The 144,179-nt window shown below is 38.7% G+C and overlaps 1 protein-coding gene across 8 annotated transcripts; it reads left to right on the forward strand.

Moving 5' to 3' along the window:
• Positions 1-297: 297 nt before the first annotated feature.
• Positions 298-68,031, forward strand: LOC127435071 (transcription factor EC-like). 8 transcript variants are annotated; one of them, XM_051688234.1, is made up of 10 exons: positions 298-391; positions 17,616-17,821; positions 55,076-55,312; positions 55,620-55,721; positions 58,500-58,620; positions 61,196-61,252; positions 61,776-61,851; positions 62,654-62,801; positions 63,619-63,688; positions 66,949-67,087. In XM_051688234.1, exons 2-9 carry the CDS (start codon positions 17,639-17,641, stop codon positions 63,670-63,672), a joined length of 978 nt encoding a protein of 325 aa, XP_051544194.1. In that variant the 5' UTR covers positions 298-391; positions 17,616-17,638; the 3' UTR covers positions 63,673-63,688; positions 66,949-67,087. The 8 variants fall into 8 exon arrangements, with proteins under 8 accessions (XP_051544194.1, XP_051544187.1, XP_051544188.1 ...); XM_051688227.1 differs by lacking the exon at positions 63,619-63,688 and having other exon boundaries at positions 307-391; positions 66,949-68,031; XM_051688228.1 differs by lacking the exon at positions 63,619-63,688 and having other exon boundaries at positions 309-391; positions 58,500-58,545; positions 66,949-68,028.
• Positions 68,032-144,179: the final 76,148 nt, after the last annotated feature.

Here is a 144,179-nt window from a genome sequence, read left to right on the forward strand (position 1 = left end):
AATAAAAAAATCCCAACAGTTTGGATGCATACAGTACAATATGTGAACACTTACTGTACAGTAAGCCAAAAGATCTTCTCTATAATGGACATCAAGATGACATGACAAACTGAGAATTGAGAACCACATAATCATGCAATATTTCATTACATCAGGATTTTTTGCATAAAAACTAACATCTTACTTTCTAGGTTTAAGATTTCTGTAAGGATTTGTAGAAGGTCGTAGCATAGACTTCCCATTTGCACCCGGTTCTATGGCTGAAGAAAAGAGGAAATAGATAAAGATTTATATCGGACAGAGTCTTGCTGGCAAAGTGTAAGAGCAAGAAGGCAATCACTGACTTCACAGAAACAAATCTGATCACCACACCTGGAGCCACAAAACACAGGTAACTTCGTTATGTATAGTACGTATAGTATGTTACGTATAGTGTCATTCTTTTAACTCAATATAGACTATTAATATAGGTGGCAATAACTGTCATGCTGCAACATGCTTATTATTAGAAAATGTTACACTGAAGTTTTTGTCCTGTCAGCAAATGGTGTTTGGATGCTTGTGCTATTTTAGTTAGCTGATGGTCAGCGAGACCTGGACTATACTAAATAGCACTCTTTAATGTTCAAATGGCTGCTGAGATTCAACCTCTGGTGTAACGTTCTTAGATTAATTTACCATCTAGATCTGCCAATTAGTTTATACCTTACAGAAAAAAACCAGCAGGAACTATCGCACAATAATGAACAATTCTAACACAACTAAAACATACAGTGGCCCAAAAAAGTAAATGGACACATACTGTAAACCACCTAGTTGAATTTCAATGCGTTACAAACAAAAATAAACCAAGTGGCATCTGCATAAAAACGATGCTAGACTTCTTTTATAGAATTAACTTAACTTTTCTTGCCATTTTTGCAATTACTTTAAACCAAATGGTAATTTTAAGTGGATGCAATGAAGTCAGTTTCCCAAAGAAAACACATGTGTCCTAGCAGAGTAACCATAGATGTGGTTCATCACAGTTACTATAGACATGTTTCAGTAAGTTTGACCAAATACATTTTAATCATAATTTAACACTTATAGAGATATGTGATAGGATAATAGTGTACTGTATATTTATTGTTTTATCATTTAAAACATTTTGCGAAATGTTATGCTTGAAAAGTGTGCTAGCTAAAAAAAAAAAATGTTGATATCTAATACAATTCATACATTTTTAAGTGTCCAAACACTTTTTAGGGCCACAGTAGACTAAATTCAATAAAAATTAATGTACTTTTTATCTGGTGCACTGGGAAATTTGAAGAGTAGGACATTTCAGTTATAATGATTACTACCGTCTTTTATCCTTGAATACATTCTGAAGACGCAGTCACCATAATTTTAATGTTAATTCATGAGAGCAAAATTTCACTTTTTACAGATTAATAAAATTTACTCTAAAAAAATGGAAGGCAAAGCACTAAAAAAGTTAATAAAAATGCCTGTTTATATGATCTGTTCATATAAACATTTACATTTATGCATTAGATGCAAGCTTTTGTTCCTCAACCGGTAGAGCATGGCACTAGAAATGCCAATGGCATGGGTTTGATTCCTAGTGAACGCACAGCCAGATAAAATGTATAACTTAGTTAAATGCATTATGAATGACTTTGGATAAAAGCATCTGCCAAATGCATACTTGTAAATATACTGTAGATCTATTTAGGGTTTGTCTTCAAATATGTTATTTATGTTGTTAAACTGCTCAGCGGGGACTTAAGACATTATGACACTACTGTATGATTTTCTGAAAAGTTGCTTTGAAATGATGGGCTCTATTTTCGTAAGCACGCAAAGCGCAGCGCTACGACCGTGCGCTACGTCTTATCCAATTTTTGTGAGAGCACAATTTCAAGAGCAATTTTCGTCTGTGGGTGGTAGTGTTTGGGCTGTCCGTGGTTGTATGCGTGCAAACTGTGGGTGTATTGTATGGTAATGAAGTGGCGTAAAGTGCGATTCGCTATTTTCCTGAGAAATAGGTCACTGCGCTAAGACGTTTCAATTCCATGTCTGTTTTCAGTGCAAAGTCCAAATTTAGTTACTGCATTTGCAGTTTGGAGATTCCACCATCAGGTGGTAATAAAATTCATGTCCAAACTCTTCAAATATGGTGGAACATCAAATAATGTCCCTGACAATAGCCTTTCTATGAAACAAAAATGTATTAGGTTTGTGTTAAACTATCTATACAGTAGGTCATGGTTTATTTTTCAATTATTATTATTATTATGTTTATATTTAAAATTGTATTTTTGATCGAATTTGTATTGTTATTGGAAGTGCGTGCGGATACAATCACTGTCAATACTAGCCATGATTTGTGTGTCAGTAGATGAAAATGATTAATAATACTTACATTCTCTATAATTTAACATAGCCTACATCCATGTCCTGAACCACATTTTCTATGCGTATAAAAGGTACATGTCCCATTTAACAAGGACACAGTTAATGCTCAAAATAATATAAGTCCATATTTCTATTATTTGAATTCATTGCATACAGGCCATTTACACTACCAACTTCTTATGAATGTGCTGTCTTTGTTTATATTGCTGGTGCTTGAGGGAATGGACTATGTAATAGTACGCAGACACTGCAATAACCAAAGAAAAACCTCCAAATGAAACTGCACTTGACCTAACCCGTTAGCGCTTTGCATGCCATTTCGCCAAACCCATTTGCACCTCGACATAGCATTTGCTTGCACAAAAAAACCAAGACTTCATGGCCATGCCCATTGACTTTGCGCTTATGACTTATGGCATAGCGCTGCGCTTGGTGCTAGCTCTCTCTTAAAATATGATGTATATTGTGAAAAGTGCTATAAAAATGACTTGATCTGTATCTGCTCTTGAGTATGCATTTCCAGTCTGTTTAAAAAACTTAGCTGTCTACAGCGACAAGGTGACATTGCAAAAAGGCAAAAATGAAGAAGCAGCATCCACCACCACATTCTTAAATAAAAACTTCCTCTATTTGGTTCCCATCACATACAGGATATTGCTTTATCTATTTATCGATTTCTTTGCACCCTTTTCTTGTTTGTAGAGGATGTGGTTTCTTTTGCACTCACTTTAAAGGGTGACATTTATGGGGGCGGGGATATTTTCAATTGAGCACATGAGCGACTGTCACAATCACAACACGAGGTATGACTTTGCAAAAACAGCATGTTGATTTATATTTGTTTGTTAAAATGGTCATCCAAGACCACTATCTCTCTGCAAAAGAGTGAGGGAATAGTATGAGCATACATCAGAAACACACTACATGCCCAAAAGTATGTGGGAATCTAAAAACCACACCCATATGGAATTATTATTGTAATTATAATTAATACAAAAAGGAATTATAAGAAAGGCCAAAGTATGCTGTCCACATACTTTTGGTCATGTAGTGTATCTGGCTACACCAGATATTGCATGACAAGAGTGATATAACATAAAGGAGAAGTGAAGAGTAGTCCATTGGCATTAATGCTGAGCATTTGAAACAGCTGCATATTGGAATCTCTCATGAGACCAAAGACATGATGTGACATGAGAAACGCAGACAGGAGATACTCTTACCAGAAACGGTGCAAATGAACAGAACGCACAAGGAAATATAGGAGACAGATGAAAAGAAGAGTACCTTACAGAGTAGTGAGCCAATCAAAAGATTAATGTCATTTATATGGAGAGAATGAGTGAGAAAATGACATTCGCAGGTGTTGATCAATGTCAGGTGGAGTGAGGGTCATTTGTGTGCTGGCACCCAGAGGAGAGGACAGGTGATCTGGAGATAGACAAGGTGCAAATAGAGAGGGAAATATATCCAACATTTCAATGACAATGGGATAATGGATAGACAGATGTGAAAAATCAGCAGAGGCACCAGATGTAGGAGGAGAAATTATGAAAAGTGTGCATAAAGTAGAGCAGTACAGACCTGCCATGACTAAGGTTCTGATTTTACTGCAGGTCTAGCCTAAAATAGGCCTTACATAAAAGGAGAATAAAATCTTTAAAGCAGACATATCATTAGAAATAGAATTTTCCTTTAAAATTGTTTCAAATAAAAATAAAATAAAACATAAAAGATATATAGAACTGTACTATGAAAACATATTTTAACTCTCAGATCCATCTGTTGAAACGGCAACATATCCTTCCAAAGGATCCCAATGTTAGGAAAGAGAAGCTGAATTTTAAAGAATGCCCATTTCAGCATAGAATGCTTTGTCAAATTTGAATGCAGACTTTGTAAAGCCTGTTTAATTAAAAGTGTTAGAAATCATCACCAAAAACTACATTTTAACTATTTGCGGTGCAAAACTTATAACTAACATTATAAGTAGAGAGAGTAAGAGAGAGAGAGAGTTAGTGCAGTGTGTATTATGTTCAGAGGAAGTAAGGCAGTGTGCTGAGGACAGGAAGGCCAGTGGGCTGTGCTCACCTCTGATTCAGCTCTGATTCATAAGACTGCAGTTTCTCAATATCCGAAAATCGCCCACCTTTCTCTGAGAGGTCAGTCACATGATCACAGCAGCGGCCCTGTTTAAGCGATGAGACAGAGAGGTGTGCAAAGATGCAAAATTATGTGTTTTAGCTAACATATGAAATATAGAAATACATATCAAGCCAGCTATCACAACATATTTCCCTTTTCAAGTCGGTCACTCAACGTCACTTTCGTCGAATGACAACTAGCGCCGGGTTCACACATCCTCTGTGAGTGGTGGCGTGAGCGAGGCGTGAGCAGGGTGGTCGCGTTGGACGTTCACATTGGCTGCGTCTCTTCCACAAGAATCAGCAGCGCCTCTGCGTAGAAATTAAAGTTATCTATGGGGTCCTACGCCAATTTTTTTCTTTAATAAGATAATAAGCTGAGGTTATTGCTGCTTCAAGGACAACAGGGGCAGTCATGTGCACTTCATCTTTATCAGCACACTTGGCTGTGATTGGTTAATGTTGTCTATACTGTTCACCTATATACACAGAATGGCAAAAGGTCCAGCAGTTTATTAATTCTTTCCTTTATTTAGTTATTTATTGAGTTTACTTGCATGCAGACATATAAATTGTAGTGTACTATAGGTTCGGTTTGCTTTTGTGTCTTTTCAATAATCTCCTGATTATTTTAGTATTGTACTGCACCCAAAGCCACTGAGCTCAGCGTGAACAGCATGGTAAAATTAGGCTCAACGCTGAAACTATCCACTCACTGCTCCATCTGGGACGCTTCTGGGACGCGTCACCTCGCGACTCACACTTGCAGTGTGAACGGTGTCATCTGTTAATATGGGTGCCGAAACAAAAACGTGCCGCTCACGCCTCGTTCACGCCCCACTCACGGAGGATGTGTGAACCCGGCGTAGGGGTCACTCCTGAGTCCCCGATCTCTCTGAATATTTTTCATTCATGCCAATTCTGATTACCAGATGTCTTTTGAGGTCCTGCCTCATCAGGCTCGTCAGAACCTTCTCCTTTTACAGTCAAGAATGAATCTTTCTACATGCCCTTCGTTGTTAGCAAAGCACGGTTTCAGTGGACGAAGTTCTCTTTCATATTACCAAGCGGATCAACGGGAGATCTTTGTTCCCTGGGTGCCCAGCGAACAAATATAATTTTTGCAAGTATTATTGTTCTGTGAGTGTCTTCCCCCACAGCAACAAAAACTAAGAGTAAACATTTACGGAACGCACATCCTTTAAAGTATGAGATACCATAAATGCCTCCAGTGCGGCAGACGCAACATCCAGCCACAGGACAGACATGACAGCTGCCACTTATGCCTGGGCAGCGACCACACGGAGGCGTCGTTCATAGATACTCAGTGCTCTCATTAAGAAAACCTGAGTATGAAGACGCTATGTTCCAGAGCGGCAGTCTTCATGAGGGACACCACCGTGGCTCTAGCTTCTCGCGACACCCCCACCGTGACTTCGGCAGGAACACAGGTGAGTATTGCACCAAGCACAGACACGGAGCATGGAGAGCTTGAGAATCTCCCACCGGCGCAAGCTTTGCAGGCCTCCAGCTCTCCTCCTATGGTGTGTTTGCCCAGAGAATATGTTGGAGGATGTCTATATCCCCCTAGTGTTGTAGGGGGCAAGACTTCCTTTGGCGTAGATATGGTCTCCATCCCAGCATCATTATGGGCAGTATTTCTGGCTCTGAAAGTTTTTCATCCAGAACACCAGTATCGACATGTGTTGGTCCGGACGGACAACACGTCAGTGGTGGCTTATATAAATCACCAAGGGGGAACACAGTCACATCCAATGCTGTATCTGACGTGCCGCATTCTTCTGTGGTGTCACAAACATCTCAAATCTATCCATGCAGTTCACATTCCCGGCTGTTTGAATTATGGACCAATCTGCTCTCGCATCAGAGCATTCGCCCTGGAGAGTGGAGACTCCATCCTCAGGTGGTCCTGAGAATTTGGGAAACATTTGGGGAAGCAGAAGTTGATCTGTTCACTTCCCTGGAGACCACACAATGCCAATTGTGGTACTCGCTGAGCCAGGCTCTGCTGGGAACGAATGACTTAGCCCACAAATGGCCAGCAAAGAAACGTGAATATGCGTTTCCCCCAGTCGGGCTGATGCACCAAGTGTTGTGCAAGTTCAGGATGGATCGGGATGCAGTGCTACTAGTTGTGCTGAAATGGCCCAACTAGCCATGGTTTGCGGAGCGAGCCGAACTGCTGGAAGCTCCACCATGGCAAATTCCACTGAGGAGAGATCTACTCTCTCAAGTGCGGTGCACAATCTGGCATCCGCAGCCAGAGCTGTGGAAACTACACGTTTGGCTGTTGAACGGGACATGTGTGCAGTGGGTTGTCACATACCATTTGTAACACCATCGCACAGTCCAGAGCCCACTCTACATGGCAGCTGTATGTGTTAAAGTACCGAGTGTTTTCAGACTGGTGTTTGTCATGAAACAAAAACCCAGCAGACTACTCGGTGAACATGATGCTGCACTTTCTTCAAGAGTGATTAGATGCAGGTTTATCACCATCAACGCTGAAAGTGTATGTTGCGGCTCTTGTGGAAAATCATGCTCCAGTTGCAGGAATTTTGATAAGCAAGCACGTTCTTGTTACGAAATTCCTACAGGGAGCGAGACGAATCAGACCGACTCGCCCAGTTATAGTCCCAGTGTGGGATCTGTCCATGATGCTGAAGGCTCTGAGTACTTCGCCGTTTGAGCCACTAGAAACGGCAGAAATACATGTTCTCTCATTTTAAACCGCTTTATTACTGGCCATCGTTTCAGAATTGGCATGACTGAAAAATATTCAGAGAGACTCAGGAGTGACCCATAGTCATCATTCGACGTAAGTAACGTCTTGTTCCCTCCTTTCAGGTAACCGGGGTTACATTTCAGTAACCTAGACGTTATCAGCATTTATAGCAGTACTACAGTTATCTATACAGCTTTCTAATTACTAAGACACATTTCCTAAAACCATAAGTGTAAAGTGACTTGTAAGAAATGCAAGTGTACTTAATACATCAGTATCTGGGAAGTGACATTGCACTGTGATTTCCACACTTGATTAAGTAACATAACCATATTCAAATGTTTTAATAATGAGATTCTTGAGTACCAAATAGGCACATAAGAATGATTTTTAAAGGATTAGGTGACACAGTATATTCCAAATAGACTGGAGTAATGACTGCTGAAAATGGAGCTTTGCCATCATGAGTAAAAATGGAATTTAAAAAAATAAATACAAATATAAAACACTTATTTCAAACAGTAATAATAATATTTTTGCCAGTATTTTTGATCAGTTTATTGCATCCTTGGTGAACAGAAGCCTTTTGAATGGTAGTGTAAATCATAGTTGCGTAATAACATATAGGTCCTCATAAGAACCAACAGGAAATAAAAATAAAAAATATGAAAAACAATACAAAAATATAGTAATAAAACTGTGCAAATGCTGTGAATCATAAGTAGGTTATGGTGCATATATTGTGCCAATTAAGTAGATGAATAAACAGGTCAGTGTTATCTGTATATATGTTTATATACTGTATAATAGATTTTTCATAACTATAAACACAAAGCTACAACTACAAACTCAACAGTACCAGCCTCAAACAATAAAAAAAAAAAAAAAAAAAAAAAAATTTATTCAAAACTGTTATCTTTAAATTAATTTAAAATTTGCCTTCAAATGGCTCACAAAACATCAAATTCACAGTAATGATTTACTGCACTGAATCTTGTTTGTCTATAGTTGTAGTCTATTATTGAGGCTTTTTTTTTTTTTTTTTTTTTTTGGTTTAGGATGTTTGGCTAATAGAAAGGATTCTAGTTTTCAAGCAATTGAGAAAAACTGTACAACATATCAACTGAACACCCAGGCCCAATTTAGTGCAGTGTTAACAGTGGCCTCTTGTGGGCAGCTGATGAACTACACTTAAAGCTGTAATACCCTGGGTTGCTCACCAACATTCAAGTCTAATAAATTCACCCAGCCCAGATAGGTTCATAAGGGCAGGAGTTGAAGATCTCAGCATTCACACTGCAGACTTCATATTGCTTAACGACAGGGAGAGAGTCTGAATTGCCTCGTTGAGGAGAGGCGTCATTGCGAAGCGTTTTTTTTGGTGCTCTTATGAGTAGTGCTATCTTGCCAGCATATTGATGAATGAGCTCTCCAAGCTCTCTAAAGCCAAGTGATGGTTTAAGGGCCCTTGAAACTAAGCTCACCCTCCCCGAGACGTCTCTCTGCTTGCCACACATCAGCGTGGTCCACAGAGTGACTCTCATATCATACAACCAGCATCTCACCCAAAGCAGGGTTCAGCTACAAGTGAGGCTCAGCTTACCTTGTCCAATCAGTGACTGCAGAGGAGTTCAGGGGAAGGTGAGGTGCTGCTCAACCTTGGCCAATCAGAGATGACATTGAATGGCTGCTCTCTCCCCAGTCTCTGGCTCTTGGGGGTGACCAAGGCTCCATGTCTGCTGTTTTCAAGAGAGGAGAATGGCTCAAGAGGAGTATTGACTAGGCAGACACAAAAACAAGACTCTGTCTTTATCTGTTTAACCATCTTGGAAAAGATGCTAAACCACAGTGGCCCCCAAAAGTATTTTGACACTCAAGTCACACCAAAATGAGTATGATGTCATTGCATTAGATAATGAAATATCAAAACAAGTAGCGTTTATTTTAAAGACACCTAGCACAAGCATATTTTTGAAGCAAAGTATTTCACAAAAATAAGATTGTTTGGTTTTAAATTTAAAAAAAATAGATATACTTTTTAAGTTCATAAAAGTATATTAAACTAGATAGGTAAAGTTTGTCAAGACAAACTTTGATATTGGCTTGACAAAACCTGGCCTTAAGTTTAAAAAAAGTTTAAAAAGATTGAGGTGTAAAGGTTTAACAGATCTTACTGTAAGACAAACAGCCAGCTAGTTAGATATATAGTGAGTCAGACAGACTGTCAGATAGATAATCAAATAAACCATATGATAAAAAGAAAGAAAGGCAATAAAGAGAGAGAGAGAGAGAGAGAGAGAGAGAGGGGGTTAGGGCTAGGGTTAGGTTAGGCTACCCTACTAACAGCAGGTAAATGGGCTTGTGCGTTTTTGTTTTATTTTAGGATTTTTTGAAAGTTGGATTTTGACAGTTGGCCTGTTTAAACATTAGGTCAATGTAACACTCTCCCTACGTCTGAAACCGTATGTAGTGTATGTCAGGATGCACTTCTCGGCCAGTAAAACAGTACATTTTTGAGGTATGCAATAGATTACGGACATACTTCATCCGGAGACGTGGGTGTTTTGCCTTGTGATCTGAGTATATGACATAAGAACAGCAACCGCGGAAATAATCCGCTCTGGTTTTGTTAAACAAGCACCATTTAAGCACAATGAAAAAATGTATTGGTATAATAAGCACTTACAGTAGAAAAGAGCTGCCAGTCTCGCGGTTCTTCACCCTTCTTTTAAATCCAGCATTTTGAATGTGATGTTGCCTCAGCTCCCGAGGGATTGTGGGATCATTAAGTGTCCAGTCGATCCGCACTTCTAAATCTCGTCGGAAACAGTAGGTCATCAGGGTATTTCTTGCTTACTGCTTTATGAATACTGAGGATTCGGACATACTCCTATGGCATACTGTTTTTGGCATACTATATAGTAGGGAAGTATGGATATTCAGACACAGTGTCTGTATACACCAGGAGCGTCTGTTGACGTGACGTGCCACAACGGCTTGAGGCTGTCTATACTGGATGCGTCAAAGCAGACGTTCTAAACCAATTGTTTGTTTTGTTGGCAGGAGTAGCGCCAGTGCGTGCAGGGCAAAATGGAACGGGATGTTTACTCTCTGTGCGCTGCAGCAGACACTTCCAGTTAAGACAGCTTTATTGATTATAATGGGATCTAATTGCTTTTGAATTGACGCAACGCATTGCGTCCGGTGTAGACAGGGTATTAGTCTATGGGATTTTTGAGATTTGTGATCACCCACTACAGGGAAACCCCAAGTCTGTTCAGTTTTGAAAGAAATAGCACACTAAGTCAGAACAGTCTGAAGGTCTGTACCAAGTTTAGTGGATGTAGCTTGAAAACTCTAGAAGCAGTTACATTTAATAATTTTAATCTTTGTTTAGGGATTTCGGGAAAAATAATAAGCCCAAAGTTTAGAAAAAATGCTGGCTTTTTTCAATTCAACATAATTAAGTCAAGAATTATTTGGACACTTTGTAGTTGTCAAACTTACTTAGTAACTCCCCAACACTGGAGCACACACACTAACCACCATTTGGTCTGTCTATTATCCAGACTCAGTGACTCAGGGCCTGAGCACAGGCAGACGACCACTGTAGCCCCGCTTGGCATCTGAGGGGAGCCAGCGAGAGCAAAAGCTAAGAATTAGCCGTGAAAAGAGCAAATAAAAAGGTGCTTCTACTTGAAAGGTCTGCAACAAAGCCTTTTGAGGACCTGAGAGACGACATGAGAAAGAAGGAGAGGAAACAAGTGTTTTGTCTTTCGGCCCCGAGCTGAAAGGCTGCTGGTGGAGGGGCAAAGCGCCACACAGGGCCGTTTCTGAGGGAAAGCTTTTAATGAGGCCCGGGGGGAAAGTAGAGCTCATCAGACTGAAACACATCCTCTGAAATCTCTTTCACACACACACAATTCACTTAGCTCAGATCCACATACATACACTCAAACTGTTCTTCCTCAAGACTCTTATAACAACAGAAGAGCTGGATTTATACTCATGCAAGGTCTCCTTCTCATCCATTTTACCTGAGGCTATGATTCTGAAGTATATCCTATATATCCTTGTCTCCACACAACCAACTAACCATCCCTGCAAAGATTCATAAGCCTGAAGGCTTTTACTATACACTGTAAATCACCAGTTAAAGCTCATCAGTGTCTTGTTGACCCTATCTTGACCCTGATGTCACCCACAAATAATCCTAAAACTGCCGCTAAAATGATCCCTTTGCAAATCATATATCACTGATGCTAACCTTTAGAGGAAAAGCTATATGGTTCTATCATAAAAAACTTTTGATTTCTGAAAAACATTTGTGAAGATAGCATTGAAGGTGATTTCCAGTGTTGTTAAGGTGTTCTGAATGGTTTGTAGCATGTTGCTATGTGGTTTCCAGGGTTCTGGATGGTTACTTCATATAATCATCTGTAATCATCAGACTAAGTCTGTACCAAAACTTAGTGTGCTACCTTGCTGTCTCCTGCCTACATAGGCAGTTGTCTTCTATGTCAGCGTCCTAACTGAAATGGATCCTCATAAGAGACCGATTACTGGTTACTTCAAGTCAAAAGTCAAATTCTGGCCCCTAGATTTGGCTCAGGGCTCTCCTTTAATGCAAGTCTAAGGTATTTCTTGCCTGTTTTATTGTCCACCAAGGAAAAATCAAGTCAGATTGCTGAGAAAAGTAATAGTGAGCCTGATCTCCAGAAAATTACATGACTGTGGCAACATTTTTGCAAAATTACATTACGTGGGTCCTGTATTGCGGCAGTTCCAAGGTGAAGCTCCACTGTGTGAGCTAAAAGCGAGTGAAAATTTTCTCCCAAACAGATGAGGTTAAGTTTAATGCTATATCATGTTTAAATCAACAAAACCTACCCTAAAACTTAAAGGTAAACCTAACTGATAGTGTCATAAAAAGCAAATGTGAGATGAAAAATGCAATTGTTGAAGCAAACATGTCATTTTGTGGTGCTTTTATAAAATATTTGCCTCATGTGCTGATTCATAAGCTCTCCAGGCTCTTATCCAGGTCCTTTGCATTGTTCTATCACTTGAGTTACTGCACAGTTTGGTCGCACTCAAGCTTAAATGTGGTTGGTAATGTAATGTAAACTTTCAAATGTATCGCCCTGCAAGTCATACACTATAGTAAAAGTGTTTAGATGTCATAAAATAGCACTGTGTGAGGAACAGGGTGAAAAGTGTTTATAAACTGATAATCTGCCCTTTGACTCGTGATTTGTGTGAAAGGAAATAAAAGTTTCAGTTTGATTTTATGTTTACTAATGAAATGAATGGAGTGTTAATTGGTCCATCATTCATTTAAATTAATGATTCGATTTTCATCAAAATATGCAACGAGTAATCCAAAAGTAATCAGATTAGATTACCTAAAATGTGTAATCTAAAGGGTACATTACTGATTGCAATTTAAAGTGTGTAATTTGTAATCCGTACCGGAATACATTTTCAGAAATAATCTACCCAGCACTGGTAACGTGTTTTTATAAATTGGTAATAGCACAACTCTCCTCAACAAACCATACAACAAGCAATCATAGCAATAATGTGCAAATCAAGGTTATAGTTTTGGGTTTTTAATTTAGTTTTAATTTTTACTTTCAAATTATTATTTAGTTTAGTTTCAATTATTTTACCAACTGTGTTTGTTAGTTTTAGTTTTTCAATATATTTTAGTCTTTATTTTTATTTCTATTTCAGTTAACTCAGATGAAAAAATGACTTGGCAGGGGACAACTTGTGTAATTTTCTTTAAATTAAACTATTTCCTATCCAGCCAGATTACACATACCTGTAGGTCTACAGTGTATAGCTAGGCTAACATACAACATGGTAAAAACAACCAAGAAGGACTTACAAATGTGGAGATACACTCACCGACCACTTTATTCTGAGATGCTATTCTGCTCACTACAATTGTACAGAGTGGTTATCTGAGTTACCGTAGCCTTTCTGTCAGCTCAAACCAGTCTGGCCATTCTCCGTTGACCTCTCTCGTCAACAAGGCGTTTCTGTCTACAGAACTGCAGCTTACTGGATGTTTTTTGTTTTTGGCACCATTCTGAGTAAATTCTAGAGAATGTTGTGTGTAAAAATCCCAGGAGATCAGCAGTTACAGAAATATTCAAACCAGCCCATCTGGCACCAACAATCATGCCAAGGTCTAAATCATTAAAATTAAAATTTTCCCCCATTCTGATGGTTGATTTGAACATTAACTGAAGCTCCTGACCCGTATCTGCATGATTTTATGCACTGCAGCCACACGATTGGCCGATTATATAATTGCATGAATAAGTAGGTGTACAGGTGTTCCTAATAAAGTGGTCGATGAGTGCATGTATACCGTGTATACCATGTATGTATACCATCATCCATTGCTGAACAGATGCAACAAATGGAGACGTTTAAAGAAACAAAATACGATTTTGTAACATGCACAAGTCAAAGTATTAAAAACGAAAATTAAAAATATGTTATGATAATTTCTATTTCATTTTAGTTAGTTTTGAAGCAATGCATGATAGTTTCAGTTTAGTTTTAGTTTTTTGGACAATTTTAGTTTTAATTTCATTGGAATTTCGTTTCAGTTTCAGTTAACTATAAGAACCTTGGTGCAAATCAGTGTGATGAGTAATAATGAAAAGTACAAGCATGCACCACTAGCAAGCACCACTAACAAATTTCAATTCTTAAAAAAATAAATACATAAAAAATAAAAAAAAAACTCATCAAAGATACGACAAGAATGCCAAATTCTGCAGGTTGCAGCATAAAATATACCCGTTCACCGGCATTCCTCTTGCATCCCAATGAACTCCAAATATAGGCTCTTACTGTTCAGGAAATTGCAGTAAATGGAAAATGGCTTGGGATTTTTGACCTCTGAATGTGTCAAAAAGTGCCACTGGTACCGCCTGTGACAAAAGCCCTGGTTTAGTGTCATTACCTTGCAGAAGGAGGCCTCATTATGGTATTAGCGCTATAAAATGCCCCTGTTGTTTGGATGGAATACTAACTGGCTTCATAATGGAAAGGCTCACACACAAATAGTGGCACACTGTGGACAGAGACCCAAGTGAAGTGTAGACAGCAACGATTGTCTTGAATAAAGGAAGCTAAAACCAGCTCTGTCCTCGGAACGCTGACTGATGGACAGGAACATTGTTTCTAGCAGCATTTTGGTCCATCTCAAAATCTGACTGGTATCTAGGATTGGACATTCTACAGCAGCACTGTTCTGCAATGCTGCTGACAGGAAACAAGACATAATGAGTGAGAGAGAAATGGAGAGAGAGGCAATTTAACATCACTTGCACCATGCATTGAAGTAGAGAGGTGTGGGGAAGAGGAGGAAGACTTGCCAATTATGTTATTCTCAACTTTCTGCTCCTCTATTTTGAATCTCTTCCCTTTCACAGTGCTGTCTGGTCCTCTGACTGTGAGGGGCCTGATGAAAAAGATCCAAATGCTGCATAACTCTACCCGTACCAACATATTGTAACATTAAATATCTGAAATAAATGGACATAGTAGGGTCAAACATACTGAGAGAATAAAGTATTTCTTGCATCACATGTAACATGGCAAAAACATACATTGTGAACAGCATTGAAAATCTAACTTTATAAAGTGTAGCTAAGTTAAATACCTGGTAGCTAGGTAGGTGCAAAAACAAATCACTGATAGAAAGACAGACAGACAGACAGACAGACAGACAGACAGATAAATAGATAGATAGCTAGATAGAAAAGAAGATTGACAGATAGAAAAAGAGAGATAGATACAGTATATAGATAGATAAATAGACAGATAGAAAGAAAAAGAAAGACAGAAAAGGAGAAATTGATAGATGATAGAAAGAAAAGAGTGATAGATAGATGATAGAAAGAAAAGAGTGATTGATAGATAGATAGATGATAGAAAGAGAAGAGTGATAGATAGCTAGATAAGAAAGATAGATGGAAAAGGAGAAATAGATAGATAGAGATAGATAGAAAGAAAGAGTGATAGATAGATGATAGAAAGAAAAGAGTGATAGATAGATAGATAGATGATAGAAACAAAAGAGTGATAGATAGCTAGATAAGAAAGATAGAAAAGAAAGAGTGATAGATAGACAGATAGATAGAAAAGATAGATAGAAAAGGAGAAATCGATAGATAGATAGATAGATACATAGAAAAGAAAGAGTGATAGATAGATAGATAGATAGATAGAGAAAGGGTGATAGATAGATAGATAGAAAATATAGATAGAAAAGGAGAAATAGATAGATAGATAGATAGATAGATAGATAGATAGATAGATAGAAAAGAAAGTGATAAATAGATAGATAGATAGAGAGAGAAAAAGGGTGATAGACAGACAGATAGATAGAAAGAAAGTGATAGATAGATAGATAGATAGATAGATAGATAGATAGGTAGAAAGGGTGATAGACAGACAGATAGATAGAAAGAAAAGATAGATAGAAAAGGAGAAATAGATAGATAGATGGAAAAGAAAGTGATAGATAGATAGATAGATAGATAGATAGATAGAGAGAAAGGGTGATAGATAGATAGATAGATAGATAGATAGATAGATAGATAGATAGATAGATCGATCGATCGATCAACACACACACTGTATTCTCTTCCTATGTTCTGTCCATTTCTCTAGGTGTGATGTTCTGGTCCAGTCTGTTGAGCGGAACCCCGTTTAGCCCTTTAGTTCTCCAAGAGCTCTGGCTCATGGCCTAATCTCTCTGATTCTTCCTCCGGTCCTCTTTGCGCTGTGATTGTGTCTGTCAGGTTCATTAGCCCGACATCATTCAGGAGAAATGGCCCAAATCGCCCACTCCTTGTCTTGCAGAAAAGACATGCTCTCAAAAGCCCATTATGTCTAAGATTTAAGAGAACTGAGTGACATCTGTCCCCATCAGCAACAGTCATGCCGTAATCTCAGGAACAAAGTCCTCTCCTCAGGAACAGCATTTATTTAGAACAGTACCCATGTGAGGCTAGCACTGAAGAACAACAGGATATTTGCAGCCTTTTTCCAGCTTGGTGCTACAAGTGCAAGTCTAAATTTGATGTGACTAAACAAATGATTTACAATGACCCATTTGAATGAGTTGCTTGGTTTCTGAACAACTCCAAATTATGTGCTGAAAATTGAGTCGCTGTAAATTAGCCCACAGAGTTAATTCACCTGTTAATAATACAATAATTCTGTCATCGTTTACTCACCATTATGATGTTCCAAACCCATAGGATCTTCTTTCTTTTGTTGAACACCAAAGGAGATATTGTGAAGAATATAGCATAGAATATATTTCAGAATCAGAATGAGCTTTATTGCCCAGTATGCTTACACACAAAAGGAATTTGTCATGGTGACAGAAGCTTCCAGTACAAATGCAACCATATATACATACATACAAACATATACATTTAAACCTATATACATATTGTGACATAAAAAAAAAATATACCAGAGAAATATACAATAGAGCGATAATGTTGTTTGAATATTTTATAAACAGATATGTAGTAATGTGCAGGTGATGTAATGTATTGAAGAAGAGGTAGGATATGTTAAAGAATATAATGAAATATGGATATAAGTAGGAACAGATGGATTGAATATTGCACATGGTTGTATTGACAAAAGGAAAGTATTTAAATTTAACTGTTCTTGAGGGGGATGGCCTGAGGGAAAAAAAACTGTTCCTGTGCCTGGCTGTTCTGGTGCTCAGTGCTCTGTAGCGCTGGCCAGAGGGCAACATTTAGAAAACGAAGTGTGCTGGGTGAATGGGGTCAAGGGTGATTTTACCAGCCCTTTTCGTCACTCTGGATGTGTACAGTTCTAGCAGGGTGGGTAGGGAGCGCCAATAATCCTCTCAACAGTCCAAACTATCCTAACCTATACTATACTGACCAACAGAGTACCATTAGTCTAAACAAAGAAAAGTTTCAAAATCTGATCACTGTCTAAAAGACAACATCGCTCAAATGTGATTTGAAATTACCCCTAGAGACAGTACCCTCAACCAACAACTTGCAATGCTTTTCATTTATTTAAATTGGTTTAAAAAAACATAATTGATTCTGACTTTACACATTCCAAATGTCACATTAATTTATTTAAGATGCAAATCTAAGTGACAAGTCATGATGATAGCTCAATTTTAATTATGTATGTAGTTCTAAACTGGTATTATAAAAAAAAAAAAAAAATGAGTGTAGATACAGTCACATATCAGATTTCACAGTTCTCTCTTCTCTAATGTTGTGTTTCAGTGTGCAGCATTAGGAATCCAGCAATGTTCCAAGCATTTTCTGGTGTTCAAGCAGCCACCATGACAAATGTTGCAAACCAGCAGAATCAGTGGGCTCAGGGGCCCTCGTTCTCCACCTTCCCCTACTCCTCCCACACCAACCCAAACCCGGGCATCCACCACAGCAATCAGCCCTCCACCTGGCACTGGCCATGCACCCGATGGAAGGTAGGGTCAATTTCTGCCATATCAGTACTATTTAAACAACCTCATACTGTACGAAAAAACCACCAAGTATATATTTGCACACTTTTTTGATTTACACAACAACGGGTGACTGTATTATATATGAATAAAGTATTTATTCAATTCTGATGTGACAACTGTGAACGAATAAACAGCCTTCACAACCTAACTTTTTTTTAGAGTGAAACAGGATATTCAGTGAGAAATATTTTTAGGGTGGGATTTTATCGATTGGAATTAGATCATGAAAACTTGGTCTCCAATACAAGAATGGAGCTAGGTAGTTGGACGGGAGGGGTTGAAAAATAAGAGGGCTTGGTGACGTCAGCCAAAAAGGAAAGTTATTTCAGAGGCAAAGAAAGATGATACATTTTCTTAAAAGATTACAAAGACAAACATTTATTTCTTTGGAAAAACTTGCATTGATAAAATTGGTACATTAACACTATGAATGAGTATTACTATTCTGGTCATTTCTGATTTCATGTTGACTTTAAGTCAATCTTCATTCAAGGTGTTTAGCAGAGCAACTTGGTTAAGAGTCATTAGAGTACTCACAAGAGTGTTGGCAGTATCATTAGCGCTGGTCTTAATTCAGTTACATGCATCATAACACAAATTAAATCGACCTCTTGGTGGGGAGGGTGGCACATGATTTAAGAGAGAGAGAGAGAGAGAGAGAGAGACAGAGTTAATAGTGTTATGTTACATGTACTATGTGACTGCTATTGAATTATGAGTTTTTAATCAAATAAAAACTTGATTTATTTTAGCTTTATATACATTTGAAAATATTTGAAAATGCATTTTTTAAAGACACGAGTCACACCAAGCACCAATCAAATGCTCTTTCCTTTTACACTAAATTAAAGAATTGAATTCCACTAAATACTATACTAAATATAAAATAAATGTAAAAATCTAAATCTATTTAAAATAAAAAAAACATTAACTATATAATAAACTATGACTTTAGAAGCAATATATTTTGAGCAGCACTTTTGTTATGTTATATGGATTAGTATTAAGTGTATAAATCATTATGTGTGTATTGAATAAAATCCAAGGCTTTTATTCTCCTTTCCGCCACATCCATCCTTAACCCCATAATGTGATTATAGACGCATGCCGATGTCTGCACATTTGAGCCAGCAACCACCCAAATAGCCCTTTGTGTCCCAGTGTCTGTAATTCCAATGCTGTGGATTTGGTGGAATCATTGTTTCGAAGAGTAATTCCATACTATGTGTTGAAAGAACACAAGACCTATGCCACTGTAATCATACTAGTAACATTCAATAAGAGTTTATTTTGACTGTACAAAGCACAAGGTCCTGATCTGGGGTGAGAGTCTATTTCTATAAAAGATCTTTCCGGCTTGTTTTTATTCGTAGTTTTTTGCTAACAATTTCAGGCTGTTTTGTAAGTTCCCAGAAGGAACTTTTATTGCTCATATGTTGCTTTTTCATACCTCAGGAGACATAATGGAGCTCCCATTTATGTTTCATTGAAGTATCAACTTTGTCTCAGACAATTCTCCTTAATTTCCTTAAGGAAAAGAAACAGACGATACAAATGTTGTCATACAATAACAGTATAAAGCTGTTAAACTATATAAAATACTATATACGTAACCATGTGCTTATACTGTATGCATAGCATAGCTCAGAAAATGTAACTAAAATGTTTGAGTTCATATTAAAACTTTGGATTGCCGACTATGGAATTTAAGTCTCTGTTTAATCTCATTGCTCTTTAGTAGAAACAAATGAGATATTAAAGTGATATCATTTGTTTGGGTTATGGGTTATGATAGACCAGGTGGAAGAAAAATAGATATTGCAGCCTCCCTTAAAAACTGTCAAAAAGAGAAAGTAATAGATCAGATTTTTTTTTAGATTGAGAAAGATAGCTTTTTTGGGGGGTGAAAAGGGTACAGAATTTGGGGGTGCTGAGGCAAGAACTAGAGGCTAGAACACATAAAAGCTGCCTTGTATGTGCTCTGGTCCACAAGAGGCCTTTCATGTGATAAAGTGTGTGTGCGTCTGTGTTTTGGAGTCGGTCTGTGTATTTCAAACATTCGAATGAGAATGCTGCACAACCTATGTTTGGAAAAGAGGCTTGCCTCTTAGAAGTGTGCTGTCCCCTGAGGCACACACACGCACACATGCACGCACACACACACACACACACACACACACATATACACACACACATACACACACACACACACACACACACACACACACAATAACAAGCAAACACACTTTCACTCAAGAAGAGACAGATCTATAACTGTGTATTTACATGCCCCCTGCCTATAAGGCTGGTCTGTTGAGTGTGTCTGAGGCAGGCAGGATAGATCTGGAGGCATTATGGGAAGAGGTATTGGGTGGAAGGGTGCTCTTTGGATCCCGAATGGCTTATTAGACCTAAGTTTACTGAGAGGGAGACCACCCACCCCGTTTGGATCAGAGCCAAACTCAGTCTGACAACCTGCAGCCCATTGGACTGACAGGTGGGTGGACAGGTCAAAAGATGTGTAATGGGGACAGACAGTTGTACCATACACTGGAGCGGGTTTCCATAGTTGTGCAAACCTGGGAAAGGCACAATTAAAATTCTCTAGAGTTGAGCGTGCGAGAGTGTGGGTCAGTGTATTTCTCAAGAATAGGGAACATAGTGCTCTTTACTCAACATAGTCTGGTGTAGCCAGACCTTTGACTAACAGCATAAAGTCTGATGCACATTTCAGCTTATTCTGGAAAAGAACTGCGTGCTAAATGTCAAGTGACCAATTACAGTTTGTTTGTCTTTACATGATATTTAAATGCGTGTAAATCTCAAATCAAAGAACCTACGATATAAAACCACTCATTAAAAATCTCTCTGGCAAAACCAGTGATTAGGTCTTCCTTGGAAGCAGCCTGAAAGAAAGAATAAAGAAAGAAAGAAATTAAGACAGAAAGAACAAAGGAAGGAGGAAGGAAGAAAAGGAAGAGAAAGGAAGAGAAAGGAAAAGAAAGGAAGGATGAAAGGAAATTAAGGAAGAAAAGAAAAGGATGAAGGAAAGAAGAAAAAGAAATGAAAGGAAGAAAGGATGGAAGGAAGGAATGGAAAGAAAATAAATGAAAGGAAGGGAGGAAGGAAAAAATGAAGAAAAGGAAGGAAAATTAAGGAAGGAAAATAAAAAGGAAGGAAGGAAGGAAAGGAAGGAAGGACAAAAGGAAAGGAAGGAAGGTCTTTCTTGGAAGCACTTATTTATAGCAGCCTGAAAGAAAGAAAGAAAGAAAGAAAGAAAGAAATTAAGACAGAAAGACAGAAAGAAAGAAGGATGAAAGGAAAGGAAGGGAAGGAAGGAATGAAGGAAGAAAAAATGGAAAGGAGAGGAGAAAGGAAAAAAGAAAGGAAATTAAAAAAAAGGAAGGAAGGAAGCAAGGACAATAGGAAAGGAAGGAAAAAGTAAGGAAGGAAAATAAAAAGGAATGAAGGAAGGAAGAGAAATAAAGAGATGGAAGGAAGGAAGGAATGAAAGGGAAGGAAGGAAGGAAGGTCTTTTTGGAAGCACTCATTTGAAGCAGCCTAAAAGAAAGAAAGAAAGAAAGAAAGAAAGAAAGAAAGAAAGATAGAAGGATGAAAGGAAAGGAAGGAAGGAAAGAAATAAAAAAGGAAGGAAGGAAAGAAAGAAAGAAAGAAAAAAAGAAATAGGAGGGCAGGACAAGATAAAAAAGGAAGAAAGAAAGAAAGAAAAAAGAATGAACAAGGGGTGGCGTGAGATAAGCACATCAAAACTCACTTCCACCTAAACAATGTAAACCAGCAGCAAAAGGCAACTGGATTAGCAGCATTGATTATGACAAACAGCCTGCAATCAATTCCAGCACGAGCAGGGTTTTTCCAGGACAGCAGAGTGATCCAGTATGTCATCAAACAAGCGCTTGTCAGTGCCCTCCCTTTTGGTCAACGACTCGAACCCTGATCCAATCATCAGAACACTTGATTAAGCATCAAGCAGAACACTGCAGGCTGTACCACAGGGACTGATTTTGACCTGTTCCTGTTGTTTTACAGCCCTGCTGTTTGGTGGCTTGTGTTATGTTGCTCACTCTTTGATCAGTGAGGGCCGTTGTCTGTTAATAGGATTAAACCAGCAGTCTTTTAAATTCTATATTGTGTGTAAAACCTCATAGTGGGTAGGAAACCTGTTTATATGTCTGACCTCTCTTGATTACCCTCTCTGTCTAGATGCTCCAGACATACCTTCCTCATTTCCCAGCAAGACAAAAAGCAAGGAATTCAGGGGCAATATTACAAATGATTCCAAGAAAAGGTCAAAGACTTAAGATCCATTTGTAGATTCTGTTAAAGCCTTTTTCAAAGGATGTGAGTTAGCAGGCAGACATACACCTTTTTGACCAACACGGTGCCAGTCGCCAATCTGGCACCATTTCATGTGTTTCAACTAAAGAAAAAAAATTGGCTCCACATAGGGCTCTTAAACTTACAGAATAATGTCCTCACCACATACAGGTTTCAAAACAACAACAGTAGCATACATACACATACATTGTAAAAACTGATTTTAATGTTTAATTGTATCAACTAGCTTTTTTGAGTTGACACGACTAAAATTTCTTGCCAGTTGTAACTTGTTAAGTTTTGATTCTCTTAACTTGTACTTAAGTTGCATTAACAATCATATTTGCCATTTCAACTCACTGAACAAAGTTGACTGAAAAAGCAAAGATTTGCCGGCTCACAGTAGGCATTGCAGCATGAATAAATAATGAGGTTAGTGTTGTAGGCTTATTTTTTTTTGTGATTTGTGGACTTTATTTATGCTGTTTTTGTCATTACTGTTAGTTAATAGTTGTGTGGTGATGTTAATAGCTTATATTTTATTTAATGGTGTTTGTTAAGTGTCACCATTACTGAGCCTTGTACTGAAAACTCTGTGCCTCCCGTCCAAACTATTGGATGTCCAGCCTTTGCTGGTGGTCATAAAGTTCTTTAATCAGAACTTAAACATCATAACTTTAATGTCGCAATGCATTCTGGGTAGCCTTGTGTGTCACAATATTAAAGTTAATAAAAAAAATAAAAATAAATAAAAATAAAAAACTTGTTAAATCCAGATAACTAAATATAAACAGTTTTGTCAATGGATCATTTAGTTGTCTCAACAAAACTTTTTAAGTTGAAAGAAATTAATATTTTTTTGTTAGTGTAACTTAACTGAGTCAAAGGGAAAAGACAACTAGCTTAAGTTATGTTGAGTGAACAATTCTTTTTAACAGTGTACTCAGTGTGTTCAGGTTTCGCTTGGACAAGAAATAAAAGAGAAAGGGATTATTTCGGGTTCGGGTCAGGTTCAGTCTCGGGTCGGGTCATGTGGACTCATTTGCAGTCTCATTTACTTCTAGTACTAATACTTCTGAATTTGACATTTAATTTTATCTACAGCCAACAATAAATTCCCTTATGACCCTGCTCATGAGAGGCTATCCCGTGCCATAAAACTGAACTGTCAGTTATAACATACACATGAACACACCTCATTGTTTACAAACCATAGTTATAATTTTAGAACCTAAAAGCCCAGAAATCTATAACTCATTCTACACAGTTGTGCGTATATGTGCGCATTCCATGGTCATGTTGGCTGATCTGTTAAGGCACATAAATATGTCATTTGGATGCTCATTTAGCCATTATGACTAAAAGCGCTGATTACGTTACATAGCTCATTATCCAATAAAGGTGAATTGTTGATGAAAATGACATTCTGAAGTGAAATTGCCTTAGCTCAGGTCAAACTGGCAGCCAGATAAGACCTGCCGTGCAAAGTCAATTATGAGGACTCGTTCGGAGAGTCTTGAATGCTTGATTCTGATTATAGTGTGCACTGTGCTACACACACCTACACACACAAACACGCACACACACAGTGTCCCCAAAAAAGTATTTGAAGTTTTGAGCGACACTTATCTATAACGAGATATCAAACCAAGTGGCATCTGCAAACTGGTCCCAACTGGTCCCATGGTAATTTTTAGTGGATGTATGAAGCTATCCTTCTTAAAAATAAATGGCATTCGGTTTTATATTTTGATATTTAATGCAAAAACATGCATTAATTATTAAGTATGGCTTACATGTCCAAATACTTCACTGTGCCGACATACATTGATATAATAGATAGCAGGGCACATTTGGCAAAAATAAAGCCTGACCTAAACAATAAGTCATTTTACCACAAGCTTCATTATTTCCCCAACAAAGATGGCAAATGAAGTCCTGGCATATGTAACCCCCATTTAAAAGCTCACATATTCTCTTTATAAGATTAATGCAGAACATGCAGCAGGTGTCTGCCAAAATTCCTGTCTTATTTAAACTTCCCGGCACATACCAGCCCTGTAATCCTATTAGGTCTAATTGAGTGAAGTCGGCAGTCTTTTTCAGTTAAACCAAGTTCAGCCACTAATAGGATTCAAAGCAGAAAGGTTCAATGCATGGGATATAATCTAGTGTGGGCTTGTAGCCTTGAGCGGAGCATATCGCTGTGCCCCAGGGCACCTGGGGGGCCTGATCTGGCCAGAAGGCCTAACAGGGGACAGGGGTGGGGGGTGGTTTCTATTTGGGTGTGCAGGGATTTTTACAAGTAGTAAAGGTTTTACATTTAATATTTTATTTTTTAAATTTGACAAGACAATCTCACTAAACTTCACAATTTGTTCATCTTTCAAAATTTCCCTTGTTGTTTGTGCTTAGTTATTAATGTGAATGGAAGTTAATTTCTTTACGGGTGAATCTTACGCAATCATGTTCAGATCAAATTTCACCCCCCAAAAATAATAAAAATAACTAAATAATAAAAAACAGAAAAATATTTTTTTTATACATTTTGCATCAAGAAAATAATTTTTAATATGGATCGAGACATTATTTTCATGACAGTTAAGCACATTTCTCCACCCCAAACGCTTATTACTCTAATAAATTAAACAAGCATTCTTATATTTGTTTTATTTAATTTAGCATAAATTAAAGGCAGTACAACAAACACCATGATGTATAAATATTCTATAATTATTATAAATTTTTTTATTATTATTTACAAGGGAAATAATAAAAATAATGTCACAATGCAAAGATTCAAATTGGTCCTTTAAATAAATAAATAAATATTTAAACTGTTTTAAAATGCCTTTCCCTTGATTTTTAGCTGAAATATGACCTGGCCATGTTCTTGACAGGTTTCATGAGATTCCCATCTTACACAATGTTTTTTGCACACATACAGGATTGTTTGAAAGCAATAGTTTGTCCGGTTCCTATTCATACATTTAAAGGAGAAAGTATTGACTTCATTTAGTAATTTTGGTCTTTTTTTTTGTTTTTGTAAAGCGATAAAGCTAATAAAACCAAGTGTATGAAAGGTTCTCTATAAATAAAATTATTCTCATCATTAATATCTATTATAATAACTATTATTATAAATTCTATAACTTTATGACAATACAAGCATTTTGTGTCTGGCGAATGTACATTTATTAATTTGTGGAAGGTAACTATGAAAACACTGGCATAGTGGTCTGTTGTAATGAGAGAAAACTTGCACGTGCTTTTCCCAAGCCTCTTTGATTGTATTGATTAAACACTTTAAGAAATGACTTCACAGATCCAGGCCGACTAGACTCTTCCCATCTTTAAAAGACTCAATCTGCCTGTCCTGACTGACCTTTGACCTCTGATCAGAGTGAGCCCGTGTCTGCGTTTGATAAGACTTGTGTCAAACAGGGCCACTGTGGACCTTAATGTGGTGTATCACCAGGGGCCCTCATAAACCCCCCAGGCCGACATCTCAACATCATGGCTTGGCCACACTGATTAAGAACTGGCGTCTTTTGGACAGAGTGCCTGAAAGAGATGTTCTTTACCCAGGAGTTCCTCTCCAGTCAGGGTATGCGACTCTTGTAAAGATAATTGACCACGAAGATCGACTTTGATATATCTTTATCGGCCATACACATTCCACTGAGGGCACTGTGGGTGATTTCAGAGACTGACCTGTATTGCTTGTATTAAGGAGGGTAAAACAAGACAAACTGCGGTTGATAGAACTTTGCTTCAAAGGGGCGCTATAGGTACACCCTACATATTCTGCAATTTAACCCTCTGGTGTCTGAGGGTGTTTTGGGCCCTGGAGAAGTTTTGACATGCCTTGACATTTGTGCTTTTTTCAGTTGCTTAAAAACATATGAATGGCTAAAGTCTGATAACACTGTATTCAGCACAACCTGGGCTATAATAATATGTGAACAACATGTATGTACATGTTTGTATTTTTGAGAAAATAACGTTTAAGCATGGTTTTTGAAAAAACAAAAATTTTAAGTCACTGAAATACACATACTAAACATTTGTTCACAAGACTTTTGAGAACTGGATCTTGAAGCCTAGAGTTTTTGCTACAAAATGATGTGAAAACCATCCTGATCACTCATTCATACAAAACAATATAGTCATTTAACTTTTGTAAGACACTTTTTGTGTTAGAAAGGCCATATGCGAGGATGATCATGAATATTGATGTGATTCACACCTGAGGACCCCTCCCTTGAGAGAGAATGAATGTGAGGAGACTTAATGATTGAATGTATTGTTTGTAGCTTTTTCACAAAATCAAGTTTAAGTTAAAAGAAGTAATCTGACTATACATTTTCTTTACATAAAGACTTTACTTAAACTTTAGACCTACACTACCGTTTAAAAGTTTTAGATCTGTAAGATTGTTTTATGTTTTTAAAAGAAGTCTCTTCTGCTCACCAAGGCTGCATTTATTTGATCCAAAATACAGCAAAAACAGTGATATTGTGAAATATTTTTTACAATTTAAAATAACTGTTTTCTATTTGAATATATTGTAAAATGCACTTTATTCCTGTGATCAAAGCTGAATTTTCAGCATCATTACTGCAGTCTTCAGTGTCACATGATCCTTCAGAAATCATTCTATTATGATGATTTTCTAATAAGGGCATATTTATAGCACATTTTACATATTTACACCCAAACAGATATTTGCAAGCACAAGCTTCATTGATGATAATGAGGCAGCATAAACACTAGTTAAAATATAATCTAAACATTCATATTATTTTTATATCATATTACATATCATATTTATATCATACAGCATACAATTTAAATACCTGCTTTAGCTGAAACAACATTTAAATGTAACTAAAACTTGCCTATTAGGACATATTTCAAATGTCAATACTCTGAATCCTGGCTGGCAAGTCGTCATGGTTACTGGTGTAACCTCCGTTCCCTGATGGAGGGAACGAGACGTTGGTGTCGATGTAGTGACACTAGGGGTCACTCTTGGGAGCCCGAGACACCTCTGGTCTTTGATAAAAGGCCAATGAAAATTGGCGAGTGGTATTTGCATGCCACTCCCCCGAACATACGGGTATAAAAGGAGCTGGTATGCAACCACTCATTCAGGTTTTACGCTGAGGAGCCGAAATAAGGTCCGGCCATTTCAGCGGGTAGTTCAGCGTTGTGGCAGGAGGGACCAACGTCTCGTTCCCTCCATCAGGGAACGGAGGTTGCACCAGTAACCATTACGTTCCCTATCTGTCACTCACTCGACGTTGGTGTCGATGTAGTGACACTAGGGGTCCCTATACAAAACGCCACAAGGCTGAACTGTGTTACGTGAACTGGCGGTGTGTGGTGGGCAGACTTGCTGTGTGCCTCATAGCCAGTGCACCAGGTCGACACGTAACCTCCCCCAACACAGTTATGAGTGTCGAACGGCCCTACTTGGGGACAAGTCGACTACCCAAAGATAGAGACGGGCTTAACCCAGTCGTGGCCTCTTTTCCCCTTCTCTTTTTCCACTCCCTAAAAAAGAAGGGGGATTATCCGACTGGGCCGCCAGGTCTAGTCGGGGGGTGTCCCTCCCAAGGGGAGGACACTGCGGAGACCACACCTCGCCCCAAGAGGGGGGGATATTTAAGTGGAAGAATACATCACATGGTCTTTCCAACCATGTGGAGAGCCTTCAAGGTAGATCCTGCCCAATGGGGGAGGAGGTACTACAACATGGAGACTGGGGCAGAGGGGCTCTGCCCAAGGAAGACGCCGTTTGCCAGCAGGGAAACGAGCTAGCGGAAGATATAGATCGCATGGGGTTAGCCTTACAGGGAACCGCCACATGCGGAGCACCTACCCCAGAACCGGGCTCTTAGTTAGCGCGTGTACTGGGCCGGCAGCGAGTCTCTCCGAAAACTCGACTGCCACAGGGCTCGGAGGAAGTCAACCAGGGAACAACCTTTGTGAACACTACTGGGAATTAACAGCGCACGTCTTCAGCTCAAAAGGAGGTGGAAGGTGCTATGTGCAAGCGATACACCCGGCCGGCTATCCCGGGCTTATCCGCTTGTGTTGCGTGCCACTACCTGGGACGAAACCGGTTCCACCCGGAGGTTGTAGAACCTTGCAAAGGTGTTGGGTGTTGCCCAGCCCGCTGCTCTGCAATGTCTGTTAGAGAGGCACCCCTGGCCAGGGCCCAAGAAGCCGCTACACCACGAGTAGAATGGGCTCGTAGCCCTACCGGGGGCGGCATGTTTTGGGCGAGACATGCCATAGTTATGGCGTCAATGAGCCAGTGGGCGATCCTCTGCTTGGAGACAGCGCTTCCTTTCCGCTGTGCACCGAAGCAGACAAAGAGCTGCTCAGAGAGCCTAAAGCTCTGCGTGCGATCCAAATAGATGCGCAAAGCGCGCACCGGACACAGCAACGCCAGGGCTGGGTCTGCCTCCTCCTGGGGCAGCGCTTGCAGGTTCACCACCTGGTCTCTAAAAGGAGTGGTGGGAACCTTGGGCACATAGCCCAGTCGGGGGTCTCAGGATCACGTGAGAATAGCCCGGACCGAACTCCAGGCACATTTCGCTGACAGAGAACGCTTGCAGGTCACCTACCCTCTTGATGGAAGTGAGCGCAGTCAGGAGGGCAGTCTTCAAGGAGAGTGCCTTAAGCCCGGCTGACTGCAAAACTCAAAGGGGGCTCTCTGTAGACCCTGAAAAACTACAGAGGTCCGATGAGGGAACAAGGCGTGGCCTGGAGGGATTCAGCCTCCTGGCGCCTCTTAGGAACCTGATGATCAGATCATGCTTCCCTAAGGACTCACCGTCGACTGCGTCATGGTGTGCTGCTATGGCAGCAACGTACACCTTCAAGGTGGAAGGGGACAGCCTCCCTTCCAACCTCTCTTGCAGGAAGGAAAGCACTGATCTGACTGCGCACCTCTGGGGGTCTTCCTGATGGGAAGAACACCACTTAGCGAACAGACACCACTTAAAGGCATACAGGCGCCTCGTAGAGGGAGCCCTAGCCTGAGTGAATGTGTCTACCACCGCAGGTGGGAGACGGCTTAGGTCTTCCGCGTCCCGTCCAGGGGCCAGACATGGAGATTCCAGAGGTCTGGGCGCGGGTGACGGATGGTGCCCCTTCCCTGAGAAAGAAGGGCCTTTCTCAGGGGAATTTGCCCGGGGGAGCTGTCACGAGGAGCGTGAGGTCCGAGCACCACGTCTGGGCGGGCCAGTAGGGTGCTTACCAGGACGATCTTCTCCTCGTCCTCCCTGACCTTGCACAGGGTCTGTGCGAGCAGGCTCACTGGGGAAAACGCATATTTGCGAATGCCAGGGGACCAGCTGTGCCAGCGCGTCTATGCCGAGGAAGGCCTCGGTGAGGGCGTACCAGAGCGGGCAGTGGGAGGATTCTTGGGAGGCGAACAGGTGCACCTGTGCCTGACTGAATCGACTCCAAATCAGCTGGACCACCTGAAGGTGGAGTCTCCACTCTCCCTTGAGGGTAACCTGTTGTTACGGCGCGTCCGCCGAAGTGTTGAGGTTGCCCGGGATGTGAGTGGCTTGCAGCGACTTGGTGCTGCTAACTCCGTTGGAGGAGACGGCGGGCGAGTTATGACATACAGCGGGAGCGCAGACCGCCTTGGCGGTTGACATATGCTACCGCTGCCATGCTGTCTGTCCGAACTAGCACGTGCTTGCCCTGGATCAACGGCCGGAACCTCCGCAGGGCGAGCAGAATTGCCAGTAACTCGAGGCAGTTGATGTGCCAACGCAGCTGCGGACCCGTCTAGAGGCCGGCAGCTGCGTGCCCATTGCCAACAGCGCCCCAGCCCATTTTGGAGGCATCTGTCATGACCACGACGCGCCTGGAGACCAGTTCTAGCGGAACACCTGCTCGTGGAAACGAGAGGTCGGTCCAAGGGCTGAAAAGACAGTGACAGACCGGTATAATGGCCACGCGGTGTGTCCCGTGGCGCCATGCCCGTCTCGGGACTTGAGTCTGGAGCCAGTGCTGAAGCGGCCTCATATGCATCAACCCGAGCGGGGTGGCCACCGCCGAGGATGCCATATGCCCCAGGAGCCTCTGAAAAAGTTTCAGTGGAACCGCTGCTTTCTGTTTGAACGCCTTCAAACAGGCCAGCACCGACTGGGCGCGCTCGTTCGTAAGACGCGCCGTCAGAGAGACTGAGTCCAACTCCAAACCGAGAAAAGAGATGCTCTGAACCGGGAGGAGCTTGCTCTTTTCCCAGTTGACCCGAAGCCCTAGTCGGCTGAGGTGCGAGAGCACCAGGTCCCTGTGTGCGCATAACCCGTCTCGAGAGTGAGCTAGGATTAGCCAGTCGTCGAGATAGTTGAGAATGCGAATGCCCACCTCCCTTAACGGGGCAAGGGCAGCCTCTGCGATCTTCGTAAAGACGCGAGGAGACAGGGACAGGCCGAAAGGGAGGACTTTGTACTGATACGCCCGACCCTCGAACGCGAACCGCAGGAAGGGTCTGTGTCGAGGAAGGATCGAGACGTGAAAGTACGCGTCCTTCAGGTCTACCGCCGCGAACCAATCCTGATGCCGGACGCTCGCTAAAATGCGTCTTTGCGTCAGCATCTTGAACGGGAGTCTGTGTAAAGCCCGGTTCAGTACTCGCAGGTCCAAGATTGGCCGCAACCCACCGCCTTTCTTCGGTACGATGAAGTAGGGGCTGTAAAACCCCCTCTTCATCTCGGCTGGAGGGACAGGTTCTATCGCGTCCTTCCGTAGGAGGGTAGCGATCTCCGCGCAAGGTAGCAGCGTTTCCATCTTTCACCAAGGTGAAGTGGACACCGCTGGACCTGGGCGGATGCCCAGCGAAGTGAATCGTGCAGCCGAGTCGGACGGTCCGGACCAGCCCTCGCGACGGACTGGAAAGCGCAAGCCATGCACCCGAGTTCCGCGCAAGGGGGACCAAAGGGACAACGTCATCGGATGTACCGGCGGGCGGGGCCTCGCGGCGGGGCGGAGCTTGAGGTGCCACACCCCATCGTGGCCGTGCTGAGTCCGAGGACATCGAAGCACTTACCTGGCTCCTTGTGACCACCCCCGGAACAGCCTGGGACGGGGGAGGAAGAGGCCTGTCCTCATGACCCGTGGAGACTGTCACATCGGGGGCGGATTTGTGCCACAGCTGGGCGCTCAGGGCGGGAGACCGCCGCTGGAGCGCCAACCTGCCAAATGGAGTGGTGGACGGTGGTCGTGATGCCAGCCGTACACACCGAATATGTGACCCAGGGAACAAGGAAACCACTCTTGCGGAGCTCTTGAGTACTGCAGCCACTTGGGCATGCAGCGCAATTAAATGCAAAAGGTAACAAAAAGAAGATCTGCTTACCAGCTCCAGAGCAGCGGGTTTCGTTGTCCCTGGGTCGCCCGTCTCAGGGGCGCTTCGAAGACCTCCATGGGTTCTTCGGTGCCGGCTGTGAGACGGGTGGCGTCGGCTTCCTGCGGTGGGCTCCACGCCGGGGCCGGGCCGGAGGGGCGGGCTGCGGCGGAGCCGGTGCAGTCACCGCAGGGGGACGCCCTCGGCGATGAGTAGATGGGGGGATCTTGAGCCACGCCGGGGCAGGACAAGCCGGCTAGCATCCATCTACTGCTCTACCATCGAGAACTGCTGGGCAAAGTCCTCGACAGTGTCGCCGAATAGGCCCGCCTGGAAAATGGGGGCAGCAAGGGATCGTGTCCTGTTGGCCTCACCCATCTCGACCAGGTTGAGCCAAAGGTGGCGCTCCTGGACCACTAGTGTGGCCATCGTCTGCCCGGGAGACCGTGCCGTGACCTCCGTCGCTCGGAGAGCGAGGTCGGTCGTCGAGCGCAGTTCCTGCATCAATCCCGGGGCGGAACTACCCTCGTGCAGTTCCTTTAGCGCCTTGGCAGACTTGCAGGAGAGCCATGGCGTGCAGGGCGGAGGCGGCTAGCAGCGCCGTAGGCTTTGACCGTCAGAGACGACGTAAACCTACAGGCCTTGGACGGGGGCTTTGGGCACCCACGCCAGGTGGCGGCGCTCTGCGGGCATAGGTGCACCGCGAGCGCCTTTATCCACCGGGGGATTGCCGAATAACCCTTGGCCGCCCCACCATCGAGGGTAGTGAGAGCGGGGAAGCTGAAAAGATCGGGACCGGGCAGTAAAAGGTGCCTCCCGCGATCTTGTCAGCTCTTCATGCACTTCCGGGAAGAAAGGAACGGGGCGGGGCGTGGCTTTGAGCGGCGCCGCGAGCCCAGGAACCAATCACAGAGCCGCGAGGGTTCAGGGAAGAGCGGTGAAATCCACTCTAACCGACGCTCGCGGCTGTCCGGGAAAGCATGTCGTCATCTCCGCGTCAGCCTGTGACTGGGCGATCGACCCCGAAGGGAGGAGCCCAGCCGAGGCTTCCGACTGGACGAGCCCGCTCTCCGATGCCGTGCTCGAGAGCTCATCACTTTCGCGGGCTCCGAATAAGAGGTCGAACTCGCCGTGAGACGAGCCGGCGGACTCACCCGGAAGCCCGATCGGGGCAGACGAGCGTGCTGGGGAATGGGAGTTCCGCGGGGGGATACCCGGCGGAGGCGGTCCCATTGGGGTCCCCAAATCGCCCCCAGTGCTAGCCGCGCTGGCCTCAAACCCGTGGGTAAAAGGACCGAGGCGGGAGCCTCTGGGGTGGCTTGCTTCCTTACGAAGGCGAGCCGCGACCGCAACGTTGCCATGGACACATTCTCGCAATGAGAATGTGACCATCCACGAACGCTGTCTCCGCGTGAGCAGTGCCCAGACACGAAAGACAGTGATCGTGACCGTTAGAAGGCGAGAGATAACGAGCACAACCAGGAATAACACACAATCGGAAAAGCATCTTTAAAAAGACGCGTCTTTAAAAAGACGTTCCGTGTGTGCGCTCTTTTAGAGAAATATATACTCTTTTAGAGGGGAAAAATGCTCTTTCAGAAAATATACTCTCTAGTTTTTCTGCCGAAGCGCCCAGGGGCATTCTCTGCAGTGCACCAGTGCAGAGGAGGGAGAAGCCGCTGAAATGCGCCGTCAGATCCAGCAGGTGAATGAACAGTAGTATTCAGCTCAATGAGCATGACCGTTCGGCTCCGAAGAGAAAATCTGAATGAGTGGTTGCATACCAGCTCCTTTTATACCCGTATGTTCGGGGGAGTGGCATGCAAATACCACTCGCCAATTTTCATTGGCCTTTTATCAAAGACCAGAGGTGTCTCGGGCTCCCAAGAGTGACCCCTAGTGTCACTACATCGACACCAACGTCGAGTGAGTGACAGATAGGGAACTGGAAATAGTCCAACTAGTAAAATATGTCCATGTTTATATAAAATAGCATGTCAACTAATATGTAAATAAAACTAAATGACTTACTCATCCGAAATTGAATTCTAGGCTGGATCAAGTCGCTCTTCAAAATGCAAACATTCATCGTCGGATTTCCGCTCTTCTTCTGAGGAAAATGTGAACTCTTCGTCACTATGCAGGACCATCTGTAGAGCTTCCTCACCTGTGTAGCGTGCCATCTTCCAAACGCGCAGGAAAGTGAATGAACTTGATGCTTTTTAAGGCAATGTTGGGGGCATTTACCAATAGCGCACTCTGCTGGTGGGTGTGATCACATTAGCGATAATTAGCTGAGCCAGGAGAAACTGTACACAATCGTTTCATACAGATTACAATGCAGGAGAATATTTGTTTTAAATTTAAATTGCTTTATTTGAAAGTAGACATTCTAAGCTTTCTTTAGACATATGTTTCATGTTTGTGTGATAAGAATTCGCGGAGTTTCAGTTCATTTTTGTAACGTGTTTCAGAAAGATGCTTGCGGAGACAGAGATGGCTGAAAGCGCACCCTGTTTCTTTTCTTTATTTTACAAAAGCACAAGGTTTTGTTTATATTGTGAGTGTACACAAATAAAAGTAGACCCTTTATATTCTCTAATGATGTCTTACACTTACCTGTATGCCCAAAAATTACGGAGTATTTTAAGTTGTTTCCGCTGTTATGAGGAAAAAATCCAGCAAGACGTGCCGGCGTGACTGTCGACCACTGAGGGTTAAGGTAATCATGCGTATTAAACTCTATTAAGTCTGTGGACCTACTGGTAAAACAAGGGTTGTAAAAGGGTTGTTTAAAGCTTCACATGGAAAATGCATTCAGGGGTGAATCTCATGAAAACAGTGTCTGCATCTAGACATTTTGTAATTCTCATTATTCTCAATGGTGATTATCATTACTGTATCACTGTATACAGAAAAATTACTGCAATTCAATTATTTTACCTCATGTGACCCCACGTCCACATGCATAGACGTAGTATTTTGGCATCGCTATACACAACGCATACTTTAAATAAAAAGAAAACGACTGAATACTGTTCACAAGACTCTAGACTGTCATTTATGGGTTAAACTTCTGACGCAGCATGCCATCGATTTCCGTGAAGCACTTCTACGGACGCAGCACCAACAAAAGTGCCTCTGGTAAGAAATCTCTTTATGTTTTTCCATTGAAATCTGTTTGGTTGTAAAGAGTAGAGTCTCTAGTTTCGTTTGATATGCCACTTTAAAAAAAATCTGTTAATTTTTCGCGTGTCAGCACGCTAATAAACATGATGTCCACATATGTGGAAATTGGCAACACATTTCCTCAAAAGTAGAAAAAAGAACTTTTTTTTAAGGTGCTAGTTACAAATCAAAAAGGGAAATAGAAAATGCACACAGCAGTTACGTGGGGGTCTCAGATGGTTAAAATGCAACAAATACTATACATCATACAGTATATACTGTACAATTTACATAATATTTTAATATTAAAGCAGGATTATACTTAATTGTCATGAAAATAATTCAAAAATCTTAATGGTCATCTTAAAGGAAAATGTTCATTTTCGTTGAACAAAATATAATTGCTTATGTTTTTTCTTTTGATTTTGAGGTGAAATGTGACCTGGTCATGTTCTTGACAAGTTTTTATTTTATCCTCAGATTTTTTTCCTTCTATGCACCTAAACAGCTTCCATTTATATAAAAAGATCTGTTGTAATTATTGAGCTAATAATGAGCCACATAATCTCTAATCTAATGTTTTATGGGTTTAAAGAAGAATGGTTTTGAGAGATCTGTTCAGTAAAACCATAAAGTGGCAAAAAGTCTGTAACGTTTCATTCACTACACAAACCAATTCTCGATGGATTCTGATACCACTTACATCAAAAGCAGGGCAGGGGATAGTGTTATCCATTAAAGACAGACAATTATTCTATAGGAAAATCAGATAAATGCCAATCAAGATCAGAGGAAAATGCCATTAGTTGCGTAGCATTCCCTAATCTCATTCAGATTAATCTTTTCCTCCTATTGAAGAAAGTTCATCTCTAGAATAACATTTCTTTTGTTTTCTAAATCCTTTAGCTTTTGGAGTCCTTTAAAGTGTCAATGAGTGCGGTTTCACCACTGGCTTATTTTAGTAAATAAATCAATTTGTATAGACCAAGTTTCTTACATCTACAGTCTTTAATTGGCCTTGTTGGGGCAGAGAAACTGAGATCTCTATTTCTGCTGATCCACATGAAAATGTTAAAACCAAAACATTTAGTGGGAAGTACAGTATCCTGGTGTGAAGGAAGTGACTTTTACAGCTATAATCAATTCTTTAGTAATAGGTATGCTTAACTGGCTTGCACTGTGAAAAAGCAATTTGGTGGTCAGGACGCTGTGGGAAAAAATACACCCAATGACTTGGGTCAAAAAGAATAAACAATTTAAAAGAGATGAACAATCAATTCTGTTACAATGCTCTCGTGTGGACTTTTCACACTTGATCACTTTCATCTTAACTCTGGGTTGTCTATGTTTTAGACTTTTCATACTTTACCCTGGGTTTGTAATCACTGTATTGACTTGTTTCAGTGAAGTCACTTTTTCTTCGCAGCGGCCATATTTGTGGCCATCAGCGAGAGGAAGCAATGGCAGTGAATGGAGAAACATTGTGAACCCATGAAACTATTACTATTGATACATGCCAAGTCCCCAAGTCAATATATATTATCTACGGTTCATCTCCATATGCCGGCGAGTCTGATGTGTGAAAGGCGAGTTCACATGCCTATCGGGACATCACTGGAAACATCTCTCGTTCAGATGTTACAAATTTTTTCATGGTTGTTTTCTGGTCTGATTTGAAACATGTTATTAAAATGTAATCTTGATAAACGGTTTTGGAGATTTCTATCTTTCCCCATTAATAAAGATAGGAGCTGCACTTGTATGTTTATTACCTACATAACAACTACTTGTCCGGGGCGTTACCAAGATGGCGATGAGCAAACTGACTTGTCTTAAAGGGACTTTGACCATAGTCAGTTACAGTACATCATCAAATGGCTCTTAAGTGGAAACATGAGCCAGTTCCAGTACCAACACAATTTCAGTGAAAAAAAAGGGTACATGTCACCTGTACACTGAACCATAAGTTACTATCACCCTACAGTCTCCCAACCAGGCAAAACCCCAAACAACTCCTGAAGATACAGAGATAATAAATCACAAAGGGTGAGACAGAAAGAGAGACTGAAAAAGAGAGAAAAATAAATAAAAACAAATAAAAAAATAAATTCAAAAACTTGGATTAATTGGCATAATGCAAGGTGGCTGAGCACAGCAAGAGAGTGTGTCAGCTTTTGGAGAATCATTGCCATTGTCAAAGCTGGACCGTTTGCACAATTAGCCAGCCAAACTCTGACCCCAAGCAGAATAATTAATTAATGAAAAACAGAGGATGAAGACAAAATGTGCAGAGCCATTTGACTGAGTGAGGGAGAATAATACATCAAAGAGCGTCAGTAATTGGCCCTGTGGCTTTCATTCCTTGCCCCATTTCTTTCAATTCATTGACTCAAAATAATGGGTTCAGGTTCATTATCAACAGGACGTAAGCTTAAGAGTGCTAAACTTCAACAAGGCTGTGTGACTCTCTGTGTGTATGTGTGTGTTAATGGCTTAGTGGTACCCGTAAATGTGTCTGCACTCAAGTTATGAGTGATATTGTTGTGCCATAGAACTGAGAGCAAAAGTTTGGGCTTTGAGAGCGAATTCTGTATCATCAAAATGCTGGAATATAACTGGTATGGTCCGGTAAGTCAATTGTGCATTTGATACTTTACATATTAGAATTATGTAACAATGTTCTACTGTTTCTGTGCAGGTTTATCTGACCATTTATTCTGTTTATGTTTGGGAAGTAGTGCCAATATTTTACTCCAACTGCAGTAGTCACACAATTACAACTTTAAATGCACAACTGTAAGATCAAAACTGCAATTCGGTGACAGCAGTTGACTTCATGCCTAATGCTATTTGAGCACCATCTTATTGAAATGTCGATTGTGAATTGTATTGTAAAATATCCTCTGTATTGAACAATCACAATACAAAATATCTGTTTAATGTAAAATTTGTAATAATGTATCAGTGTGATGCTACACTTAAAAGTAAATTCAAGCTGGATAATTCAATTTACATAATTGTATCATTGGTGTTGGGTGTGTCGTAGTGACAGGCCATTTTACGCTTCATATTTTAGACTAAATGCCTCCTAAAGTATAAGCAACCCAGACAAGCGACTAATTTAGTGAGTGAATAAAATACCAGGCATAAGATGACAGCTGTACAGCTCTCAAATGCTCTCATGCATTTTACATAACATTTAGAAGAATACGACTTTGACAACTTGTGTAATGTGACTTTGTAGAAGCATATTGGTAATATATATAAACAAAGCAACTATAGTGCATATTTATCAACTACAATGAAGCTATTTGGGGGGATGTGGGTGGGGCAGATGTTGTAATATTTTTTAAATAAAAAGTACATCACAAATAGGGTGACAGCATTAAACAGCATTTAAACAGATCAATTTACACTAACTAATAAACAAAACAAAACAAAAACTAAAAAAACTAAAAAAAAAAAAAATTAGCAAATCAAAACAAAAGACTAATAAAAAAAAAGAAAAAAGAAAAGACAAAACGAATCAAAACAAAACTAATAAACACACACACACACACACACACAAAACAAAATACAAAAGAAACATAAAAAATTTACATTTAAGTGATAACTCAACCTTAACAACTGGACTTTAGAGTTCAAAATTTACATCTACAGATAAGATCATTAAAACATTTCTAGGCAGAGATAGAGAAGAGAAATCAGAACAGATTTCTACACTGTGGCCTGTACCTTGCTTGAAAACATGCGTGCTTGTTTGTAAACAAAAGCATGTGCATTTACGATAGTATGTTACTATTGTCATTCATTGTCTTAATTTCTCAACAGGACGTCAAAGTTAATCTGTCCCTGCATATCACGTGTAATTAGCCCTGATCATGGACATATCTCTGACAATTCAGGCTAAACTTAATTTCCAGAGCCTAAATGTTAAAGCTGCTCGCACATGATGAGGTAAAATACATCATAACAGTTCATTACAACGTAACACGCACAGACGGACCCCGCATCAACCCCCACCCCACTTACAACCAGCTTGGGTCAGACTTACTAAGATTGACTTTGGTGGTTTTCCCATACCTGGGTTTGCCACATCAGGCATTTAATAACCTAATAGGTCTTTAGTCAAGCCTTTGGTTTGAGAAGCACCCTGCGGTGATGAAAAAAGCATCATCATCCCATGTTAACGTCACCCAAGTACTCAAATGAGAACCAAAAACGAGAACAACGAGGGATAAGAAACAAAAAGTTAAGGACTCTTAAGAATGTTGGATTGCTTCCAAACGACTGTGTTATGGTTAGTTTTTGGCATGGCATGTGGTTAGAAAGATTCAGTTTTGCCATTTGACAGGCATTAATACAATTACTTTGGTTTAAAGGAATTCAAAAGACATTTGGGGATGTGAAACATTTAGTTGAGAACTTTAAAAAAAGAGAAATAAATCAAGAACAAATTCTTCCTCAGCATAAATAATGCTAGATCAGTACTGTTGTTTATAAATCTTCTGGATTCAAAACTCATGAAAAACTGTATGCATAGTGCCCCTGAGAAGTATTTGGATGTTTAAACCATGGCTGAGATAACACAATATCAATGTGACATATACAGTATTTTCAAGAAAGATTGCACAAGTACAATTTTTCAGCAAAACATTTCACAATGTTTGTTTGGTTTGAATATACTGTTCAAAATTAAGACGAAAAGTATTTGGACACTTTCTGGTTGGGACATGTCCATAGTTAATGTGATGAAGTACCTTTGAAGTAACTTTGCTGGGGCACCTGTGTGAAATTGAGGGCAGATAATTGTAAAAAATACAGTAGCATTATTTGTTTGCAGATGCCACTTGATGTTTTATTAACTAATGCAATCAAATTCATACAAGTGTGGCCTAAGTGTTCAAATAAATTTTGGGGCCAATGTAGAGTATGCACCTGTCCTGCTTGTGGGAATAAAATTCTGTCTTACTCTATCGGCCATGTCGTACATGGCTAATTCTCCAATTTACCCTAACGTAATTCCTTATCTGATATGCCACAAATCAGAGGTGATTTCCTGATTGACAAATGTGATTGGGAATAGAGAGAGATATCTCTCACAATATAGGCTAAACTTAATTTCCAGAGCCTAAATGTTAAAGCTGCTCGCACGTGATGAGGTAAAATACATCATAACAGTTCATTAAAACGTAACACGCACAGACGGACCCCGCATCAACCCCCACCCCACTTACAACCAGCTTGGGTCAGACTTGCTAAGATTGACTTTGGTGGTTTTCCCATACCTGGGTGTGCCACATCAGGCATTTAATAACCTAACAGATCTTTAGTCAAGCCTTTGGTTTGAGAAGCACCCTGCGGTGATGAAAAGAGAAGCATCATCCCATGTTAATGTCACCCAAGTACTCAAATGAGAACAAAAACAAGAAGAACAAGGGATGAGAAACAAAAAGTTAAGGCCTCTTAAGAATGTTGGATTGCCTCCAACTGACTGTGTTATAGTTAGTTTTTGGCATGGTGTGGTTAGAAAGATACCTTTGAAGTAACTTTGCTGGGGCACCTGTGTGAAATTGAGGGCAGATAATTGTAAAAAATACAGTAGCATCATTTGTTTGCAGATGCCACTTGATGTTTTATTAACTAATGCAATCAAATTCATACAAGTGTGGCCTAAGTGACCAAATACATTTTGGGGCCAATGTAGAGTATGCACCTGTCCTGCTTGTGGGAATAAAACTCTGTCTTACTCTATCGGCCATGTCGTACATGGCTAATTCCCCAACTTACCCTAATGTAATACCTTATCTGATATGCCACAAATCAGAGGTGATTTCCTGCTTGACAAACATGATTGGGAATAGAGAGATCTGTCCAGAAGATTCTTTTCCAGCCAAATGGACAAGGCCTTTTATTCAGTCTTGAACATGAGAGTCTGTCACACTGGTTACTCTGTACTAGTGTCTGTTCTACTCCACAGTCAAATTAAACTCAGGCTGTGCAGATTAATCAATTTGGACTTTGGGGGTGTGGAGAGTTTGAGTCTGTGGAAGGAAATTGTATTGATACAATTTAAAAAGTGGATCATAAAATCAGTGTATTAATCTTTAAATTTGATTACATCGTAATGGAGAGGAGATCCAAAATATGAAACGAAGAGGGAGAGTTCAGATATAGATGGTTGGAATGCTCACGTAGAGCACTGTGTAGCACAACAACTCTGATTTTTATATGTTTTATGAAGCAGCCTTTGTTTGATAGCTAGCAGTAGCTAGATAGAACTAATAAGCTAATATGCTAAAAATGAATACCTATTTCACATAATATAATGGAGCCTGAAAACTTAGTAAACTTTGAAAAGATTACTCCATGCATCAATTCCATGCGATAACTTTTGCTGACGAAACGAAAGATGTAAATGTTACAACATTGAGCATAGGATAAGGAATAAATATTTTAATTAAATTATTAATTAACACTGAACAATTAAACACTCTCTATAAGTTTTTTCACACTGAGCTTAAAGGGATAGTTCACCCAAAATTCTCTCATCATTTACTCACCCTCATGCCATCCCAGATGTGTATGACTTTCTTTCTTCTGCTAAAACCCAAATTAAAATTTTTAGAAGAATATCTCAGAGAGGACCTACAGAGCTGAAATATTCTTCTAAAAATCTTTGTTTGTGTTCAGCAGAAGAAATAAAATCATACACATCTGGGATGGCATGAGTGTGAGTAAATGATTTTAAACCATGCGTAAAGCCACTTTTAAACCTGGATAAAGCACTGTTTCACAATCATTTTAGCCCTATTTCATTTCCCAGTCGTTGTGGAGCTGGGTTAGCCTCACTTTAGTCATGGTAAATTGTGTACAACCAATCGTAAACTGCCTCAATACTTCCCTCATTAAATATTAATGTGCTTTTTATAGTTGTAGAAACTTTCAAATGCTGTTAATTTTCAGTGTCCGAGGGAAACGATTAAAAATGTCAAACAGTAAGAAATGGCAAATACATTAACTGAAGTTATGATGAGACATTATTATATTTGGACAACCAGAGTTGATTATCTGGTGCCAATTTCACAGATGAACAAGTGGGTATTGAAACAGGTTGCATGCTCATTGCGTGCTGTACTTGTCATTGCTATTGACTACATAAATAGGCAAATTAGAATGTTAACCCAAGGTACAGCGTGCAATCTGGAATCCCTGGTAAAGTATAAACCCAGGATTATGTTATCCCAAAGTTTAGTATGACACTCGTTTAACAATTTCAAGTGTGAAAAGCCCATGTATGAGTGTGTGTGAATAAGCGGTAAGATTTATGTGCCCCTCTATGTCAGACCGATGACAAAAGACTTTCACACTGTATTTGACACCGCCACAAACGCTTTAAATTGTCACACATCTTAAGCCACAATCAGAATTGCCCACTTCACCAGACTTACACTTGTGCCTCTGTGTATGTCCAAACATGCACACAGACCCTGTGTAGATACTCCACAGTCACAACACACACACACATACTTACACAAATGACTCTGACTTAAAGAGATAGTACAAGCGTCCCTTTGTCTTCCTTCAAACCGTGTATTATTAGTCCAGGTAAGGTCAAAGTTGATCTAATTTTCTGCTTAGTCTTCATTAAACAGCTATTACATTATTTCATTTTACACAATTAGATTTCGCCCCTAATGAATATATCTCCAGCAAAAGCTTTAGAACAGTGGTTGGCAAATTTAGCCCACAAATGCACTTTATGTGCACTTAAAAAAAAGAAGATTTTTTTTAAAGTTAAATATATTTTACTCTGGACCAAAGGTCAAAGGATGGCTTTCATTCTCAACTCAAATTTAAGGCTAAGGGCAGTAATCATGCTGATAGTTGTAGACAATCCATACACTTGATTACACCAGGACAACTTGTGTCCAACTGCGTGCCACCTTATCGGCGGCAACCTACAAAACTTTTAATAGCTTCCGTCTCGTGTATCATAGTGGTCATAAATTAGGGATTAGACACATTCTGTAGATTTCTCCAATCAGATTTGATGAGAGCCTGTGTTCAAAGGCTTAATTTAACCCACCATTTCAATCTTTCCTGACATTTGAAATAAAACAGATTGATTGTATTCAGCTATCTAATGCTCACATCTCACAACACAGATGCAGTCTAGTAAAACAGTCTAGTTCAGTAATATAGAGTTTGTACAATAGTGTTTAGCCATGCCAGATCAATATGTCTTCAAATCAGTAGTTAGCAGGGCTTGTTAAGGCAACCATTACTATTACTATTGGTTATACTAAAGACTAGGAATTTGAGCAACCCACAAACCCCAAATATTACTTTTTTGCATGCAATTTTTCCTTCACCATTTGTGCCATGGATATGATTAATATCAGTATAATATCGGTATATATATATATATATATACACACACACACACACACACTGGCGGCCAAAAGTTTGGAATAATGTACAGATTTTGCTGTTTCTGAAGGAAATTGGTACTTGTAAAAAACAGCACCATCACTATTTGAAAAAAGTAATTTTTGATCAAATCTAGACAGGCCCCATTTCCAGCAGCCATCACTCCAACAACTTATCCTTGAGTAATCATGCTAAATTGCTAATTTGCTACTGGAAAATCACTTGCCATTATATAAAACACAGTTGAAAGCTATTTGGTTTATTAAATGAAGCTTAACATTGTCTTTGTGTTTGTTTTTGAGTTGCCACAGTATGCAATAGAATGGCATGTCTTAAGGTCAATATTAGGTCAAAAATGGCAAAAAAGAAACAACTTTCTCTAGAAACTCATCAGTCAATCATTGTTTTAAGGAATGAAGGCTATACAATGCTTGAAATTGCCAAAAAACTGAAGATTTCATACAAAGGTGTACACTACAGTCTTCAAAGACAAAGGACATCTGGCTCTAACAAGGACAGAAAATGATGTGGAAGGCCAGATGTACAACTAAACAAAAGGATAAATACATCAGTCTCTAGTTTGAGAAATAGATGCCTCACATGTCCTCAGCTGACAGCCTCATTGAATTCTACTCGCTCAACACCAGTTTCATGTACAACAGTAAAGAGAAGACTCAGGGGTGCAGGCCTTATGGGAAGAATTGCAAAGAAAAAGCCACTTTTGAAACAGAAAAACAAAAAGAAAATGTTAGAGTGGGCAAAGAAACACAGACATTGGACAACAGATAATTGGAAAAGAGTGTTATGGATCTTAACCCCATTGAGCTTTTATGGGATCAGCTAGACTGTAAGATGTGTGAGAAGTGCCCACAAGACATAGACACATCTATGGCAAGTGCTACAGGAAGCGTAGGGTGAAATGTCACCTGAGTATCTGGAGAAACTGACAACTAGAATGCCAATGATCTGCAAAGATGTCGTTGCTGCACGTGGAGGATTTTTTGATGAGAACTTTTTGAAGTAGTTTAAGAAGTTCTTAAAAATTTTTTTCCACATTTTAATAGTAATTTTTCATGTTATTAATGTCCTGACTATACATTGTGATCAGATGAATGCCACTTTGAAGAATAAAAGTACCAATTTCTTTCCATAAGAGCTAAATCTGTACATTATTCCAAACTTTTGGCCACCAGTGTGTATATACATTTGTGCTCAAAAGTTTGCATACCCTTGGAGAACTGGTAATATATGTACCATTTTTAAAGAAAACATGAGTGAGCAGGCAAAACACATTTCTTTTATTTCTTATGGGATTCATATTCAACTGTAGGTTATAACACAATCACAATCATAAAACAAAACATGGCAACAAAGAAAAAAATGAAATGACCCCTGTTCAAAAGTCTGCATACCCTTAGTTCTTAATACTGTGTATTGCCCCCTTTAGCATCATTGACCACGTGCAGTCTTTTGTAATAGTTGTCTATGAGGCCCCAAATTCTTGCAGGTGGTATAGCTGCCCATTCATCTTGGCAAATTGCCTCCAGGTCATGCAAAGTCTTGGGTCATCTTGCGTGAACCGCATGTCTGAGATCTCCCCAGAGTGGCTCGATGATATTAAGGTCAAGAGACTGTGATGGCCACTCCAGAACCTTCACCTTTTTCTGCTGTAACCAATGAAGGGTCAACTTGGCCTTGTGCGTAGGGTCATTGTCGTGCTGGAAAGTCCAAGAGCGTCCCATGCGCAGCTTTCGTGCAGAAGAATGCAAATTGTCTGCCAGTATTTTCTGATAACATGCTGCATTCATCTTGCCATCAATTTTCACAAGATTCCCCGTGCCTTTAGAGCTCACACAACCCCAAAACATCAGTGAGCCACCACCATGCTTCACAGTGGGGATGGTATTCTTTTCACTATAGGCCTTGTTGACCCCTTGTTGACATAGTGCTTATGTTTGTGAACATAAAGCTCTATTTTGGTCTCGTCATTCCAAATTACAGTGTGCCAGAAGCTTGGAGGCATGTCAAGGTGTTGTCGGGCATATTGTAACCGGCTTTTTTGTGGCATTGGCACAGTAAAGGCTTCTTTCTGGCAACTCGACCATGCAGCTCATTTTTGTTTAAGTATCATCGTATTGTGCTCCTTGAAACAACCACACCGTCTTTTTCCAGAGCAGCCTGTATTTCTCCTGAGGTTACCTGTGGGTTTTTCTTTGTATCCCGAACAAGTCTTCTGGCAGTTGTGGCTGAAATCTTTCTTGGCCTACCTGACCTTGGCTTGGTATCAAGAGATCCCTGAATTTTCCACTTCTTAATAAGTGATTGAACAGTACTGACTGGCATTTTCAAGGCTTTGGATATCTTTTTATATGCTTTTTCATCTTTATTAAGTTCCATTCCCTTGTTACGCAGGTCTTTTGACAGTTCTTTTCTGCTCCCCATGGCTCAGTATCTAGCCTGCTCAGTGCATCCACGTGAGAGCTAACAAACTCATTGACTATTTCTACACAGACACTAATTGCAATTTAAAAAGCCACAGGTGTGGGAAATTAATCTTTAATTGCCATTTAAACCTGTGTGTGTCACCTTGTGTGTCTGTAACAAGGCCAAACATTCAAGGATATGTAAACTTTTGATCAGGGACATTTGGGTGATTTCCGTTATCATTACGATTTAAAAAGGAGCCAAACAACTATGTGATAATAAATGGCTTCATATGATCACTATCCTTAAATAAAAGACAGTTTTTTTTTGCATGATCAGTCCTATTTTCAAAATCATTGCCAAAATTTCACAATTTCTGCCAGGGTATGCAAACTTTTGAGCATAACTACATATATATATATATATATATATATATATATATATATATATATATATATATATATATATATACAGTATATCATATATAAACAGTTTGTATAAAATATAAAATATGTATGAATTTTAATATACAGTATATCCTCATGTGCGCTCCCAACCTCAGCTTATCTCACTGTGATAAACCCTGAAATTAAGATCTTTCATTATAACAAAATTGCAGGCAGGCAAATCCATTTAGCCGAACCCAGATAAAGTAGCCTTTTCAAAATCACATCTTACCCATAAGCACTTGCTCTCAGAGTGTTGGGTCCTTTCTGTGAGTCTGGCATGTGTAGGGAAGTCATGTGATAAGATTTGGTCATTTTGTGATTTTAAGGGGATCAGTGCTAAGCGGGGGGTTAAGTTAGAGGATCATGGGTTATGATTGGATGGTTCCAAAAAGTTGACCAAAAAGTTTATTTTTGCAATGAAAGCAGATTGACCATAAGATGTTTATAATATGTAAGCCATGAGTTTAAACTTGATAGTAACCCAGGTTAAGACGTTAAGGAATGCGTTTTACAGTCTGTCAACATCTCAGTCTCTGTATATCTCAGTATATCTGTATTGGGTGCACAATTAGATCATACCATTTATAGGGGCTGGTGGTTCGGAACAGAGTAGAGTGGAGTGGAATTCCTCTCAGGTGTGTCTATGAACGGCTTGCCTTGTCGGCCCTGATGGTAGGAGAGGGTAATTGATTTAGACCGAAAATCGCATTAGACATAATCACATCTTTTCTGGAAAAGACTGAGGGGAAATTAGTTTCTATTCATCCCTCTCCAAAACACACAAACTTATTAGCAACCTATGAAGCTGTTTATGTAACTTTGCATGCGAGTAATAATTGTATTTTTTTTACACCCCAAACGCACATGTCCCAAGGGTGTAGGATCATGTAAAGATGCTTAAAACAGTCTCACTTAAAATGTGTGAATGTCATTGCATTAGATAGCGAAATATCAAACTAGGTGACATTTATTTTAAAGAAAAACACAACTTTCAAGCATTTTCCCAAAAGAAATTTGTTTTAAAATATTAGTCAACAGATATACTGTATCCTTTATGTTTGGACACCTGTGTGAACTTGAGGGGAACTGATTCATACGCCCATTAAAAATTACCTTTAGACTAGCTGGCTAAAAGTAATTGCAAAATGACTCAGAAAAGTGAAGCTAATCTTGAATTTTGTTATTTAATGCAATGAAATCATAAATTTTAATTGTGTGGCTTAAGTGTACAAATGCCTTTTGAGGCCATATCTTAAAATGCAAATAATGTCCAGGTGTGTTTCGTATGTTAAGCAAAGAGTTGTAAATATTACATATTTTTTCAAAAACTTTATTTCTTCTTGTTGATAAACTCGATTGCACGCTGAGCTCAGGGAGAACAGTTTGGCACTCCTATCATACAGTTAAAATGAGTGTATATGAATGATATATATGAATCATTAAAGTCTTCTGGATATTAAGCATTCCTTTTCTACTTGGATAAAACAGCTCTCAGATGTGTGAGCTGAACTTTGAAGTCTTGTCTCAGAAGCGGCCCAACTCTTACAGGATGTAGCTCATGTTTTATACATACTGTATGTGGGACTAACAAAGGTGAGAATTCAGACCGGACTCTGAGAGAAAAAGAGAAAAATGGCCAACTAAGACTTCCAGTAAGGGGTAAATACTTAGACATCTAGTAAACACACACATGTACACACACTCAAACACACTGCAGGTTCAAAGGTTGTCTAGTCCATTATTAGAAACTCTCCTCAGAATTTCCTTTAACACAGGAAACAAGGCAACAAAAGGATGTTGATACCCAAGTCCTAGTTAAACTACAACTGTGTCCTAACAATTTGTCTGATGACACTGAGAGTGAAAATGCTTCACAAAGCGACAAAATCACAGCCAATTTTATGTGGAGTTGGAGTTTAGACCGATGCCATTTCAAAGTGGGCGGAGCTACACAGTTCAACGCCACTGTTGATTTATAACATTGTTCCTGGTAAGATGCACATCCTTTTCAACACTTTCCAAAGCATCTTCTTGATTTCTAGAAAAGTTCAGATGCCAGAAATGATCTATTGCGTTTGAAATACCAGTTTTATATACTAGATTTTCCTGATAAGTGAACATTAATTTATGCCCGATATTATGTCATTTTCTCAGTGTTGATAACATTTAGTTTGACTCAGTGGTTTAAACTAGCAGCATGGAATATTTGCAGTGTGTTTGTGTGTGTGTGCGCAGTAAAATGCAAACAATACTGCAGAGTGTGGGAAATAAATCTCCATGATGAAATTGGTCCTGCTTGACAAAAGTAAAAAAAATACAATAATAATAATTCAAAACAATGTACTTCCCCCAAGCTGTGCTCAGTATTTCACAGTTCAGCTAAATACTTTTAAAGGTAACACTTTACAATAAGGTAGTATTTGTTAATATATATCTTTATTAATGTTAATTTTAACATATATTTGTGTACATTAAAATTGTATACATTAGTTAATACATTACGAATTATCATGAATTAACAATTGTATTTTTTAACATTAATCAAGATTAATGAATGCTTTTAAAAATAAAGTTCATTGTTAGTTCATGATACCTAATAAATTAATTAATGATAACAAATAGAACCTTGTAAAGTGTTACCCTTTAATGTCCACACCAGTATCAGAAATTAGTTAAGTAAGGATGCTTTCTGTCTAGAACTGAAGCCTAATTTTGGTCTAGAATTGATTCTAAAAATCTAGAATTGATTTTCTGAGCAATTTTTTATCTTTACGAGAGCACATATTCTTTTAAACATAAAAACACACAGCATGTTGCCCATTTACATCTAAAATACTTCAACTGAAGCCATCAATTTAAATAAACCGTCGCTGTTACAAAATTAAAACACAGTGGCGATTTCTCAGGGCCAGCAAAGCCTTCTCTGCTGGCCTAACATGCCAAATAAAAAAAATATTTTTCATCCTTTCATTCTCAATCACCTTTTTGCCTAACGTATTTTTAATCACTATCCACTCTTAATTAATCTACAAACAAATAGAGAAAACGAAAAGTTTATCCAGTCAGAATTTATTCCTTGATGTTTACAAGCGAAGTGTGACAACTGTTTCACAAATCGCATGCCCAAAGACGAGTTCGTTAGCTGAAGCAGCACGTGAGTTTGAGCTCCACCCCGTCAGGCCTTCAGAATTTCCACAGAATCCCTCAACACTGCAGTGAATAGGCATCTAAAGTCAGATTGTCAGATTCATCAGCCAATCAGATTGATTTATTTGTTCTTGGTGGGTGTGATCTTTAGGATATGTCCCAGTCGAGGCCTTCTAGCTGGCCTTGAGTGACGCAATCACGCTTTAAGTGATGTACGTTATTCAAGAGCAAAAGATCAAGCTGTCTGACGAGTCGGCTGTCATCACCATTGAGAAAGAGATCCTTATGGATTTAAAAACACGAGATGTTCTGCATGACCGTGTGATTGCTTAATTTATTAAACAGGAAAGGAGGACTGATTTTCACTTCAAGTAAATTGGTAAGTGCTTTTTGCATTGTTACAGCAACATCAGGAGTTTTCTAAGTGTAAATTAGGCTGCTTGAGCATTCAGTGTCGGATCAAGTTTTGATAAGTAATGCTGCATTCCAATCAACTAGGAAAGTCAGATTTTACAACTTCCTACTAGGAAAAGTGCAATGGAATGCATCTTGAACTCAGAATTACAACTTGTAGGCTCGTGCAGAAATTCTCAACTCCGATTTCGCCGAGATGCAGGGGCATGATGTCACACAAACATATCGACACTCAGGGAGATATACAAAGTAATTGATAAACACTCACTTTATTAAGTAATATCGATAAATGAGTAAAGCTTGTTTAACAAACGCCTGCAGAAACAGGTGTATAAAACATTATAATCTCTTTTGATAATCATACACCTGTAGCACACATGCTAGCGCTGCAGCACTGTTTATCAGTTGAGTTGCTAGGAGACATCTCTAATGAGAGTCAAACCCCTGCTAAGCTAACGGGAGCAATGCAGTTCCAAATATGCATGGAATGCATTTAAGGTTGGAGATATCAAGTAGGAATATCCCACATCCAACTTGAATGGAACGCAGCATAACTGTGTACCCTGACGAAATGAAATTTATTGCAAGCAACATTTAAATAACAAATATTATTAGATAGATTTTTCCAGGTATTATAGACCTTCTTGGTAGATTCATATGAAAAATTATGATTTTTGAATGTCTGTTCGGGAGACGTTCATTTCACAAAACAGTCATGCTGCAGTTAAAATTAGGCTTGCTTGAGCATTAAGTGTCGTTTCAAGTTCTGGCTTTCGTGCGTGGACGTGTTTTTAAAATGTCAATTGGTATTACTTGTTAGCTGTGACATAATGTATGATGCCCAAAGGCATATGGTGTCTTATTCATTGTGAAACTGTGTTTTCTTAATGGCATGAATCACACTGGAGGCCTAGATTTGAAACGCACGGCCCGCCACTGTTAAAACATCAGTGCAAAATAAACAATGCATAAGAGCAGGCCTAAGCTTAGAATACAGTAGAATATGATCAAATATATAAAATGTTACATGTTAACATTGTGAAAACAACAGCAAAAATTACTTACTGTATGAATTCACTATGGAAGCCTATATGGGGCATTTTTGCTTTGATACCTACATAATTTTTGACTCTGGTGTGCACATGTGTGAGTTAGTCTGCACTTCGTATGATTTATTTTTCATTTGTGTACATGTGTGTGTGTTAAAGAGATAACCTATCAGCAGAATCTGCTGAGTAAGCTTTGGCCGGGCAGGAAAGAAGCAAGTTCAAAATAACAGCCATCATCCTTCATTCCGCTTGGTGTCCATAGCACCTGAAATTCTGCCTGTGTCAGACCTTTGGCTGACCACTAGAGCTAGAATGATCCTGTTCAGAGGAAGCTGGAGATGAGAGAAAGCTGATGTGTCATCCTCTCCAGGCCTGCGTTTCTGCACACACAGTGCAGGAAAGCCACACACACATTTATCCTTCTGCTTTCCTGCTTGCATGCACACTGCACTGAGTGATGCCAGCTCTAAATTGTGGTTTTCAATGCAAAGAGCTCTGAACATTTGTGCATGTTGCTTGTGAAATATTTGCTGACCTGCTGTGATACCTTCAAGTGGACAATGAGCTGCTGCTGTGTGGTTAAAGTCATCTCTCTCACTGAACTCCAACTGCTGCCGGTATGTAGCTGCAAAAAAAAAAAAAAAAAAAAGGGAAAGAGAGAGGGATTGCATTAGATTCAGTGTCACTGCAAGAGAGATTAAGTTCAAATGCTATTTTTGTGTTTTGTAATTGTTCTTGAGAAAGAGGTTCTTCCTTGACGTATTGGACTGGTCACTGTGGTTAACACAGAGCAAAGCAGTGTTAGTGGCTTAGATTGAATTGCTGTTACCCTGAAACTATAAAATAGCTTTTTAGAGACATTAATTTGTGTAGCTGTGGATTAAATTATCTGCCAAATGTATACATGTACTTGGAACACCTATTTTTGGGGTTTTATTGCTTGGATAAATGGACAAAGATACAATCAACCCATTTGTGATTGTAACAAAATTGTAAAATATTTATTGCACCTGTGATATTTTGTGGGAATTAAGTTTTACGGTGAATAAGGTGGTCGATATACATTGTTTTTTTTACGAAGGGAGTGTGTTGAGCCTATGAAAACATATATATTATAAAATATATGCCAAGGGAATCCAAAAATCACAAGCCAAAACCAAGCTTGTTGGAAAAGGAACAATGCTTGATGTGTATGTGATTCCTTTCTTACTTTGTCTGTGTGTGCAAGACGTGGTATTACTTTCTCTTCCCTTTAGAAAGTGTTGTGGTCTAACTGCATTACCTCTTAGGAAGAATATTCAGCGTAGCACAAACGGCTTTTTTGAGAAAGAACAGCTCTGTATCTGTAAGTCAAGCCAATATAGAACTGACCGGATTTGACTTCTCCATCCAATTTTGTCTCTCTATGACACCTAAACTTTTTTAGCCGTAAAAGTTTTTGTTCATAATTTCTACAGCTGGTAAAAATCGCCCACCTCCCCAAAGTTTCAAAATTCAGATTTTTTTCTGAAGTGAAACCAGAACTTGACTAATCCTGAAACAAAATTAAGCAACATCAACGCAAGCACGATAGATTACACTTCGCCATTCAAGACACAGTTACAGGTTTTCCAGGCACGATACACACTTGAACCATATTAAGGTAAAGGAAATGCTCTTGTTCATTTTTTGATTTGATTAGAATCTCCTTTAGCAACTTTAAGAATGCAGATTATTGTGTACAGATTTTTTCTCATGATATCATTCATTTTTGTGCAATATGGTGTAGTTAAGCAGACCAATATATTGGATATTGTTGTCCAACTGGATGCTACTGATCTAACAAAAGAAGAAGTTGAGAAGGATGAGTTGAAGCACATCAAGATTTTCTCTGTTGTGGTAGCTTGACTGTACAGATTTCCAGCATTTCTTGTCTGAGTGGTTTATACTGTTAACGATGCAGTTCCATAATGGCTTGGCTGCCACCAAGCCATTATGCATTTAGAAAAACAAACACAACTAACATCTTTGAATGCTTTTGATTTATTTTAGCATTCAAAGTGACCAAAAAGTGCATGTTTTGTAATATTACCTAGCCTAAAATTGTTAATTCTTTATTTAAATATCTAGCATTCTCATTTTTATTCACATTTGGCATTAAAAGTCAGTTTATGAATGCACAGTAGAAGAATGTCAAATTAATTTACACTAGGGGGTGCTGTAATGCATATCCTGAAAACTGTATCTGTGACGTCTTAGTACACTAAAGTACACTAAAACCAACTCATAATCTGCATGCTAAATATTAAATCAACCCTTTAGAGTGACTGTACTCTGATCTCCACGCATAGGTCTTCAACTGCTTCATTAGAGATCAAAATGATTTCAACTTCAATCAAATTAGCATCTCTAATTAGTTATTAGTCATATCTCTTGCCTGTACATCAGAGAAGGAAAATGCAAGTCAAGGACGTGCCCCTCAAACACAACTAGCAGCAAGCAGGATAACCCTTCCCTTACCGTCTGCAGAGATGAGCTCTCAGACACACAATTACTTCTTTCACCTTTGCCTGGGATAAAAGAGAAGTTACACGCTAGGTCTTTTTTGAAGACAAATCCAGTGTGTGTAATAAAAAGAGCTTTGCAATGGCTGATAAACAGAGACAGGCCTCTGTTGAACTGTTGAATATGTAGCCAGAAGGGCATGGAAGATCCGATTTGGACACCAGCTTCTTAAATTCATCCTTCAAGAGCTTAAATAACTATTTCAGAGTGTATGGGATAATATTTTCCATTTAAAAACTGAGTTGAAGGGTGAGAAAGTTCTTCTGAGGCCAGAAACCCAGTGTGTCTTCCAATAAATGTTTCTGATTCAGAAAAACAAGTTTTTAAAGGGACAGTTCACCCAAAAAAAAATGTGTCACCCTGTCATTATTTACTCACCCTCATATTGTTCCAAACATTTATGACTATCTTTCCTCTGTGGAATATAAAAGGAGATGTTAGACAGTATGCCTCAGTCACCATTCTTTTTTTTACATCTCTTTTACAGTAGTGTTCCACAGATGGAAAAAGCCATAGGGGTTTTGAATGGTTAATAATTTATTTTTGAGGGAACTATCTCTTTAATTGTAACAGTAAAAGTGTCTTTTTTAAATCACAAACAGCCATATTGGTATAATAATAATAAACTGTCTATTTTTAGCCAATGTTCAGTAAAAGTTCATTTTTAGATTTTTCCAAAAATACTTTGACCACCATAAAACTGTCTTTACAATTGTGCTTTTGTGAGCTTAGGCAACATAACAATGACTACTAGAGGCAGCCTCTGTCACCCCAAATGAATGAACCCTTCCCATATTTAGCTTTACGATATGTTGTACACTAAAATTAGGGGAGTGAACAGTTCACAACAGTTGGTTTTTGAGAACATATAGAAGGCAATGTTGTCTAGTGAGTCTCATCCAGAGACAGGCCCCTGGGTCATTTAGAAACCACACAAAACAAGCAGTATTTGTCTGTGACCCCCTCAAGCAGAAGTGACAGATGGGGGAAGTCATGGATTGGTCACTTCACGCAAACAGAAGTGGGCGGACCCATTGAATTAGTGATATAGGGAAAAGACACTGGCCCTGCAGTGATCAAATCCGTCAGATCAGTAATCTAATGGCTCTCTGTTTGTGGTGATTACTGCGACCTGAAATAAAAGGAAAGGCCTTGCCCTCGTACTAATTAGGTCATATAGTTTCTCCTGGCTAGCTTTTAAAGACTGGACAGGGACCGGAGAGAACAGTCACTCTGAATCCACTCTACAGTCTGGGATCTTACCTACCTAGTGCTCCTAAACAGGACAGCAAGTGGACGTATAGGGATTGAGAATGCCACATTTAACTGACTGTAGTTTCTACAAGATGAGAGACGCAGCTCGAGTTTCCAATGTAAGAACTTGCTCTAACTTTATAACTTGCATTCCATTTTGATTCTTGGTTTTGTTAGTTTGAGTTTTTGGCTACTGTTGGCTTATATTGATTAATGGTGCAAACATTTGGTAATGTTTAAAGACTGATTAAGAAAGTTGATAGTGTTGAAGAGATCAAGGCCTTGAAAAGGAGATTGTTGAGTTGGTGTCCACTTACTGATGCTTAAATTAAAATAAATAACTTCACAATAATGTACTTTTGTATAAGGAGTCGTGTTTTCTAAAGGATATTCTAAGCCAGCTTTGGTTGAATTTGTTTCATTTGTTGATTCAACTGACTATCTTTAGTCAATGGTCAATAAAAGTAAAACAACAATGGAACAAATTCTATCCTTATAAAAAGTAATATGAAAGATCTACATCATTGTTTATACATTTCTATCTAAATATCTAAAACCTGCATAAACTAACCAAGACGAAGGATATGTAAAAATGTTCTTCCTCTTCTTCCCAAAGGTTCAAAGCCATCTGGAGAACTCCAAGTACCATCTCCACCAGACCCAGCAAGTCAAACAGTACCTAACTTTGGGCAGCAAGCTTGCTAGCCAGGCCCACCAGGTTGCCCACCCTCACCCGGGCCAAGCCATAGGCACCGTGCCCGTCATGCGCAACGGACACATGCCGCCTGTGAGCGACAGCAGCATGCCAGGAAGCCCTGTCACCCTGCTCACATTGACCAATCACGACAGCGAGGTGAGTACTTCCAATTATCTCAACCCCTTTCTTGTCTCTGCATGTACTCATCAATAACTTCAAACATGTTGACAATAAAATTGTCAACTACTCTGATATGAGGTGGTTCATCTACAACTGTTATCTTTCTGAGATGATGAATCATCTGTTATGGGTTAAGGACCCGGTTTATTCACACGTCTCTCACTTGCACTTTACATTGACTGATGAAAATGAAACAAAAACGAAACACGAATACAGAGAAACTACCAAATTCAACAACTGTTGATGAAGAACAGAGTACACTATAATCACTGTTTTCTTTTAGTTTCCAATGGATGAAGTTATTGATGATCTTATTAGCCTTGAATCTGGGTTCAAAGATGGGGGTTTGGATTGTATGGAGCCAGGCATCATGATGCAAAATAATGTAAGTATAAGCCAAGTTTATTACTACATTGTATAAAACTGTTACTTCCCCTGTCATTTATAATGACCTGTAAAATGTCCATGCAATTATATAAATAACCCTGTCTACATCTAAAATGTAAGCTATTTGCATGTTATGAACTTGCCAGCTAACCACCACCTAAATACACACAACTGCAATGTTAGGGAATCCTAACTTTAAATGGATTGTTCATGCAGAAATGACAATCCTGTCATCATTTACTCACAAAGGACATGTTGGTTAGATGACAGCCTCACTCACCATTCACTTGCATTGTATGGAAAAAAGATACAATGAAAGTGAATGGTTACTGAGACTATATACTTTTGTGTTTAATAGGGGAAAGAAACTCATACGGGTTTTGAAAAAATATGAAGGTGAGTAAATGATAATGGAAAATTAACTTTTGGATACCCATAAGACTGTATGTTATAAGGATATATGGTGTGTTTGTGTATTTAAGTGGTGGTAACTGGCAAGTTCATAACTCTAACATTGAATAGGAGGCTGTTTTGGACCACTTAATGCTTTATAACTCAGTTATTAGACGATAATAACACATTTATAACACAAAAAACATGCACATTTTTGGTAAGCTTGGGGAAAAAAAAGGGTTTGTCATTGGGGTCTCATGGAGTCCAGCTGAGAGTCAAATTTCACAGTCAAAGGATGAAAAGACTTAAATCTCAGGCTTTAAAATGTGGAAATATACAAATTAGTCTGTTAATGACGTCGGCCTGCAGATAGGTATGTCTTAGAAGAGCCTGACTGATGCGTTAATGAGTGATATCTTCATAAACACCAATTCACTTTTTGCTGGAACTTTAAAAAAAAAAAAAAAAAAGTCAATTTTGGGTTAATCAATGCTAAAATATGACTGCATTCTGCTGAGGATTTGCAATTCAGCTAGAGCTAATGAAAGCCCTTATATAGGCATCTGGGCATACAAGTAGCCCAAGTATGTGTGAGACCAGCATGAAATTGATAAGATCATATATTGACATTAGCAGCTGGACAAAGAATCACTTGAGACATGATTACAGCAACACTCGAACTCACTAGAGAGGTATGTATTACTGAGAGAGAGACTGTCAAGGAGCATTCTTCTAATATGTGTCAGAAATAACACAAAACATTAATTGTTAAGGGGCAATTATTTGCCCCCGAAGTGATTTATGAGGGTAAATTACTGTCTAACCACTTAAAACATTTACTTTTTGTCTAATCACTTTGACTTTTATGTCAAATGTAATCAATTCATTAAAGGGATAGTTCATCCCCACCCCCCAAAAAAGAAAAAAATCTGTCATCATTTACTCTCATGTTGTTCCGAACATCTTCTTTCCTTAGTGCATCAGCAAAAAAGATGTTCGAATTTTTTTTTGCCTCAATCACCTTTTACTTTCAGTGCATCGTTTCATCTACAATGAAACTGAACGGTGACTGAGGCTAACATTCTGCCTAACATCTGTTTTTGTTCCACTGATGCAAGAAAGTCATACAGGTTTGGAAGAACATGAGGAATTTTAATAATGATAATTTTAATTTATGGGTGAACTATCATAAATTCGCAATCTGAATAATTCGATATGCTGTTACCTATACATTTAGATTCACCTTTAATTTAATCCATTTGCCTCTAATTTAACTCATTTAATGTGATAATGCATATATATATAGGCCTAAAATAAAGATGTTACAAAAAACAAATATAGGAATACATAAAATAGTTTTATTACTTTTGATTGATTGCTTTTGATTCATAAAACGATAAAAACACTTATATTTAGCCAATGATTAAAATGAGGAACAGGATGAGAGAAAGTAGTGATGAAATGTATCAAGGGAGTTTTGTATCTGAGTAAGCAGTCAGGCACTGGATTGAGCTAATATCTTCTCTCCCAGTGGACTTGTTCAGAAATGATACCATGCTTAAACGGATCAATTCGTTCTAATTAGTCATACAGCACGACACATCACACCGTTTCCCCATGTCAACATCTCAGCTAACATGATGGTAACGGATTGAAGTGATTACGACGTGAGCAGTCAAGGGGCTGTGGCAATCTTTCATTTTGATATGCGCGCTCTTTCTGCCACAGAGATAATGGAGAGCATGTATGAGTGGAAGAAAAACTAGCAGCCAGCAGACACTATAATATAATGCCACTTCTGTAATGCTTTGACCTCTTTATAATCCTTTACCACACTCGTTTTGTAAGACAAGATTTCACCCATAACACTCTGACAGAAATTGGCTTTCCACAGTTTGTGGGGTTGGTAGTCGGGGGAAAAATAAGCAATTTTTCAGCAATGTTGTGGAGTGAACAATAATTTAAGCTTGCAGCAATATAAATTGAGATATCTTTTGAAACAATGTGCACAGACAAAATACTTCAGCTGGCTCAACATACCATTGTTTAGCAAAAAAACTTAACTTGCTCCATAGCACCCTCTTTCGTCTCTGCCAATCAGAGCATGTGTTAATCCAGCGCTATAGGAGCTTGATAGTAACAAATGTATTTTTGCATATAACACACACACACACACACACACACAAAAAATGCATAAAGAATTACATATGCACACAATAACTAACCTTATTAACATCCAATTCCGCTGCTTAAAGATAGTTCACCCAAAAATGAATATTCTGTCATCATTTACTCACCCTCATGTTGTTCAAACCTGAATGACTTTCTTTCATCTGTGGAACACCAAAGAACTCTTACTCACAAACACTCTCTTTCTCGAAAGGTGTCCCTGAACAACAGCATGCTGGATGTGTACGGTGGAAACCAAGGTATGACTGCCTTTCAAGGTGGACTGACACCCCTCTTATGCCCCACAAAGCTCTCAGTTAAAAGGGAAGTCACAGGTATGCAGCCTGTCCCAGAAGGACCTGAGCTGTTAGCAAAGGCAAAATAAATTTATATAAGAGCAGTTCAGTATTAGAAACTATAAAAAGCATTTAGATCCAAAATCTGTGACTGCTTTTAAAATCAGTTCATTTGAAAGAAACTATATCTATGATATATATACTACATACCATGTCTTTAATAGGTATGCATAGATAGACAATGCAAATCCTGATTAGCAGAGCTTTATGTATACAGTAATGTTCAAAAGTCTGAGGCTACATTGCAAATCTAGGATTCAAAATCTAATTTAAACCTTAACATTTTTAAACTAAGAAACTTTATGATGTAAAATTAATACAAACTATTTAAGAAACACATGATTCGGCACTATTTCTAAGTCAAACAAATTTGTGACATTGAACATGTTAACTTCTTTGTCCAAAAGGTAAAAAACTAATCAACAAACAATGTTTGTACAATTCATTTTTAATTTAAGCCTGTTATCATAAAGTTTAAGCTCTTACCCAAACCTAACCTAACCATAAAGTATAACCCCTTTCCCAAACCCTAAATCTAATCATGATTTTAATAGGGAAATAACTTTTGTGTACCACGGAGTAAAGAAAGCACTGAGGATTGGAAGGTGATGAGAGAACCGTATATTACATACCGTATATTATATTAGATTACTGACATACATTACTCATTTGTATTTCATAAATAAATGTGTAATGAGTAAGCAAAATTGATCAAGACATTTCCTTTCTTAAAATAAATTGTTGTATAGGAGGCTAGCTAAAATTTTAATTTGATTCTGTTCATTGGTTGGTTTCTATGGGGATAAAAGTCGCTCTTTGTCGTATGAGACAAGTTGTACGATATCTTACCATTTTGTCAACACCTATGAATTATTACGAGTTCTCTAGAGACTATGCTGTTAGATTATAAAAACGCAAAAATTAATAGCAAAATAGTAGGATTTTCACGAGTGTTCTTTGACTCACTGTATAAAAAAACAATAAAATCCTTTATATATACACTACCAGTCAAAAGTTTTGAAACACTTGACTGAAATGTTTCCCATGATCTTAAAAATCTTTTGATCTGAAGGCGTATGCTTAAATGTTTGAAATGAGTTTTGTAGACAAAAATATAATTGTGCCACCATATTAATTTATTTTATTATAAAACAAAAATTTAATTAAAAAAAAAAGTTTTTGAAATTGATGACTTGGACCAAATAATAAAGAAAAGCAGCCAATAAGTGCCCAGCATAGATGGGAACTCCTTCAATACTGTTTAAAAGCATCTCAGGGTGATACCTCAAGAAGTTGGTTGAGAAAATGTCAAGAGTTCATGGCTGCAAATTCTAGGCAAAGGGTGACTACTTTGAAGATGCTAAAATATAACATTGTTTTGATTTATTTTGGACTTTGTTTAGTCACAACATAATTCCCATAGTTCCATTTATGTTATTCCATAGTTTTGATGACTTTACTATTATTCTAAAATGTGAAAAAAAAAAACAAAAAAAAATTATAATAAAGAATGAGTAAGTGTTTCAAAACTTTTGACCGGTAGTGTGTATATATATATATATATATATAAATAAATATAAACTAAAACTAAAAAAACAAGAACATACTGTAAATAGATCTAGACAAAGCAAACCCAAACAGACTCACTCCACATCTGTTTTTCTAAATGGCCAGAGATGTAAAAGCCAAACACAACCCGTGTGTTTCATCTTATTATATAGCAGTGTGCTCTGTGTTTAGCTCGGCATTGTGTTCTCCTCATTCTTCATTATCAATGCTTCAATGAGCGGAATATGGAAGCATGTATTCTTAGCATGATAGACAAGTCACAATGCGTCCTTTGTGGGTGCCGTTTTTTTCTTATGAATGTCATGCATCAAGTAAAGCTAATTGATTCAGGAAATAGAAAGGATGCCTAGAAAACTCTTCACTCTGGCAAGAAAATAAGTGCATCACTGTCTTTCTCCTATAAGGGTGCTGGAAAGCGCTCTTGTTTGGTTACATACATCTTAAATGACCTTATTGAATCAGCAGAAAAGAATTGAGAAATCCAATCACTGCTCCCAATTATATAATTTGGAAGAATGCAAATGCGAATATGAATGCTTAAGTATTTTTTGTCTCCCTTTCACCCATTCTAGGATGTCAGCAGATTGCTTAAACTGTTAATCATAAGGTCAGGAAGGATTAAAAGAAAATACTCAGCTTTTTATACAATAAGACAGAGATATGGTGTTGAGGAGTCTGGGGTGAATGATAACAGCTTTTTCAGGGACAAAAAGAGGACTTGTAGTGAAATGTGTCTGCATGTGTTGGGTTTAACAGAGGTTAGTTTTGTTTTATGGTACTTGACCAACGTCATGATTCTTAGGGATTGGATGAATTTAAATGGCTAAGAAGCTGTTAAAACTAAAGAATCAGACATTATTAAACTGACAACTTGCTTTAAAGACACATTTATTACATAAAAACATCACCATCTTCTGGATCTGCTATACCACACAGATTAATTTATTCAATAACTAATAACCCTCTCTGTCTTCTTCACTTACAGAACAAGATACCAGAGTCATGGCCAAAGAAAGACAGAAAAAAGACAATCACAATCTAAGTAAGTCCCCCCCCCCACCACACACACTTTAAGGATATCTAACCCTGGTGTTCTTGATTCATGTTCTTTGGGGTGAAGATACCATTTAAACATCAAAAAGTTTTATTGCATTTATTTTTACAATGTGTTTTTGCTTGGGCCAAATTGATCCCAGACAAACATAAAAGCCATATTTCATTATAATTATTGGGGGTTGAACATTCAGTAATATCTTTTGAATGAGTCATGGCTAGATCACATGAAAATATTTTACATTTAATATTTGAATGGAAAATTTAAGGGTTAAATTCAAAATTACTGTTATTAAAATTAAAAATATTTGTACATGCACATCACTGGGGTTTCTGGGACCCCAAACCCAGAGGGTTAAATATTGAATTTAATTATTTATATTTAATATTATACTTATAATAGATCAATTAGATTATTATAATGGATAAATGATTTATGTTTTTAATTATTTATATTTAATATTAATATTTGGCATGTGCTGTATGATTTACTTTGCTCTCTTAATTGCCAGTTGAAAGACGAAGGCGATACAACATCAACTACAGGATCAAAGAGCTCGGAATGCTGATACCCAAATCAAATGACCCGTGAGTTAAAAATCTTACCGAATTCACACAATTCACAGTCAAGCTCAACTCTAAAAGTCAGACAGCACCTGGCAAAGAAAAAAAAATACATCAGATATAGACTCATGAAGGGAGAGCAAGATGACATTGAAGCAGTGAAAATGACAGTACAGTACTCATTTTTCAAAGAAACACCTACAGAGTGACAGACCACGTCAGAACAGATCACCATTTAAATGATGAAAATGAGGTTCAAGGCAAAATATGGACCATTTAAACCAAAGTTTAAGCACAACTGAACGCAGAGAAGAAGCAAAGTGAAGGGAGGCAGTCCATGGCCCCAGCTTAATTGAACTTTTTATGGAATTTAAATGGAAGGCTACTGCTGTCACCTTGCCATTAACACAAGATAAAGGAGATTATTAGTTCCGATCAGGGCCAACATCTTATTCCAAAAGAAGAGACAATTTCACGACACTTTCCTCCTCTTAAAAAGTAATGGTATCGGGAATGACTACACTTTAGCTCAGCTTCCAAAGTCCAATTTTTTCCTACTTCCTTCGACACCTATTTTCACTCAGGGATTCATTTTACCACACAAGGGTCCACAGAATGGACTTTTCTGCAGACGTACTTAACTATTCCATTAAAATTCCCATTTAAAGGCAAGGTAATGTCCGAGAATGAATAACTGGCCATGTAAATCACAGTTTCTTAGTCCTGGAAAAAAAGGAGACCCTTGTGAGGCTTTTCTCTGTGTATGAAAGTTCTGCTGATGCAAAAGCGGTGCTGAGAAAGGTTATCTTTTACGTTTCTTTGGCAGTGATATGCGCTGGAACAAAGGGACAATCCTCAAGGCCTCGGTGGAATATATTAAGTGGCTACAGAAAGAGCAGCAACACGCCTGCGATCTGGAGAGCCGACAGAAGAAACTAGAGCAGGCCAACAGAAGACTTCTGCTACGAATCCAGGTAAAGAGACAAAAAGAACAAGAGAGCAAGTTAAAGATGGCTATGAGAGAGAGAGTGACAGACCTGACCTGACCTGACTTTAGAGATGGTGAATGGTTATAACAATGTAAGAAAAGAAAGAGGGAAAGGGAGGTATGTAACCCTGTTAAAAAGGAATAGTCTGGACAGTCTTAAACCTGAGATTGTTTTTAAACTGGGTTTAGATGGGCAATGCTCGGCTGTCAATGGTTACAAGCTGATTAAGCTGGTTATTGTTGCAAGTAGACTACCTTAACTAGTATTGCCATCACTACTTTGACACTGTAGCTTGTCAAGCTTAAAGCTACTCATAAAAGTAGTTGGGTATTTAAATATACTATAATGATCAGATTATTTCTTTAAACAATGAGGATCTCAGTTAGGGTGACAGCATTAAACAGAATTTGAACAGATAAATTTACACTAAATACCTCCAATAACACTAGAAAATGCAAACATTTATATAAATTAGTCAAAAACTTAATATCAAACTATTTTATAACTTTTCATAACATATTTTAACATATTGAGTATATCACTTAAAATGCTGAACAGGGACTTTGTGAAACTGTCAGTTCCATTAAACCTTTTTGAACAAATTGATACAATAAAATTAATATGACTTCCCATGCACATAGACTATGATGGGTGATCAGCTAAAATTAGCATTAAAGTGTCCAAAAGAAAATGGTTTTAACTGGCCATTTAAGTTGGTTACCAGCTAAACCAGCAGGGAACTGAAATAAGAAAGGGATAACCTAATTCTATCTCCTCATTCCCTTCCCCATGTGCCTGACAGCCGAGCGGCCTGCTCCTATTGACGTTTGTGACTGCCTTTCCGTCCCTGCTTTGAAGCACAGTGAGCTGAGGTAATTACCTGATTAATAAATAGCGAGCTACAGCTTTGTCAGGCGCGGAATAGGCCTGGAATTAGATTATGAGGGCTAATAATTTTGAAGAGCTGGTCTTCTCGTGCTCTCTCATCTGAATTTATGCATTACATTCCCACAGTATTGACATATACGTGGACCGGGCACGAGTTGTCTTCACACATGTGAAGACATTGCAATTAGCCCTTAAAGTAATTACCTTGAAGCTCCCTATCCAAAAGCTAATGCTAATGATGCCTCAGTTGAGTGTCTGAAGATACCCACATTGAGAGGCAATACAATAGCTCATTTAGACTGTCTCCGCTACAGATACTGCTTGGGAGTAATAGAAAAATATGAAACCATTGCATTTAACATAGATACTTGGGGAGTTACTAGCTAAAAGAAGCGACAATACTGACTTAACTAAATTTTTCCGTGACAGTAGTTAAGATTAATAGTTGTTTTGCAAATAGTGTAGCTTTTCCAGGAGCAAGCTACTTTTTCCAACAAGTGCCAGTGTAGCATGACAAAACGTTTTTAACATAACATTACAGACCTATTACACACGAGCGAGCTGAGGAAATAATCAAACACAAGATTCTCGTAAACTGTTGTCACAGTATGTAATGTTGAGGCTGATGTTGAGCCTAATGTAGAGTCTGATTCATTCTAGTGTACTGATAAAAAAATATAGTCACTGATTTGTGCATTATATGTCTACTTTTTATATTGAAATATTTAGTCAAATGCTTCTGTTCGTTACTATGTTTCAACTGATTGTATAAATTAGAGTGTCTTCTAGTTCTTTTTATTTTAAGTAGTTTGTAGTGTACAGGGAGCTAACTACTTTTTCAAAAGAGTAGCTTCACTGTAATTTCACTACTTTAGATTATATGCAGCATGTACAGTAGCTTAGCAAAGTACAGTATTTCAATGCAGCTTCCTCAACACTGCACTTGCAAGAGTCACAAGTCAGTAGGTGAGCTGTACACATTTGCACATTTTGTTTGCAAATGGCCTGCCACTCGCTACTGTTTTAGTGAGCCGAAGGTCTTAGCGAGTTAATGATTATGTGCCAGACTTTGTTTAGTTTTGGGATAGAGAAATGGAGCTGCCCTGCTGGGCATAAGGGACCGCAGAATATAGCTCTCTGATGGATGAGTTTTTGAAACTGGATGTACCCTGTCATGTGTTTATGGCACAAACTCGCCCGTGGGGCCGGTAAAGGCCTAAAGCAAAAAAGAAGTAGAGGAGATGTAGAGTGAGAGAGAACGTGGTAAGATGAATAACTTCTGGTCAAATTAGGGGGCTATTTAAGGCCATCTATCATTTGCTGTCAGAGTTTGCCCTCAAATGCAAAGTGTCACAGGTGATATGAAATAGTTGTGAAATAATGCAAGGGGAACTAGAGGAATTATATAGTGAACAAAAGATGTTAAACAAATCAAAAGTATTTTCTCACTTCATGAAATGTTGTCTGGGATGCTTTTTAAACAGTACTGAACAGCCTGATCTCATGAAATTTACGTGACTGCGGCGACATTTTAGCAAAATTACATTATGTGGTTTATTACACGTATCAAGGCAGTTCCAAGGTAAAATGTCCACTGTGTGGTGATAAAAGTGAGTTGCATGTTCTTACAAACATGTTTTAAATCAACAAAGCCTCCATACCCAAAACCTTTAACATAAACCTAAGTGCTAGTGTCATAAAAGCAAATGTGAGATGAAAAACACAATTGCTGAAGCAACCACTAATTTTGTGTGGATTCTACTTACGTGTAGACTCTCATGCTCTTCAGGACCTTACCCTGTTCTTTAAATCGCTAATCAGTTGAGCTGCTGTGCAATTTGATCGAACTCGAACAAGCTTGTAAATGTAGTTCAGGAGTTCTCAATGGGGGCGTTCAAAGGATGCCAGGGGGTGCTGAAAGCAAATTAGTAGAGAGGGGGGCGTTAGGTTACAAATGGGGGGTGTTTATCACTCATAATAATCAAATCTATCGTCAAGTTCCTCTTTGCATTAAAACGGTTATCTAGACTTGGAGCATATCAATTGTTTCTCAATTATATGGGTTGCTATGCATTTGTACTGCGGTTCACCTGATTCTGAAGTCTAGCGACTCATCTGAAGTATCTGGTTTAGCAGCGTCAATTACACAGGCAGAGGCACAACCTCGGCTAATGCACCTGTATGGCTATGTAGATGGATACAGCTCAATGGACAGAGCAGCGCGAAGCAAAGAAAGTGCGGTTTTACTTGCAGACCAGTCTCTAGCTCTTAAACATGCAGCTCTGCAAGAATCAGTGAGAAGCAAGGCATGAGAAGCAGAAACCATTTGAATTTGGCCCAGAATTTTACATCACCACCCTTGAATTTACTATAGTAATTCTAACTGTACTTTAGGGAGAAACAGATTGATAATAAATATTATTATATCACTACTTCAGCTCTATAAAATTTGTCATAGGCTACATTAGGGGAGTGAGGGAATATAATTAATTTTTGTTACAACTTATAAATATTTATATTTTGTATTTATTGTTTTTACATTTGTTTAGAGTAGGTCTACTGTTTATAATTTAAAAAATGTCATAGTTTGTTTTATAGAAATCATGTTACATCTAATCATGGTAGTGAAGAAGATCCATGCTTCCATGTGCTTGCTTACTATGGTCTTGTTACAAATACCATTGTTAAAACTATAAAAATAAATAATTAATGAATAAATAAAAATTTTCAAAAGTAGGGAGGCATTCATCAAACACTGATGTAGCTGGTTATGCAATGCAAAGGTGGTTATCATCCACTATTGTAAAGTGTTTTGATGTCATAAAATAGCATTGTGTGACGAACAGGGTGAAAAGTGAGTGTTTATGATCTGAAAATCTGACGTTTTACTTGTGATTTGTGTGAAACTGAATACAAGTCATTGTTGCTATAGCGCCTCTAGTGTTTATTTCAGAAAACTGCTGCGGCATTCAACGAGGCACGTAAAAATCATTTCGCAGAGGTAATGTGATTCTATGAAACCAAGTTGGCATTGAAGGAGTTCCTATGTATGCTGGTCACTTTTGGGCTGCCTTTCCTTCACTATACGTTCCAACTCATCCATTTAAAATAATTAAATGAAAACAATAAAGAAATCATAAGTTCAAAACTCAAACTGTCAAAGGCGTAAGCACTTTAGGGCCTCTTCGAATGAAGGGCCAGTTCGTCTCTCATCCACCTGCTTGTGTGTTTGTGTCTTTAACAGGAACTGGAAATGCAAGCTCGCGCTCATGGTTTACCAAACATGGCTCCTTCTAGGGGAGCTGTGGAACTTTCATCTCACCTCCAAAAACAGCAACAGCAACAACAACAACAACAGCAGCAGCACCAGACCCAAATCCCAGCGGTGCCTCCAATCACCCAGGGGCCCCTGCAAGCTGTTCAACCACCTCTCTACCCTCAAGAGGACATAAGTAGCCCGGAATACATCCAGAGAACACCCTTGCCGACAGCTATGGATGCTGGGAACACTGGAGAACAGACTGATGGCTCCACAAACTTCTCTGATCCTCTCTCCCACTTCACCGACTTCTTCGGCACCTCCTTGAAAGAAGAACATCGACTGGAAGAGATCCTCATGGATGACCCTCTCTCGCCTTTCGGAACTGACCCGCTTCTCTCTGCCGGATCGCCCACAGCATCCAAAGGAAGCAGCGGGAGCAGTTTTAGCTCAGAGGAAGCAGATGAGCTTTGACTGTCTGGACGCCAACTTGAGGCCTCAACATGAGCCTTCATATCTGTAACACTGTGTAACTGACCTCCCATTTTCCTTTGGACTACAAAGACGGCAAGAAACCAGGCCTGTCTTGCGCCAATGTTGAGTCAGACACATCAAAAAAGGGAGACTGACTGATCTACTGACATTGATCTACTGTATAAAGGACTGCCTTTTTGGCAATAACACTGGCTACATATACCAAATGGATTATCAAATGTATATTTCTGAAACTTAATGGCATTGTTTATATGGACCAGTTTTAAAGGAGTTAGGGAAAGATCTTTTTGTGCCTTTTCCAAAGCTAGCTAACTTTATTACCACTGAAACCCTAAAGCAATGCAAATGTAAATATACTAGGAAAAAAAACCTAACATGTCTTTCTATGTTTTATACATAATGTATTTTTCCAAAAGCATACCTGTTCATGTATTTATGTTTTAATCCTTGTATTCTTTAAAAAAAGAAATTTCTTAATCTAACATGTTACTTTTATAATTATATAACTCTAGGGGTGTGGGACAACACAATAAACCCCCTTTTTAATAAAAAGAAAAAAAAATGTATTTATTTCATATACTGTACTAATAAGTTGCAATCAAGCTCTTAAAACATACAAACAGTTGATGTACTGAATTTCTCATTTTCCAAAATGAAATCAGCATAGTAGTCATGAAATATTTGCTTTTTAAAAATATTTATTTTGAATGACTTTATGGTGCTATGGAAGCCTTTCTTAAACCAATTTCCTTAGGAGATACATTTATACACAAAACACTGCCTGTTTAGTCTCTGATGGGCAGAGATGCAGCTGCCTTAGGTTTCGGACGCAGCCACAGACAAGTGCAAAAAGCGTGCAGGCCTACAGAGTGATAATGACACTGATGAGATCCCGGAATTTCTGAAGTACTGCCCACTGTGGCTGAAAGTTTGAGAGACATATTGATTGACCACTGATGAGTATGACCCCTTACCACAGGCCACTAATGACATGGAAAGATCCCCTAATTACATACAAGCGGCCATTCGAACAGCCACTAACAAAAAGACCTTCCGCAGCAGACATTTTTTCCATAGACTCAAATGAGACTCCAAATCCCAAATGAAGAGAGTTCTACTCCATATACAAACACTAACTATAATAAATAGTTAGCAACAACATGTAAGACGTCTCACACGGCTGCTCTGAGCCTAGTCAAGTTTATTTAAAGTTTTATTTTGGACTTGTTTAAGAGCCCTAGAATAGGCAGCCTTCTAAAGAAACATTTCATTAGCAGACATTATTTAGCCAAAATCGAAAATGAAATAACACATTAATAATACAACAAACACTTGCAAGCGAAGAAACACGTCAATGCATTTCAGCAGATAGCTCGTGCTTCATCAAAGCCCAGCTAAATTAATGTTTGAGAATGTTATTAGTTATATGTTTCTCTGTAATGAAATCGAAAAAGCTTCGGCTTTGCATCTCCGCCGCATACGAAAAATAAAATTGAACTGCCACATCATCAAGCTCAGATACTCAAACTACAAAGTGTTGAGTGATGTTTACGCTTAATTGGCCAGAGCAATTACCGAAAGTAAATATGGATTTTCATTAAATTACAAACATGGAGAGGCTGTGTGGAAATGATTTCTATGGGCACAATTCCCTATTTCCTTTTTCTTAGCCACTTCCAAACCACATTTCATGCGCAAACACGGCTCTTTGATTTTTGTCAATAGATTCAAGAATTGAATATAAAGGAACAAATATTATGTTCAGCACAATAGTGCAATCATACTATCGTACGCATGCCATCATGGTCCCCCTTATTACTACCAAAGCCTGCAACTAGAGACGCAGATCTCCAATTTTTGTAGTCGGATGAGAAAACTGAAATAGATTTTTTATATTTCTAGAAAAAAGTAAGGTGCTTGCCTTTGCAAAACTCACCACCACTATGTCAGGGTGTTGCTATAGTGTTGTTACTAGTCCAAGTCAAAAGCTTCCAGCCCCAAGTGTAAGAAATTATGGTCCCTAGTTATGGCTCAGGTCCTTCCTTCATTGTAACTCTATGGGATTTTTTCAACCTGGTCTCATAACAAGTTGTAATAACGTACAAATTTACTCAGACATAAATAAACAAACCAACTAATTATGTTATGAGGATTTTTCCAAAGTTTAACCCCTAACCCAAACCTAAACCTAACCATGATTTTAATAGGAAAAAAGAAAAGGGCATTTGGAAGGGAAGCACATTCCAGGTTATTGACTTATATCAGTCATTTGCATTACATACATAAATATGGAATTAGTAACCAAATTTGTTCACAGACATTTCCTTTCTTAAAATAAATTGTTGGATAGGAGGTTAGCTAAAATTTGATACCTGTATTGTACTGATTTGAAATTCTTTGTTGATTGGTTGGTCTCTATGGGAACAAAAGTCTTGAGTCGTGCAAGCCAAGTCGTATAATATCTTACGATTCGCCATTTTGCTTAGACTTCGATTGCTTAGAAACTAAATAGTACACCTCTCCTCATCAAGTCGCACAATTTGAGGTATCATTCATGTTCCAATCACAAATGGTGCAGAATGAGTTACACAACAAAATATGATATTTAGGTTTAGGAGTTTTGAAAAATCCCTAACCCTAATTATAAGTAATAGTGATGATTTCCTTAGCAAGGCCACTAATAATTTAAGACATTGGTTAGAGTAACTAATTAAAAAAAGGCTGACTTAATGAATGTTAAAATTCATGTGAGCAGACTCAACAAATTCTAGAAAGTCTGGATTCCACCGAAATTGATTCTATATCACACATAATTTTAAAAGCACAAATTCATGCAAATCACTAAAGTATTACGCATCGTAATCTTACAGACTACATCCTATACATTTTCTTACAATCAACCCCAATCACAGTCCACTATATTTTATTTAATGTCTTTGAAAACTGATTGTGCAATGATGCAAGTTGATAAGTGATTTAAATGTGGAATCCTACAGGACCAAAGTGAAAAATGGAGTGATCTTGTTTCTACCTTTTCACAACTGATTTTCTTTAGGATGTGCTGTGGATCACCAGCAGATGGTGGTAGCAGACTGAATCTTCATTTATGCCACATGGTCTGTGCAGTGCTCTCCTACATGATGAGAGCAGAAAATCTATTGTCAATAATTAAAGCACATTTTCCACAACAGACTCGGGATTGCGCATCACTCACCCTTTCTTTGCAATAAATACCTCTGTGCATCAAGAAGTTGTGAAAATGTGCTTCTTTACATTTGAGATTTGTCAGAGCAGCAGATATAATTTGAACAGGACTCTGATGTCACTCCTATCTGTAAGAGAGAGAAGATATGCATTTGTATGAGAGATACTATCATATGAAAATACATCCTTAAAACACCACACGTGGCACTTTTGGGTGTTCCTGATGATTTGATGTTGAAAATGTGTGGAACACTCAATCACGCTTTTGTGTGAACGGCCCCTTAGAATGTAAAGCTGATACTGAATGTGATGTGACATCACCTCAACTGTGTGATGTCACTTCAAAATGATGTCACATGACCCCCAATTGGCATTGTCCCCAGGTGATCCCCACTGACCAGACTCAGAGTCTCCCCTGTGCCACATCCTGACACAGCCTTCCCATAATCCTCCATTTTGTGTTCATGGGACCATGGCCAGCAGTATTTCACAAACTCCCACATCACGGGCCGGAGAGCGCCGAATTAACGACACGGCACAAAGAGATGAAAAGCCTCCAGCTGAGGCAGTGCTATAAAACCCCTGAATGTGATTTCCAGAGTTCAAATGAATTGAACCAGATGCCAAACATAACTTCAAACAAATTGACTTCCAATTATTTAGACGCACACCACCAGATGTGCCACAGATGCAGACGAGGAGAGCAAAGGTATCTCAGCCCGTGCTTTGCTTTATTCCGCTATAAAGTTGGGGTACGGTCGAGTGTGTTTTAAATCACTCGGATCAGGGCAGGATGTTGAGACGGCCAGTACGGATGTGGAGAGGAGAGTGTGTCATTATGACAAAGTGGACTGACAGAGTTCCAGATAGACATTAATGGACAAGATCATTTAGAGAGAGCGAGAGAGAAAGAGCATAGGCATTTCTTTAATGCTAATTTACCTCTGCAAAACCTTTATCCTGGAATTTAAATCATAGGCAGAGGACACTCACTTTTCTGGCTTTCTAATGCATATACATGAGTGCATATTAATTTATAGTTTTAGGCTACTTCTAGATTTACTAGAATATATGTTGTCTAAATGTGCTGGTACTGTGCCATATGTTCATTTAGCAAATCTATCATCACATAATTTGTTTTGTTTTTTAAATTGTGCAGATGCTACCTTAAGGAACTTTTTCTACCTGATCAAACCCTTATAATTACTTTCATAAGTGTTACCTGTAGTTAGGTTCATTTAATCAAATTAAATAACTTTTATGACTTAAATAAAACCAGTTAAAGGAACATTCCGGGTTCAATACATGTTAAGCTCAATCGACAGCATTTTACAACTTTGTTGCCATGACGATGCAATGTCAACAAACCCTAAAACCACTGTAAAAAATTATGATTTAAACTACTTTACAGCTCAAATAATACACAAGTTTTAACAGAAGGATTAATGTAAGTGCTTTTTCTAAAATTATAAGCTTCACATTTCTGCCTTTAAACCCACCGAAAATTGGCCCCATTCACTTTCATTTTAAGTGCCTCACTGTAAACTCGATTTTTGCTTTTTGTTTTTTGTTTTTTAAGAAAAGTAGTAATCAACTTCATGCCACAAATGCTGTCGATTGAGCTTAACTTGTCTTGAACACAGAATATTCCTTTCATTTAGATAACCATTCAACACGGAACGCATTTTTAGGTTACCTGACAAAACATATTTTACAGTGTAGTGGTCAACCCATGTGGGTTTATAAATAGCCAATGCCAATATCTAGAGAGCAGGGTGGCTGACGGCCGATTTAATACTGACATATAATACAATTGCATGTCAGCAAATGTGAAAAAATGCTGAAATAAAATGAAATGACACTTATTTTGCTATATTTTTACACAAAATTCACAAAAAGAGAAATAGTTTATAATCTATTGATAAAGCGATCAGTAGATTTTGGAACCAACAATAATCTAAAAATGGCCTGATATCAGTCCATTAACTAGACTGACTGACAATACATAGCTAGAAAAACTAATAATTTGAATTTACAGCAAGTTGAACAAAATGGCATCAAGGTAAAGGATGGTCAATATAGTATAAAATTAAACAATAGCTTATACTGATTGATATCTAACTCTCACACTGCTGTCAGATATTCTGTGTCCCTATGGGAGTCCTGTATATTTTCTTTATGCTTAATATCTATAATTGACTGGTGCAAAGTGCAAAGCGATCATTCCATTATAACCACTAACGGAGTGTTTGGGGAGGCTGAGCTGGGAATTCTGGGAATTCCGAAATCCACAGGGGCTCTTTAATTCAAGACCTTGTGCTGGACTATGCTAATCTGCCAGCGGTCCATCACTCTCTCCTCTGCAACCTCTGATAATCTAAGTGACCTTGGCAGGGCTGCAGACGAGACCTGTGATTGATTTGTAATTCAAAATGAGAGCGACAGGTCTAGAGTCATGAGCTGCTGTAACTGAACCTCTCCTTCATAAACACTGCAGGGAAATCAAGAAAATAACATAAGCAGGAGTGAGATATTAATCCATGTGTGTGAGAGTGGCTGTGTCCGAAAACGAGAAAATGTGACCTTTGCAGGCAGTATACGGAAATAGGAAGACAACAAGGCACATCCAAATCCAAGTTACATTCTGTCTATAAAAAAGGAAGCATTGATGTATCCTATTCGGTGGTTGATAAAAGGATTAAAAAAAAAACAAATATTCTATCTGATGGAGCGTTTGAAATCTGCAAATCACTTAAGAAATGTCCACTTTATCAATAATTTATTTATTTTAAATCAATTTATGAGTCCATTACTACCAAGAAATAAACATTGTAGTCACAAAATATTTGCTTTGTAAACTCACTTGAATTTGAAAACCATTAGAGATGACATAAAAAATGCTTTAGAAACATCTAAATGAATAGTAAAAAATATTACTTAATATGACTGAATTGACCTGACTACATTAGGTTACACCAACAAAAATATGTTTTAAGGTTTGATCAGGTGGACCTAGATCCTTAACTTGGCAGTATGACAGCTGCTTTTGGTTATAGCCTATATACACTGCCACCATTGCTTTGGTCTCTCTGATATGTTAGAAAGGAGTGTGTGTGTGTATGTAAAGAGTGTGCGAGTGTGTGTACGGTAGTGATATCAGGTTCTGTGAGGCTTGTTACCACGCAGAGCTAATTGGCGCTGTGTGGGTCGGCTCGTTTGACCACAACTGTGTGCATTATTCATCTCCTGGCATGCAGCGGGCCGTCGCCACAACCTTTCGAGATAGACTTATTTATTATTAATAGGTAATTGTTTATTAAATGCAGAGGCTTGACCCTATTATGCCTATTACAGCCTATATAATATACACTCACTGTTTGAACGTATTCAAAAGATGTGATATGCGTTCTACAGCCTTACAGGACAGGAGAGAGGGATGGAATGACAAGCTGATGAAGTGGATGATAAGGAATGGGGAAGATATAGGCCTAAAAGGTGCAGGGTCAAAAGGAAGTCACAACTACATATATATGACAGAGGGCTATTGCTGCTTTCATGGGTCAGGTGTTTAACTTGGGAGTCAGGCAGGTTGGGACAGCAGAGTTTCAACCCAAAATACTCAGTTATAACATGTACTATTATGCTGTTGTATAATTGTATATGTCTATTAATAATGGTAAAATACATATACTGTATATACAGTGTGTGTAGATAGATAGATAGATAGATAGCTTTAAAGCGATTGTTCAAACAGGTCATGGTATGAGACTGTATCAAGATAACCTAGACAGGAAGCATTGTCCACTAGAGGTCAGTGTTGGAACAGAATTCAAACATTTCACTACTCACAGAAACCAACACTACATCCTGTCAAAACAACTCATGTACCCACACACAACCACACTGATTGTTTTAATCTAACACAGATTAAACCATCACTATAGCCAATGACTGTTATCCTAAAATAACAAACAAGGACATGGAAATTTGACTCTGAGGACAATTACTGTCATCCCAGTAGAGATGTAATGAAACTACTTGGGATCATTATAAAAAAATAAAAAATAAAAAAATAAAAAAAAAGAAGGAAAGGAAAGAAAAAAAATCATTCTTATCGGCAGAAATAGTATAAAAACCAGAACACACTTTCCATTTGCCTTTTAGTCAGCAAACATACTTTTACAGTTTATATAAGTGTGTGACAATGTATGTTCAGTCAAATATCTGCAAAGGATTCCAATAACACCCAAGAGTGTGACAGAAATTAAACAGCCTTATTAGAATTTACACATGTTGGAGAAAACTGTGTGGGAGAAAAGCACATGTGGATATGGAGAGAAATCTGAACACAAGTGTTCGTGTTTAACCGTGGAGGGCGAGAGCATTGTTTTACTTTGTCTTTCGGTACAACAAACGACAGATTTACTCGACATGAAATGTGTTATTAGCAAATTCACATATTGCATGATAAAAATCAAATCAACCCATTGGCCCATATTTAGTAAAGAGGACTAAAATATTGTAGAAGGTGTTATAATCAGAAGGTGGCATAATATTTAATTCCCTCTGTTGGGCTAGACGGTGATTACTGTGACGTGTGAGGAGAATTTGTGTGGAAGTAAAGACACTTGTAAAGAGCATCCTGAATCAGAAAAAACACATTTTAGCCCCATAAAAGTACCATTAATGAGACCTGTAATTACAGGGATAACGGTCCAAATGAGACCTCATACAAAACATTTAATAAAAGACCCCCCCCCCCACCCCCCCCAAAAAAAATATATATATTAAATAAAATGTTTTAGATATATACTTTAACTATAGATATATAGACAATAATAATAACAACAATTAATCATTGTTCATTGATTCTCCTGAAACCCGTCAAGAAAATGACCTGGTCAAATGTTTTATTTATTTATTTATTTTTTATATTTTGCATAAAGAAAATTAAGCCTATATTTTGCACACTATTTTAAGGACACTTAAACACATTTTACCCCCAAATTGCCATTACTGTAAGGCGTCCAAACGTTTTACTTTTACTGTCCCATTGTTTTTCAATGATGATTCTCATTACTGCAACACAGTCATGTTTTTAATATATTTTAGGAAAAACAGATGTTGCATTACAATGATTTTCTAAATAAAAAATTAAAGGCAGTTCCAAGGAAGTACTTCTATGATATATAAATAATTTACAATTTAAATAATATATATATATATATATATATTCACATTACGGTAATGAAAATATTATAATGCGCATCTTTTTTTCGCATTTCGGTAATGAGATTTAGGGGTAAATTGTCATGAAAACAATGTCACGTAGTAAAAATCTTAATGTACCTAAAAAGGCTTTATTTTCCATATGTAAAATATCGTTTCTTATTTGTTTCTTTTGATTTTTGAGTAAAACAGGACCAGGACATTTTCTTGACAGGTTACGTGAGGACCACCCCATTATTAACAATAAATAATATTAATAACCATCATAATCGATAATAATAATAATAATAATTACAATAATAACTTACAAAAGACAATATATTTTCAGTATCTGATGAATACGGCATGTATTGATTAATTGTAAATTTTTTCAACCACATTAAGCATCTTTGATTGTGACCAAACGCTTGACGAAACATTTGAAAACCAGTACAATGCTACAAAATTGGATCTAAGACACCTACATTAAATCACATTTTTTATTTCCCATCTTCTAACTATATGGTTAATACCTAAATGCTTTAGTAAATCCCCTGAACCATTATCATTCATTAATGTCTTAAAAAGAACACTTCGTAACAGTAATAACTGCACAAACCCACTCTGTGTATCTGTTACAGTAAGCAGCTTCAGTAAATAATAGCACACGTGTCAACCAGGCTTCAACATGCTACAGCACCTAATACGGTGTTGTGGATTAGCCCGGCTCAACCAAAGATACATTGGAAAGAGATAAACACACATCACCAGCAAACACAGTGCTGAGGATCACCCTGAAATAAAGAACAAATGAGAGATAATTATGGCCGAAGGAAGAGAGGCGGGGGGTTGGTTTCACTCAAATGCAAATGCTGCTTTGTTGCTTGCCGAGCATTCTAATACCCCGAGAGTCAAATACCTTGCTTTTTTTCACATTATGGAATTTGTCATGTTCAGTTGGAGCTGTCATATTTAAAACTGTGTGCACTAATGTGTGTAATCTGCTTCGCAACACATAATTTATGATGGATATTCCTCAAGCGAACGTTTTTTTATTTTTATTTTTTACTTTTTTCTTGCGTTCGTCTTGGTAATCACTCCACACTTATTAGGAAGCCTGTTTTGTAAATAACGATCTCCACTGAAGGATGCTAAACGCAAATGCAGGGCTTGATGGAGTGTGAGTGTTTGTAGAAGCACACATTAGGGGAGGGAAAGAGTGCGATTATAGGTATTTATATTTATTAGTGCCTCTATTTATTAGCATATGTGCCTGAATTTAAGTGCATGAATATCTGAATATTGAATATTTAAGTGCATGCATTTCTGAAGTGTTTGCCACAATGAAAAACTCTTTTTAATGGCTAAAACTGAGAAACACACAGTTTTTCTGTTTCTCATAGTGACTATATTTTATTATAAAAAACAAAACAAAAATTTTACAGTGAGTTGGTGCATATGTTGTGTACACTTACCCAGAAAGCTTTGCTTGACTTCCGCCCACCTGCTTTTGGACAGAATTGCTTTTGTATTTTTTTTATATTCCAGGAATACAGTCTTTCAAAACTCAACAATATACTCAAGCAAGACTGTGGTGTCCTCATGTATATATATATATATATATATATATATATATATATATATATATATATATATATATATATATATATTACACATATACTGTATAAATGGACTTTGTAATATGTAATGGATTTTTTAATGACCTGGAACTTACCTGGAACTGTGCAAAACTGTACTGAATTGAATTTAAATGATATAAATCTTATTTTAAATCTTAAATAAATCTTTAGTTTAAAAAAGAAAAATTAGAATAACATAAAAGGAGAATTTTTTTTATGTAGTTAATGCACACACAAAAGGAACTGAGAACACACTAAATGTTTTACATATGCCTCTTAACTCTATACCACTCCAAATATGACAGACAGCTCACCAATTCAAGGAGAGAAAGCGAGAAAGAGGGAGAGAGAGAGTCTTAATCCCTCTATCAGCCTTCAGAGTAGAGGTGATAACAGTGGGCTCTTAATAGCAGCGTGACCGCACAAAAAAGCCCTGTTTGTTCACCAGCACACCTGACACTAAAATATCAGCTGCGCTGCCACTGCCTCCTCACAAAAAAACACACTTGGATGAGGCCTCACCTCTCGTCTCGACCCTTTTCCGCCCGTTTCCCCTGAAAAGCGCCGTGAAGAGATGAAGAGAGGTGAGTTGTGGATCTGAGGGACTGCGATCCTCACTCTGAGCTCGGGGCCGCTGGGAGCCGTGGCCAATCGAATGTGAGACCCCACACACACCTCTGCACAAATGTGATGTGATGATGGAAATCTGCCCACTCTGGGCTTCATGTAGAGCAGGGACAGTTAAAGGCATCTCAAAAACATCAGGTGTAGCATGTAAAAAATAGAAAAAAAAAAAAAAACAAAGGCAAACTGCACAAAACAATGCATGGATTCCTTCACAAAAAAGAGATTTCATAAAAAAAAGAAATTAAGAATTGATTACTGTCAAATTGTTTGTTTGGTTACTTAAAAAAATGGCTGTAACTTCAGGTAGCCATTTATGAAAAATTAACTGGTTTTATCCAAGCTGAATAAATCAGCCTGACTTTATTAGGTCAACACTTTACAATAAGGTTGTATTCGTTAACACTAGTTAACTACATTAGTTAACATGAACTAACAATTAACAAAACTTTTGTAACACTTTACAATACGGTTCCATTGGTTAATATTAGTTAATGCATTAGGTATCATGAACTAACAATGAACAATATATTATTTCAGCATTTATTAATCTCTGTTAATGTTAGTTAATAAAAATACAATTGTTCATTGTTAGTTCATTTTAGTTCACAGTGCAGTAACATATACAACTTTTGATATAAAAATGTATAACTATATGTTTAAATTAACATTAACCAAGATTAATACATTCTGTAGAAGTATTGTTCATTGTTAGTTCACGTTAACTAATGTTAATAAATGTAACCTTATAGTTGTTTTACTATACTTTACCAATCCTTAGTAATCAAGGTTTATGTTAATTTCTACTTATAGTAATACATTTTTTAACATTAAAAGTTGTATGTTGTTGTATTGTATTGTTTTTTGTTTATTAAAACTTTATTGTAAAGTATTACTGCAGTTTTTAAGGGGTAGATCAGGTAACAACTTTTCATTTTTCACTTTTCCAGTGTTTTCTCACCTTTTTCTGTAGCTTTTCCTATAAAATGTATAATACTTTCAACAAATACATATAAATCTTGCAGTAAAACAAGACCACATTATTTTTTACATTTACTCTGGTAATATCAAGATTTATTTGGAAATGCACCATGTAAATAACATGGTAAATGAATATGGCATCAGTACCAGTACATACAGTACCATTGTATATTAAATTGTTAAGTCTCATACAACTATTATCATGAGTTCTCTTCAGTTTTAAAGTGTCCATCCATCCTGTTCCTTAATTTGGCACTGTTACCTGGATCAGTCCTGGCAGTGTAATAAAGTGAATGATGGATCTCTGAACTCTAGAGCAGAGAAGCTCTGGAGTTCTGTTCACAGCCAAACACAATGGTTATTAAAAAGCAGCCATGCTGGAATAAATAAGAAAGAGAACGATGTACAGCAATGACTCATAAACATTTCCAAATGTGGAACTATAGTGGTTAAAGTAGTCCAAGCAGATCGGAAAGTATGAAGCGTGTGGAAATTTGCACATTAATGTTTTGTCTTCATTTACTTGATCTGTAGCATCAGAAGAACAATTTTTAATGGATCTAATGAGCTGTACATGCAGTGCATTCAGAAAGCATTCAGACCCCTTCATTTTTTCACATTTTGTTATGTTGCAGCCTTATGCTAAAATGCTTATCATTTTTCCCCACATCAATCTACACTCCATATCCCATAATGACAAATCAAAAAACATATTTGATAACTTTGCACATTTATTAAAAAGAAAAAACTGAAATATCACATTGACATAAGAATTCAGACCCTAAACTCAGAACTTAGTTGAAGCACCTTTGGCAGCGATTACAGCCTCAAGTCTTTTTGGGTATGATGCGAAAAGCTTTGCACACCTGGATTTGGGGATTTTCTGCCATTCTTCTCTGCAGATCCTCTCAAGCTCTGTCAGGTTGGATGGGGACCGTCGATGAACAGCCATTTTCAGGTCTCTCCAGAGATGTTCGATTGGGTTCAAATCTGGGCTCTGGCTGAGTCACTCAAGGACATTCACAGAGTTGTCCCTAAGACACTCTTGCATTGTCTTGGCTGTGTGCTTAGGGTCATTGTCCTGATGGAAGGTGAACCTTCGGCCTAATTTGAGGTCCTGAGCGCTCTGGACCAGGTTTTCACTAAGGATATCTCTGTATTTTGCTGTGTTCAGCTTTCCTTTGACCCTGACCTGTCCCTGCCTCTGAAAAACACCCCCACAACATGATGCTTCCACCACCATGCTTCACCGTTACGATGGTATTGTGCAGATGATGAGCGGTGCCTGGTTTCCTCCAGACATGATGCTTGGAATTGAGGCCAAACAGTTCAATCTTTGTTTCATCAGACCAGAGAATCTTGTTTCTCACAGTCTGAGAGTCCTTTATGTGCTTTTTTTATGTGTCTTGCACTAAGGAGAGGCTTCTGTCTGGCCACTCTGCCATAAAGCCCAGATCAGTGGAGTGTTGCAGTGATGGTTGTCCTTCTGCAAGTTTCTCCATTCTCCACACATGATCTCTGGAGCTCAACCAAAGTGACCATCAGGCTCTTGGTCACCTCTCTTACCAAGGCGCTTTTCCCCTGATTGCTCGGTCTGGCCAGGCGGCCAGCTCTAGGAAGAGTCCTGGTTGTTCCAAACTTCTTCCATTTAAGAATTATGGAGGCCACTGTGCTCTTGGGAACCTTCAATGCAGCCAAAATTGTTTGTAGCCTTCCCCAGATCTGTGCTTCGACACAATCCTGTCTCTGAGCTCTGCAGACAGTTCCTTTGACCTCATGGTTTGGTTTTTGCACTGATATGCATTTTCAGCTGTGAGACCTTATATAGACAGCTGTGTGTCTTTACAAATCATGTCCAATCAATTGAATTTGCCACAGGTGGACTCCAATCAAAGTGTAGAAACGTCTCAAAGATGATCCAGAGAAATGGGATGCAACTGAGCTAAATTTCAAGTGTCATAGCAAAGGGTCTAAATATTTATGTCAATGTGATTTTTCATTTTTTTCTTTTTAATAAATTTGCAAAGTTATCAAAAATCTGGTTTTTGCTTTGTCATTATGGGGTTTGGAGTGTAGACTGATATGATTTTTTTTAAAAGCATTTTAGCATAAGGCTGCAACATAAAATGTGAAAAAAATAAAAAATCTGAATACTTGAATGCACTGTATCTGAATAACGAATCAACAGTAGCTTCAACTCATTGAATTTGTGTTGAATCTTGTATTGTTTTTCAGATTCTTGTATTGCTTGACAGCATCCTGTGATTTTCTCAGACAGTGAACCTCTGTCAGAAAAACAGGATATGAAGAAATCACATGTTTTCCCCCAGAGAACAGCCCTTTCAGCTGCCAATCAATTTAACTTTGAGATCCATCCACCTACCTATGGAGGGAAACACAGGAGACAGGGGGCCACACTGCCTCTCCATACCAGCAGGGGTGACCTCAAGGTGGGCTGTTCTGCACAGCTGCGGAGGGGACGTGACACACCTGTGCATTACAGAAACGTTCAGTTAGCTACATTTAGCCTGAATACATCACTCTCCATGCCTGCTTCAGAATACAGGCACATGTTTTTGTGGAAAGCACCAGGATTTCATTATTGTAGTTCTGCGAGCATATGGAGCATGAGGCAAATTGCTAAATTAGAGCAGACAGCCGATGGCCTGCATGTAAACATTTCATAACGTCAAAAGGAAAGTTGCGGTTAACCGCAGACAGCACGCCATAAGATTCCTTAAACAGGGATAGTTTGCCACAAAATTATTTACTCATCCTCATGTTGTTCCAAACCCATATAACATACTTTCTTCCATGGAATACATAAGTTGATGTTAGGCACTAAATTAGTCTTAGTCACCATTCATCATTGCACCTTTTTTTTCTCTCCATACAATGAAAATGAATGGTGATTGAGGCAGTCATTCTGCCTAAGATCTCCTTTGGTGTTCAACAGAAGAAAGGCCTCTTGGTTTGAAACATATGAGGGTGAGTAAATGATGACATAACTTTCATTTTTGGGTGAACTATCCCTTGAAAACTTTTTGCACCGGACCAGTGTTTTGAAAGTGGACCTCTCAGACAAAACGGTTTAATCAGAAAAGACTGTTTTACTTCAAGCAAATCAAGCAATACGTTTCTTCTCAAACAACAATCCCCTAAACTAAATATAGCGTCTGGCCTTTGGTGTCTGTATACCATAATTCAGTCATGCAGACAAAAACAGAAATGTTATTTTCACACGCTCCTTATCTCCCATCCATGTGCTAGGATTTAACGCTAAAACAACATACACGGGTCAGATGGCTTAGCTCTGTACACGGCTCATATGTTAAGAAAGATGTTACACTCCTGTCAGGACAGCTCCCATCTTGTTTTACCAGGTGGAGCTGCCTCAGTCACTTGTGGTTTGATATAAACCAACTGCCGAGGGCCGATACCAGTTTAGTCTGAGAAAATCAGCCAGAGCAAACAAATACATGTCGGGCCCACCAATAACGCTGCATCTGACAACCATTAACCATGTATCAATGGTAGAGAGAGAGAGGGAAGGAGAGAGAGGGAGCAGGAGAGAGTGAACCTTTAATTGACCAGATCCAGTTTCGAAGCCAGTAAATAAACAAAGATCCATGGCATCATCCTTCATCAGTGATGAAGGGGCCTCTGGTACTGTATGTGCAGGGAAAGATGCACACCTGCACTAAGGGGCCTCTTTCCGCTTGCACAACTACAGTACACTGCAGTTGGTCCATCTGAAACATTGCAAAGACAGACCTCCACCTACATACTGTACAGTACACAAATTTGACACAGTTGCTATTTACTTTTTCACACTAAACAGTACACTTTCTGTAATAGTAGGGCCATTGACTCTTATGGGTTGAATTAGTAGATTTTCTCATTATATCCATTCTACTTTTTAAAGCAACAAAATCATACCGCAGACTTACTTACTTAAAGACTTATTGGCTCAAGCCAAAAGAGCCCAAGCATGTAAGATAATCTGGACCCAAGATGTGGCATGAATCGCTCCTTTAATTTAATTTAATTAAATTTGATTTTTTTCATTTGTTCTATCATCCATCAGGTCAAAATTACTCAAAAGTGATAGCAAACCTCTCCTCAACAAGCTGCATAATCTGAGGTATCATGTATTATGTCTGTAGCACAAACAGTGTGGAACGAGTTTCATGGAAAACTGGGTACTTCTGAGGATTTTGGTGTATCGCTGTATTGCAAAACACCACCTTATAGTACAGAATGCATGTTCAATCAGAGGTTGCGCTACAAATAAACATTATCCGTCACTTGGACTTGGACATTTTCATCATCGTTATTTTTATTAGTCAATTGTTACTTTTGCATTATTTCAGAATTAAAAAGTGCCCTTTCTTGTCGAAAAAAGATGGTTAAAATTCAAACTGATGCACTAGTTCATTTCATGCCTCCTAAATGCTTTTCTTTCTTGTTTTATCTGTCAAAAAGTTGCTAGCACTGTCAAGCTTTCCTACCTGTCTCTGTTTTTCTGCACTGTAAAAAAAGCCTGTTGTTTTTACAAAAGAAAAAAAAAAAAAACCTGGCAGCTGTTGTTGCCACAATAATTATGTAAAAAATACAGTAAAAATGCTTTTAAAATGGTTGTTTTTACATTTACATATTTGGCAGATGCTTTTATCCAAAGCGACTTACAGTGCACTTATTGCAGGGACAATCCCCCCGGAGCAACCTGGAGTTAAGTGTCATGCTCAAGGACACAATGGTGGTGGCTGTGGGGATTGAACCAGCAACACTCTGATTACCAGTTATGTGCTTTAGCCCACTACGTCGCCACCACCACCACCACTTTTTAAGGTATATTTTATGGTGCAGTACCGTCGTTTATATTATTAAATGACAAACTAAAAATTTAACCTTCTGAAACTGTATAAATCTGCTTTTAACTTTATAATGTGTTGTTAACCACCGTAGTAACTACAGTAGGGAACATAATGACATGAAGTTCATCAATAGTGGCTCTTCCAGGAGCAATGACCAATAAACATGTAGAGACAGTGCTCAGTGTCACTCACACAAACACTAAACACCATCAGGGTAACACATGTGAAATTTAAATTATACAATAAACATTACCCCAAAGTACATAACTGATATTAAAAATAAGAAGAAACATAACTATTCCCATAAAATATAATGAAATGTAATGAGTCACGCAGGGAATTCTGGGAACGTCCGATTACTAGTTTTTATCATAATTTTAACAATAATTTACCGTAAAAAGTACATTTAATCTCTGTAATTATACGTGAAAATCATACTTTTTACATCTAAAAAATGTAATTTTTACTGTCTTTACTGTAATGTATTGTCTTTTTAAATATATAAAAAAATGTAACATACATTTTACGGTAACTACTTGTTAACCAATTTCCGTTTTTTTTTTACTGTAGCATTTTTACAGTCATTTACCATTAAAATTACAGAATTTTTTTATAGTGTGCACACATGAAAGCAATCACACTGAGTAAATTATCTCAGGAATTATTAAATAACATAAATACATAAAATTGTATTAAACATGCAATTATATATAATACACAGTGTAGTCATCAAAAAGTTTCCACAAAAAAATTTAAAAAAATAAAAGATTTTTGCTGCTTGTTCAGTTGACTTAATTAAAATGAACACAAGCAACACAATTCTAGAAAAAAATTTCACAACTTGATTTCATTGTGTTTTATCCATTTAAATTTGTATAAAGGAAGTTTACTTAATCCATTTGAGTTTGGATTACATGATACTTTTTGTGGTGTTAATGTAGCATGGATGAAACTGGGAAGGGGATTCCATTTCCCATCATGCTTTGCATGGGACTCGATAGGAGGAGTAATTTTAAAATGAAGTGTTATTTTATGTGCTTTTGTGCAAAATGAATATAAAGCGTGATCCTCGTTAATCTTTACTGTTTTTTATGTTGAGATTTAGAAGAGTTTCTGTTTGTAACATTTGCAGGAACGAGGCGAGAGAAGGAGGATCTATGTGCAGGCTTTTTTATAAAATTTTATAAAATAAACATAAAAAACTCAAAACACGACCACAGAACAAACCGTTACATCCATGAAGGAAAAGAACTGACAAAGGTAACATGAGGGCATTATATACACAAGACTTAACAAGGGTAACAAGACACAGCTGGGATAATCACAGGGAACACAGAGAACAGAGACAACTAAAACCCAAAACCAAACTTCAAACTAAAAGTCTTAGTCCTCCTAGCGATCTCTAGTGACCGCTAGGGCAAATGTCCCAAGTGTTACACACGTTGGAGTTACCAATTTATGGTGAAGAGTGGAGCTTGTGTTAACGATGAGGACAGGTAGATGACGCAAATTAAATTGATTGCTCGCTTAGTTACAATTTAGCATGCTCAAATTTACTTTCACTGGTTAGTACATAAAGAAGTAAAAGAGATTTATTTGAGTTACACTGACACGTCTAATTTTGTTGGGTTTACCCAATTCAAGTTCTTTCTACACAAAGTGTTTGTGTTGAGATTAAATTGTAATTTTAAGTTAAGAAAAGATATGAAACAACTGTCCAACATTCAATCAAGTTCAGCCAAAAAGCAATTTTTTTAAGTGCCTTGCTGACTTTCATGGATATCATAGAAATATTGGTTGGTGTGTTGATCCTTTGAGTCAGATTGCATTCTCACCACAAGCAAACCATTCCAGGGGTGGTTGAGGTTGTCTTAGACCGATTGTTTTGATGCAAGACATGAGTGCAATTGCTGTGTTCAAATATGCCTAAATGAACCGAACTAAGGGAGAAAATGCTCCATGTTTCGAAACAAATCCTCCAAATGAGCTAGGTGTGAAAATGTCCTAAAACAGCCTGAAAAATATCACACTGAATCCAACACATAGAAATCTACCTTGGAACATCCGCTGAAAGCTCTCACCGCCTGCCACATATTGTAAATATCCACAAAGAGTAAAATAACAGTTGTGAGTCAATAATGCAAGCACTTATCTAACAAACAAGACCGAACGATGGTGTCAGTATGCATTTACTGAAAACATGCCCTAGATTTTATTTCCTCCAGTTCAGCACAGTTCTTTGGTGATGAGAAATTTGCTGTGTTAAGCAATTCTAGAGTGCCAGGGTGACTGAAGCGTGCTCATAACACGTAGGTCTCCTGGGAATGCTAAATTGTTATAAAGCAAGGAAAAGCTTTTGCATTGATGGCTGAAAAGTGAAAGGCGCTCATATTGGTAACATGGCCCTCCAGAGCAGGGTTTTCTTCTCACAGAGCAAAAAAGAGCTGAGAAGACAGAGAGAAAGAGAAAAAGTGGTGAAAAGAGATGGCTCTGTGCTTGTTTCAATTGGCACACCTGCTTTGAGAAACTTGGCTCGAACAGAGAGGTCTAAAAGTTAATTACACCCTCGGTATGGCCAAGAGAAATGTTGCTAACTGACGTAACCTGATAATAATTTCAATTTTGCTGACAGTTATAAACTCATCAAGTTGCAGCCTAGGGCTTGCACAACTCACACAAAGAATGCCTGTGTCTTTGAATTCAGTCCCACGACTAATTCACTACCGCTCTTGGCTGTCTAAATTAGCGTCTTAAATTATAGAACGAAATATATCGTGGTTAATAAAGAACGTTCACAATGGACATAGCTGTGCACGCTTGCCTTAGTGTTTGCATTGCAAAATGTTCTGAAAACAGCATTAAACTTCACACGCAATCACAGTTAGCAGCAATTTTGTTTCCATGGTGCACAGAAACATGTGGCACAAACATACACAAGGGAAAGCATAAAATTATGTCGTTTGGATACCAGTAACACTGACATGATACAGTTTGTCTAACTTCGTTCCCTGTGATTTGTTAACCATTGAAACAAACTCCATAGCAGACCACCACACATAACTGCTTTTTTGTGCTCGTATACAGTTTGCATTTATTCTAAAAACCTTAAAAATGTATAACTCCAGTTGAAAAGAGGTGGTTCATTTTGCCCCAATAGTGTAAATCTAATAAAAACTGTCCAAAATCAAAAGCAAGAAGTGAAAAATTATACAGTATATTGTTAAAAGACAAAGAAGCCTATTTTAGGACCATTAAGATTTTTTGCATTGTGACATTATTTTCATGACAATTAGGCCCACCAATACTTATTACTGTATTGCAAATAAAGAAATTATTATTACTATAATGCGAAAAATAATGATATTATTACAAGTATACAAGTTACAATCTACATCGGAATGTATTTTTACATTACAGTGTTTGTTGTATTGCCTTTAATTTAAGCAATGATTTTTAATAACAATATACATTTAATTTACAATATTTTTAGGCTATTATTGTAGTTCCTTTGATTTTGGGGTGAAATGCAACCTGGATATATTTTTGTGAGTCTCACCTAATAAGACACATCATAAAGAATATGTTTCACCACCTTTGTCAATGAAAACTGGAGAAGGACTCTCTCTTCCTCCCCCTTCTTTCTTTTTTCGCACTGCGTGGGTGTCCGACTCTGGAGATTTCATCGGCCTCTCTGCAGAACAAAGGCCTTCAATCACGCCACAGCCTCCTGCTTTTTATATACTCGCTAATAAATATTAATTACCTTCAGCATACCTAATAAACAACATGTAGATAAGCCAAACCAAAAATAACTTCATTCTGTGTTGCATGGGCTTGTAAACACATGTGAACACACACACATACACACAAAAAGGTAAAATTATACATATACAAATACTTTAACATATGTAAAGGGACAAAGTACAGTCATCCGGTCATTATGGCAAAAAAAAACGTATCGTGACAGGACGATAAGTCTGACTCAAGGGGGATTATTTTGAGATAATGACCAGCTGACTGAACATTATCCTACTAGTTACATGGTGTGACGAGGAGGAGGGCGTGGCCAGGCTGTGAGGACGCACACCCGGCGCTGAATTGTCCTAATCAGCCAAGAGGGGGATAAAGACGAGCCGGAGGTGCCAGTTCGAGAGAGAGAGACACTCGCGGCCGCTGTGTGTGTGTCTGTGTGTTTATGTTTGCTTAAGTTGATTTATGTCATTAAAGTTATGTTGACTGTTCTGTCGGTTCCCGCCTCCTATTTGCCTGTCCTGTGAACCCCATTACATTGGTGCTGAAAGTCCTTGCCACTGCCGTCCGCCAGGGGAGGCGCCATGGCCGTCTGCCAGGGGACGGAGGAGTCACTGTCGGCCGTCGGGAGTCGGAGGAACCGCTGCCATCTGCCAGGGAAGGAGCAGCTGTCATCTGCCAGAGGGCGGAGGAGTGGCTGAGGACCAGGCAACAGCGTGTCTGGGGACCGGCGAGCAAGTTTTTCTCTCCTTCTCCTCTCTCTCTCTGTCTCTCCCCCTCGCTCTTTCCCTCTCCCTCCCCTCGTCTCTACCAGGGCTCCAGAGAGGCGGGGAAGACCTGTCAGCAGAAGGACGGCTGGAAGGGCAACACCTCCCCTCCAGGAAGGGAGGGGAGTACTTCAAGCCGGAGGATTCCCCAGACACAATCGGGCTGTGGAGGAGTGTGCAGAGGAGGAGGGTGTGGCCGGGCTGTGAGGACGCACACCCCGCGCTGAATTGTCCTAATCAGCCGGGAGGGAGATAAAGACAATCCGGAGGTGCCAGTTCGAGAGAGACGCGGCCACTGTGTGTATCTGTGTGTTTATTTTTGTTTAAATTCAGTAATGTCATTAAAATTATGTTGACTGTTCTGCCGGTTCCTGCCTCCTCCTTGCCCGTCCTGTTATTCCCCTTACACATGGCTACTTGCCAACTAAATAAATAAATATAAATGAAATATTGATTTAAATTTAAATGTTTTCATTATGTAAGAAGTGACTATGGAGTGATACAAGAGACATGAAACTAGCACAGCTAAATAGGACATTGTTTGCCTGGGACAACCGTCAATTATAAAGTTTAGCTGCAGATTGCAGCAACTGACCAATCAGAATTAAGTATTCCAGAAAGTTGTGTAATACATATACATGCAAACTGTACCACTGGTATTGCAGTGTAACCTAATAACGGACTTTGAGGGTCCTCCATATCTTTACTTTTGGGATTTCACCCAGCTGCAACTTTTCGGATTACATTGCATCACATCAGAGCTGAAGGACAAAACTGCATGGAACAACAACCAAAAAACTGTCACAGCCAGTCAGAAACAAGAACTTGTCACAGCCAACCAAGCACACTTCCAAAATCATCCAACCAAACTGAAATTTCTACAACCCACTAAAACGGACGAAAACACAACACTCCATCAGAAACAGTGCGGCATCTAACAGCAGAGCCCCAGATGATTTAAGAATCGTAACTTAAAGAGATAGTTCGCCCAAAAATGAAAATTCTGTCGTCATTTACTCACTCATGTTGTTCCAAACCCATATGACTTTCTTGCTTCCATGGAACACAAAAGAAAGTTAGCCAGTCACCATTCACTTGCAATGGGAGAAAAAAGATGCTATGAAAGTAAATGGTGACCTAAAATGTACTTCTGAGTTCCACTGAAGATTTTGAGTGAACTATCCCTTTAAGAGTGTTAAAGGCAGAAATAAAAGAATCTCTGCGACCATGTCAGTCAAAACCCACCCTCATTACACCAAACCCATCATGGTCCAATGCTGACCCTAACAGTGAATCTATACACACGTCATTAGTCACAGATAGACAACGAGTGTATTTGAGAAAGTATGTAAAGAGTTCTTTTGGAATGTGAGGACAGCTGAAGGTCGCTCAGACGTTGAGGCAATCACCCTAATGAAAACAAACGAGGAAGAGTCTGCTCGCTTTCTGAGTAATCAAACACACCAGCCCGAAAGAAAGAGGGAGGGGAGGGAGAGATAAAGAGAGAGATCTAAAGGGCCGGTACCTCTGCATTTTTCTTTAATTTACAGTTTCCAGTTTAGGTCCACTAGAGAAGAGATTTAAAGGCACATGGAAACAAAGGGGTCAAGAAAATAACTCCACTACAAACACAGAGGCTGAAGCTTTTACAAGCACAGTTGAATTACGAACTGATCTTTGATAGAGAAAAGAGAGAAAGATGCACCAAAGAACTTTTGGTAATAAAGACTGGGGATGGTGTGGCATACGGGTTAAATCAAGGATAGTAACCATTAGGTTGAGGCATGAACTATTACTATTGTGTCCTTGATCAAGATACTTAACCTCAGGTTACTCAAGGGGACTGACCATTTAATACATGTACAGTAAGTCACTGTGGATAAAGGCAACTACTAAATAACTACTTAATTACTGGATGTGCTAACAATGCAGTGAGGAAAAGCTTGGTCAATCTTCATTACTCTTTCAAGCTTTACAGAACACCAAGTAGAATTGCAAAATTGAAGGTAACACTTTCTTTGAAGCCCATATTTATTATGCAGAGTAATGCATTCATAATGCCTAATATAATACAACTTAAAAAGTTATTACTTCTCATAAATAATTGCAACTACAGTTATAATACACTATAATACTTTACCTGTTCATAGTTCACACCTTAAAGTGTATAATTCATTATGACACAATCAACATATACTGTATACTGTATACACTCACTGAGCAATCTGAGATGCTATTCTGCTCACTACAATTGTACAGAGTGGTTATCTGAGCCACCGTAGTCTACCTGTCAGCTTGAACCAGTCTGGACATTCTCTGTTGACCTCTCTCATCAACAATGCTTAGTGTTACAGAAAGTTGTGTAATTCGTATACATATGCAAACTGTACCACTGGTATTGCAATGTAACCTAATAACGGACTTTGAGAGCCCTCCATATGTTTACTTTTGAACTGCCGCTCACTGGATGTTTTTTGTTTTTGGCACCATTCTGAGTAAACTCTAGAGTCTGTTGTGCGTGAAAATCCCAGGAGATCAGCAGTTACAGAAATACTCAAACCAGCCCATCTGGCACCAACAATCATGCCACGGTCTAAATCACTGAGATCACATTTTTTCCCCATTCTGATGGTTGATGTGTCCATTAACTGAAGCTCCAGACCCGTATTTGCATAATTTTATGCATTGCACTGCTGCCATACGATTGGCTGATTAGATAATCGCATGAATAAGTAGGTGTACAGATGTATATACAGTATATATATATATATATATATATATATATATATATATATATATATATATATATATACATACACACACACACACACTGTATACTGTAAATTGTATATATAAAGTACTGTGCAAAAGTTTGTCACTTGCGAAAAATTTTGCATAGTGAGGATTACTTCAAAAATAATGGCATAAATAGTTTTTATTTATCAATTAACGTCATACTAAGTCCAGTAAACATAAAAAAGCTAAACCAATATTTTGTGACCACCTTTGCCTTCAAAACAGCACCAATAATTTTACAACCTTCACTTGTTATGTCTAATAACCACTTAAAAATATATTATGGATGTTTATAAGACATTGCTTTTGTCACTTAACTTAAAGCATATCTAAAATATATATTATATTAGAACTTCTGCCAATAAAATGTAATGTTGGTCAAGTTATAATTCACTATACTCTAAGGGATATCTATGAATATTTAAGTATTATATTGTATTATCATTTATGAGACATTACAAATGCATTTTAATGGTTTTATAATGCCTTCACAATGCATTTTAATATGGGGTTCATAGTAAGTGTTACCAAATTTACTTTTCACATTTCTGGGTTTAGAACCAAAAGTAAACAATTGTGAGGTAATCTTCTATAGCTGTTAATGGGAGACCGCAGCAAATGTAATTTTTTGCATACCTATTCGCTACAGCAGCAAAATAAAAAAATCCACTATAATGTTTCAGTGACTTTCTAAAAGAGGAAAACATAGTGATAGATTACAGCAGTCAGAATTGAGAAAGATGCCAAATTTCATTCCCTTCAGCAGTTTTATTTGAAACACTATTGCAGCAGTGTTGACTAGTTTATTATTTTTTTTGTATTTTTTGTATTTTTATTTTTTAAGAATGTCAGGGTAATATAACACAAAACATAATTTTAAAATATCAAATATAAACAAGACGGAAACATCTTCATCATCCCAATCTATGAAAAGGGTCCATACTGACATTTTTCAAACCAGTTTTTAAAAAACTCCCCCCATCTGTTCTTGTTCGGTTCAGTATGTTAAACTGGTAATTTAAGCTGTTCATCAGCTAAAGCAACAGCTGATTTTCTCAGCACATTTTGAACTACACTTGATAGAAGTTGTAATTGTAGCTCAATGTTGTTGTCGTTTTGCCGTTAGCGCTTGAGACCTTCTGTAATTTGAGTCTTTTGAGAGCCAATGACATAGGGAGGAAAGCCTAATGCAAGAAAATAAATGTAAATGTAAAGGCACGCAATAGAAGCAGACAGGATTTGTCTCTTCATTAGCATGGTAGATAATTAATGAGCAGTTGTAAATCAGTCTGATACATGAAGGCAGCAGCTGGGGTTGCAATATGCCCCCAAATGAGAGAGAGTGTGTGAGAGAGAATGAACTGAATCATGAGTGTGCGATCATTTAGACATTAGCAGTGATCAATAAGCAGAAGCCTTCTATTGCATATAAACCATCCCAATAGAGGCAGTGCCTGAGGCAGGGTAGAGAGGCAGGAAACATTGGCGTTTCATGGACCCGCTCTCTCACACACACTCATTCAATCACACACACTCTTGACTGAGCAGCAGGTGTTCAATAGGTTCTGACGCATCTCAAGACATCTCAATAAAGCCATTATTGTGTTGTCAGAGTATATAAAACTGTCATGCTACAATATTGATGGAAGGTAAGTTGGTGTAAACGCCTGTGGAGTGAACAGATGCTCGACACTCAGCTGCTGGGAAAATGTGGTGTAAAAGTGTTTTAACCTTATCTGCTAAACCAAATAAGACCTGAGAGGAGGGGATGTTGCATTTTAAGCTTCTTTAAAGATGCGACGAAATGGCTTGGCAAGTGCAGTTTTGTTCCTGTGTTGATGTCTTTCCTGTTGAAATAGATAGTTGTGGTGCAGGACTTATCGAGGAGTTTCTTCTTTATTTTTTCTTTTTTTTATAAACAATATAGCCAATACCCTTCAGTTTACATCACAGCCATGAACTATGATTTGCTACTTGCTTTTGCTAGTGAGAGGCAGGTGGTGTTAGGGGGTGGGACATTCTTTTTCTAGAGAGGATTTGATTCAACAACATTTTTTATGTTTTGTGCAGTGAATTATTGTCTGCTGACAGCCAACTGTATATCAATCAATTATATCTATGAGCCAAAATATTATGACCACTCAAAGGTTTAGCAAATAATGTTGATCAACTCCTAACAAGGCCACATGTCAAGGTCTGGGTAGATTAGATGGTAAGTGAACAATCAGTTCTCATATTCAACATGTTAAATGCAGAAGAAATGGACAGGAGTTAAGACCTAAGCGACTTTGACAAGGGCCAAATTGTTATGGCCAGACGACTGGGTCAGAGCATCTCTGAAACGGCAAGGCTTGTGTGGTGCTCCCAGTCAGCAGTAGTGAGTACCTACCCACAGTGGTCCGAGGAGGGACAAACCACAAACTGGCGACAGGGTGTTAGGCACCTCATGGATCATCGATGCGCGAGGGCAACAAAGGCTATTCCATCTGGTCCAAACCAACAGAAGGCCTACTGTGGCACAAGTCACAGAAAATTTTAATGAAGGTTATGGGAGGAATGTGTCACAACACATAGTGCATCACACCCTGCTGCGTATGGGGCTGCATAGACGCATGATGACTCCTGTCCAACGTCGAAAGTGCCTACAATGGGCTGCCTGGTCCGATAAGTCCCGTTTCCACGTGGACGGCCACGTACGTGTGTGCCATTTACCTGGGGAAGTGCACTGTGGGAAGACGACAAGCCGGTGGAGGGAGTGTGATGCTCTGCTCTGATGGCAGTGGCCAATTTCAGGAGGATAATGTACAGTGCATCCGGAAAGTATTCACAGCGCTTCACTTTTTCCACATTTTGTTATGGTACAGCCTTATTCCAAAATGGATTAAATTCATTATTTTCCTCAAAATTCTACAAACAATACCCCATAATGACAATGTGAAAGTAGTTTGTTTGAAATCTTTGCAAATTTATTAAAAATAAAAAAACGAAAAAAATCACATGTACATAAGTATTCACAGCCTTTGCCATGACACTCAAAATTGAGCTCAGGTGCATCCTGTTTCCACTGATCATCCTGTGATGTTTCTACAACTTGATTGGAGTCCACCTGTGGTAGATTCAGTTGATTGGACATGATTTGGAAAGGCACACACCTGTCTATATAAGGTCCCACAGTTAACAGTGCATGTCAGAGCACAAACCAAGCCATGAAGTCCATGGAATTTTCTGTAGACCTCCGAGACAGGATTGTATTGAGGCACAGATCTGGGTACAGAAACATTTCTGCAGCATTGAAGGTCCCAATGAGCACAGTGGCCTCCATCATCCTTAAATGGAAGAAGTTTGGAACCACCAGGACTCTTCCTAGAGCTGGCCACCTGGCCAAACTGAGCGATCAGGGGAGACGGGCCTTAGTCAGGGAGGTGACCAAGAACCCGATGGTCACTCTGACAGAGCTCCAGCATTTCTCTGTGGAGAGAGGAGAACCTTCCAGAAGAACAACCATCTTTGCAGCACTCCACCAATCAGGCCTGTATGGTAGAGTGGCCAGACGGAAGCCACTCCTCAGTAAAAGGCACATGACAGCCTGCCTGGAGTTTGCCAAAAGGCACCTGAAGGACTCTCAGACCATGAGAAATAAAGACTGAACACTTTGGCCTGAATGGCAAGCGTCATGTCTGGAGGAAACCAGGCACTGCTCATCACCTGGCCAATACCATCCCTACAGTGAAGCATGGTGGTGGCAGCATCATGCTGTGGGGATGTTTTTCAGCGGCAGGAATTGGGAGACTAGTCAGGAGCGAGGGAAAGATGAATGCAGCAATGTACAGAGACATCCTTGATGAAAACCTGCTCCAGAGTGCTCTGGACCGCAGATTGGGGCGAAGGTTCATCTTCCAACAGAGCAACGAACCTAAGCACACAGCCAAGATAACAAAGGAGTGGCTCCGGGACAACTCTGTGAATGTCCTTGAGTGGCCCAGCCAGAGCCCGGACTTGAACCCAATTGAACATCTCTGGAGAGATCAGAAAATGGATGTGCACCGACGCTCCCCATCCAACCTGATGGAGCTTAAGAGGTCCTGCAAAGAAGAATGGGAGAAACTGCCCAAAAATAGGTGTGCCAAGCTTGTAGCATCATTCTCAAAAAGACTTGAGGCTGTAATTGGTGCGAAAGGTGCTTCAACAAAGTATTGAGCAAAGGCTGTGAATACATATGTACATGTGATTTTTTTCGTTTTTTATTTTTAATAAATTTGCAAAGATTTCAAACAAACTTCTTTCACGTTGTCATTATGGGGTATTGTTTGTAGAATTTTGAGGAAAATAATGAATTTAATCCATTTTGGAATAAGGCTGTAACATAACAAATTGTGGAAAAAGTGAAGCGCTGTGAATACTTTCCGGATGCACTGTACAGGACAATGTACACATTGTTCGTAAATGGTTTGAGGAACATGAAGAAGAGTTCAAGGTGTTGTCCTGGCCTCCAAATTCCCCAGATCTCAATCTGACTGAGCATCTGTGGGATGTGCTGGACCAAGAAGTCCAATCCTCATTGGCTCCACCTCGCAACTTACAGGACTTGAAGGATCTGCTGCTAATGTCTTGGTGCCAGATACCACAGGACACCTTCAGAGGTCTTGTAGAGTCCATGCTTTGGTGGGTCAGCGCTGTTTTGGCGTCATATTAGGCAGGTGGTCAGAATGTTTTGTTTGGTGGTAATAATGTTTGGTCATAATGTTTTGGCTTCTGACTTTTGAAATAGCCCTTGTGACAACTAGCCCTGGTCTCCCCTACTAGCATATAGTTGACCTCAAAGCTAACTGACAGACAAAGGCTGCCAACTGACAAGTACTAAAGACCACAAAATTCTCATTTTGATTTGATGGAGTTTTTAAGGAAGATGTCACAGCTTGAGCTTAAGAAAACAATCAGTAAAAGAAAGAAAAACGGCTTATTCGTTCACTTGGTCCATTTTATATTTTATAGCTCTGTGAGCCAGCAAAAGCTCCTTTGTTTGAGAGGAAAGCCTCTACTCTAAGCCGAGAGAGAGAGATAGAGAGAGAGAGAGAGAGAGAGAGAGAGAGAGAGAGATATTTTCATCTTGACTGTGTCAGACAGTAACAAGCATCCACGCAAGGATGCAGTAAACAGCTGGCAGGGCTCCAGCGCTGTTCAGTGGGGGGTCTGACACTTATCTGCCTCCATCACTGCCTCGCACGACCCCTCTAATGGACCCTTCAAACAGCCGCTTCGGCATCCATATTTTATTTGTATGTGTGTGCATGTCTACTCGCTGTAGCATGTGGTTTTGGCGGTTGTTGACACGATTACTTTAGTATGATACAGTATCTTGAATGCAGTCAGAGGAGCAGGACTGGCTGCCAACAACTGAGCGGCCCATAGATGCTATGTGGTTAGCGCTGGGAGCTGGCAGCTACAACAGGGAAAGCCTATGAGTTTGGGGTTAGACTGTAGATGAGGCCATAACACTACAAAAACCCCATTGCCAACCCACATACTTGGTTCTAACAGTGTCATTCTGATAAGTAACTAAAAATGACTGAGTTTGTATGTGCTAAACGATAAGGCTGGTGGAATTTTTTGTGACTTACAGTACGCAACGTTACCACCACAAAGCAACAACATTGTGGATTTCTGTAAACCTGTTTCCTGTTTGCTTTTACAGATTGAAGATTTGAAATTCTTATTTATGGAAATCAAAAACAAGCCACATAAGCTTTCCATACAGAGTAACTAAAAAATAAACCAAAATATTCCTTTTAAGTGACCATGAAATGTAAAATTGACACTATTTATTTTCTAAATACACATTGCCCAAACCCTCTTATTTTTAGCCCCACCCTCCATTTTTTTCCCTCTTTGAATATCGGGTTTCATTTTGAAATATGCCACATTACGGAAGTAAAATGGGTTGCAAACGCAATGCCATGTGGACTTTAAGTTAGGTGGAGCGATATGGCTCAAGTGCAAAAATAACATCAGTTCCCGCCCACATTTTTAGCTGCCCTGGTTGCCCCCGGAAGTGTTTTTCCCATTCATTTTTTTTCCCCCAAAGAGATTTAATAAAATTCATAAAAATTCAGATATTTGCAAATAAATAAATAAGTAGTTTGAGAGTGTAGGGAGACCGACTTGATTGTGCCATCCACAGTGCTTCAGTGGGCAGTTACTGCTGGTCTCTTTTTGATGGATCACGTGTAGTGTAGATCTTCACCAGGAATTCTGCTATTTAACACAGTTTTTTTTTTTTTTTTATTACGTTGAAATAACACAGACTGTTGGCTTCAGTAGATGCATATACCATGAATTAACAACCTCTGAGCTCCCGGTAAGTCTGTCTTAGTTTATCATTAATAATTAATTCCCCTATGGAAAAAAAATATGGGACTTTTACTTCCGGTACTAGACTGTTGCACTCCATATGTTTTAAATCCCACATCGCTGGTTTTGAACCCAAAACCTTTCAGTTACCAGCCCAAGTCCTAAACCACTTAGCTTCAGCCCTTCTATAAGTAAACTAGTCTGAAGAAATGTTACTGTATGTTGAAAGTAAATTTATGTTCCTGTTAAGGCCTTCATGCAAAATTCCAATTTTACTCAGTAAATGAACAAACCTAATAACTCTCCTTTTAGAGTATAAAGGTATTAGTTGCTTGAAACAACACATGTCCAGAATACCTTATTATTACACGCTCTTCATTTTAGCATTCTGCTCCACAGGTGTAATCAATTTTCCATGTTGATGTGGGAATATTTGTGTAGATGCAGCAAATATTTCCTATGCTATGGGAAACAAAAAGGCATGTGTGAAATGGGCCTGGATGCGTACTGTATGGAACGCTGTTGTGAAACATCTTTGAAGGTTCTCCTTCAAAGTGGCGCCTGCCTCCATGGCCACGTCAGGGGAATTGTGCTATTAATTGAAGTTAATTTTCTGGGAAATCAGTTTGCTGGGCACGTTGGGAAGATTGATAGCCCCGGCACGTCTCAGCACTCAGGAAATGACACTCGTCTCTTATAGCCACACATACTTTTATCATTTCAAATCAAATTATAAACAGGAGGCTAGGCACGCGGGAACCTGGCTGGGGGAGATCTCCATAAGATTAATTAGGCAGGCCTGGCTTAGGCAAGGTGAAAAAGAAAAATAGCAAAATGGGGGTTTGCAAACAGTTGTGTGAATATGCCAAAGAGAGAGAAAGCTTCATTGTTTTGTAGGAAGTGGTAAGGGAAGTCAATTGGACAATAGGTAATTAGCAGAGGCTGTGGCTAGTCAAATGCAAGGAGGATGCCGGTCGCTCTCGGTTTTTCTCGGCCCGTAATACACAGGGCCATGCTATGAACCCCACATTTAATTAGAGCACTTTGATACCCACAGGAGAGCGCTGCCCCCGGGCATCCTAAACACTGACTGACGCCAGGCAGTTCCAGTCACTCCCTACACTCCAATTAGAGACGCACCAAGCTGGGAGGAGCGCCTTTACCTCTCCATACAACCCTCCCTCGCGCCAAACAAACCCACGCCAAATTGGCATTTGGATTAAATGGCGTGCAGAGATGCCCCGAAGGGCGACGGGCTGTCTCACCTGGGCTAATCTAGGTGCTGTACGCTGTCATTATAATAAGGATTAATTTTCGGTGGAGAGCAGAACCGAGGTTGGCCTCGGTGTTGCCATCCTGAACGGCACCCCGGTAGCTTGGAAAAACAGATTGCGAGGGCAGAGGCGCAGTGTGCAATATTAATGTCACTGTGACTGAATAAATTATAACAATACTGGGAGCTTTCCTGTGTTACAGTGGTGTATTTTTAATGCACGGGGAAGAGTCTGACACAACGGTTTAGAATGCCCAACTTGCACACGGCAAACATGTGGGGCATGAATTATGCAATTGCAACGACTTTCATCTAGGCATCTGCATGTTTAGTAAACAAACTGTTTCTCTTCTGGCAACAAGATGTAACTGTAAATAATAGATATTTAATTCAGTGCCACTTGCCAATGGACACAAAGCACTTGTTGTGTTTGCTAATTTGTTGTATTATTCAAATGATCTCCCCAGTCGCTTCTTATCTTGGCAGGGTGATAAACAGATATGCATAAAAGTGAAGAAAAATCAAGGCTGTATGCCACTAACGCAGTAAGATCAGCCGTGACACCCAAGCCTAAATATTTATTTAGCACAACAAGCTGGAAAAATAACATTGTGCTCAGGCATTCATCTCGATATGAAACGGAATTCGGTGGCACAGACCCAAATGACATGAACACAGAGAAAATATGTGAATATACAAAGACGTAACAATCCCATTGTGGACTCTAAACATTCTTTACTCCAAAGCTGTCAGAATGGATTATTCTCTAATGCTTTACAAGAGGAAAACCTCTTTCAAAGCTGTCAGGAAAAAGTGATGCTTGAAAACAGGCCTGGATGGAACACAGTCAGTGTTTTATTTTGCCAGCTGTATTTACCAACATGCATTACTCTTGAACAGTATGAACAAGTAACTGAACTCAAGCCCCTTGCTGTGAAAGTAACTAAAGTAAATATCAAAGATGGTGACTTACATATCACTGGAAAGTCTTATCACTAATACATTTAACCTCGTGTGACCCCCGTGTCCACATGCATGGACGTTGTATTTTGGCTTGCTATGCACAACGCATCATTTAAATTAATTTAAACCGAATGAATACTGTTCACAAGACTCTAGACTGTCATTTAAGGGTCAAACTTCTAACACACCTAGGCACATGACACAACAGCATGGCGTCGATTTCCTTGAAGCGCTTCTACGGGTGCAGAGCCAACAAAAGTGCCTCTGGTAAGAATCCTCTTTAAATTTTTTTCATTGAAACCTGTTTGGGTGCAAAGAGTAGTGTCTCTAGTTTCGTTTGATATGCCGCTTTAAAAATTCATTCATTTTTTGTGTGTCAGTTTGCTGATAAACATAATGTCCACAAACGTGGATTTTGGGACATTATATATTAAAAGTTAAAAAACATGGTAGTTATTTTGGATAACTTTCAACATTAAAACATCTGTGGGTCATTTTGTTTCATTTGAATAATTTATTCAATTCAATTTATTTTGTTTTCACTGTACAAAATGGTTCTATTCATTGACATTAGTAAATGCATTCCTTCATTCACTGTGCATTGAGAATCAATGGGTTCATCCAAAGGCTTTCAGAGGCTTTATATGGAGTTATAAGGTGAATTTCGAACTGTTCTGAGACCAGTACAGACAGACAACACACTGAAGATTAAATAATTCACTAAATATGAAGCAAGGGAGCATCCTATAACTCTCTATGCAGCTAAGTGCATTCACTTCTAAAATCTGACCAAATGTTCAGTTTCAGGCAGCAGATGATGTTTGGACCACTCAACATGTTTGGCAGCCATGGGACAATGGTAATCAGCACATAGATTCAGAATTTATAATGTGCAATTTTATTTTAATGTGGTTGGCACTGATTGGATGATGCTGGCCATTACTTTGAATCAGAATTAATTATGCTAATTTCTGATGTAATGTCTCTAATGTCTCAAAAACATGAATAACCAACATTCCTGGAAACATTATAAAGAATCTGATAAAAAAAAATCTGACTTTCTATAGCTTGTTATTATTTAAAATTTCACAACTTTGTCCCACTGTCCACATATGTGGACATACATTTTTAGGAAAAATATTCACTCAAAATTTTTTTATTTTTTGCTTGTTTATTAGGTGCTACTAGATACAAATCAAAAAGGGAAATGGAAAATGCACACAGCACTCCTGCTCGGGTCTCAGGAGGTTAATAAAAGAATCCAATCGTCTGTAAAATTGAATGACGCTGGCTTCTAATGCATTTTGTTTTTTTACTGAGTATAGACTGCCGCTTTTGGGTCACGCCCAACCACAAAACTTGTGTAAGCAGCTTCATTGGAAAGACAGCGACTCGATCTAAAACCTATGGGTACCTTTTTAAGTTACAGAAACACCACATGAAAAAATGTAACACAAATAAGACAAGTGTGTGTGCAGTGTAGAGTTGAGTTGTTTTTGTCAGTGAAAGACAACTAGTTGTCCAATGCATTTCTGTTCAGACAGTACAGGTTAAGGGGCAGTTCACACCAAACAAATTTTTGTGTCCATCCTTGCTGTTTTTCAATTGTTTTCCAATGTAAAAATATGCTAGATGGATGTCTTTGACCGTTGCGTAATTTTTTTTCAGACAGAACACTTTGTTTTTTTATACAGCTTGTCAAGTTACAAAGAACTTTGTAGAACTGCATTCGTGGCGCTGCGTCTAGCTTGTTGTCTGTGCAAGGACGTGTTCAACCCCTAACCGAATTCACTGTCAAAATTTAGTCGGGAGTCCTGAAAATTTACCTCTCAAAAGTGCAGAAAAATAAAAAACTCAGCAAATTAATTAATTGCTATTTTCCAACAAAATAGACCTCAACTAATACAATTTCATGTTTTTCTTACAAAATATTTATACAACAGTTTTGTATCTCCCATGAAAAAAAACCCCATTTAGCTCCAGGTCAGCTGCGTTCTCAGGACATGCTGCCTTTTTAATTTTTTTGATAAAGCTGATGAGTTGATGCCAGAGTTTTTATACTTGATCTGAATACATGCAGTGACCCCCCCTTCAATATCTGTCTCAGAAATGTGGCCCCCCTCACTCACTGTCCCTCCCCCCAGTCTTCCAAATGTTGTCACTCTTCTTCAGAACTGAACTGTGTGTGAACAGAACCGTATTTAGCACTGCAAACAGAACTGACAACAGCCTTCAGTTTGCTGTGTGAACGTGTCCATAGTGGAGGAGACTTGTCTGACAGCGAAGTGATTGAGCGTGTTGTTTATCTAGGCATCAGTTTGGAGTTGCATGTAGTTCAATACACACTGTTTGATCAAAGATTATCTTTATCGATAGAGGCTGTCAAACAAACATGTGCTGTAATGGCCAGGAATACGCAGGAGTATCTTGCATAGACAGCTGTGAGCCGGTTCTTTAAAATGTAATAAGCCATGTCATTAAAGGCGCAAACAACAAGACTTAGCTTTAAAAATGACAAAGGCCAAATTCACCAGTCAGTCACCCTCAAAACACTGGCCAGTATCTATCAGTGCTATTCAGCATGTTTTGAGCTTCCAAATGGCCAAAACTTTAAAACAATAAGCTTTCATTATAAAGCCAATGCTTGTCATTAAACTCAACAAAACCACTTCTAACTGAGAGAGAGGTTCTCTACACAGAACCAAAGTCAGTTTATGTGGTGCCAAAGCCAGAAATTGAACCTACTTTATAGTCTTTTCACGAGACAACAAATTCATTTCAACTGAACGAAAAATCTGGCCTCCCAACTCTTGGGACATTATTTCACCTTAGACATAACCGGTACCATCTTGGGTTACTGGGTGATGTCACTGATTCATAACAGTCAATGGCAATTTGTTGTTGCAATCAGAGTTCCATACATTCGCTATTACAGTACTGGTGACACATTCATATATTTGCCCTTCTGGAGACTGCTGGATGTGCGATTATTGTTATGATTTGCTTTGGTCACAGTGAGCTAGGTATAATCAAGGCCTTAGGGTTTTTAAAAATCAACATTCTCCCTGCCATGCTATGATACAGCAAGTCAATTTTATGACAGGCTGAAACATGGCATGGTGAGTTAACTAGGCCTGTGATGATCCCGAGTTGGGGGGAACATAGCAATCATTGAGGTGGTGAATAAGAAACATAAATTCTTCCAGGTTATACATACAAATGTAAAAGAGGTCAAATTTTTTCACAATGTATGCACGTGCATGTTTGATTTAATTTACACTTGTCAAGCCTGTCCTAACTGTTTACTCTAAAGTGAACTATATATGGTAAGAGTACATATATAAAGTATACTTATTTGAGTGCAAGTTCACAAATTCTATGTGCAAAAAAGGCCTTGTATAAAAGTGCAAGACAGTATGCATGCATGCATGCATGCAAAAAATAAAAACACACGCAAAAAAAGTATAAAATTTATATAAAAATGCAAAAAGTATAAAAACTGTCCTAACTGTTTATATTGTAGTTACATAAATAAAGTATATTTATTTGAGAAAAAGTGCATATACTTTGTGCAAAGTATATGCACAAAAAAGGACATGCATAGAAGTGACACTATATATGAAAAAACTTGAAAACTACAAGAATGTATGTATGCAAAACATTATTTTTTGTATAAATGTAGCCTATATACAAAAAAAGTATTAATGCAAAAAAAAAAAAAATAAAAAAAAAATGTGCAGGAAAGTATTAAACAAATTTCCTGTATTGAGTATTGATTGACATTTATAGTACATGGCTGCACATCTTGGAAATCGTTCTCTATTTATCTTTTATTGTCCCTGTGCGTATTGCGTCAATTGACCCAAGTGTCCAATCAGCAGTAAATGTGCATTATTGCAGGAACGAGGCACCTCTTCATCATTCCAGCCCCAACCAAACATCTGACATCTCTTCAACAGCTGCAAATCATTACCATTTGTTATAGATTCTGTATATCAACAACGAAAACATTAAATAAAGAGTTCCACATGTTAAAAATGCCATTTGTGCGTTGGATGCAAAATGGTTTTGGGTAATTTAACATGATCTGTTCGATGAAAGAATCTCTCCCCCTTCCAGTCCTGTTGGAAAGGGAGGATTAAAAAATGTGGAATGAATGGAAAACACACAGGATTGCACACTTGCACAGACTTAACACACCAGTACAATAACATTTACATTGGGGATCGCAACCACATTGCAATGTGTGAGCTACAATGCTTGGCACCCTGCAGACATTAACAGAGCTTTCTCTCTCTCTCTGGGAAGGCCAGGACCTGTTGCATCTTGGCAGAGCTGTTGGCGGGGGCCCAACGTTGCCTATTAATGGAAAATGCCAACAGATGAAAAAAACAAACAAGCCAGTCCAGGCGGTGTGACTTTTTGTACTACATTAAGCCTTCAGTCTCTGACAGTTTGCTGCTAAACTGTTGTAAACACCTCTCACCCAAGCGCGAGGAGCTAACAGCAAACTGTAGCTAAATTAATGAGGAGCTACTCCCCACCCACCCATTCTGGCACCGCGCCAGCACAGCAACAGGCAGCCGCGGAATGGAAGAAAATCTCCAGCCATGCAAAGCAGGGCTGAGGAAACCCTAACCAGAGCGGACGGAGACGTATTCAAGACATCACAGGAGAACTCCGGAGAGTATATTTCTAAAACCTGACTACGGTTCAAAGTGACAGCTCATATTGAGAAGCTCAAGTCCTCACACACACACACAGCTTTTGGCTGAGCTCATTTACAAAGTGTTCTGTCTGAAGTACCCCGGCCCCTGTACCGCCCACTTTCCGCACTTCAAAGTAACTTTATTAGAGAAAAGATTAGGCCGCACTTAACCCATAATGAGCCATATGAGAAACGAATTGAAAGCCTTCGCAATGGCGTTTTTATTTGATCGTTTCAATATGAGTCGGCGGGAGGGAGGTATAAATGTAAAAGCCACCCTGGCTGTTCCTGGACTGTACCTCTCTCTCTTTCTGTGTAACAACACACAGCTGTAAGCTCCACTTCCATTTCCACTTCTTCATGCCTACAACCCCCCCTTCCTCTTTTTTGTCATCTATTTCTTTTCCCCCCTTCTTTTTTATTGCAAAATAGGGCAAGGTAACTTGCGAGGGGCCTCCTTGGGGAATTGTGTGATATTTAACTATGGCTACAGTGGCATTTACTAATTTTATATGTGCAGAATTTATGTCAGATTCTTATTCAGGGATTTGCAGAGCGGGAGCAAAGGTGGCCACTCTCTGTCCGCTGTGTATACAGTGGTATTAAGTGAACTATTCACAACACGTCCTGTGACATGTGCTTTGCTATTTTGTCCATAACCGTCGCACTCTCCCCCTTGCGTCACAATTAAATTCTAACCTTAGCATTTGGAGACACCGACCTACACAGAGGGCGATTTGTTGTCAGAGTGCCACTGCTTCAGATATGGATTGTTCGGGCACATAAATGTAAGAGAGTTTTTTTTATGTACACATCACTGCTGTTGAAAGGTACATTGCTACTCCAAAGAACAAATATTGCATTCCATGAAAACTGTAGTATAACTACCTGTTTGATGAGAGATAGAACACTGTATAGGATAGGATACGTTTCAATCAGTTCCCTAGAGATTTATGTCATTTAAAAAAAAAAAAATTAAACCACGGAGATTCCCTCTACAGTGTTATGTCCATCACATCTCAAATTCTGTATTGAGTTTTACTTAATTTTCATGGTGGTAATAACAGTGATGGAAATTATAGTTTTAACATTTTTTAAATAAAATGGCCAACTCCTTTGTCTTGCTACATTTTTATGTATCCTAAATACACACAATGAAATCATATTTTTACACTTTTTTTTTCTTTTTTTTTTTTTGGCCAAATTTGGCAAAATGACAGCTTGATTGGGAATGACGCCCACTAAAAATATTCTGCTCACAATTTACATTTACTTGATTTTTCTTTTACCTTGTTATTATTGTTATTTAAAATTGTTAAAAAAAATGATTGACCTTGATTGTTCTCTTAGGATGCATTAAACTGACTGAAAATAATTGAACAATTACATTAAAGGCATTTATAATGTTACAATAGTCTATTTCTTTTAAAATAAATGCTGTATTCTTCAAACTTTCTGATCATCCAAGAACCCTCTACTTGCAGCAATGCAACTGTTCGGCATATACTGTTCATTAAAGCTGCTAGTTGTGAGGAGACTTTTCCTCAAGTTAGAGACTCTGATGTACTTGTATTCTTGTTGTTGTGCATCTGGGTTGTCCACTTCTCTCTCTCTGTCTCGGTTAGATCAAGTTTGTTTTATTCTTTCAAAACAGAAGTGCATGGAATAACCTTCATCTCTCAAAAGAACAATAGATTGACGAATCTGAGGAGAAATATGTTTCTTTTTGGTTATTTGTAAAACTAAAATTTTACTAGCAAGTGTAAAGTAACTTTACTGTGATGTAACTGAAAAAACGCAATACCTCAGCTGGAAAAAGTCACTATATTGTGATTTCCACATTTCATTAGGTAGCACAACCATTTTAACCATTCTAACAAAAAGAAATGTTACTTCAGTACTAAGTTAACATATTAAATGATTTCTTAAGGGTAATGTGACACATTATTTTCTTAGTAGACTGGACTAATGGCAGCTGAAAATGGGGCTTTGCCATCATGGATAAAAAGTGCAATATTTTATAAACAAAAAACATAAAACTTATTTAAGACATTACATTATAATTGAGAAATGAAAATTCTTGGTCGAACTAAACTTTCGGAACACTTTTTTTTTTCCTTTTTTTCTTAAAAAAATAATAGCCAAATTACTGGATATTTCCAATAGGTATTTGCTGTCAGCTACTAAACCACGGCCCCAGCACTGCACGTGTGTGTGTGTGTGTGTGTGTGTGTGTGTGTCATGACTGCAGAACAGACTTTCTCGAAGAAGTCAAATGCAATGCAAACAGCTCAGCATTTATTTGTGCATTAAATTACACACACACTAATGTACTTGTGAATGGTATTGTGAGCAAAGAAAAACATATATTTGTACATTCTTCTGGTGTGTGGATTTGTAAATTGAGTGCATGTGGATCTGTTGTGTGCATGTGTGGATCAGTTGCCTGTGGATTCTTGTGTGCATCTGTCGATGTTACGTGAATATGTTCTGGCCACTCACGATGGTCAACATTGCGCAACCACAGATGCAGATCTTACGCATTTATGTGGGGAAACTGCAAAGCTTTCGTAGGCTATTTAGTGGAGAAAAGATAGAAATACTCTTTATACCCCTAACAAATGTAGCCAGTCTGAACGGGAACGCCGCTCCCCCACGTTCCCCCGATTTCAAGCCCTGGCTACAACAAAAATGCATGATGCCATGTTATATAATAATGTTCTTGATAAATACCAGCTAAGTTGTTGTTGCTTGAACCCGTAATCAGTCATCCGATGTTTTGAGCATCTAGGCTATGTAAGTGCCTGAATTTGTGCTCAGGATATACTTATTCACAACATAGTGTACTAGGGCGCAGAATGAGACAGCCATAGACTTAAGAGAATGATGCAAGGAGTCATTCAAAGACAGATCTTCGCAAGCAAACATTATTCTCGCCGACTCAGAACTTCAAGCACGAATAAATGGAAAGAGCCCTGATAAAAAAGGAGCTCTTGTGAAAAAGGTTCACCGGATTGACCTAAGGGGCTTAGAATCAAATTGCTCTGGTATTGTACTCCCTCCTTTTTGCAGTTCTGCCGGTAATCTCCTTATTGATACACATATGCTGAGACCACCCATACCTGGTGCTCATCCCTCTGTCAGATTGCTGGTCGTCCAAGAGGAGGGGGAAAGACACAGTCTTCTCTATTCTAAAGCTAATGCCAAATCCCTGGGGTGAGATTCTGTCTCTTGACTCAATAAAATAATTAGCTTTTTGCTTGGAAAGGCTGTTAATCAAGCCCCGTTACATATGCACAAAATGTATTTCCCCTTATCCCATGGCACGGCTATACTGCTGCTACTTTTATCTCCCAATGTCACCCGTGCACACTTCCACCATCTTCTTATTAAAACGAAAGAGATAGATCAAAAAAGAGCTCTTTTTAATTTAGTATTTAGTCTACATGAGGGGAGATTATTCATCTCGGAATGAAAAGTAACGCTCGTATCAGCAGAACAGCTTCCAGTTCAAATAAATCTGAGCACCGCCATTGGGAGGGTAGCGCACAAAGTGGTTTTATTCAAATAAACAGCAGCCATTTTCCCCCAATATATTTCTGCACATAAGTTGACATACACATGCAGAATCTGAAATAATATGTTTATAATATTTATTAAAAAAATAATAATAATAAATAAAATAATAATTCGGAGGTATCATTAAAATGTATTTTATTTTTATTTAATACTTCTCTCATAAAGTTATTTGTCATTACAGATATTTACATGTATTCCAAATAATAAATAACTACCGAATTTACAAAAAGATTATCCTGTTTCAAAGTTTACATACCCTTGGTTCGTAAAGGGATAGTTCACCCAAAAATGAAAACTGTGTCCCCATTTACTCATCCTGATGCTGTTACAAACCTGTATGACTTTATTTCTTTCGTGGAACACAAAAGGAGACATTTGGCAGAATGTTAGCCTCAGTCACCATTCACTTTCATTGCATCTTTTTAATGAAAGTGAATGGTGACTGAGGCTACAATTTTGCCTCTAATATTCCACAGAAGAAAGAAAGTCATATGGGTTTGGATAAACATAAGGAGAATTGCCATTATTTAGTGAACTATCCCTTTCAAAAATGGTATGTAAACTTTTAAAGACAATAATTAGTGAAAATAAAGTTGTTATTTTGCCTTGTGGATTATTCTTAGGCCATGATTATTCTTAGGCCAGTTTGAAAACGCATTAATTTTGCTTCGTTTTGACGTTCCACCCACACTGAGATGGCATTTTTGTCCAGCGAAAATTGAGCTTTTTGAAAATGCTCTCCCAAGTGAATTGTTGTTGTGCGGACAGGGAAAACAGAGATATTCGAAAACGACGACATATTTGTTGTCGTGACGCAGTCATGTGATCCATTCAACCCAAACCAGTTAAGATGGCGACCCACGTTGCAGCGGCATTGTTGTGCCTGCTATCCACTTTTGTTAAAGATAAATGTTACTTTGGACAAACTCCACATTGCATTCCTTCAAAGGTGACGGGAAGTTTACTCGGAATTGTTGTCTGGTGGCGGAAATGTCACATTAATTAGAGAAAGAAGGAAAGCAGGATGGGAGTGCACGGTTTTTTTTTTTTTTTTTTTGAATGGTTCAGTGTGGAAGAGCAACTTTTGAAACACGTTTGAAAACGGTAGTGTGGACGGAGAGCGTTTTGAAAATAAAAACGCCGTTTTCAAATTTATCCGGATTAATGTGGATGTAATCTATAATACCTGCTATACAGCTTCTTCGGGGCAGTACAAAATAATAAAAAACAAAATGTTATGATCTTCTTTTTAATTTTTTTTAATAAAAAAAATTCTAAAAATCCACATATTCTGCAAGAGGTATGAAACATAAAAAAAGGTTAGACATATGTAAACTGTATATTCCCACATGTATGATTGTCAGCAATAACTACACACATCTGTTATGCGTTGATGCCTTTCTTAAACATTGTCACAACAATTACAACCATTTTAAACAAAGTGAGAAGGGTTGGAAACCAAAAACCACAAGTAACACGTAACGAGAATTAACAAAAGAGTTGCAGAGGGTACCGCAGGGAGTTGAGCTGTTCTAAGTGCTAACAACAAGTATGTGTAGAGCGACTCTGAAAACAAGGCAGTGTCCCATCAACTGATGAAACATGTGACTATTTGCAGCTTGCTGAGGCTCTAAAATATGGAGTGTTAATGCAGGTCCATGACACATCTGCTTGTTTCTGTCTTACCACTCTCTAGAACAAATAGAAAGCAAGTCAAGAGGTTAAACTAAGCATGTAATTAGTGGCTTCACAGTGATACATTCCGCCCTGCTCTCCTTCTTTCTCTAATTAATGTGACATTTTCTGTTTTTCGGGCAGTATACTGTCTCCTTTCTCTTGGGTACATCATTGATGCAATTAACAGCACTTGGGGGACTTTAGGTTTGTTTCTACATGTAATGTGTAAACATAACTGATTAATTTTAAGTAGACATAGAGCTATATAGTATAGAGTTCCCCTAAAGATGAAAATTCTGTCATTTACACACGTTATGTTATTATAGCTACATTTTTGCAAAATTAGTTTTAAGTGGCTCGTTTATGTTACGTATTGCGGCAGTTCCTAGTGAAATGAATACTAGTGGTGCTACAACAACAGTGACATTTATTCCCTTTCACACCAATAATGAGTAAAACGGCAGATTAGTTCATAAACATTTTTCACTCTGTTCCTCATACAATGCTATCTTATGGCATCAAAACACTTTTACTATAGCACATGACTTGTAAGACGATGCGTTTTTAACATTTGCATGTTACATTTACCAACCACATTTACAAGTTTGTTTAAGTGCCATCAAACTGCACAGTAGCTCGACTGATAGAGCTTTGCACTTGCATTGTAAAGAACCGGGTTACGAGTCGTGAAGAGCACGCGAGTCGACACGGGAGCCTAAATCATCTCACTTTATACACACTATCATTTAAGTTTAAGTTTCATGTTTAGGGTAAGGAGGTAGGTTTTGTTTATTAAAATTCAATAGAGCATGTGTTTGGGAGATCATTTCACTTGCTTTTAACGCCACAGAGTGTACGTTTCACCTCGGAAATACCACAATATGTGTAATGAACCAAATAATGTCATATGTGGCAAAAATGTCACCACAGTCACATCATTTTTATGAGATCAGGCTGCAACTTCTTATTCATTGAAATCTTTTCCTCCACCATTGCTTGGTCATGGTATGCTTTTCAATTCATGGAAAAAGTAGCATGGACATTATGGGCCCTATTTTAAGAGTGAAAGTGTTATGTGCAATGCAATGCCTTAAGTCATATGCGCAAAGTCAATTGGCACGGCGATGAAGTTTTGGTATTTTTGTGCAAGCATGCATTGTCTAAGCGCAAGTGGGTTTGGCGAAATCATGCGCACAACACGCAAAAGGCTAGACAAAGTGCAATTAAATTTTGAGGTTCTTCTCCATTTATTCCAGCATCTGCATCCTATTATATAGTCCATTCCCTCAAGCACCAACAATTTAAACAAAGACAGCACATTCATAAGAAGTTGGTAGAATAAATGGACTGTATGCAATGAATTAAAAGATGGACTTACGTTCTTCTGTGCATTAACTGCATCCAGGCATATTTCTCTGACAGTGACACACACACTTCTTTTATTTGCATGGAAAATGCAATTCTCGTGATTGTATCAGAACACACTTCGCTTCTACCAGTCGATTCTGATTTTGAAAAAAAATAAAAAGAAAATACATAAATTTATTGAAACGAACAAATTAAAGCAAATATATTTCTAAATTCAAATTACACTTCATACAAAATATAATCAAAATAACAAAGTGGTCAAAAAAATATATATATATATATATATATATATATATATATATATATATATATATATATATATATATATATAAACATCTCAGGTTGGATGAAGGAACACCACCTGCAACTTAACCCAGTGAAGACTGAGCTCCTCGTCTTTCCATCCAACCCTGCTGTTGAACACAACATCACCGTTCAGCTGGGTTCAACTACAATAATGCCTTCCAAAACAGTCAGAAATCAAGGGGTAACCATCGATAACCAACTCAATTTCACAGACCACTTCTCACATCTTCAAGTCATGTAGATTTACACTACAATATCAGGAAAATAAGACCCTTCCTCTCTGGACATGCCACACAACTTCTTGTTCAGTCACTTGTCATAACTAGACTGGACTACTGTAACACTCTAATTGCAGGCCTCCCTGCATGCGCAATTTGGCCCCTGCAAATGATCCAGAATGCAGCAGCACGTCAGGTCTTTAATGAACCAAAGAGAGCGCATGTTACACCACACCTTGTCTCTCTTCACTGGCTGCCAGTTGATGCACATATCAAATTCAAGACTCTGATGCTGGCATACAGAACAGCCACTGGGTCTGCTCCAGCGCACCTAAAATCATTTCTGCGAGCTGTGTTCCTACCAGAAGCCTACAGTCGGCTAATGAGTGGCGCTTTATTGTACCAACACAAAGAGGCACCAAAACACTTTCCCTGACTTTTAGTTTCACTGTACCTCGTTGGTGGAATGGCCTTCCCAACTTCATCCGTGATGCAGACTCACGTTTGTGAGACACATCGTTTCCATGAGCATTTAACCATGCACTCATAAAAAGAAAAAAATTATATATATTCTTGTTGCACTCTAATCTGTCTTGGATACTACTATTCTGATGCTAGTGAAACTTTGTAATGCAGCACTTTTTCATACCACTGTCTCCTTAAGATTAATCGCTTTTGATATATTATTCCTCTTTTGTAAGTCGCTTTGGATAAAAGAGTCTGCCAAATGAATAAATGTAAAAGTAAATAATAATTGAAAAATGAGCCATGAACTTTAGCTTAACACAATCTTATAATTATAATTTTTTCTTAAAATGGCTACGACAGTGATTGTGTCAGGGACTTTTTTTAATGTGGACATGAACTTTATTACCACCTGCTGGTGGAATCTCCAAACTGCAAATGAAGGAACTTAATTTTGACTTTGCGCTGAGTTAAGATGTGGTATTGAAATGTCTTAGTGCAAGACCAAATTCTTAGGAAAATAGCAAATTGTGCTTTGCGCCACTTCATTTACATACAATACCCCCACAGTTTGCGTGCCTACACCCACAGTTGTGCAAACACTCCCACCCACGGCCATTTGCACTTTGCTCTGGCACAAAAATTGCACTTAGAATTGCTGCTCTCACGAAAATTGGATAAGACGTTGCGCATGGTCGTAGCACGTAGCGCTGTGCTTTGCGCACACACAAACATAGAGCCCTTGAGTCTTGAATTATATGAGGTTGAGTAAATGACAGAATTGCCATTTTTGGGAGAACTATGTCATTTAGGACACCAATTTTGTGCATGACACAAGTAATTTTTCCAACAATAGTTTACAGACAGATTGTTTCACTTTTAATTGACTATATCACAATTCCAGTGGGTCAGAAGTTTAAATACACTAAGTTAACTGTGCCTTTAAGCAGCTTGGAATTGTCTTTCACCAATTAGCCAATTAGCTTCTGATAGGAGGTGTACTGAATTGGAGGTGTACCTGTGGATGTATTTTAAGGCCTACCTTCAAACTCAGTGCCTCTTTGCTTGACATCATAGGAAAATCAATAGAAATGAGCCAAGACCTCAGAAAAAAAAAATTGTGGACCTCCACAAGTCTGGTTCATCCTTGGGAGCAATTTCCAAACACCAATCAATCCCATAACAACAGCAAGTGACCTTGTGAAGATGCTGGAAGAAGCAGGTATACAAGTATCTATATCCACAGTAAAACGAGTCCTATATCGACATAACCTGAAAGGCTGCTCAGCAAGAAAGAAGTTACTGCTCCAAAACCACCATAAAAAGACAGACTTCAGTTTGCAAGTGCACATGGGGACAAAGATCTTACTTTTTGGAGAAATTTCCTCTGGTCTGATGAAACAAAAATTAAAGTGTTTGGCCATAATGACCATCGTTATGTTTGGAGTGAAAAGGGTGAGTTGCAAGCTGAAGAACATCATCCCAACCGTGAAGCATGGGGGTGGCAGCATCATGTTGTGGGGGTGCTTTGCTGCTGGAGGGACTGGTGCACTTCACAAAATAGATGGCATCATGAGGAAGGAAAATGATGTGGATATATTGAAGTAACATCTCAAGACATCAGCCAGGAAGTTAAAGCTTGGTCGCAAATGGGTCTTCCAAATGGACAATGACCCCAAGCATACCTCTAAAGTTGTGGAAAAATGGCTTAAGGACAACAAAGTCAAGGTATTGGAGTGGCCATCACAAAGCTCTGACCTCAATCCGATAGAAAATTAGTGGGCAGAACTGCAAAAGCGTGTGCGAGCAAGGAGGCCTACAAACCTGACTCAGTTACACCAGTTCTGTTTGGAGGAATGGGCCAAAATTCCAGTAACTTATTGTGAGAAGCTTTTGGAAGTCAAACAATTTAAAGGCAATGCTACCAAATACTGACAAAGTGTATGTAAACTTCTGACCCACTGAGAATGTGATGAAAGAAATAAAAGCTGAAATAAATAATTCTCTCTACTATTATTATGACATTTCACATTCTTAAAATAAAGTAGTGATCCTAACTGACCTAAGACAGGGAATGTTTTCTACAATTAAAAGTCAGGAATTGTGAAAAACTGAGTTTAAATGTATTTGGAAAGGTATATGTAAACTTCTGACTTCAACTGTGTATATATATATATATATATATATATATATATATATATATATATATATATATATATATATATATATATATATATATAAAACATAAAAGACACACACAAACATAACTCTGTGTGTCTCTCTCTCCCTCCTTCCTGGGTTTTGGCACCAATGTAACAAGGTTCAAAGATGGGCAAGGAGGAGGCGGGAACCAGCTGAACAGTCAACTTAAAACTTTAATAACAAACTGAACTCAAAAATAAAATAAAATGCAAATCAAACAAAGACGCACACTCACAGCTTTGTGTGTCTCTCTCCCTCTCGAACTGGCATCTCTGGCCCCCCTTATCTCTCTCCCGCTGATTATTCAACTCAGCGCCAGGCGTGCATCATCACGGCCCAGCAACGCCCCCCTCCTCGTCACACTCCTCCACCACCAGATTCAGGCCAGGGAGACCTCTAATGGTTCGCCGGTTCCCGGACACGCTGTCGCCTGGTCCACAGCCGCTCCTCCCCTGGCGGACGGCAATGGCTCCTCCTTCACCTGGCGGATGGCAGCGGCGAGAACTCCACGACAGCACATCCCTCCTCCTTCCCAGGTATCGGCACCAATGTAACGAATCAGGTTCTCAATGTGGAAAGGAGGAAGCAGGGACCAAGTGAACAATCCACGTCAGACATTTAATAAACACTTTTCAGTGTATAACAAAACAAAAACACACACTGCTTTTCAGCCAACTATGTATAAACAAAGACACACACACACACACAGACAGGCTTTGTGCATCTCTCTTGAACTGCAGCTCCGGCTCCACCTTATTCCTCTCCCGGCTGATTGCGATCATTCTCCCTCAGCTGCCCCCCCCCCAGTAAAGAAAAACAACCAGATTTCTTTGTGGCTGACAGAAAACACAGTGCTCCAAAACATTCTGTATAACGAAGACTTCTTACACAAAGTCAGGTCAAAAACTTTTTATTAAAACAGACAGTGTTGAAAACAGCTCATAAATGTAGGTATCTGATGAAGGAGTCAGCCTCCTCTTCTTCAGTCTAACATAAAAAAGCACCATCTCGGATTTCCTTTCATCCTGCCTGGCCCATTGCGGGCCCCATCTCTAATACATAAGCCCATATCTGGACGTTGTGGGGGAATCCAGCATCAACTAACAAAGCAATCAATAAAACATGCAGGGCCAGGTGTTCAAAGCCATGGCAAATGCAGCTGACACACAGGAGAGGCCCGCAGACGTGCGTGTTTTGGCAGATGTGCCGAACGGTAATGAGACGCACACACAGCACTGACCACAGTAGGTGGAGCAATACTTCAGTTGCTGACCCTACCACTTACGGAGAACAGGGAGAGGGGTGGACAGAGGGATGGAGAGGGAAAGAGTTGTGAAATAATAGTTCACCCAAAAATGAAAATTATGTCATCATTTAGTCACTCTCATTTTGTTCCAAACTTATATGACTTATTGTCTTTTGCGGAACTCAAAAGGAGACGTTAGGCAGAATGTTAGCCTCAGTCACCATTCACTTTCATTTTATGCTAAAAATCTGCATTGTGTTCCACATCAGAAAAGATTTGGAACAACATGAGGGTGAGTGAATAATGACAGAATAAAATGTTTAGGGTGATATATCCTTTTAATGAAAGAGAGATGAATGCAAAACTATTAACACAACTTTCCAAATTGGCCATGGGCCTCCAAATCTACACATTAAATAAATAGCACTCCCAAAAATGAAAATTTTCGGTCATTATTTGCTCATTATATGAAGCTTGACAGCCCCAACAAAGTTATACTGGTTTGGAACAACAAAAAGGTGACTAAATCATGACAGAATATTAGTTTCTATGTGAACCATTCCTATACCTTCCTCTAAAATAAGTCAAACACTAATAACATTAAGACAGCAACAACAACGATCTGGTTTTAGACTCCAAAACTACAGTCTGTGACTGACCGTGAGGGAACTCAAAAAGAAGGGGAAAGAAACAACCACACATTTCCAATATCACATTTGACACAAGATACACCCTTGAGTAAAAAAGGATGCATTTTTCATGGGCCTGCTTGTGAAGAGCTGCTTTTTATGGTTATTCATCTCTCACAGGTTAAAAAAACAGCTTTAATTGGGTCCAGAATATACAACATACTTCTCTCTTCAAAAGCGTAATTGAAATTAAGTTGAGGCATCCTTTGTTCGACACAATCACCTCATTGAAAATGATCGAAGTGGCTTAATATAGGGTTTGAATATCTGTGTGAACACTCAGGAAATGAAATCAAAGCAACTGAATCAAAGTTGTATCATAACAACAGGAGGTGTCTGCGATATTGTGTTTCCTTCTGTCAGTCGACAGGGTTAACTGTGATGCGCGGTGATTCGTCTGTTGAGCAAACACATGCTTTGAAGGTGACTAGGAGAAGTGCACGGCCCCCTGATTGGCCCCCACTCGTCATTTATCATAATTACTTCGAGCAGAAATTAGAACTGGCCCTGTTCAAATTTCAATCATGTCTGTTTTCCTTGGACACGCACACCTCATCATCACCGAACGAATCAGCTGTCAATCATCTCAAAGAGCGCTGTCCTCAATCTATAAACCCCCTGAGGTGCGAGAGAGATAAAGAGAGTGAGAGACAGAGATGCTTATGCTCGGTATTAAAATAAATAAATCCATGAACAGAAACTAGTGTTCTCATAAATGTTTGATGACAACTGTATTGATTGCAGGTGTTTGAAGCTAAACATGTGTATCCCTGACCCTTAGTAGGGTATGTAGAGGACAATAATTATTTTCGAAATGTAGGGTACATCCTCTTTCTCCCTTACATGTCCTCTTTTTCGGATCTTTAAAAAGCGTCCGGCCGGGATTTCAAAATTGGCTAAAAATGTCCGGAATTTGGCTTCGTCTTCATATTGATGTGCTCTCTACATTTGGGACTATCATAAATTCTGTATATTTGATTCTGCACATAATTTTTCACATCATCACAGCATCAACGTGAGCTACCTGGAGAGTTTTTGCAGTTTCGTGCTGTCTCCGTGTTTATATCCGTGTCTCCTGCCGAATGTGTTTAGATGCACTCTTCAATATGGAATATCCTTTCTTGGAACCCCCCTCTACTCCGGGCCCCCCTCAAGCCCAGAACGAAAGGTCCAGTTGTACCCCCTTATCGGCAGCCCTGTATATATATATATATATATACGTATATATAATCATAAAATATCATAAAGTGTGAACGCCTAATTTTATTGATGCTGAAGTACTTTCTCCTCTCCCAGCTTAATATGCAAAAACAACTATAAGTTAGCCATTTATACGTCCAGAAAATTATAAACTCTGTGTGTCTTTTCTATCTAAACATTGTTTGAGAATCCCGACCAGCCCGACAGAGCAACATAGGCTCAACCAGTGGTGTAATTTGGGGCAGGGTTACTTGTTTGACCAACCAATGACAGCTGGGGGAAGTGTTTGGGAAATCTCTTTGAAAATACATATATATTTTTTTGCAGTTCCGTTTGGTGACAATAGTGGCACTTTCAACTTTACAAATAACTGTAATGCTAGTGACCAGAACTCACTTATCTTAAAATCAACATCAACTTTCTCAGATATTTCTCCTAAAATACAGTTAAAGGATGGGCAAGGAGGAGTTGGGAACCGGCTGAACAGTAAACAAAGTTTTAATGAGAAACTCAGCTTAAAACAAACGTAAACAAACACAGACACATATGCAACGCGGCCGCTTGCATCTCTCTCTCTCCCGAACTGGAGCCTCTGGCTGCCCCTTATCTCACTCTCTCGCTGATCAGCTGATTCAGTGCCGGCCATGCTCCATCACGGCCCGGCAATGCCCTCCTCCTCGTCACACTCATAAAAAAACATAAATGTAAGAGTATAGAGCTGTTTAATGAATGTGCATATCATATCTCAGATCATTTTGTCTTGAAAGAACTTGATAAGAAATGTATGTTTGATGAGCTCATATTGACTTCTGATTGCAGACTTTGGTATTTTGGAAAATCTGAGCACATTGTGAGACATTGTTGAGATCTCTTCTGAAACTCTACAGGAGAAACGTGTACTGAGTAAAACAGAACAAAACAAAACAAAAAATCCTTGAGAAGCAGAATGAAGTAACATATTAAGTATTATTTTCTGAAAAATCTAACAAAATGCTGTGGTGTTTATGCTTAAAAAAAGCTATTTGCCAACAGGATAAGAAAAATACACTTTTTTTTCTTACCCCATTGGCAAATAGTTTTTTTGCTATCAACAATATCAATACTATCAACAAAATACACTGATGAGCCAAAACATTATGACCACTCACATCCATGTACCTGTGTGCCATTTACCTGGGAAAGTGACGACACCAGGAAGCACTGTGGGAAGACAACAAGCCGATGGAGGGAGTGTGATGCTCTAGGCAATGTTCTGCTGGGAAATCCTGGGTCTGGCCATTCATGTGGACGTCAATTTGACGTGCCGCCTACCTAAACATCATTGCAGACCAGGCACACCCCTTCATGGCAATGGTATTCCCTGATGGCAGTGGCCTCTTTCAGCAGGATAATGCGCCCTGCCACACTGCACACATTGTTCGGGAATGGTTTGAGGAACATGATGAAGAGTTCAAGGTCTTGCCCTGGCCTCCAAATTCCCCAGATCTCAATCCGACTGAGCATCTGTGGGATGTGCTGGACCAACAATACTGATCCACAGCAGCTCCACCTCGCAACTTACGGGACTTGAAGGATCTGCTGCTGTCTTGGAGCCAGATACCACAGGACACCATAGGGGGTCTTGTAGAGTCCATGCCTCTGCGGGTCGGCGCTGTTTTGGCAGCAAGCGGAGGACCAACAGCATATTAGGCAGGTGGTCATAATGTTTTAGCTCATCAGTGTAGTTAACATGAACTAACAATGAACATTATTTTTACTTTGTTAATTTCTACATATACCAATACATTTTTTATATTAAAAGATACCAATAGTGTAGAAATAAAGAAAATGAAAAATGAAGAAAAATATTTATTGTTAAATCATATCACCTAATTTAGAATGTAATATGTTATACACAAGCATATGTTAATGTATAAAACCTTATTGTAAAGTGTTACCAATTATAAAGTCATAACATTTAACCAGCTCCAAATCCAGTATGTTCACACATACCAACAACTGTTATGTGTCTTTGAAAGTATCTTTGAAAGGAATTATGTTTTCTCTCTTTGTGCATGTTGAAAGCTAAGACACTCATAATTCATGTCTATATCAGATCTTGAAGAGGCTACATACTGTATGTAATGAATGAAATTCCAATTTGTTGCTGGATAAAAAATGTAACAGTTATGAAATACTCATTAAGTGTCTTGTTTACATGGCCTTGATCCTTGACCCGAGCGTGGTGGTGTTTGCTGTGTGTGTGTTTGTTCTCGCCAATCCTCATGTTTTATATATGAGGGCTTCCTTCAAACATTCAAACATTACAGTGGTACAAATCTATAAGCTATTACATGTGCCTTTGCAGTCTGAGACCTTTTTTTATTTACCAAAAAAAATGTAAGAGGGCCACATCACGATACACATAGACACATTTCCTGTATATAGTAATGCCATATGTACACAGACACACACAGAAACACACACAGGCACACACACATGCACACACACACACACACACACACACACACACACACACACACACACACACGATGGCTATCCTTATGAGGACTCTCCATAGACATGATGACTTTTATACTGTACAAACTATAGATTTTATCCCATAACCCTAACCCTACCCCTAAACCTAACCCTCACAAAAAACGTTCTGCATTTTTACATTAAAAAAAAAAAAAAAACATCGTTTAGTATGTTTTTTAAGCGATTTGAATTATGGGGACACTACAAATGTCCTCGTAAACCACATTTGTAGCATAATACCCTTGTAATTACCAGTTTGTAACCAAAAAAAATGTCCTCATAAACCACCCAAACCCATGGTGTTATGTATCTTGGAAGTGCCATGTAAATACCATGGTGCATGAATATGGTAATAATTCAGGGCTTTTATTTTCTGAAATAGTTTAGCATCCCTCGCAATAGTTTGTATTCTCTAACAATACGTTTTGTCTTCACTCGCAATAGCTTTATCCCTTATTAAAAATTAACCATGGTTTTACTATAGTAACTATCAGGGACGGATTACGGTCCTGAAAGTCCCCAGGGCACCAGCTGGTGGTTTTAATTGGAGAGCCTTAAAATAAAGTGTAAAAGTGAATAATTTAGGACGGAAAGATAGTATTATTGCATAATATGATATAATATAATACTCTTTGAACTGCTGCCCTCTGGCCGGCACTATAGAGCACTGAGCGCCAGGACATCCAGGCACAAGAACAGTTTTAATCCTCAGGCCATTTTCCACATGAACAATTAAACTGACTTCAGGACTCCCCCACAGTACAATAATGTAAATAAATATCTCATGTACATACTGTATGTAAATTCACATATTTAATTCAATAACTGTACATACCCCTACCTTGCACATACATTACCACTTGCACATGTACATACGCCATTCTATGTTATATGTCCTATTATATTTATGTCTTTTAGTACTCTTACCTTATTTTATAATGTTCTGTGTGCACTTATTTCTCCTATCAAGAACAACAACAAAAAAATCCCTTGTGTACGTGAGAACACTTTGCAATAAAGCTCATTCTGATTCTGATAATATTCAAAATTTGGATGGTTTACAAAAACAAGTTGACCAAGGTTAAAGTTGATCAAAAAGATATATTAAGTATTTGGAAATATTGTTATATTTAAAAAAAATATTCTTAATGTCATTCTACCCCTGTGCAATATTTTCCTATGTTTTTAACCCTTGTGCGTCAATAAAAAAAAAGTTACTCAGAGGTCCTTCGAGGACAAAAATGTCAGCATCAAAAAATTGACATAATGTATATATATATATATATATATATATATATATATATATATATATATATATATTTCAATGAGTTAATTTTTTTTAAACAACATCAGTCCTGATCATAACTACCAAATTTTCATTCATTTTCAGGATTTTAACTCTTTAAAAGCCAGTTTGTTTATATAATGCCACTGTTGATTTTTATACACACACACACACAAATTTCTCAATACACAAATATAAAACACACTCTGACATCCATACCAACACATCCACACAATTTTAGCTGCATCATTTATTCAATTGGCCTGCAGTGCTCTATAATACAGCAAACAGAAAATAGGGAAAAAGCATGTATTTGCTCCGTAGGCTAAACATAAGGAAAATGGCGCCATCTGGTGGAAAATATTAAACATTCTAATTTTGAAGCCAGGGCTCTGGAATGAAAGCATAATATCAAAGAATTCATGATTTTATGCTTTAATGGCACTGGGATCAAATACTGCAGTTTTAATGGGTTTCAATGGGGACATTTTTGTCCTGAAGGTCCTGAGTGTAACTATTTTGTGTGCACAGTGTATTATAGATGTATTATAGGAACTGAGTTTGAAATAACAAAATTCCCCCCAAAATACACACCTTTGGCAAAATTTATGCCATTGGCATTAACACAAATATGAAAAAGACAAAAATGTCCCAAAGGTCACACAAGGGTTAAAGCCTTAAAGGAAATCTTATTTCCCTGTTTTGTTATGATTCCAAGTTAAATATAAATAAATAAATTCTGAGGTGTGTGTATTAAGCAGACATACACCTTAAAAAGTATGACAATTTTACAACTATTCGTCATATGAAAATTAAAGGAATAGTTCACCCAAAAATGAAAATTTGCTGATAATTTACTCACCCTCAGGCTATCCAAGATGTATCTGAGTTTCTTCCTTCATCAAAACAGAATTTAAGATTTTTAGGATTTAATTTCAGGCCTCCTCCTCTAAACAATGCAAGTGAATGTCCTCCATTTTTTGACGGTCCAAAATGCATATTTAGTGTCCATCAAAATAATCCACATGACTCCAGTCGACAAATAAAGTCCTTCTGAACCCAAACGATTGATTATTTTTAGAAATAAAACAATACTTATATACCTTTTAACTACAAATGTGCATCTGCACTTCCGTACATCCCTGTGATGAGCGCTCATGAGAGGGATGACGTAAGCTTGTTGTAAGGTCACGCACGGAGGAGGAGGCCGGAAGCGCGTCATTGTTCACAAGAGAAGAAGTGCTGAACAAAAGTTTAATTGTCTTTGCTGTAGATTTGTATTTGTATAAGTGTATTGTTCAAAATGGTCATCGGTGTATTCGGGCTCAAATAGGTAGGGTTGGGTGAAAAACTCCATCTCCTCTTCACTTCTAAAATCATAATCCTCTGACATTGTGTTTGAAATTGTTTTGGACTGTTTTGGTTTGTGAACAGCGCTTGGTCTGTGCAAGTTTTCTTGTAAACAATGACGCGCTTCCTTCCTCCTCCTCCACGCGACCTTACCAAAGAGCTTACGTAATCCCTTTGAGCGCACATCACAGAGATGTACGGAAGAGAACATTTGTAGTTAAAGGGTATATAAGCATTGTTTTGTTTCTAAAAATAATCAATCAAAAAAATGGAGTACATTCACTTGCATTTTTTAAAGGAGGAGGCCTGAAATGAAATCCTAAAAATCTTAAATTCTGTTCTGATGAAGAAAGAAACTCAGATACATGGCTGTCATACACTGAAGCACTGTTTTTCTATTTATATACATTTTGCATTTGCAGTATCACGCCACCACTGGCCTTTCAGCCTGAGGCCCCCCGAGGCCTCCCGAGGCCCCAGGTAGTCAGATGCCCCGGGGCAATGGCCCCATTGGCATGGTTCATAATCTATCTTTGACAACCAAAGTTCAGCTATGGTGCAGTATTTGTAGTAAAACCAAAAGGAAAAGATGGAAGGAGTAGGCTGCCCTTCAGACACCACCAGCCCAGGGATTTCCTTGTCCTAAGTGCAGAAAGGCTCCACAGCCACTTTCGAGCCTGCAGAAGATAGACAGACCAACCTCCTCCTCCCCTGATCCTCACAAGCGAGGGGACCAAGCCACCGCCATAGCTGAACTATAGTTACTGTAGAAAAACCACAGAACATTTTGTGGTTTCTATGGTTTTACTACAAATGCTCAACTTCAGTATCGTTACTATAGTAAAACGATGGTGAATTTTAGTAAGGGATGGATAAAGCTATTGCGAGGGAACTCAAAACCTATTATGAGGGAAGTCAAAACTTAATGTGAGGAAATGCAACTATTGCGAGGGAATGCAAAACTTAATGTGAGGAAACGCAAACGGCAAGGCTTGTAGGGTGCTCCTGGTCAGCAGTGGTGAGTACCTACTGACAGTGGTCCGAGGAGGGACAAACCACAAACCGGCGACATAGTGTTGGGCGCCCAAGGCTCATTGATGTGTGAGGGCAACGAAGGCTATCCCGTTTGGTCGAAACAGACAGAAGGTTTACTGTGGCACAATCACAGAAATTTGTAATGATGGTTATGGGAGAAATGTGTCACAACTAGGGTTGCAAAGGGGCGGAAAATTTCCGGTAAATTTCTGGAAACTTTCCAGAAACTTTCCATGGGAAGTTAAGCTGGGGAATTTTGGAAATATTGGAAAAAACTTTGGGCACTTGGCTATATGCTGCTGCATCTTTGTGGCATTCTTAACATATGTCTTTCACAGTATTTGCAAATGTACACAGCCTTTCCTTCTACATTGGCTGAGGTGAAATGTATCCTCACATCAAATGGCGCACGTGGCATTGTTCTGTAGAATAAGATTAGAAAAAAGCTTGTAAAAAAACACTAATGCAATGCCATGCACAGATATATAAATAGTTAGCTAAACAATTGGAATATTCTGGAATGGTACAAATATTTTACAATTGATGCTGGACAAATTAATAGAAATAGGCTAGATGAATAGATGAACACTCCTTAATCAGCATGCTAAATCAAACTATAACCTACATTCTTGTATGATAACAGAAAACTGGCTAGCAGAAGGCAGAAGAAACAGCATCACAGTTGAGCTAGCCAGCACCATGATAGCTAGCCTCTTAAATTGTCAATGAAATGGTGTTAGCTAGCTTACATTTAGCATATCTGATTTACTGGCTAGCTAGCTACTGTATAAACACATTTTGATTTAGTATTTGCTAGTTAAACTTTAATACCATAGATCAAATATATTTACCCTAGTAATATCATCAGAATTACTTGACTGGATGTAGTCCTTGGGCTCAAATGCATTAGTGTGGCTTCAATAGTCCTGCTGTAAGTAGTGTGCTGTGTGCATGTGATTGAGGAATGTGCAGGGTAGAAATTCAACTGAATTTGCATTAAATCTGGTTGTTTTAACCAAGATTATGCTGCAAGATATTTGTTTTTTTTTCAACTACATTTAAGTTCCCTGTTATAGGCTAACTTGCAATTTTGCAAATTTCCAGTTTATTCCCATTAATTCCCGTTAATTCCCATATATTCCTGTTAATTCCCATATATTCCAGTTAATTCCCATGGAAAGTTTCCAACTTTGAAAATTCCCGGAATTTTGCAACCCTAGTCGCAACACACAGTGCATCTTACCCTGCTGCGTATGGGGCTGAGTAGTCGCAGACCGGTCAGAGTGCCCATGATGAACCCTGTCCACCATGAAAGCGCCTACAATGGGCAGCATAGGAACTGGACATTGAAGCAGTGGAAAAAGGTTGCCTAGTCAGATGAGTCCCGTTTTCTTTTACATCTCGTGGACTGCATGTACGTGTGCGCCATTTACCTGGGGAAGTGATGGCACCAGGATGCACTGTGGGAAGACGACAAGCCGATGGAGGGAGTGTGATGCTCTGAGCAATGTTCTGCTGGGAAAACCTAGGTCTGGCCATTCATGTGGATGTCAATTTGACACATGCCACCTACCTAAACATCATTGCTGACCAGGTACACCCCTTTATGGCAATGATATTCCCTGATGGCAGTGGCCTCTTTCAGCAGGATAATGCACCCTGTCACACTGCACACATTGTTCGGGAATGATTTGAGGAACATGATGAAGGGTTCAAGGTGTTGCCCTGGCCTCCAAATTCCCCAGATCTCAATCCGATTTCAATCTGATTGAGCATCTGTGGGATGTGAGTCTGATCCACAGCAGCTCCACCTCGCAGCTTACAGGACTTGAAGGATCTGCTGCTAATGACTTGCTGCCAGAGTCCATGCCTCTGCAGGTCGGCACTCTTTTGGCGGCACGCAAGGACCAACAGCATATTGGGCAGGTGGTCATAATGTTTTGGCTTATTGGTGAATATCAAAAAAGCATTATATTACCATCTGTAACATGGCACTGCCAAAGCAGTTTTTTTTTCTAGGTGTACACTTGCAGTAAATGAAAAACACCCAAACAATTTCAAACACATCACACCTGTCTTAACAAAGCCGGGAGCTAAAACTCTAATAGACATCTGTAAATAGCACCACATCTTTCTTACAATAATACAGACATAATGTAATAAGCTGATATAAAATGCTCCTGCTAAAGTGGAATTGTGTGATTTCTTTTGTTAATTAATTCAATAACTGTTATTGCTCTCAACACCACAATCTTGACACATTCAACATACATGTGTATGCCACATATTTCAGGGGTAGGAAAGTGGCAAGTATGTGTTCATTGTACAGAAGTAAGTGTATCACTCTCTTTCGCACTCTCTCTCTCTCTCTCTCTCTCTCTCTCTCTCTCACTCGGATTTTAATTGCAAGGTGCAAAGTGAAATGGCTTCACTCCCCAACAGTGCTAAAGAAGCAGGGTGTCAGTGCGAGTTGTGCCGTGTGTGTGTGTGTGTGTGTGTGTGTGTGTTAGGGGATGGAGTGACAGACAGAAGAGCGGGTGAGCACGTCCCCAAGGTGCACTCCGAAGAGCTATAGATAAAGATTCCCTTGGGAAATTTTTCTCATTAGTTCTAAGACACACTTCAGTAATTCTGTAGTGTCAGGTTACCATTTGTCATGAGATATTTAAAAAAATGAAAAAGGAAAATGTCACTCTCCATGCTTTGGTTCTTTTATTTGGATATGTCAACTCAGAGGAAAAATTATAAGCCCGGGTTGGTTTCAAACAAAGGTTGGATGCACAGTTTATGCCGAGCTTGGTCCGCACAGAGTGTCGAATGCAATATGCAACGTTTATTGGGCTTGCCGCTGTGATAATCCTGTATTTAATGAATAAATATGAGCCGGTCTCTATGTGGTAAATTGTTAATTGTCTTGTTTATTGTTCTGAGGTAGTGGTAGCCTACTGAGTAAAGATCTAGGCTGCTAGCATGAAGAAATACAAGTTCAGTCCAGAGTAGGGGTGAACTAGAAAGTGGAGTGTTATGCTTAGTTTGAAACCTAGTGAGCTGCCTCCATAGGCACTAAAGTGATATTTCACCCAAAAATAAAAGTTCTGTCATAATTTACTCATCCTCACATTGTTCCAAGCACATGACTTTCTGTCTTATGAAGAATACAAAAGAAGCCTGAAATTAATATCACAGCTTTACTTTTGAATACAATGGCAGTAATGACTCACTTTAAAGCTTATGTCATTTTTCAGTGAAAATCTTGATGTTCATTGCACATTCATGATAGAAGCTCGTACACAGAGGCACTTTAGTTGTTTAAGTGCAAAAAAAACAAAAAAACAGAGCAGTTAAGATTCACAAAAAATAAAATAAAATAAATAAAAAAACATTTTGGGTTGTTTTTCACCAAAATCTATCATATAACTTAGGGAAACTAGAAATATAACGCTCAAGCCACATGGATGAGTTTTATGAGGCACTATGAACTAGGGATGGGAATCGCAAGGAATTTAATGTTTTCAGTTCCAATTCATATTGACGATTCCAATTTCATTAATGTTTCTTTCTATTGAGAAAAATATATTTAGAAATAAGCAATTCAATTTTTATTGCATTTGCCACCCTCAGCAGTCTGTTGCCAAATTATGAAATTATTTCAGATTTCAACAGAGCAGATATAACTAATTAGAAATAAATGTAATACAATTCTTGCAAAAGATGTGTTTTCAGACATTTTAGAAGCATAAATGCAATCCAATAATTGATTCTACTGTAATTACTGTATATATTAAAAACAAATGATCTTTATCTAAACAAACAAAAAATTTGCTAATTAACGATTACAACAAAACTTGTAATGTGTGGGTCTATCTTTAACTACACATTGTCATATATATTAATAACCAGTCAGTAACTGCACTGCCTGATTTAAGTCACGGAACAACATTTCACGAATCAGTGTTTAGTAGGCATGCCATAAAATATAGATATACTGATTATTGATCGGCACGTTATACTATTGATATACTTTTGAGGCAACGATATAAACATTCTAATTTGCATACTTTCCAACTCACTTGGTTGGGCTTCTGCTGAATGTCTGGCATAATAGCATTGGGAGACCACAAGGGGGTGATATAACATTTACTGAACCAGGTTGCAAGGCACAGGTATCACAACATAGGATGGGTATTTTAAAGCTCCTTGCACAGGACGCATACACACAAAAGTTACAAAGGTTTTTCTACTTCAAGAAAGAAAGTGACGTTACTGAGTTTGCAGGTTAGTGTATTAAACTGTTCATTTTGCACAGTTAAACCAGTTAGAATTTATTATGCAATTTCTCTATATGATTCTGTGAAGAGATTTAATTCAAGCTGTCAAACCACAAAAAGACATACTTGTAACTGAAAATACATTGTGTAGGCTATATAAAAGATGCATATACACAATATATCATCCACTGATGGCTAAAGTAAATAATCTTTGTCCTTTGATAATGATTTGGGTCGAATTTAATGGAACACTAAGCAAGTTACGCTCCATGGTGCTGTGTATCTTTTATCAGCCTCAAGAGACGGCGAGACCACGCTGCGTATGTACCTTCATAGAAAATAATTATTTCTAATTTTAGAACGCAACATGTCATCCGCCAGACACATCCGGTGTGCAACCCCCTTTAATTTACTCTGCCACTCACACTTTACCAAAGCTGTGTTGAGAAATACATAAAAAAAAAAAAAAAAAAAAAAAAAAAGAATATTCTGCAACGGATAGCCCTATATATCTGAAAAAATCTCAATATATATATATATATATATATATATATATATATATACTGATAATCATCGGGAAAATCTTCAGATTATCGATGTCTGAAAAAGGCATCGATCCCAAGCCTATTGTTTAATGAGATTAATTCAATAACCACTCCACGAAAAACAACCGGCACATAAGTGTAATTCGTATTGAAACTGCATTACACTAGTTGTGATGTGTGTTTCACACTGTAGATTCAAAAGAACCGGCTCATAAGAGAACTGTCACATCGGGAACTGCTCTGCACTGGTCATGTGTTTCGTGCTTTCACGTTGAAGAATTGTTAACAGACCTGAAAGTCATGAAAATCATACATTTCTGTTTTTTTTATTTATTTTTTTTATGGTTCTTGGATCCAAAACCTACTATCAACCGCCATTGTATTAAAAATATGGGCTGTGATATTCATTGAAACATCTCCTTTTGTGTTTCACGAAAGAAAATCATATGGGTTTGGAACAAAATTAGGGTGAGTAAAGGAAGACAGAATTTTCATTTTTGGGTGAACTATCCATTTAAAGCTACACTATGTAACTTTTGGCCCTCTAGCGGTAAAAAAAAAAACTGCACGCATCTTGCAGAAGAACATTGTTTTGGTTGTGCTTCGGCTCTGCTCCTCTGCGTGGATGAATGTGGTTTGAGGCATCGGTGTACATATGAATACAGGACATCTTATCAGAGCGAATGGACAAATAAATAACGAAAGAAAGTAAAAGACGGATATCTGAAACAATGTCATTTGAGCAAGTAAGTGCCATATCTTATGCTGTTGTTTTGACTTATTGGAAACATTGATGTTTTTAAATAAATGACGTTACAAAAGTTAGGCAACGTTCGTTATCATTAGACATAACGATTGCTAGTCTGATAAGGTCAAACGTTGTAAAGTTTTTATAACTGTAGGATTCTGGCCAAATACACCACGGTAGTAACTAATTTATAGATTGTCATTGTTACCAACCAGTGGTCAACATAATTTCAAGACTCACATATCCTTGGCAAGCCTAGGACTAAAGGATTTATTTATATAAATTATTGCCGTTATAAAGAAAAATACACACGTGTGCTAACCGATTACAGTATAATTATTGTATTTCACTACAAACACACAGACGTGTGTGTGTGTGTGTGATTACACAATTATACATAAACCATAAATTATCTTACCTGTTGAGTAAGATAAAAGCCATCTCTGGGTCACTTTTAAATCCTTTCAGATCTCGGAGTTTTCGCCACCTCTGAAAAGCCAAGCCGATGCTGATTCAGTTTTTATTATGGACTCTGTCGCTTTCACTTTTTGCTTGTAGACTCTGTCCTGTTTCTTTGTTTTTACAACCAGTGATTCCTGGAGGTTTGCTGTTTTGAATGATCCATGGTCAATTTTTCTCATTCGTTGTGACAGCAAACTTTCAGGTTCATGCTACTCCCACAAATGCACTACAGTAGCCAGATCTTATTTTCTCTGTGTATGGATATGACGTCAACACACACGGGCGAATGACATACAGTTGTGCTCAAAAGTTTGCATACCATGGCAGAAATTGTGAAATTTTGGCATTGATTTTGAAAATATGACTGATCATGCAAAAAAACTGTCTTTTATTTAAGGATTGTGATCATATGAAGCCATGTATTATCACATAGTTATTTGGCTCCTTTTTAAATCATAATGATAACAGAAATCACCGAAATGGCCCTGATCAAAAGTTTACACACCCTTGAATGTTTGGCCTTGTTACAGACACACAAGGTGACACACACAGGTTTAAATGGCAATTAAATGTTAATTTCCCACACCTGTGGCTTTTTAAATTGCAATTAGTGCCTGTGTATAAATAGTCAATGAGTTTGTTAGCTCTCACGTGTATGCGCTGAGCAGGCTAGATACTGAGCCATGGGGAGCAGAAAAGAACTGTCAACAGACCTGCGTAACAAGGTAATGGAACTTAATAAAGATGGAAAAGGATATAAAAAGATATCCAAAGCCTTGAAAATGCCAGTCAGTACTGTTCAATCACTTATTAAGAAGTGGAAAATTCGGGGATCTCTTGATACCAAGCCAAGGTCAGGTAGACCAAGAAAGATTTCAGCCACAACTGCCAGAAGAATTGTTCGAGATACAAAGAAAAACCCACAGGTAACCTCAGGAGAAATACAGGCTGCTCTGGAAAAAGACAATGTGGTTGTTTCAAACACAAAGGAGCCAAACAACTATGTGATAATAAATGGCTTCATATGATCACTATCCTTAAAAGACATTTTCATATTTTCCAAATCAATGCAAAAATTTCACAATTTATGCCAGGGTATGCTAACTTTTGAGCACACAAGTAAAAGGTAAAGTAAAGACATGGTTTGGAAGATGGATTTTTGTTGCACTCTCTCATTAATAACATTTTGCTATTTTATAACAAACAAAGTTACATAGTGTAGCTTTAATTATATGGTATATTGGTATTAGGCTTATCTATACACCTTAATTGAACCATATGCTACAATGAACACAGGATACATACAGTAAGACAAGACAGTTTTTAAGTGAGACTCCAGTGAGACATTTTATTGCTCTGTTTGTCCCATTAATCTTACTGCCACTAAAGTGCCTCAGTTTCCATGTCACTTTGCACACAAGGCCTTACCAAGATAAATGAATTCCTGAAGAGGTGCTAGTTTGAAAGGGAAAGATCTATTCTCTCCATCGCACTTAACACATCAGAGATACAACACAAAAAATTGCACAGTGCTCCCCATTTGAAAGGCAGAGGGGACTTTTCATGACAACAGAAACAGAAAAAACCAAAAGCCGGAGTCTGGTTCTTTATGAATTCTGCATTGTAATCAATACCGGCCCTCTTCCTGTGCCAGGAAAATAATGAGTAATAAAAAATTCATTTCCAGAATTATAATAACAGATGGAAAACGCAAGCTCCTATTATCCCGCATGAGAATCCCTTTGAGTTACAGTTTAAAAATGGGCAGGTGTGAGCCTATTAGGACCTCCAGTCTGACACGGGTGTCCTTTATTGTGCCCGAGTGTCTGCAGTGCGCCTTTGGTTTCATTGGCACCCATGCTACATGTTCACCTCTCAATTTTAAACTCAGGCATGGCCGTAAAACACTCCATCTCTGCCGTTCCCCCACAGAGGTCACGGAAGAGGTCAAATCCCCTCCCAAATGATCATTTAAGACTCTCAACACAACACAGAATGCAGATTTCACACTCTTGTTGAATAAAGAGAGTTACACAGAGAGTTCCAGAGGGTCTCCGGTCCTCATTGCATATTTAAAAACACTAGAGTCGGTTTGACCAGCAGCTCAGACACAGGCAAGCAATAGTTAATTCTTCATCCGATCTTGAAAGAGGAAGTAGCCCCCTTCTGATTCAACACAGACCTCTTTACCACATTACCCTACTGTTTTTATTGATATTGCAAGACATCGATACTCTTATTACACAAAATGTCCAGAGATGCACGCAGACGAAGTGCTACGAGATGAGCTGGGAAAAAGATCTAAACCAAATGAACACTGGAGTTGGTGAAAACTAAAGAACGGCCTTTGTGTTGTACGGTAATTCAAGGCCACACAGTGGAGCATTGGAATAACACTGGCGTTAAAGCTAGTCATTGTTGATTTTTATTGCCTTGAGGTTAGCATACCCATGTCAATATTTGGACTGGGGTGAGTCTCAGGCCTCCTATTGCAAGCGGATGTGACCTTCCATTTTTCAGCGGCTGTGCGATATAACACCTTCAGAAAAACAGATAAATGCGTCTCTGGCCATCTCTTGCGCAGTTCCCTCAGAATAACAGGTAACTCTCTCTTGTGGTTGTGGTTGTAGACATATTTTTTTTATTTATTTTTAGCAATGAATTTGCAGAGCAATAATTATTTAAAGGATGAGTTCACCCAAAAATTTAAATTCAGTCATTGTTTACTCACCCATGTGTTGTTATAACCCTTTATGACTTTCTTTTTCTTAACACAAAGGGATAAATTGCAAAATAATTTTGTGCTCAGTGATGTCATACAATGGCAGTTAATGGTGACTACCTCTTCAAGCTTCAAAAGAATGCAAAAGTATAATTTAGAAGTCTAATAAATTATTTCTTGAGACTCGTGATTGTTATGAAAGCATACGATAAGGTTGGGTGAGAAATAAACCGAAATCGAAAGTATTACTTCATCAAACTGTTTACCGACCATTGATCTCCTGTGCGCGTTCATGATAGGGCACGAGAGCAACAGTTCAGGCAGTCCCTTTTCGTGACATGGGGCGTTCAAGCAAAAACTTGTTTTGTTTATTTAAAAACAGGTCTGCCACACCTATAGTGACAAAGGAACACAACAAAGCTGCACAAAAACCAGAGAACAGAACTTACTAAACATGTCTGAAGAGTTTTAGTTGAAGAATTGATACATTTCTATGCCCAGCCTTATTTTTTATTTTTTTTTACAGAGTACTCGGAAAACAAACAGAAACACAGAGGGAGCTACAGGCAGCCACAGTCACACTGTATCCTAACCCGATAGCAAACGACACGCGATAAAAGGATAAAAGGTCCAAAAATGTTCTTATAAAAGTAAGGCCAGAATCTCATGAGCCGGTTAGAAACGACTTGATTTTGAGCAAGAATGTTACACCTACCGACTGTTTTGCGGAGGTCTCACTCTCCTCAGGTCTGTCACAAATACTCACTGGTTCAGAATGGAGAAAAGGTGACAGACATTCCCACCTACCTCATCTCTCTCTTTGACTGAGGACTCTGGTTAAAAAAAATAAGGCTAGGCATAGAAATGCATCTATTCTTCGACTACAAACTCTTCAGACATGTTTAGTAAGTTTTGCTCTCTGGTTTTTGTGCATCTGTGTTGTTTTCTTTTGTCACTATCACTGTGGCAGACCTGTTTTTAGATAAACAAAACGAGTTTTCGCTTGAATGCCCCATGCCGCGAGCAGGGGCTGCAAGAATGGTTGCTCTCGTGTCCTATCATGTACGCGCACAGAAGATCAACGGTCGGTCAAATCTTTCTCTAAATAATACATTAGATTTCAGCTTGTTTCTCATCAAACCTTATGGTATGCTTTCAGAAAAATCACGAGTCTCGTGGAATAATTTATTAGACTTCTGAATTATACTTTTGCATTCTTTTGAAGCTTGAAGAGATAGTCACCATAAACTGCCATTGTATGAGACCACTGAGCAGAATTTTGTTTTTCACAATTTCTCCCTTTGTGTTAAGAAAAAGAAAGTCATAGAGGGTAATAACAACACAGGGGTGAGTAAACAATGACTGAATTTTCAATTTTGGGTGAACTATCCCTTTAAGTGCACAAAAGCATGTTATTAGTGAAATTACAACACAACTAAACTAAATTTAGCTACTTTATTATCAGAATCCAACCATTAATGTGTAAATGGTGTTTGTGCCAGTATACTTCATTTCCCATGAACGCAATGCTCTGATTATTCAAAGAAAATTCAAACTAAAGGGGTAAAAAGTAGCACTACAAATAAATGTCCCAAAAAGAAATAATTCACCCAAAAATAATTCAAATTAACGCCCATGTCATTCCAATCACGTATGCTGTTATTTTCCATGGAAAGCAAAAGGACAATATTTGAAGAACCTTTATGCTGCTCTTTTCCATACAAGACCATGTCATATGTTCATAGTGACCATGTATGTCAATCCAAAAAGGACAAAAAAATGCCATAAAATAGTCCATATCAATTGTGCGCCATTTCCCATGCACTAGAGAACAGGCTGACATTTACATTGCTATTTACTGAAATGTTTGGCATCAATTAGTACATTTACATGCACTTTAAAAGTTTGATTTCAGTCAGACTAAAACAATAATTATTTTAAAAATATAATGTAAATGCTTTAGTCTGACTGAAATCATACTAGTCAGATTTTTAGAAGACATACTAACAGATCTATATAATACGATTGTAGTTTGGCTTCATCCAGCATGTATACACAATAATCGGACCACAACTGGCTTCGGTGTAACTCAACTAGGCAAAAAAACTGCTGTGGCTCAAATATAGCTGTACACACACACGTACTGAGTGACATCAAACCTGACAATGTGGTTCAGAGCATGATGTGCAATGACATAATTTTAATTTTTGGGTGAACTATCCCTTTAAGGTGCAGAGAAATCAGAGCATCTCATTTCACTACACTTATATATATTGTCTCCTTTCCAAGTGTCACTCTAAATAGTGATGTTCCAATCTTAAGATACTGTGCACCTTTGTGTCTAAACTTGTGTGCTTGATGAGGGACTGTGGTGATTATAATGGCAAACTTAAGAGGGGAAACAAAAAAATGTTCACGCTAGAGAGGTGGGGGACACCGAAAGAGTCACTGATCAGGCCTTCATCAAGTATTTTGGTCCCAGGACATCTCAAGAGCCCCACGGAATGCTGAAGGAATAAGTGTGTTGGAATAAGTGCACACACACATTCACACGCATACTCAAGACAAATAAATGCACGAACATACCCACTGAAACATACATGTTGGAAAAACAAACAGGACAGGAGATAAGGGAGATGGAATATGTTTTGTAAGGAAGAGAAGGTAAAGAAAGGCAAAGGTTAATGTCGACGTGTGAGTGCACATGACAGCCTCACACCCCAGCGAACATCAAAACGAATTGTCCAAGGATTTTCATCTTCATATACACTAACTCCTTTAAATAAAACTTTAACTTTATTGCCGGGCTTTGGAGAGGCAAGGGTGACCTTGCAGTCATCTATTCCTACCTAATTAGCGACACCATGTTTTAGATTTTGCCCTAAAATTTGATTATTGTATTATGGATACAATCATCAAAACGAGGCTTGACAAGGCCTAATACAAGTCACTAAGCAAAATGCTCATATTGGACGAATTCTGAGGGGGAAAATAATTACAGACACATGCACTTGGGCAAAGGCACACTGGAAAAGAGAAGGTCAGAGAAGTGGTGAGAATTTTGTTTCATCCCACTGACTTGAATCTTTTGTTCACTAAAAATATTCATTCAGATTCTGTCATTGACCCTTCAGTGAACATTCTGTAGGTCTAACCAGTGATATGCTTCTTCACAGCTCACACTATAACGCTATGGAACCTTTACACTTTCTGTGTTTGTGTAAACTTCAATATCAGTAAATAGGAGACCCCGCAAATAGGGGAAGAAAGAAAGATGGATTGTGGCAGCTTTAAGAGAAAAATAATTTACAAAAAATTTCTAAATTTACTTTGACATTCTGGGGATATATAATTTTACAATATTTCATTAAATAAGTAAAAAAAATAAATAAATGAAAATTAACATTGAAAAATGAGATCCTGTTCTTTGAGTGTGTACTCCATTTAACAAAGAAATTACTTACCTACCAATGATTAAGTACATTTTGTAGGTATGGAAGTGTTTTAAAAAAAATTAGGGATGTCAATCGAAAATTGTAATCAAATTAATTACATGACATGGAGATAAATTAATCAAATTAATTGCAATTAATCACATATATAAATTTTTCTCCGAGAAAGGCCCCCAAATAATGATCATTCAAAATAAATAAAAACTAATTCTGAATAATTATAAATGTAACATAGTATATATATTAATGTAAAAATTCAGATAAAGAATTTAGACATTTAATTTTTTAAACCTTTTTTTTTAACATTATTAATATAACAATAAATTAACATTTACATTGACAACCTTATTAAAAAGACATTACCGGAAATGCTAGATCCACGCTGGCATTGTGTCACGATATGCAGGGAGACCGGACCCAATCGCAGAGTTCAAAAACAGGGATTTATTAAATAAAAATAAATCAAAATAAAACTCCCATAAGGGGTAAAAACAAAAGTAAATAATCCAGGCAGGGGAAACAGGGAACAGGACCGACCGAACTGGGCTACGGGAACCAGGGTAAGGGGAAACAGACCGACTGACATGACCGACATGAGAGGAACAAACAGACTGGAAACAAGACAGGGCAGGTCTGACTAATAAACTAATAATGGGCAAACAAGGAGGCGGGGTTTGACATAAGACAGAGAGACACGTGGCGATACAGAAACAAAACAAAGCCACGTGCTCTCACAAGACAACAAACACCCGAATGTCATGAGCGCATATCGCAAAGACAATGAGGCAATATACCCCCATGCCAACTGACAAACAAGATGAGAGAATGCATAGCAAAGGCAAACAAAGCGATGCCACGCATTCTCACACTAAATGAAACCTGAGCGTACATCGCGAGGCAAACGCCACGCGATGCATGTAACAGGCGACAAAAACAAGACAGATGCACCTGACACCTTACACTGAAGTAACCGAACCTCAGCACACCATGAAGACAGCTCGCGACCCAGGTGTGTAACGTGAGAGCGATGCGAGGCGCACCTGTGTTTGTGAGAGACAGAAAAACTATTGACGTGAGTGCATGCTGCCAAGATGACATAAGCGCGATGCACCCATGTCAATAACAGCCAGACATAGAGTACAAGTGTCCGGATCCCAACACAGACCAAAACTGAACCAGACAGGAAGTCAGGATCCAGACACCGTGCTCCAGACATGAAACAAGACAGACCGACGAGCGCACGGCAGGAAATACAACCGAAACCATGCGCTCAAACAAAGACAGACAACGAAACACAAGACAGATATGGGACGATAATGCCACAGCCCTGTCAGACAAAAACCCAGACTGACAGAGTGACAAGACTGTGACACGTTGTTCCATGTTCTTTGACAATAACCTGCTCAGGTGTTTTTAAACAAGTACAGTTTAACCGTAAGGAACAACTTGTTTCTCACCAAAAGCTATCATATGTCTTCAGAAGACTAGTAATATTATTCACAAGTTGCACGGCTACTGTTGTCACACCTTTGGGGCCTTTTTAAGCTTTAAAGTGAGTCACTATAAAATGCCATTATATTGAAATCAGAGAAATGGGACATCCCTAAAAATAATATCTCCTTTAGTGTTCTGCATAAAAAAAAGTAAGTCACATGGGTTTGGTACAACAACAGGGTGAGTAAATAATGACAGAATTTTCATTTTGGGGTGAACTGTTCCTTTAAAAGCTTCATTCTTTAAAAAAGTAATTCACCACCGCAACACCACTAAAAGAACAATGAGAGAGAGAGAGAGAGAGAGAGAGAGAGAGAGAGAGAGAGACAGAGCACCAGGAAATCACCTTGTCTGAACCTCATCTAGTTAAGCCAAAGAGGCAAAATGGAGGATTACGGCCTCACATCACTCCACCTGTCTCCCGGTGACCTCTGGGAAACGGAATCTATTGTTCCTATCGACAATCAACATCAAGCCAAGCTTGCACCAGCTATTTAAATCACTTACTTTCATTCAAACTCTTCTCAACAACCAGCATGCCATCTCCTTTATAACTCATTTTCAAAAAGGAGTGGAAAAAAAGAATTGTAATATGCCAATTTAGCTAAATAATTCACGCATTTTACAGCTACGCCTACACAAGCACCGACAGGCAAAGTAAAAGCTAATAATTAAATTTTTCGCTTTTGGTAATTGTCACCAAATCACCTAAAGGTCGTATCACTCACCCAGAAGAAAGGGATATGAAGTCAAGGGTTTGAACGGTGATGCACTTTCTCCAGAGTGGCCATTTTGGTCAGAAGACCGTGAGCTATTGTCTTTCAAAATGGAGCTGCTGTTTGTCTGGTGTGAATGAGGTTGAAGCTCCATTTGGCAGGCGTTTTTGTGTGTGTGTGTGTGTGTGTGTGTGTGTTTTATTGGCAGCTGTAAAACACAGGCAGGACTGGCAAGAAGTGGTTGAAACAGCGCTAGGCTTTGCAGTAATTGTCTAATACTGCAAGGTATTAAAGTCATCACGTGCCGAAAGCGAACACGTCGCAGTTTGACCCTAAGCCACTTTGGAATAATCTAGTATTCAGCCCAGTGTGTAATGTCTGCTAGGGATGTCAATCCAGCAGGCTTCCATCTCACTGCTTGGCTCTCAAAATACCTGTGGACACTGCAGCTAAACCGGCGGGGATGGAAAGCTAGAGAAAAGACGAGTGGCAATTTGTGTCCAGCGATGGCACCATCCTCCAGGCTTCAATTTCCTTTCACCCTTCTCGCCCTTCAGGGTCACCTTCTGATTGGACATGGGCTCCCTCAACTTAACTAACTGATTTTCGGAGAGAGGAAGGGGAAGTCTGGGGCATTGTTGCCAAACTACTTAAGGTTGTTTAATGATAATGAGGTCAGGACAGATGGTTTAGGGAGGAAAGTTGATATGACTGTGTTGGGACTGTGACACTATTAGCTTAACACCCCGGTCACCTCTGACCACTCCAATCGATAGGCTTTACCCAGCCAGTGAAGCATCCATGATGACTGTGCAACCAAGAGTGTGTGTATTAGTGGGGCTGGGACGATCTTGGGGCTTGCATCTTGATTAGGTCAAATTCTGCTCAAAATTCTAAATCTAGCTTCAAATCGTAGCCATATCAAAATGCTTCTTAATTAAGCAATATCACTCATCAAGAACGCTGAAAATCATCACAGCTGTATTTGGGCAATAGTTTGTAAAGTAGATCAACAGATATGTATACTTGTTGTTGTATTGTTTGTGCACTGAAGCTTCTGTCACCAAGACAAATTCCTTGTATGTGTAAGCATACTTGGCAATAAAGCTCATTCTGATTCTGATTCTGAAAATACACACTACTTCAGAAGTATAGCTACAAGATGTAAACATTATACTGTATGTTTTAACTTGATTTTAGTGTGATAAACCAAAGCAGAATCAAGTATTGGAATTCTACGTAGAAATGTCTGTCTATACATTGTTGATCTAATGTATGTAAAAAGGCCCCCAAATAAATGTAATTGAAAATAAACAATACATAATAATTCATAATAATTTCAAATGCAATATACACAGTATATATAATATAAAAATTCTTATATTTAGTTTCAGATACATTGCATTACTGTGGCAGACAAAATGTAATGTATATAAAAATAAAAACTTTTACTATCTTTGGTCTTTTCCTCTGCAATCTACAAAAAACAAGACATTTTTAAAAATAGAATCTAGAATCTTTATCACCACACATCTGGGGCCGGAGGAATGTGTTTCTGCGACTCCAACACAATGTTGCCATAAAAAGGCCCATGAACTTATTATAGGTACTAGCTCCCTGGAGAAACCTGAGGTTAAGTGCCTTACTCAAGAGCACAATAGTGTTGGCTTATGCCTTGCCCCTTGAGGAGACCGCACCTGCAACCTTCCAGTTAGTGTGCTTTAACCACCCAGTTGAGATGGTTACAAGCAGCATATTGTGTTTTGGGTGCTGGTCTGCTGGTGTCTCAACCAGGCTACTTAAATAGTTTAACCAGCAAGGCTACCTTGGCCAACCATAATCCACCAAACCAGCATAAACCAGCCTGGACCAACATGGAAATTCATGTTATTATAAGCTGGTCTTTTCAGCAGGACACTACACCACATCACCCTTCTAAATAAATTGCCACAGCTGGTAATTTTCCCTGTTTCAGTCAGGACCACTTCCGTCAAATGAATACTAACTTGAATACTTGAATACTTTATAGACTTGTAGACAATTAAAGCATCTGTTGGTGTTGGAGGTATGGTTCTGTTCTGGTCAAACTCCATGCTCATCCATGCAGCCATGCATGCATGGAGCAGGAAGATCAGCAAAAATAATCCCCAGAGGTAACAGATCATTTAAATAATATAGATTAGACAGACACTTGATAGAACACCAAATATAACAAGTTGGAAAATCAAGAACAAGCTGCAAACGCATTGAAGATAGACTTGCAATTCATTGTCAGTCTGGAAATACAAAGAGCACAGAATAACAAGACAGACATTGAGAAAACTAAATGCAAAGCTGACATACAAGAGGTTAATTAATGAAAGGAGGACCTAAAAAGGACCGCTCACGATCAGCTGAGCGTCAGCTGATTGCAAGCTTGACTAAAGTGACCTGCCTGAACTAACGCTATGCTTGATTTATTGTAAACACTACCAGATCTAGAACTGTACTGGACAGTTCTGGATAGTTTAAGTCTTGATCACTAACCATAACTCCAGGTCCTTTTTGTGTCTGAGACAGAAAGTATGGACACTGAGGGAGGAATCCAAACCTAAGTGAGGGACTGAGCAGTCAAAACGTGCCGTCCCCCCTCTTCCCCTGTTCCCTCCGTTCGCCCGGTAAAGCGGCACCTGTCATTTTGTTTGAGCAGATGTGGGGAAAAAACAGAGGCACTTCACAACACTGTCATTCACATTCATAATAGGCATTGCAGTATAAAGAGGGCCATTAGGGGCCCAACCTGGGAGCCATTAAATCATTTTAAATCACTGTAACATCCCATTAGTGTCAGTGGTGAGACCACATAATAGTCTATATTATAGAGCGCAGCAGTGCGGCCCATTTTGGCTAAATCACAGGCTCTGGTACAACTCCTTGGCCTGTGAGCACAGGGACACTGGTCTCACCTATGGCGTATAGTTAAGCAGATGACACTAAGACCGTTTGCCATAAACTGATAATGACTAGTTCACTTTCTTCAATAGGGTCCATAGAGTCACACAGGTTGAAACCTTTTGAAATGAAAAATGAAATTAATAAATTAAATAAATTAAAATTAATTAATTAATCAATTAATTAAATTGAAGGAAACTTACACCATGAAATTTAAACTTGGACTTGACCTTAGAAATGAGAAATCCATGCTGGGACTTGGCTGTATAACCTGCTTATCCAGTAATGGCAAATTTAAATGATTTACAGTATGTAGACCCAACGGAAATGAATTTAAGTAAATTTCCATTTTAAAAATTTCAAATGATTGCACGCAATAAAACTATGTAGCATAAAAAAAAAAATAATAATATTACATTAGCTCATTAACTCAATTCAACAAGGAGCAAATATCAATTGTTGAGTGTGAAGAATCTCTAGTTTATCAATTGCCTTTATAAAAATGGTGCCGGTATCTTCTGATCTCAGTACTGAAACTTGCTGATTTGCTTACTGAACTGAGAATTAATAATGTGCAAATTCAAGCGAGACTGAAAATTACGCACTCTTAAAGCGGTATTTACAACATGGTGAGGTGTGAGAAATAACACCTTCTATTTAGAGCTCTTTGTTATGAGCTGAACATGATGAAGGAAATATACCAGAAATAATCTACAGTAAATGGTGCGTGCAGTTAATATCTAAGGTGCGGACAGCGAGTGGGCAGTTAATTAAGTAAGATAAATACATTCAGATTTCGCGCAACAATGTCACAACACGATTACGCAAGCAGGTCCCTTACAACGCCACTGTACAACAAATAAAACTGCAAAAGGACAGGTTTTAGTACTAGAAGTGTGTGTGTGTGTGTGTGTGTGTATGTCCACACGTGAAATATGCAACTAGGGCCTCGCACATCTCTATTTCTTTTCCTCTAGATGATAAATCGCCCCGGCAATGGACCCTTCCACTGCCCTTTGAATTCTTAAAGGAACAAAGCGATGATGAATGGAATAATGCCACATCGCAAGCAAACACCTCTCAGCCTGATAAAAAAGATTCACCAATGACAATTGGGGGACACCAGTGACCCAGGGAGCGGTCTTTGGGGTATGCCCCCCAGAGGAAGCATGTGATGGAAGGAATCGCCATTAGGGGGAAGATTAAGTGGCCTTTCCTTTTTTCCCCTCACTTAATTATACATGCAAGACTCGCCAAACCATGCCACCATAAAAAAGAGACAAAAAGAGAAGGAAAAAACCTGGTTCTTTGTTTCAGCAACTCAAGCCACTTTGATTGCTTATTGGCTGTCTCTCCTGACAACCTGCCGGCCACAGAAACAAATCCCATTGGCCGCAGTGCACCTGTCAGGAGCAGAGTAGAGAAGATGAGAATATTCGAGAGAGAACTCTGGGATGGGTGGAGAAGGAGTGGAAATTTTTTTTCCCGTCAAATGCTTGGTGCCTCAGGAGGAGAGAAAGTCTTATGTGGCACATCCAAAACTCAGCAGACAAACAACAAAGTGGACCTCTGCTACTTCTTATTAAAGTAGCCGTGGTCCAACACCAGACTGCACCATCATTCAACTCTGTCAATCACGCACTCCGAGGGGTCTCGGCTGCGAAGGGTTCGTTCAACATACTCTTCCCCTTGATTTTTAGTATCTTCCCCATTCCTTTTATTTTTCCTCTTGGCTTGCAAGGGCACAATAAAAAGGCAGGTGACAAACCTTCATTTTAAGAATGACATTTCAAGATAGTCTGCTTCAAAATTAGTCCACGAGATTATGACTTTCATGGCTCTTTGGGTAAATTCCCAATCCATGTTGCATGCTTCCAAGCGTTGGAGGCAAAGTCATCCAACGTGTCAGCGACGAACCTCCCCACCACCCCACCCCTTGACCTATCAACATATCTGATGCATCAAACAGTAGCGCCCTGTAGATAGCAAACGTGAATAACGAACGACACTTTCATCAGGGTTGCGCAGAGGACAGAGTGAATAATTAAACACCACGCCCCGCTGATATGGCCTACTCATCTTGTTTTATGGGAATTAACGGCAACACTTCATGTCGGTGTGTTTCTTGGCTGAGCATTTTCAAACGGAGCAATCAACAAAACTGTGTGTAGACATCATAGGCCAAATGTGCATGAAGATAAACTAATACAATGCTAAAATATTTAACATATACTGTAGTGTCCATTACCCAACAGACAAAGCTAAAAGTTAGTACTTAAAAACCTGAAACTCTCTCTCTCTTTTGTGGCTATGAATAAAAGTAATATAAGCATAACACACAAAAAAGGAATGAAATATGAATGACAAATTTGTCATATGGATTTCTGTTACAAAAGAAACATGATGTAGAATAGAAGTATGCAACATCGATAGCAATGGTGAAATCCTACCCAAAAGATGAGGAATATTTGAAAACATAACACTGGGGTACATCCGTGTTGTATAAATATATCATCAGCTCTCATCGCAAAAATCATATTCTACTGAAAAAAAAAGAGCTGTTGGATTTCTAGATTTTTTGGTAAATCTTAAATCTTTGAACACTGACAATTCAATATGCTCTGTAACACTGAAAAATGTACACAAATGGTCACATTTGCTATAATCAAATAAAATAACCAAAACAATCAAACAAAACAATGTTGATTTAAGACCATGATGTTATTAATCTATTCATATACAGTAAGTATATAACAATGCTCTATATAAAAGTATAACAACAAACTTTTCTTTTTCTTTCTTTATATTCTTTCTTTCTTTCTTTCTTACTTACTTACTTTCTTTCTCCTGACAGTGTAAAACCAGGATACATGTGCATAAAGTAAAATAGATGTCACTTCCTCAGCATAGAACACCATGCAAATCTTCATTAACATTTATGACTGAAAAGCATTCATAATTAAACCTAATCTGAGAGTGATGAGCCGAAAGTGACATTAATGGTAGAAACGAGATTGACATACTCCAACTAAGCTACTGTATAAGCCACACACAAACACACACGCGCGCGCACACACACACACACACAAACACACACTCACATG

Source organism: Myxocyprinus asiaticus, chromosome 45, assembly GCF_019703515.2.
Source record: "Myxocyprinus asiaticus isolate MX2 ecotype Aquarium Trade chromosome 45, UBuf_Myxa_2, whole genome shotgun sequence".
Taxonomy (NCBI): domain Eukaryota; kingdom Metazoa; phylum Chordata; class Actinopteri; order Cypriniformes; family Catostomidae; genus Myxocyprinus; species Myxocyprinus asiaticus.

Excerpts from the sequence above, each read along its gene's own strand:
- LOC127435071 (XM_051688227.1), top strand. The coding sequence starts at position 17,639 with ATGTTCCAAGCATTTTCTGGTGTTCAAGCAGCCACCATGACAAATGTT. Across the intron at positions 17,822-55,075 it reads GGCCATGCACCCGATGGAAG|GTTCAAAGCCATCTGGAGAA; the intron begins GTAGGGTCAATT and ends TTCTTCCCAAAG. Across the intron at positions 61,852-62,653 it reads ATACCCAAATCAAATGACCC|TGATATGCGCTGGAACAAAG; the intron begins GTGAGTTAAAAA and ends TTTCTTTGGCAG.